This window comes from Nannobrachium achirus (assembly GCF_963921795.1).
Source record: "Nannobrachium achirus genome assembly, chromosome: 5".
NCBI classification, from domain to species: Eukaryota; Metazoa; Chordata; class Actinopteri; order Myctophiformes; family Myctophidae; genus Nannobrachium; species Nannobrachium achirus.
Genome location: NC_137814.1, coordinates 59,833,600 through 59,977,778, shown reverse-complemented (window position 1 = coordinate 59,977,778; position 144,179 = coordinate 59,833,600). Strand labels below are relative to the sequence as shown.

General features: G+C 42.3%; 3 protein-coding genes across 3 annotated transcripts; 1 reads left to right on the top strand and 2 right to left on the bottom strand.

The window, feature by feature from the left end:
* Positions 1-35,712: 35,712 nt before the first annotated feature.
* Positions 35,713-38,627, top strand: LOC308285528 (retinol-binding protein 1-like; the record flags this gene model as incomplete). The annotated part of the gene is made up of 4 exons (XM_080726311.1): positions 35,713-35,785; positions 36,271-36,449; positions 37,456-37,557; positions 38,577-38,627. The coding sequence occupies 4 exons, from the start codon at positions 35,713-35,715 to the stop codon at positions 38,625-38,627; spliced, it is 405 nt and encodes a 134-aa protein (XP_080582437.1).
* A 4,021-nt stretch (positions 38,628-42,648) lies between these two features.
* Positions 42,649-114,794, bottom strand: LOC308285231 (uncharacterized protein; the record flags this gene model as incomplete). Its single annotated transcript, XM_080725950.1, is given in 20 exon segments — positions 42,649-43,562; positions 43,957-44,080; positions 45,549-45,776; positions 48,575-48,685; positions 48,691-48,849; positions 48,958-49,164; positions 52,385-52,654; positions 53,698-53,821; positions 56,203-56,333; positions 64,755-64,877; positions 69,734-69,877; positions 70,705-70,839; positions 72,368-72,646; positions 73,835-74,114; positions 76,206-76,336; positions 77,035-77,126; positions 109,158-109,935; positions 111,826-111,969; positions 112,607-112,786; positions 114,357-114,794. Coding segments are annotated over 20 exon segments (4,992 nt in total).
* A 4,564-nt stretch (positions 114,795-119,358) lies between these two features.
* Positions 119,359-131,947, bottom strand: LOC308285230 (tripartite motif-containing protein 16-like; the record flags this gene model as incomplete). The annotated part of the gene is made up of 2 exons (XM_080725949.1): positions 119,359-121,152; positions 131,093-131,947. 2 exons carry the CDS (start codon positions 131,945-131,947, stop codon positions 119,359-119,361), a joined length of 2,649 nt encoding a protein of 882 aa, XP_080582075.1.
* Between the last annotated feature and the right edge of the window lie 12,232 nt (positions 131,948-144,179).

The following is a 144,179-nucleotide window of genomic DNA, read 5'->3' as shown; positions in this document are numbered from 1 at the left end:
GACTGGAGAAAGGTGGAGTACACACGGTTAAGTTCAAGCCAGGTCAATAATGACTAATCAAATGATGACCTTTAAGAGCGCACTGTGCTAGTGTGCTCATCTCAAAGGTGCCCACTGCCCAGGTCATTTCCAAAGTCAGGGGAAAAGCCCCAATTTCTTTAATAAAATAGAGATCAATCTAATGAACTTGTGCAGCAAACTAAATCAGACCACCAAGCACAGATTATGTAAAGAAAAAGAAAAAAAGGTTGGGGGCCATGGACTTTCCTCATCTACCCCAGATTTGAACTCGGGTCTCCTGCGCTATTTCCCTGCACTAGCATTTTTATCATTGAGCTAATAGAAGAGCTAGCCCTGAATACATGACGGCCATATACATGACTGTCATGTTTCCACCTCAACCTGGCTTCCAGCGAGCAACGGTTTGAGCGACAAATGTCATATTTAAAAAATAAAGTGCTTACCCAAGTCTCATTTCGGTCAGAAATTATGCCGTTCAACCAGAATTACATGCCGCTCCGAGATTGTTTAACACATGGGCTGCTCAGGTTTATAACATTTCTAGCTGTTGCTGCTGCCGCCGTTCACTCACGCTTTATTTTGAAGAGCCTCGGAAGCTTCGTGCGTGTGCACGTGGGTGTCCACTGACGATTGAGGAAGATAATCCCTTTGTTTACAAAAACTCGCGAAACTATAATCCAAACCGCGGCCGACCATCGCGGTAAAGTGTTGCCGTGAAAAAAATCAGATCTCTGCTTCCCTGGCGTTCTTTTCACCTCATTCAGAGATAAAGCCCTTCTTATGTTTCAGAGTAGAATGGAAAGCAATGTTAGCAGCCTCCGCTATTTTCTCCCTCTCTCTCTCTCTCTCTCTCTCTCTCTCTCTCTCTGCTACGGGGTGACGTAATGGACTCGGGTCATTCAGAGGGCAGGCTGCAGCACGTACAGTTAACCCTATATCGGATAATATATTTATTTTTATTAAACAATCTGGGAGCAGGATGTAATTCTGGTGGACGGCATCATTTCTGACCGAAATGAGACTTGGGTAAGCACTTTATTTTTGCAATCTGACATTTGTAGCTCAAACTGTTTGTCCACCTCGCAAGAGGTGGATACATGACGGTCATGGCCGTCATGTATTCAGGGCTACCTGCTTGCTCAGGGGATGAATTGAATCTTGGCTTTCAGGAGACAATACCCAGGTTTCTCTACTCTAAGTTATATTGTACGTTCTCAACCATACAGATTGGACAAAATTCAAATTTGAATTTCAAAAAGTTACATAATGCTGCTTTAACTCAACTACAGATTCGACTGATCAACTTTCACTTTCACCAGGATGTACAGTACCGGTATGTATAAATATACTTGGGAGGAAATAATATAATAAAAGATAATGGTCTAATTGTCAGCTTCAGCAATGGGTGTTTCAGAACTACAGAAATTGACAACTTGCTTCATAATAATCCACCAACACTATTTCAAAAATGTAAATATTATTTACTCACACTTAATGACCAGACCAATGATGATGGCCAATAGAAGACACAGCAGCACCAGACACACGGCAGCAACTTTGGAAGCATTCTTCTTAGACTGATCAGAGCCTGACAAACAGAATGAGGATTATAAATAATAATTTTAACAAGTTATGATGTAAAAAGTAATGGAAAAATCACGTCCCCCTCAGACATCAGAATATCCTTCTAATGCTTGAGGGTCTGTGATTTTTCCATAACCTTTATCATTTATTTTGTTTGAAAATGAAATAGGCCTATCCCTTTAATTGATCCCTAATTGTGTCAGTTCTTCCTTTGATGTGTCAAAATGACTGTGGTGTTCCAAGGTTCAAGGTTCAAGGTTCAATTTTATTTGTCTCCCAGGGGAGAAATTTGTCTTGGAGACAGAGTCACAGCTGCATACATATAAACACTTAACATAAGAAAACAAAAAAAAGAAACTCAAAAACAAGACAAACAAAAAAATACACATACAACCCATAGAGCCTCTCCTCAATTAGTTATGTGTCTATCATTTAGTATTTTGATTGATAGAGGAACAAACGAGTGCTTATATCTATTATAGTGGCATGTTGGGGTCCTAGATCTCCTGCCCGATGGCATTAGATCGTACTCTGGGTTCAGAACATGCAAGGGGTCGGACAAAATGTTCCGAGCTTGTCTTACTACTACTTGCTCAAAGATGGCTTGAGGGGTGATCGGGGGGGTGGCCATACCCATGATCTTCCCTGCCATATTTGTCAGCCTAGCTATTTGAGACTTGTATACAACAGTCAGGTTACCAAACCAGCTAGACATACCATATCTCAGGATGGATTCGATACTAGCCCTATAGAAGGTCAACATAATATTTACACTGACTCCAAAAAGCCTTAGTCTTCGAGGAAAGTGTAGACGCTGATGTATCTTAGAGCATAAGGTTGTAACATGCATGTGCCAGCTCAGATCCTGATCAATCTGCACTCCTAGGTACTTATAGGAGGCGACCTGCTTGATGTTATGGTCATGAACACTAATCATGCTGTGGTCTCCTATGTCACGGTCAAGCTGAGTCTGCTGCACACTCACTGCTCTGTTTAATCGAGCGCTGGTCACTCTCTCAGCTGTGTCTGATCATTCACTACTCATGACTGCGCTGTGCCGGTCCTCTCGCTGTTGGATAACACGCAGTCTGTGTGTGTCTGTGTTGTGTGCGCTCACACACAAACCACACGACCATTTGGTTCCATCTGTACCCTCATGGAGTATTACCGAGCGGGGTTCACCACTGTGGTAACTTCTGCTGCCTCTCGAGAACTCCATGTATGGATCATGTTACCGCTGTGCATCGCCTCAAAAATAGCATAGTCGGTGGCCAAAGAAACGGCGATAAGTTTGTGCCGTATTTAGAAGCTCTGACCTGACGGTCGCCATAGGCGTGCTACTTGTATTGTGCTGTTCCAGGTGTGTTAGTGAAGCATTGTACCATGTATTTATACCTTGATGCTGCTCCTGTGCTGTGTTGTTCTGAACAGCATCCTGCTGTGTGCCAGTGTCCCGGGACACACCAAGGTCGTCTGCGGTGACATAGATGTCTACTATCCTCTCTTCTCTCTCTCCTCTCTCCTCCATCTCCTGCTCCCTCTCTCCTCGGCCATGTCGGACCTTCGTTGTCAGGTCTGGTACGGCGTACACGTCCTCACTCATTCTGCTTCATTTTTTTTCTTTTGAGTGCTGCAGCAATAGTTCCCTTGTTTCCTGGTCCAAACCAAATAGACATTAAAAGGACACTTTCTTCATGGTGCTTGGGCACAAGTTGGCTCCTATGTACTGTATGCACGTGCCTGCCATGCAGGAGTGACAGCCTTAAAAGAGGTTAGACAAAAAGGTCATACGGCAACGGCAAAAGTAGTGAAAATAACCGATATACAAGATCGCATGTCAGCCGTTTTTTTCTTTTTTTTTTCTCTCATACAAAAAGGGTACAACAGAGGAAGTCTCCTCTTTAAAAGAGTCATCTTCAACAGGATGTGGTCTATATGATGCTGCAGGCCTGAACAACATGCGGTTATTGTTCTCATGCACCTACCGGTAGCTGCTAGGGTGTCATTATGCACTTAAAATAAGCAAATTGTTATACTTTTTTTATAGCAATAACCCAGTAATGTATTATTGAAGATGTCTATTTAACCGGTAGGAAAACACACTGCTTTTTTTGTTTATTTGTTTACTTTTTTTATAGAATTTGAAACAAACAAACAAAACAGTCAATTAACAGATTATTATCTATTACAGTCTATGCTGTGGCTGATCAGCTTCTCTAGTTTGACCAGTGTTGTGTCTTGTATGGTTGAACGGTTCTAACACTGCAGATAAGATAAAACAATGATTCACAAACCTTTTCACATCAAGGACCCCAAATTGACATTTATCTGCATGGCCACGGAATCCATGTGAAAATATTTTGTGTTGGAAAGTATTGTATTGTTTCATAAACTATTAAAATATTTTCAAAATTGTTCACGTTTTTTTACAAAGCAGATGTAGACAAGACAAGGAAGGAGAAAGAGAGAGAGAAGGGAGGGTAGATGGGTCGAATGTACAGACTGTCTTCAGTGACAGTGTCTCTGTCACAGTGGTGGCACTGGTGACAGTGAGTTCACAGCTCCTCCCTCCTGTGTCCTCGTCGAGGTGCAGAAGAGGCCCATCCTCCTCAACCACGTTTGGTTTCACATACTGTGATAAACCTCTGTGTAACACACAGACTTTATATTCATTACCCCCTTTTAATAGGTGTGCTTTGTATCATGTAAGATGTACAGTACAAGCATGCATTGTTTCTCCGATATAATGATCACTATTAGTTTCACAGAATATTATTTTCCAGGCCTGTTTGTGTCAAATGCCAAATGTAACCATGTCATTATGATACAGTCATTGATAACCATGTGAGACCATTGAAACACACTTAGCCTAACAAAACACCCAACATATTAAGACCACACGTAGAACAAACTAATGCTAGAGAGGTGTGCTCCGTAGAGCATAGCTCTCCACTATTTTAGTTTCTCTCTCTCTCTCTCTCTCTCTCTCTCTCTCTCTCTCTCTCTCTCTCTCTCTCTCTCTCTCGCTCTCTCCATATCTCTCTGTGTCTCTGTCTCTCTCTCTCTCTGTCTGTCTCTCTCTGTCTGTCTCCCTCTCTGTCTATCTCTCTCTCTCTCTCTCTCTTGTGGGCTGCGTGCGCCATATGCCGCACGTCATCATCTATCTGTGTGTGGGGGTGTGCAAGGACATGCACATGTAGTTGAAACCACACTTGCTGTGTGTGTGTGTGTGTGTGTGTGTGTGTGTGTGTGTGTGTGTGTGTGTGTGTGTGTGTGTGTGTGTGTGTGTGTGTGTGTGTGTGTGTGTGTGTTGTGTTTGTCGCTGTGTGTTTGTGTGTGTCTCTATGTATGAACTGCTGTCAGAAAATAAAGTGAGGTGTTGATTGTACTTTTATATTTCTCTTGTTTATCTCTAAACAATGTGTAAACAATGTGACTGCGATGGATTGCATATTGTCTGCCTGGATTCCAAAGGCATAATATCTCATAATAGTTTTTTCTTCAGTAAAGTCTTAGTGACAGGTTAACTATATTTAGATCATAATACAGTAAATATATTTGTATCACTGTCCCATCGACTTCACTATACAGGAAAGAAACACACCAAAATAAATATGCTTTAAGTAGCATGTGAGGGGTCAAACTAGGGGTTCTTGATGATTCTGAATCCATTGCAAGCATTTGTTTTGCATGAAAAACATTCCTTGGGTTAGAAAACGGACCAAAATAACGGTGAAAAGTGATGAACTCATCACTTTTCACAGGTTTGAGAGGCTGAAATCTAGCCCAAGGAATGTTTTTCATGCAAAACAAATGCTTGCAATGGATTCGGAATCATGAAGAACCCCTAGTTTGACCCCTCACATACTACTTAAAGTATATTTTTTTGGTGTGTTTTTTCCAGTATAGTGAAGTCAATGGGAAACGTTTTTTTCGCAATGTTTCCAGCAGAGCAGGCCTCTCATTCTGTGTACCTTATTGACCAAATTAATAGGAAAAACAAAAATTTGGAGTTTGTCATGAGATCACAGGTCTTTTCTCATTTTGGCACAGTGGCTCCCCGGCTATATGCTGTTCTACAATGGAGTGTGGATGGGGTAGGGGAAAAACAAGTGTCCTTAAGCAAGACACTTGCTCCCCCCTCTGCACTCCTCTTTGGGCAGCACTGTGTTAAGCTGAAACTAAAGTTCCCCTTTGGGATAAGCAAGGTGTGTAAATAAACAACGTAACACCGATGTTCTTCACTGCTGTGTGGATTGCGTTAGCTTATGTTCTCATAGCAATGGTGGTTACAAATGGTGTCTGAAAGAACTAGTGGCAGCCAACCTGACCTTTATGTAGGCTAATATAAATATAATAAAATTGCGTCACACATAGGCATAGCAAACACTGAGGACGGTGCGCGGGACAGATCGAGTGCGGTGCAATTTGGAAGCACGGTTCAGTTATTTTGATGGGCGGGGCGAGTCTGGTTTGGATTTTTATATTATCATGAGTATTGGGTAGCGGGTCGGTCTGCGGATCTGAACAGTAACTTCAAACTGAGATGATGATAATGATGGTGTTTTTGTCTGCCTCCTTGAACCCTACTGCAGCAGCCTGGTGGCCAGAGAGAAACATCAACTCAATTTAATTCAATTCAAAGGGGCTTTATTGGCAGCATGAGAAAACATATGTTTACATTGCCAAACCAACATTTAAACAAACCAATTGAATATCAAAAATGCATGTAATATTAAAAAGCCATAAAGAGATTTGTAAACAGAGCGTGTCACTTTGCATTAGATGTGCAAAATGTAACTGATGGCTGTTGCATTCATGTTATTCACATTCTATAAACAAGCTGTATACAGTTGCCCTATGTGGCATAGTAAACCGTAAATAAACAAGCAGTCTTTTTTCCATGCACTGTAATGAATAGCTGAGCCAAACTCATTCTAATAGTTTCACATACTTTTATGTTGTATTACTACAATAATATATGCAACCTGCTTGAGTTGGCTAAACATTAACCTGCTAGTCAGCAAGGAGAAAACAGTCTAGAGGAAAGTTCACAGTGAAACCAGGGCATTATAAGGATAGATATGTTTTATTGTGTATATATATAGTTTTATTGTGTGTGTGTGTGTGTGTGTGTGTGTGTGTGTGTGTGTGTGTGTGTGTGTGTGTGTGTGTGTGTGTGTGTGTGTGTGTATATATATATTTTTTTTTAGATAAGAATGAGTGTTTTTGATTAATCTATCATGGTTAAAATGGAGTTTGAAGTTACAATGGGTTTGTATAGGAAAGGATACTGTCTGACAAAATGAATATGAAATATCTAAATACTGAATGAAGCAACTTAAAACTGTCTGGGGTGTTCCCAAAAGCCTGATTAGACGATAAAATGACCATTTTTCTTTTTTCTTTTTTTTAAGTGAAATATCCCTTTAGGAGTACAGTACGTTTGCCAATTTGCCGATAACATATCTGTAGTACTTTGACCCATAAAGAAGCACAATGTTTTCTTATCTATAGGTACCAACTAGGTTATCTGCAAACAAATATTATCCATATATTATTGTCATAAAATACAGAGAGAATCGTTACATTTCTGCTACTACTTCTTGGTGCCACCTGGACCCATGATGGACTTCGTGGACCCATGATGGACTTCGTGTCACTAGCCATGTTTCCATAAACTTATTCGAATTAGGGAAGCGAATTATCAGAAATAAGCATTAAGACAAAGCGAATTTAGCATGTTTCCATTTGCGGGTGTCATTCGAATTAGCGACGGTCGCAAGAGTTGATTGGGCTGATTTTTTTCAGACCGAACCTGAGCACTGCACCGTCTGCACGTCTGACTGCTGTGACTCGGTCGCTGTCTAGTAGTGGGAAGAAGGGGTTATCAGTCATCATCATGGCCCCAAATAACTTTTAAATATATTACAATTGGCGACGAGTCTCTTACGAAATTGGCAAGAGTTCCTCTCAATACATAAAGCACATTATTATAAGGGCACATTATCTGCTATTATACTGATATATACCTGCTTATTGTAAGTCGCTTTGGATTAAAAGCGTTTGCTAAATGCCTACATTGTAAATTGTATTTTTTTTTCCTAAAACAAGGTCACCTCACAGTAGCAGCAGGACGGACACAAAACACAACCACAGCCTGCAAACAAAGTGGACGTTCTACTGTGTGAATTGCGTTAGCCTATGTTCTCATAGCAATGGTGGTTTAAAATGCTATCTGAAAGAACTAAGAGTGGCAGCCAACCTGGCCTTTATGTAGGCTAATATAAATATGATAATTGCATCAAGCGTAGGCATAGCAAACACTGAGGACGCGTGCAGGGCAGATCGAGTGCAGTGCAATTTGGAAGCACACACGCACGTCTGACTCTGTAGGCTATTGGTTTGGATTTCTATATTATCACGGGTTGTGGGTCGGTCTGCAGATCTGATTGTGGGGCGGGTTTTCAAAATTGGACCATGCAGGACTCTGCATCAAATCTAGTTGTAACTGTAACTTCAAACTGAGATGATGATGATGATTATTAATATTATTATTATTATTATTATTACCCTTATTATTGACAAAGATAACACTATAGTTGTGTTTGAACCTTCCTGAACCTTCCTGCAGTAGCCTGGTGGCCAGAGAGAAACATTATCAATTCAATTCAATTCAATTCAAAGTGGCTTTATTGGCATGAGAAAATGTATGCTTATGTTGCCAAAACAACATTTAAACAAACCAATTGTATATCAAATATGTATGTAATATTAAAATAGAAATAAAGAGATGTGTAAACAGAGCGTGTCACTTTGCATTAGAAAAGAAAAGCTTACGAAACAAGAATAATGTTAATTTGCTGTTAGAAGGAGGCCTCATCTGGTCTCATATAGTCTATGAATATGGCATTAAAATGTAACAGACAATTGTTAAGTTCATGCAACTCACATTCTATGGTCTACTTTAATGATGACAATATGAATATAAATGTTAATGTAATATCTACATCAGATACTAAGGCAAACACAAAAATACACCAGATTAACACATTGTGAAAATGATCCTATTTTCAACACATGACACTTTCACAGATCCAACGGTGAGTTGCATCACATGATTTGACGTACCATCCTTTATAATCTCCATGCCAAAACACAGCACAATCTTGATTATGACTCTTGTTATTAGGCTCATCAAGTTGCCAGTACCTGGTGAGGTAGGAACAAAATACATTACAACAGGTTTTCTCCTCTAAATATTGTGCGTGTTAATCTTGACCTCAACAAATGGTATTAATACCGTTTAGGAGAAAGGAAGTTAAAGCCATACGTTGGTGTGGTCAGTGGTGTTCCATCTACCCACTTCCAGACTCCTTCCTTGTCTCTGTCAGTCAAACCCAGCCAAATGTTGAATCTTCTGACAGCAACTCTCTCAACAAAGTCCTGGACAAAAAAAGCTGCTGGTTACTGAAGAATAAACTGTATAGCACGTTAAAACACACACACACACACACACACACACACACACACACACACACACACACACACACACACACACACACACACACCATACCTCTTTTTCTTTGCTGTTTATGACCGTCAGATCTGAGTGTCTCTCTGCACAGTATTGTCTGCTAGCCTCCCAGGTTTTCCACTCAGTAGAGGTAGAGATGTAATAACACACACAGCCATCAAATGTAAATCCTTTTGATTCTATGAACAATAAAATAAAACAGTTAGAGCATTAGCTCATATTAATGGCAAATGATGAACAACATGATGTACAATTAATAAAAACAGCGATGTCTCACTGACCACAGAGCCTCCTCTTCAAGTCATCTCTCTCTGCAGTTACGTTGTTATAGTTGGACTGTAGCTGGTCAAAACTGGACTGTATCTGATCCTTCTGGACAGTCAGGTTGTTGTATTTGGACTGTAGCTGTTGAAAACTGGACTGTAGATGATTGTTCTGCTTGGTCATGTTGTCATATCTGGACTGTAGCTGGTCTAGGTCTTTGACATGGTTGTTTTTCTCTGTATTCAATTCAGAATCTGCAAGAAGGAGAATCAGGAAATGCTAGTTACCTGTGCTAGCATTTTTACCATTGAGCTTGCCTGCTTGCTCAGGGTATAAATTGAATCTTGGCTTTCAGGAGACCACCCCAATCGTCTACATTATATTGTATTAACATAATACAAAATTACATTGTATTCATAAAAAAAGTTACATAATGCTGCTTTAACTCAATTACAAATTTGAATGATCAACTTTCACTTTTATCAGGATGTATGTATACTTTGACTATACTGGGATTGAATACTTTGTCCATGCAGTAACTGCTTGTGAGTAAATAATGAAGAAATCACAAGTCTGCCCCTTGTCCTATTCTGATAATTAGACTTCAGCAGTGGATGTTTCAAAACTCCAGAAACAATTTCCCATCTGCTGAACAGGTCAAACTAATACACATGCCCCAAAATCGAACATATTTCAATCAACAGCCATACGACCAACACTATTTCCGACACAAATATAAAATGTGAAGACAATGTTCTTAGAATGATACTCACACTTTATGATCAGACCAATGATGACGGCCAATAGAAGACACAGCAGCACCAGACACACTGCAGCAACTCCACCATTCTCCTTAGACTGATTAGAGCCTGAAAAACATGATGATGCTTATAAAGATGATTTTAAAAAGTTGATTGATTGATTGATTGATTGATTGATTGATTGATTGATTGATTGATTGATTGAATAATATTAGAATGCATCGTATTACCATCTTGTTGGAAATACACAACCCTATTCAATTATGTTACGTGCATTGTAACACTCAATATTTATTGTGGGACACAAGCATTAAAACATTTTCACATGTGGGTTGCATTTAATGCATTTCATTTATGTTCTTAATCAACAAAATATTGTGACACCATGTACTCAGTGATTGCGCTAGGATTTTTAACTGCCGGTCACCGTGACCGGCATGATTAAAATTTACCGGACATCTGAAGAATATACCGGACATAATCATTTTAATGCATACATTACAAGCAGGTGCACAAACAGCCAATAGCAACAGTTAAAGTATTAGGCCTACTGCATAGTTGGGACTGAAAACGAATTGAATGAAAAAGTATAGGCTAAAAAGAAAAAAACGCTTCAATCTTGCATAAGGGAATTAATTATATTGGACTAATCGCGCTGTTCGCGCAGGCTGTCTGCATGTGGCACACGCACACTGCTTTCACAACAACGTCTTTCTGTTGCATCATGTTTCATGCCAACAATACAATACCATGTCTTGACTTCAGAATAATGAAAAGGTTGATATTCATCTGGCCAGCAATTAATCCAATACTCACTGTCGAGTGGTGACAGTGCGTCCATGTTATGCAACTTTGTGAGAGTTGAAAAGGCTTTGTTCTTCCTACTGTCTCCACTCCATCTCCTCTCCTCATAACTTCAATCAAGTGTATAATGTTTGTTTATGGGTTGATTGCTGACCGTGCGTGCATTCCTTAATTCCCATGGCTTTACATGCTGTGCGTGCATCGCAAACTGACACTGAAATGAGCGAGCGAGAGAGAGAAAGAGAGAGAAAGAGAACGGGGGAGCGCGCGGGCGAGCGAGCGAGAGAGAGAGAGAGAGAGAGAGAGAGAGAGAGAGAAAGAGCGAGAGAGAGAGAGAGAGAGAGAGAGAGAGAGAGAGAGAGAGAGAGAGAGAGAGGCAGGCAGCCTGCGCATGAGGAGCAGACGGCGATAATGATAAATGACCATTGGTTTTTCAATCGGTCAGGATGTCCGGGAGGAATTTTATTTTTCGGTCTTGGCCATAAAAAATCGGTCAAATCCGGCAATTCCCGGTCTAACGCAATCTCTGGTACTGTAGTAGCCTAGCTCAGCTAGACACAATCCAACCATGTTAAAAGGGTTGTGTACTAGCTCTTCACATTTGTAGCTTCAGATTGTGAGTTCCTCCTGATTGGCTAGTTACAAAATAAGGCGGACTTTGTCTCTCTCGCAGCATGTCTCATGTGAGCACATCTCATTCTCCATGCAGCAACAGAACAGATAACATGGGTCTTTTTGCATACTGAGTGCTCCTGGGGGGTGCATTCCTGAGGTTTCTGTCTTTGAATAAGAATGTTCCCTGCTGTGTTTAGCTGATAAGTGGGTATACTGTAAACAATATAGTGACTCCCCTCTCCCCAGCTCCCCTCCACCCCTCGTTTTTGTTACCTCCTCCCATGAATTTCTTCTGAATGGGAGAACCTACACTCTATACTGCAGTTATTTTGCTGCTAAGCCAGGCTAGTACTGTAGAGCAGGGGTTTTCAAAGTGGGTGACGGGGAACTCTGGGGTGCCGTGACGGCAGTCCAGGGGTGCCGTGAGATAATTTGCTAATATTTGGAATTTATTTGGACAAATAAAAAAATATTTAGTATAATTTTAAACTTGAAGTACAAATTTATTTTCAGTCAGTTCTAACCAAAATGGCTGTTATCTCAATGTTTTCCTCACAACATAATCGCTAAAATATGCCATAAATATAAGGTGCTGGGAGTGAAAATGATGAATATTGTCACTGTCAGGCAAAAACCTTGTATCTCCAAGTTTCAAATGTGTATGTTTTTTGGTAAAATAAAAGCCCTACTTCATTATACAAAAGTGTCACACAAGTAGTGAAAATAGCAGATCTACAAGCACACAACGCCTCACGATGCGAGGCGTTGTGTGCTTGTAGATCGGCTATTTTCACTATTTTAAATCGTTTTTAAAATAATAACAAAAAGAGAAGATTTTGGACATACAAGGTTTCCACCCAACAACAACAACGATATAATGTAGGGGTGCCTCGGATGAAAACAAATATTCATGGGGTGCCCTGAGACAAAAAAGTTTGGGAACCCCTGCTGTAGAGTGGGCCGAAACTAATTGTCAGTCCTTCCTTTGAAGTGTCAAAATAATTGTGGTGTTCAGTAGTGAATCATGTAGCATGTAGTTGTACCTCCATTCTGCTCCTGTGCTGTGTTGTCCTGCTGTGTCCCAGGGTCCTGGGACACACCAAGGTCGTCTGCAGTGACATAGATGTCTACTATCCTCTCTTCTCTCTCTCCTCTCTCCTCCATCTCCTGATCCCTCTCTCCTCTGCCATACCTGCCCTTCGCTGTCAGGTATGGTTCGGCGTACACGTGCTCACTCATCCTGCTTCATCTTCAAACTGGATTTGTTGCTCACTTTGTTGGAAAATAGAAGTCACAAAAGCGGAAGTGCCAAAACCACACTTCACAACCCACACGTTTCAGAAACGCTGATAGAGATCTAGGGTGTTTTCCTTCTGCTGTTGTGGGTTGTTGAATGCGCTATTGAAAATTATTTTCTTTCTTTCTGAGGTCCAGGGTGTTTTCCTTCTGCTGTTGTGTTATTAAAAGTGTTACATAGTTATTTGAGAGTTCATACATACAGTATGTATGTATGTAGGCCTATAGTAGGCCTAGTATGTATGCATTATGTTTTTTTTTTAATTATTATTATTTTATTTGTTTATTTTTTTACTTTTGAGTGCTGCAGCAGTTAGTTTCCTTGTTTCCTGGTCCAAACCAGACTCAACAGGAGGGGAACATAAGGGTGCTTGAGCAAAGGTTGGCTCCTATGTACTGTATGCAAGTACAGGCATGACAGCCTTAACCCTTAAGTTCTGTTCAGATTCACTACACCTTCGTTCTGTTCGGGTCATTTTGACCCGGTGGATATTTGGTTTAAAAAAAACAACACTTATATAAATTTTAACTTAACAAATCATCATGATACATTGACTTTGACTCAATACCAAACAATTCATATGATATATTTGGTAAATGTTTGCATTTCTGCTTTGGTATATCACATTAAACACTGAAAGAGCTAGGCGTTTTTACTGATTTAGCTGAAATCCATGTAAAAAAAACTACTTCATTTAATACTGGGCAATATTGCTCATGCTTATAGGAAAGGGGGGAGGGTTCGGAATGGGGCTTCGGAAGGGGGGTGTTAGAAGTGGGGGTGACTGTGTGTCTGTGTTTTGGCATAATACTGTGTATTTCTGTGCTTCCGGGTCAAAATGACCCGAACAGCACTTAAGGTTCAAAAAATATGAGGGGGGTGTAGCATGGGTGTAGTGCAAAAAAAATGTTTTTACATGTTCATCTCAGAAGAATCTTTAAGGCCAGTGAGTTTCAGGTGGAAACATTTTTAACTTCTACATTTTTTTTCCAACTGAAAATGTAAAACGGGTCAAAATGACCCGAACAGCACTTAAGGGTTAAAAGAGGTTAGACAAAAAGGTCATATGGCAACGGCAAAAGTAGTGAAAATAGCCGACATACAAGATCACATGTCAGCCGTTTTTTTCTTCTTTTTTTCTCTCATACAAAAAGGGTACAACAGAGGAAGTCAAAAGAGTCAAAAGACTCATCTTCAGGATGTGGTCTATATGATGCTGCAGGCCTGAACAACATGCGGTTATTGTTCTCATGCACCTACCAGTAGCTGCTAGGGTGTCATTATGCACTTAAAATAAGCAAATTGTTATACTTTTTTTACAGCAATAACCCAGTCATTTATTAATGAAGATGCTGTCTATTTAACCGGTAGGAAAACACACTGCTTTTTTGTTTATTCATTATACTTTTTTATAGAATTTGAAACAAACAAACAAACAAAACAGTCAATTAACAGATTAATATCTGTTACAGTCTATTATTGTCTGATTGGTTGGCTGGCAGAGGCTGATCAGCTTCTCTAATTGACCAGTGTTGTTTTCTTATGGTTGAACGGTTCTAATACAGCAGATAAGATAAAACAATGATTCTCAAACCTTTTCACATCAACAACCCCACATTGACATTTATATTCAAATATTTTGTGTTGATTGTTTCATAAACTATTCAAATATATCCAAAATTGTTCACGGTTTAAAAACAAAGTGGATGCTCGTTACTGAAGTACGTTACTGAAGGTGGATGGGTCTAATGTACAAACTGTCTTCAGTAACAGTGTCTCTGTCACAGTGGTGGTGACAATGAGTTCACAGCTCCTCCCTCCTGCGTGGGTCTTTCTGGTGACGGGGAAGAAGAGGCCCATCCTCCTCAACCAAGTTTGGTTTCACTTCCTGTGATAAACCTCTGTGACTTTATATTCATTATTCCCTTTTAATAGGTGTGCTTTGTATCATGTAAGATGTACAGTACAATCATGGTTTATCCGATATTAAGATCATTGTTAGTTTCACAGAATATCATTTCCAGGCCTGTTTGTGTCAAATGTCAAATGTAACCATGTCATATATGATAGTCATTGATAACCATGTGAGACCAATGAAACACACTTTAGCCTAACAAAACACCCAACATATTAAGACCACACTAGAAAAACTAATACTAGAAAGGTGTGCTCCGTAGAGCATAGCTCTCTTCTAGCCTCTGCTTTTAAAACACGTGAAGCAGGGCATGCTGTTTTAGTAGACTACAGAGGTGTACAGTACAAGTAATTACATTTTAATGAGATCATTTTAGTTTCTCTCTCCTTATTCTCTCTCTCTCTCTCTCTCTCTCTCTCTCTCTCTCTCTCTCTCTCTCTCTCTCTCTCTGGGTGCAGTGCTGCTGTCTCTCTGTCTATTTGTGTTGTGGGCTGCATGCACCATGATGCACGTCATGACGCACGTCATTATCTATCTGTGTGTGGGGGTGTGCACCCCCACAAAACCACACTTGCTGTGTGTGTGTGTGTGTGTGTGTGTGTGTGTGTGTGTGTGTGTGTGTGCGTGTGCGTGTGCGTGTGCGTCTTGTTGATAATGATTATTCCCATGATGAGCGACATGCAACGTATGGAGGGCTAAAGCTGCCAGAGGAGTAATGAACATATCCAGGACATGACTCTTGGCATGTACAGTAGAGCCAATAGGACTGGTGTGATGCTACAGTAAGCTAAGAAACACAAAAGGTAAAAAGTCATTTTTAACCCAATCATTGCCTTAACCCATGGTTAAACCTATACCTACAGCATGGGAGACGAGTCCTGCAACGGGCCGGGTATACTCGTCGGGTACCCGCGTTAGACAGAAATGGGTGGAAAATATACTTTTATATGTTCGCAGGTAAGAGGACGGGCGGTACGGGACTAAACCAGGGCATATTATCTGCTATTATACTGATGTATTACCTGCTTATTGTAAGTCACTTTGGATAAAAAAGCGTCTGCTAAATGCGTAAATTGATAAATTGTAATTTTTTTATTTTGAATATCTGAGAGCACTGTTTCCGCCCAAACAAGGTCACCTCACAGTAGCAGCAGGACGGACACAATAAACAACCACAGCCTGCAAACAAAGTGGATGTTCTTCACTACTGTGTGAATTGTGTTAGCCTATGTTCTCATAGCAATGGGGTTTAAAATGCTATCTGAAAGAACTAAGAGTGGCAGCCAACCTGGTGTTACGTAGGCTAATATAAATATGATAATTGCATCACGAGTAGGCATAGCAAACACTGAGGACAGCGTACGGGGCAGATCGAGTGCAGTGCAATTTGGAGATCTGTGCTATTTGGAAGCACGCACCCACGTCTGTAGGCTATTTACTTTACTGCATGCATGTAATCGTGGGTAGCGGGGCGGTCAACGGTTCCGTTTTTTTGACTGGCCGGGCGAGGCTGGTTTGGACTTATCACGGGTTGCAGATCGGTCTGTGGATCAGGTTTTTGACAGGCAGGGCAGGCACGGGTTGTCAAAATTGGACCATGCAGGACTCTGCATCACACCTAGTTGTAACTGTAACGTCAAACTGAGATGATGCTGTTGATGATGAATGATGATTACTGACAAAGATAACACTATAGTTTTGTCTGCTTCCTGAACCCTACTGCAGTGGGGAAATCTCGCTTTTGCGAACGCCCATCATTTCGACCGGAGGGTTAGCGACTCACTCCACGGAGGTTAAGGTTAGGGTGAGGGTTAGAGTCGGGTGTCGAAAAGATGACATGTAGTAACAGCGACACGCTCCCACTGCAGTAGCCTGGTGGCCAGATAGAAACATTATCAATTCAATTCAATTCAATTCAATTCAATTCAATTCAATTCAGTTCAAAGGCTTTATTGGCATGAGAAAACATGTGTTTACATTGTCAAAGCAAAATTCAAACAAACCAATAGAATATCAAAAATGTATGTAATATTACAAAAAGATTTTTGTAAAAGAGATTTGTAAACAGAGCGTGTCACTTTGCATTAGAAAAAGAAGCATTAGAAAAATAAGCTTACGAAGAAGAAGAATGTTCGTTTTGCTGTTAGAAGCAGGCCTCATCCGGTCCCCTATATATGAACATGGTATTAAAACAGATGACTGTTACATTCATGTAACTCTTATTCTATGGGATGCTTTAATGATGATGATTTGAATATATGTTAATTTAATATCTACATCAGATAGACGTTAAACAGTTAAACCAAGGCAAACACAAAAATCACACCTGTGTGAAGTGGAGCTGTGTGTGTGTGTGTGTGTGTGTGTGTGTGTGTGTGTGTGTGTGTGTGTGTGTGTGTGTGTGTGTGTGTGTGTGTGTGTAGATCATGTGTACCGATTTTTGTGACATTTGAAGAAAATATGTAGGAAAAGGAGCAAAAAGTGTGTTTTGGAGAAAATTCAAGATGGCGGAAAATCTATCCTGGCGCAAATGGGCGTGGCCTATATGGGGAGATGCGTCTTGACCCAAGGAATCCAGGGAAAAAAAGAATTTTAATTTTCCGATCTACGGTTCAAGAGTTACGGGGCAAAACGTAAAGTGGGCCGTTATAGCGCCACCATGAGGCCGAGTGATGTAATTATTTTTTGATTCATTCTTAAAATCATTATGAATCTCCTCTCCGAGGTTTGAAACTGTAGCTCCTATGGTTTACGAGAGAAAAATACTTGAAAGTGATTTCTTGCATTGTCCCATCATAAGTCAATGGGGACAATTAAGCGTCGTTTTTTGCCGATTACGTCGGCATGGTAAGGCGGATCGGAACGAAAGGTAATAGAACACCATTCCCGGCCGAGCCGCACATTTTGATGTATATATTGCGCGAGTGGCGTAAATGGTGCGGCACTAGTTACGCGCCGAAGTCAGGCTACATACACACACACACACAGACAGACCCACACAGCCACGTATAGGGAGCTGCACACAGCTCCAAAAATACACCAGATTAATACATTGTGAAAATGATCATTTCAACACAAGACACTTTCACAGATCCAACGGTTCTCTGCATCACAGGATTTGCTGTACCATCCTATATTATCTCCACTCCAAAACACAGCACAATCGTCTTCATGGGTCTTGTTATTAGGCTCACCATGATGCCAGTACCTGGTGATGTAGGTACATTTAAATACATTACAAAATGTTTTCTCCTCTAAATATTGTGTTTGTTAATCATGACCTCAACTTTTTTTGTATTTCTTTTAACAAATGAAATTTAGAAAAATTAAAGATGAAATGAAAGTGATGACCTACGTTGGTGTGGTCAGTTGGGTTCCATCTACCCACTTCCAGACTCCTTCCTCGTCTTTGTCAGTCAAACCCAGCCAAAAGTTGATTTTTTTGACAGCAACTCTCTCAACAAAGTCCTGGAAAGAAAAGCTGCTGGTTACTGACATACAAGCTGTATAACAGAACACACAAGCACACACACACACACGCACACACACACACGCGCACGCACGCACACACACACACACACACACACACACACACACACACACACACACACACACACACACACACACACACACACACACACACACACACACACACACACACACCATAGGCGCCGGACCATGGACTGTTTGGGCTGGATTACCACCCCACTTTTCAGGCTATCAAGCTTTTTTTTTCTTTTTTTTCTGTATTTTTTCTCCTCGACCGGCGCGAGGGCAGTAGCCCCGCCCAGTGCAACCCCCAGTCACTCATGCTAATTGCTTCCAATACACAAGTCTGTCTGCTTACATGTTCAACCGGTTCTGAACTTCTGATGACGGCCAGGCTGCAGTGCATGGTAGCCTAAAGTAACAAATTAGCCTACATTATACTCAAGTAAGTACAATTTTTAGGCTTTCTCAGAGGCAAATATTGTAGGCTACTTTTACTCCACTACAAATATTTGAAAACAGTTAAGTTACTTTGCAGATTTCGATTATTATAAAGGCATACATTAAACCAGTTCAGTCTATATATTTAGACCATTTGAAAATACAAGATCACAATGCGACGCTTAGCTATAATTGTGAGCTTAGATCTGCTAAAATATTTGTATCTATGGTACATTTTTTAAAACCTGTGAAATGGGACGTTCTGCAAATGACTACGTTTTATATACAGTAGCTACATTTTTATACCAAAACGTCATTAGCCTATATGCAAGTATTTTGGACATGGGACTTCTAACAGAGTATTTCTACTTTTACTTACTTAAGTAAAACATGTGAGTAGGTCTACTTTTCTTTTTTCTTCACTGACGGCCGGGCTGCAGCGTCGGCTCGGTCACTCTCTCTCCTCACTCAGTCGACTACGATGTAAAAGCAGTTTGTTCTATCTAACTTTCACTATACAGTAGCTGGAATTTCCCTTACTTTATTCACATTTAAACTTAATGCCTATTTTCTCGAAAATACATTGAGCGCAGCAGAGCCCTCATTCATGCCGAGATTACAGAAGGCATAACAAGGCATAGTTGTAGGGCATAATAATTAATATTGAAATAAGAAAAGCAGGATAAAACAAGTTATGTATTGTGAAAAAGTTTAATTCAATTCTTGATCCAGAGCTACTAACAATTGTCATCTAACAACACATTGTGCTAGTGATTGTTGTGATAGTTTTACTAAAGTCCGAGGTGTACGTTGGGTTACGGTTATGACGTCACCACCTGGCCACGTCCACATCACCGTCCCCTCACTATTTTACCACTGCCGGCGCCACACACACACACACACACACACACACACACACACACACACACACACACACACACACACACACACACACACACACACACACACCATACCTCTTTTTCTTTGCTGTTTATGACCATGAGATCTGAGTGTCTCTCTTTACAGTATTGTCTGCCAGCCTCCCAGGTGTTCCGTTCAGTAGAGTTAGAGATGTAATAACACACACCACCATCACATGTAAATCCTTGTGATTCTATTAACAACACAAGTACATTTATAGCAACTGTTAGTGTTAGCTCATATTAATGGCAAATGATGAACAACATGATGTAACAATAATAAAAACAGTGATGTCTCACTGACCACAGAGCCTCCTCTTCAAGTCATCTCTCTCTGCAGTTACGTTCTTATAGTTGGACTGTAGCTGGTCAAAACCGGACTGTATCTGATCCTTCTGTTTGGTTAGATTGTTATATCTGGACTGCAGCTGGCCTAGGACACTGACCAGGTGTTTTTTCTCTGTATTCAATTCAGAATCTGCAAGAAAAAGAATCAACGCTAGTCGCCTGTGCTAGCATTTTCACCACCAAGCTAATAGAGCCTGCCTGCTTGCTCAGGGGATACATTGAATCGTGTCATTCTGGAGACATAATACAACCACCCCAATTGTCTTTGTATTGTATTAACAATAACATACTCTACCAACCAGATTGGACCACATTACATTGTATTCATTAATAAATAAATAAAGTTACATAGGTGCTTTAACTCAATTCAAATTCAACTGATTGACTTTCACTTTCATCTTGATGAATACTTTGACTCAAGATACTGGGATTGAGTAATTTGTCCAGTATGTCCACTAACTTGGTTAGTGGGAGGAGGCCTAGGAGTAAATCATAAAGAGATAATCTGTCTGACACTGGTCCTATTGTCATATAGGCTTCAGTAAAGGGTTTCTCCAGAAATTGACCATTTCCCATCTGCTGAACGCCTCACACTAATCCACTTGCCCCAAAATCGAGATTTCTATCAACAGCCATCAACACTATTTCCGACACAAATATAAAATGTAAACATAGTGTTCATAGAATGACACTCACACTTAATGACCAGACCAACGATGACAGCCAATAAAAGACACAGCAGCACCAGACACACTGCAGCAGCCTTGGAACCATTCTTTATAGACTGATCAGAGCCTGAAAAACATAATGAGGATTATAAAGATGATTTTAATGTTAAAGTTGATTGATTGATTGATTGATTGATTTAATACAAGTACAGGACTGTACAGTTCACTGATGCAAGGTCAACTAAAAGGCATTAAACCACAAAAAAGCTCAATGGCCTGTATAAATTGAGGGCCTCTGTATTGTGATATGCATCGTATTACCATCTTGTTGGAAATACACAACATTCAACATTTTAAGTGCATTGTGACACACAAACATTTTTGTGGGTCACAGGCATTAAACTATTTTCACATTGGGTTGCATTTAATGCATTTAATTTATGTTCTTATCTTGACAAAATAATATGACACCATGTGGTTTGAAACTAAATGTGTCAGTTCTTCCTTTGATGTGTCAAAATGATTGTGTTGATCCAGGTATGTTATTGAATTATTGTAGCATTCATTAATTGATTGTGGTGTTCCAGGTGTGTTAGTGAATCATTGTAGCATTCATATGTACCTCCATCCTGCTCCTGTGCTGTGTTGTTCTGAACTGCATCCTGTTGTATCCCAGGGTCCTGGGTTACACCAAGGTCGTCTGCAGTGACATAGATGTCTACTATCCTCTCTTCTCTCTCTCCTCTCTCCTCCATCTCCTGCTCCCTCTCTCCTCGGCCATGTCGGACCTTCTTTGTCAGGTCTGGTACGGCGCAGAGATGCCCACGAGTCTCGTGATCACGAGTCGAGTCGAGTCAAGAGTCTTTAAGTGGCGAGTCCGAGTCGAGTTACGAGTCTTTGGGCAGTTTGGGGGACGAGTCGAGTCGAGTCTCAAGTCTTTAAGTGGCGAGTCCGAGTCGAGTTACGAGTCTTTATATACATATATATCTTTTTTAATTATTTTTTATAATGATCTAGCCTCCAGCTAAAAAAGTTACATGGCGCATCATGATCACCCGGTACTCACAGATACAGCTAAAGCAGCAGCCATGGCAGGCTAATTAGGAAAGACACATGAATGTATGTACTTACAGTCACGCTACGGAGGCAGTTAAAAGTTCCACGATTAATAATAATGGATCCATTTCCCCCAGGAAACATCTCTGAAGTAGACCTCCTGCCTCCATCCTCGGTGAAAGTTCCTTGGAAGCAACGCAGTTATGTCCAATAATAGTAGCAGGGTCCCCGTCCCGAATCCCGATCATCATCCGACGACTTTCTTTGTTAATAAAATAATCCCAAAGCCAGCCACACTTGCTTCAGTTGCTTGACACTTTTTTGAATGCAGTACGAAAGGACCTCAATGACAATGTAAACAAGCCATTGTGCTTTCTTGTGTTTAAATCCTTTTAGTAGACCTTTGTAGCTTTCTGTACTAACCTTTTCCTAAGAGAGTTTGAGCTATACAGTATTCAAATGTTGTTTTTAATACGAATTGCGAAGCAATCACAATTTCTCTATTTGAAGCAGCCGCCAGCTGGACAGTATGCAACATAACACTTTATGGCAGTTACGTAAAACGTATCGATACGGGTTACCATAGCGACGTGTACTCTTAGTGGGAATACATTTTACATCACTGACGTTAGTTACCGGCGTATATTAATTAAATTATGTACTGGCAACTGCATGATTGTTTCATTCATAATCACTCTTTTACTGTATTAATATAAGCAGACAGTATGTCAGGATTGATTACATTACTTAGTCATTGATACAGCATAATATTCAATAGCAATTTAGTGACAACAACCTATATGAACTACAGTAATAGCCTATAGGTTTATTGTTCAGCCTATAAGCCTAACAAAATCAACTAGATGGCTTATATTGTTTAGCCTATAAGGCTCCCAAAAAATCAGAGTTGCAAGCTATTAATCCACCGTGTCATGGCGCGTCTAGATATAGATCTTCTCTTTTGAAAAGACGCACTATATACGCGCGAGCGCAACAGATACAAAAACAATTTAATAATCCTCTAGCAGTGTAACAGTAGGGCTTACAGGGCATGGGGCGTAACCTCACGTTAATGCTTTAAACAATAAGTACGAGGGGTTAATGAGCTCAGCTATTAGACTATAATAGCTGCCTGCAGCTGGTGGAACAAGACGAGAGGAGGATGCGCTCGGAGAGAAACCCGACATTAGATAAGCAGGTTCTCACAGATAATCCTATCATTTTATCAAATTATGAAACAAATGCCAAGTTAGCTGAAGTACAATAGCTGATGATGAGCTAAACATGTGTGTTTTATTTCGCCGTTTTAATATTTAAATCTTACGATGAAAGGTCCATGCAGACGGCTGTGTCTGCCACGCTTTGCGAGACAGACTGCGTTTTTCCCAACGGGCCGCTCTGCGCGGTCCAAGTGAACACAGCGAAGCGCTCCTGGGCCCCCACCGTTGCGCTTAAGTACGTTGGGAAAAACAACCCGGTCGCCCCTGTGTCCTTGCGCAGCGCTCAGCCGTACAGCGGCGCTCAGCCGCGCACCAGAGAAGAAAGAAAGAAGAAAGGAGAAGGAAAGGACAATATTTGTCGGGCTTGTCATGCATTATAGTGCTTAAAATATTTTAAGACTCGTGAACTTCACGAGTCTTATGATCACGAGTCGAGTGGAGTCTCGAGTCTTTGAGGGGCGAGTCCGAGTCGAGTGACGAGTCGCCAAAAGTGTCACTCGATTCGACTCGAGTGACGAGTCTTTAACTCGAGTCCCCATCTCTGACGGCGTACACGTCCTCACTCATTCTGCTTCATCTTCAAACTGTATTCGTTGCGCAACGTGTTGGAGAACAGAAGTCACAAAAGAGGAAGTTCACATGTTGGGGCATAACGTGCATTAGATAGATACGTGTTCTAAAACCATTTCACACCCACAGGTTTCAGAAACACTGAGAGGTCCAGGGCATTTTTCTTCTGCTGTTGTGTTATTAAAAGTGTTACATAGTTATTTGAGAGTTCATACGTACAGTATGTATGTATGTATAGTAGGCCTATAGTATGTATGCATTTTTTTTTTCTTTTTTTTTCCCTTTTGAGTGCTGCAGCAATAGTTCCCTTGTTTCCTGGTCTAAACCAAATAGACATCAAAAGGACACTTTCTTCATGGTGCTTGGGGACAGGTTGGCTCCTATGTACTGTATGCACGTGCAGGCATGACAGCCTTAAAAGAGGTTAGACAAAAAGGTCATACGGCAACGGCAAAAGTAGTGAAAATAACCGATATACAAGATCGAATGTCAGCCGTTTTTTTCTTTTTTTTTTCTCTCATACAAAAAGGGTACAACAGAGGAGGAAGTCTCCTCTTTAAAAGAGTCATCTTCAACAGGATGTGGTCTATATGATGCTGCAGGCCTGAACAACATGCGGTTATTGTTCTCATGCACCTACCGGTAGCTGCTAGGGCAGGGGTGGGCAATTATTCTTTCCATGGGGCCACATGAACAACAGAAAATATTGTGGAGGGCCAGGCCAAAAGGCAGTGCTCTCTGCAAGATGTGCTCCTCGCAAACTAAACACACAGCTTTACCTCCAACTTCAGTAAATAAATACAGTCCATTTTTTTTTAAACCCGGCATTCGGCATCAACCTTTATTTTTTTTAAGCCACTTTAGCCATTTTTGATGGGTAAGGTAAGGCAGGTCGTCTTGATGTGTGACCAGTTTGACCACCTGCTTGTTATTGAGACAACATCCAATGATCACGCACATGTGCTGCTGATGTACGCAACTACGCATTGCGTCCATATGTACATGAATAAAACTTCAAAATAAAAGAAATGCAGCTTTATTCCATGCATGAGGTAAAATAAAAAAATGTGTTTATTTTGTAATTTGCCATTAACTCTACAAGGGCCGGTCAGAGTGAACCAAAGGGCTGCATACGGCCCCCGGGCCGCACAATGCCCAGGTCTGTGCTAGGGTGTCATTATGAACTTACAATAAGCAATTAACAGATTATTATCTGTTACAGTCTATGCTGTGGCTGATCAGCTTCTCTAGTTTGACCAGTGTTGTGTCTTGTATGGTTGAACGGTTCTAACACTGCAGATAAGATAAAACAATGATTCTCAAACCTTTTCACATCAAGGACCCCAAATTGACATTTATCTGCATGGCCACGGAATCCATGTGAAAATATTTTGTGTTGGAAAGTATTGTATTGTTTCATAAACTATTAAAATATTTTCAAAATTGTTCACACGGTTTTTTACAAAGCAGATGTAGACAAGACAAGGAAGGAGAAAGAGAGAGAGAAGGGGGGGGTAGATGGGTCGAATGTACCGTACAGACTACATGTCTTCAGTGACAGTGTCTCTGTCACAGTGGTGGCACTGGTGACAGTGAGTTCACAGCTCCTCCCTCCTGTGTCCTCGTCGAGGTGCAGAAGAGGCCCATCCTCCTCAACCACGTTTGGTTTCACATACTGTGATAAACCTCTGTGTAACACACAGACTTTATATTCATTACCCCCTTTTAATAGGTGTGCTTTGTATCATGTAAGATGTACAGTACAAGCATGCATTGTTTCTCCGATATAATGATCACTATTAGTTTGTGTTTGTGTCAAATGCCAAATGTAACCATGTCATTATGATACAGTCATTGATAACCATGTGAGACCATTGAAACACACTTAGCCTAACAAAACACCCAACATATTAAGACCACACGTAGAACAAACTAATGCTAGAAAGGTGTGCTCCGTAGAGCATAGCTCTCCACTATTTTAGTTTCTCTCTCTCTCTCTCTCTCTCTCTCTCTCTCTCTCTCTCTCTCTCTCTCTCTCTCTCTCTCTCTCTGTGTCTCTGTCTCTCTCTCTCTCTGTCTCTCTCTGTCTGTCTCCCTCTCTGTCTATCTCTCTCTCTCTCTGTCTTGTGGGCTGCGTGCGCCATATGCCGCACGTCATCATCTATCTGTGTGTGGGAGTGTGCACGGACATGCACATGTAGTCGAAACCACACTTGCTGTGTGTGTGTGTGTGTGTGTGTGTGTGTGTGTGTGTGTGTGTGTGTGTGTGTGTGTGTGTGTGTGTCTCTATGTATGAACTGCTGTCAGAAATAGGTGTTGATTGTACTTTTATATTTCTCTTGTTTATCTCTAAACAATGTGTAAACAATGTGACTGCGATGGATTGCATATTGTCTGCCTGGATTCCAAAGGCATAATATCTCATAATAGTTTTTTCTTCAGTAAAGTCTTAGTGACAGGTTAACTATATTTAGATCATAATACAGTAAATATATTAACACATTGGACGCCAATATTAAATGCATTAAATTAACCGGCGCACGTGCGTGTCCTATATGCGAGCGAACAGCACCGTGATCGCTGTATGTAAAATTTTGCAAAGAGAGGAAAATATGACCAACTTTTAGCTCCCTCGACTCTAACCTGGCTAGCAGCATATTAGCCGGGGAGCCACAGGCCCAAAAGCTCAAAGAATAGGGTTTTACCTGTGACGTCATGACATACTTTTTATTTTTGTTTTTTTCTATTAATTTGGTCATTAAGGTACACAGAATGAGAGGCCTGCTCTGTCGGAAACATTGCGAAAAAAGGTTCTTGCCATTTGTATCACTGTCCCATCGACTTCACTATACAGGAAAGAAACACACCAAAATAAATATGCTTTAAGTAGCATGTGAGGGGTCAAACTAGGGGTTCTTGATGATTCTGAATCCATTGCAAGCATTTGTTTTGCATGAAAAACATTCCTTGGGTTAGAAAACGGACCAAAATAACGAGACATGTCTGGCTGCAGACCACAGATTAGGGGGGCGGATTGTGTTCCCACTTTGCTCTGGAGAGTTCGGAAGTTCCCACTTTGCTCTGGAGAGTTTTTCAAAGGAGGGAGGGGGGGAGAGAGCCAGGGAGCCTGGAGCTCGGAGCTCCAGAGCCCAGGGGCCGGCCCCTCGCCGCTCGAGGCCGACCTGGGGGGCACTCTCGGTGGGGCAGGCCGGCGACGGCGCTGCCCCCCCGGCCCTGGAGCTCCGGAGGTGGGCGGAAAGTGGCCCAGATGGGTGTCTCTACTCGGGTTTGGGATGCAAAAGGTGGTCCCTGGTTCTCTGGAGGTCCCGGGGACCCCCTGAGCTTGTATGCAGACGCTTAAAAGGCTCCTGCTGTACCGGCGTTTGGGCCTCGCTCGAGCCTGGTACCGTTGGATCCGTCTCGCCGCCCCGGTCACGCTGGTACCACCGGGGACCCCCGGGGACCCCCAGGGCCGGAGCTAGGCCCCGAAAACCCCGCCGGGGACCACCGGGGAGCACCGCCAGTGGCGGTCCTTTTAGTGTTAGTGCACTGACTAACACTAAAAGGCAGGGGCAGGGGAGACAAGCTCAGGGGGTGGGCGAGGGGCCGGCCCCTGGGCCCTGGAGCTCCGGAGGTGGTCGAGTATGCTGGTGCTGGGCGGAAAGTGGCCCAGATGGGTGTCTCTACTCGGGTTTGGGATGCAAAAGGTGGTCATAGGGGGTGGATTGAGATTCCAGGGGGCGGATTGAGTCATTCTCATACTATCCAATAGCATCCCTCACACAATCCGCCCCCTAACATACTATCCAATAGCATCCCTCACACAATCCGCCCCCTAATCTGCTGTGGTCTGCAGCCAAACCCACTTGAAAATAACGGTGAAAAGTGATGAACTCATCACTTTTCACAGGTTTGAGAGGCTGAAATCTAGCCCAAGGAATGTTTTTCATGCAAAACAAATGCTTGAAATGGATTCGGAATCATGAAGAACCCCTAGTTTGACCCCTCACATACTACTTAAAGTATATTTTTTTGGTGTGTTTTTTCCAGTATAGTGAAGTCAATGGGAAACTTTTTTTTCGCAATGTTTCCAGCAGAGCAGGCCTCTCATTCTGTGTACCTTATTGACCAAATTAATAGGAAAAACAAAAATTTGGAGTATGTCATGACATGACAGGTCTTTTCTCATTTTGGCACAGTGGCTCCCCGGCTATATGCTGTTCTACAATGGAGTGTGGATGGGGTAGGGGAAAAACAAGTGTCCTTAAGCACTTGCTCCCCCCTTTGCACTCCTCTTTGGGCAGCATTGTGTTAAGCTGAAACTAAAGTTCCCCTTTGGGATAAGCAAGGTGTGTAAATAAACAATGTAACACCGATGTTCTTCACTGCTGTGTGAATTGCGTTAGCTTATGTTCTCATAGCAATGGTGGTTAAAAATGCTGTCTGAAAGAACTAGTGGCAGCCAACCTGACCTTTATGTAGGCTAATATAAATATAATAAAATTGCGTCACACATAGGCATAGCAAACACTGAGGACGGTGCGCGGGACAGATCGAGTGCGGTGCAATTTGGAAGCACGGTTCAGTTATTTTGATGGGCGGGGCGAGTCTGGTTTGGATTTTTATATTATCATGAGTATTGGGTAGCATGTCGGTCTGCGGATCTGAACAGTAACTTCAAACTGAGATGATGATAATGATGGTGTTTTTGTCTGCCTCCTTGAACCCTACTGCAGCAGCCTGGTGGCCAGAGAGAAACATCAACTCAATTTAATTCAATTCAAAGGGGCTTTATTGGCAGCATGAGAAAACATATGTTTACATTGCCAAACCAAAATTTAAACAAAGCAATTGAATATCAAAAATGCATGTAATATTAAAAAGCCATGAAGAGATGTGTAAACAGAGCGTGTCACTTTGCATTAGATGTGCAAAATGTAACTGATGGCTGTTGCATTCATGTTATTCACATTCTATAGGCTCCTTTAATGATGAAAATATGAATAGCAATTGTAATGTAATCTACAGTGCTGTTAGATAGAAGTTAACAGTTAAACCAAGGCAAACACAAAGATACACCAGATTAATACATCGTGAAAATGATTATTTCAACACATAACTCTTTCACAGATCCAACGGTGAGTTGCAACACATGATTTGCCATACCATCCTTTATAATCTCCATTCCAAAACACAGCACAATCGTCTTCACGAGGCTTGTTATTAGGCTCACCATGATGCCAGTACCTGATGAGGTAGGAACATTTAAATACATTACAAAATGTTTTCTCCTCTAAATGTTTTGTTTGTTAATCATGACCTCAATTTATATTCTAGATATTAGTTACACAATAACCGGATAGTGAAATAGACAATATGGTATATTATTGTCTTAGTGACAGTGTGGCATGTTTACTTTTTATATTAACATGTAATGCCATTTAGACAAAGGCAGCAAGCTATGTGAAATGTAGTTAAAATGAAGTGAAGTCTCACGTTGGTGTGGTCAGAGGTGTTCCATCTACCCACTTCCAGACTCCTTCCTCGTCTCTGTCAGTCAAACCCAGCCACATGTTCTGTCTTTTGACAGCAACTCTCTCCACAAAGTCCTGAACAGGAAAAGATGCTGGTTACTGAAGTACAAACTGTATAACAGATGTTTCAACACAGCGCGCGCACACACACACACACACACACACACACACACACACACACACACACACACACACACACACACACACACACACACCCCATACCTCTTTTTCTTTGCTCTTTATGACCATCAGATCTGATTGTCTCTCTGTACAGTATTGTCTGCTCGCAGCCCAGCTTTTCGTCTCAGTAGAGACGTAATAACACACACAGCCATCATATGTAAATCCTTGGGATTCTATTAACAACAAAATATTACATTTATAGCAACTGTTAGCTCATATGAATGGCAAATGATGAACAACATAATAAAACAGTGGCAGCTCACTGACCACAGAGAATCGTCCTCAGGTAATTCATGTCGCTGTATCTGGACTGTAGCTGGTCAAAACGGGACTGTATCTGATCCTTCTGGACAGTCAGGTTGTTGTATTTGGACTGCAGCTGTTGAAAACTGGACTGTAGATGATTGTTCTGCTTGGTCATGTTGTCATATCTGGACTGTAGTTGGTCTAGGTCTTTGACATGGTTGGTTTTCTCTGTATTCAATTCAGAATCTGCAAGAAGAATCAAGAAATGCTAGTACTGTGCCAGCATTTTTACCATTGAGCTTGTCTGCTTGCTCAGGGTCTAAATTGAATCTTGGCTTTCAGGAGACCCCCCCAATCGTCTACATTATATTGTATTAACATAATACAACATTACATCGTATTCATAAAAGAGTTATATAATGCTGCTTTAACTCAATTACAAATTTGACTGATCAACTTCACTTTCATCATCACCAGGATGTATGTGTACTTTGACTGTACTGGGATTGAATACTTTGTCCATGCAGTAACTGCTTGTGAGTAAATAATGAAGAAATCACAAGTCTGGCCCAGCAGTGGATGTTTCAAAACTCCAGAAACAATTTCTCATCTGCTGAACAGGTCAAACTAATCCACATGCCCCAAAATCGAACATATTTCAATCAACAGCCATACAACCAACAAAATTTCCGACACAAATATAAAATGTGAAGATAATGTTCTTAGAATGATACTCACATTTTATGATCAGACCAATGATGACGGCCAACAGACACAGCAGCACCAGACACACTACAGCAACTCTGGAACCATTCTCCTTAGACTGATCAGAGCCTGACAAACATGATGAGGATTATAAAGATGATTTTAACAAGTTGATTGATTGATTGATTGATTGATTGATTGATTGATTGATTGATTGATTGATTGATATTAGAAGTTTGCATTGGAAAAAGTACAGGACAGTACAGTTCACTGATGCAAGGTCAACTAAAAGGATCTAAGCCACAACAAAGCTCATATGGCTTGTTTAAATTGGGGTCCTATATACCGGTATGCATCGTATTATCATCTTGTTGGAAATACACAACCCTATTTAATTATGTTACATGCATTGTGACAATATTTATTGTGGGACACAAGCATTTCACATGTGGGTTGCATTTAATGCATTTCATTTATGTTCTTAATCAACAAAATATTATGACACCATCTACTGTAGAGCAGGCGTTTTCAAAGTGGGTGCCCACTTCCATCCCATGCACAGTTAGCCCACATGTAGCCCATGCGGGAACCACATGGGCCAGCCCACTTCAATCCCATGCCCAGTTAGCCCACATGTAGCCCATGCGGGAACCACATGGGGAAGCCCACTTCCAACCCATGCCCAGTTAGCCCACATGTAGCCCATGCGGGAACCATGTGGGCCAGCCCACTCCAATCCCATACCCAGTTAGCCCACATGTAGCCCATGCAGGAACTATGTGGGGAAGCCCGCTTCCAACCCATGCCCAGTTATCCCACATGTAGCCCACGTGGGTCCCATGTAGAGTTCTCAACGGGCCTGAAAATTAAGGCCCGGCCCTAACTGGGCCCGAGTGGGCTGACCCGAAGCCTGGCCCGACCCTAACAATTATCATCATTTTCGGCCCGAAAACCCGAAAGCCAGAGAGAGAGAGAGAGAAAAAAAGAAACGTCGCCAGTAGGCAGCTGGCAGCACCAGTCTCTCAAATTACAACAGTGAGAGAACAGACATATAACAGTTGGGGAAATGGCAACTTCACATGTTAAATTGTTCATGAAACATGCAAGGTTCTGCACAAAATGTGCTAACGTTAAATCCCTGTTGTCAACAGTCAATCTCAATCATACAGCTCTCATCCTCTCTCCCCCTGCCGTCGCTGCCTGCGTGATTTATGTTTCGTCCTTTCAACGGTCACGCAGGCAGCTGGCTCGGCAGATCTATGAACCCAAAACGTGTTCATCTGGCTTGCATTCTGGGCTTGCAGATCTGTTGTTTAGTGCGCGACACCACCTGACCACCATGCTTAAACATATACAACTCAGGCATGTAATAAGCGGCGCGCTGCGGCTGTAAAACCCTTTAATATAAATGCACACAGCAGCAGCAAAGGACACTTGATTAACCAGAAAGCATAATGGAATTAATAATATCTTACCAGCCGAGATGATCGTCTCTATAAGGTAAGAGGATGTCAACGTATGGTGCTTTTAGGTTGGTCATGTTGATGTTGTTGTTAATACAATCCTCTTAAGTCCTTGTCAATAATATCCAGGTTGGTTCTGCTTTGAATGTACTTTTCTTGGATTTATAACTTATTACAAACTTGTGAAACTGCCTGCTGCCTTTTAATTTAACATGCAGCTCCATCGTAGCCGCTCCACACGGAGCTAACGGTGACTCGCTGCCTGTCACAGACTTCCGTATATCCAAAGGTTTCGATTGTGACGTCATCACAACAACCAGACTGCTCTATGAGACTGATAGACTATACTTCCGTATGCGTCACCGATCATCCTTGGTCCATTGGTTAGGAACTTAGGCTGGTTTCAGTGCTGCGCTGAAGACAGGCAGACAGCGATATGCGCCTGTTCTCTGTTGCTTGAGTGACGGAGCCCGGAGCCCGGCCCGGCCCGACTAATTATTATAATTTTTGGGCCCGGCTCGGCCCGATAACGTCGGGTCGGGCCGGGTAGGGTCGGGTTCGGGCCGAATTTGAGAACTCTAGTCCCATGTAATTTGCCCACTTCAAGCCCATGCCCACGTGTATCCAAGTAACCCACCTCGTACCCATGCGGGACCCATGTGGGTGTGCTGGCTGGGGTACTGTAGAGCAGGGGTTTTCAAAGTGGGTGACTGGGCACCCTGGGGTGCCGCGACGGCAGTCCAGGGGTGCCGCGAGATAATGCGATAATTGGAATTTATTTAGACAATTAAAAAAGATATTTAGTATAATTTTAAACTTGATGTTACAAACTTGATGTTTCAGTCAGTTCTAACCAAAATGGCTGTTATCTCAATGTTTTCCTCACAACATAATCGCTAAAATATGCTATAAATATAAGTTGGGAGTGAAAATGATGAATACTCACTATCAGGCAAAAACCTTGTATCTCCAAGTTTCAAATGTGTATGTTTTTTGGTAAAATAAAAGCCCTACTTCATTATACAAAAGTGCCACACAAGTAGTGAAAATAGCAGATCTACAAGCACACAACGCCTCACGATGCGAGGCGTTGTGTGCTTGTAGATCGTCTATTTTCACTATTTTAAATCGTTTTTAAAATAATAACATAAAGAGAAGATTTTGGACATACAAGGTTGCCTCAGATGAAAACAAATATTCATGGGGTGCCCTGAGACAAAAAGGTTTGGGAACCCCTGCTGTAGAGTGGTCGGAAACTAATTGCCAGTCCTTCCTTTGAAGTGTCAAAATAATTGTGGTGTTCCAGGTGTGTTAGTAGTGAATCATTGTAGCATGTAGTTGTACCTCCATTCTGCTCCTGTGCTGTGTTGTCCTGCTGTGTCCCAGGGTCCCGGGACACACCAAGGTCGTCTGCAGTGACATAGATGTCTACTATCCTCTCTTCTCTCTCTCCTCTCTCCTCCATCTCCTGATCCCTCTCTCCTCTGCCATACCTGACCTTCGTTGTCAGGTCTGGTTCGGCGTACACGTGCTGCTCACTCATCCTGCTTCATCTTCAAACTGGATTCGTTGCTCACTTTGTTGGAAAATAGAAGTCACAAAAGCGGAAGTTCCAAAACCACACTTCACAGCCCACAGGTTTCAGAAACGCTGAGAGTGATCTATAGGGTATTCTGCTGTTGTGCGTTGTTGAAAGCGCTATTGAAAATGATTTTCTTTCTTTCTTTCTTTCTTTCTTTCTTTCTTTCTTTCTTTCTTATTTTCTTTCTTTCTTTCTTTCTTTCTTTCTTTCTTTCTTTCTTTCTTTCTTTCGAGTTGAGCTTCTTGGTAAAAAACAACAACAACTGACTCATCAAGAGGGGAACATAGACATCAGGGCCAAACCGCACCAATTCAACTGCAACATGCAACTACTCACTACCATTCTCCCCTATATGGCATTTGCAAATAGTAGTACAGTTGGGCATCGTGCTTGGGCACCGGTTGGCTCCTGTGTGTGCTTGAGCCTGCATGCGTGCATGACAACCTATCCTTATTTGCTTTATTAAAGAGGATAGACAAAATAGAACAAATGTCACATTGTGAGAAACTGTCACAGGAAACCACACTGCTGTGTGGTGAGCATTTCCTCAGCAGTGATGGTGAAATCGCAGCTATCAACAGAACAGACTGTGAATGTAGTCAGGGACCCAGTCCCTGATAATGGGAGAGGACCTGTGATGTTCTGCCATACTTTTTATTTCTGTTTTATCTATTAGTTTGGTCATTAAGGTCCACAGAATGACAGGCCTGCTCTGCCGGAAGCATCGCGAAAGAAAGTTATGGCCATTTGTATATTCACTGTCCCATCGACTTCACTATACAGGAAAATACAAAAGAATACAAAAGAAATGTGCTTTAAGTAGCATGTGAGGGGTCAAACTAGGGGTTCTTCATGATTCTGAATCCATTGAAAGCATTTGTTTTGCATGAAAAACATTCCTTGGGCTAAATTTTGGCACCCCAAAATTGTAAAAAGTGATGAGTCATCAATTTTTTTTTCACTTTCACAGTTTTGGGGGGGCCGATATTTTGCCCTAGGAATGTTTTTTATGCAAAACAAATGCTTGCAATGGATTCAGAATAATGAAGAACCCCTAGTTTGACCCCTCACATGCTACTTAAAGCACATTTATTTTATTTTTTAATATTTTTCTTTTCCTGTATAGCGAAGTCGATGGGACAGTGAATATTCAAATGGCCATAACTTTTTTTCGCAATGTTTCCGGCAGAGCAGGCCTGTCATTCTGTGGACCTTAATGACCAAACTAATAGATAAAACAGAAATAAAAAGTACGGCAAGACATCACAGGTGTCACCCCTATTCCTTGAGCTTTTGGGCTTGTGGGTCCCTGACTATTGTGTCTTTGTTTATAATGTTGCAGGTTGTAGCACGGGCTCTATTTTGATCCATGCCTTATGCCTTATGCCTAAACTTCTTTGCCTTTTTTTTTACTATTTTGATTTTTTTTTAAATACTTCAAATGCTGATCTACATCATGCAGCTTGCAGATCAGCTATTTGAAATATTTAAAAATGTTTTTCAAAATAGTAAAAAGGCAAACAAGTTTAGGCATAAGGCATAAGGCATGGATCAAAATAGAGCCGGCCTGATAATAGCAAATAGCTACCTAGAACTCTCCTCCTTTCCTCTCCCCCTCTATACCTCGTCCTCTTCACTCCTCCACTAAAGTCTCCTCTTCTCTCCCCTCCCCATGTAGTAGTGATATCTATCTATCTATCTATCTATCTATCTATCTATCTATCTATATATCTATATATCTATATATCTATCTATCTATCTATCTATCTGTCTGTCTGTCTTTTTCATTTAGTTTTGCCCATTTTAGCAGAAATACCATCAGTTTTGTCAACCTTTCATTTGCATTCACAAGTCTGTAATGCTAATCCCACACACTGCACACAGTCTCAGTAAGCACTCTGAAACCCAGAGCATGTGAGTTCACATAACACATGCATGCTGTGTAGCTGTGTATTTAACATTTTAGTGCTACTCCAATTATTAGATGAATTGACTATATAAGCCCTATTTAAATTTTCAGCTATTCGATAATCTCAGATCTACAGGCTCACAAAACATCGCATTGTGACACTTTGTCAGCTTGTACACGTGCTGTGTTTGAATGATTTAGACATTTGGAAAACCTTTGAAGTGCCGAACCTTGTGGCAAACCTTGAAGCGAATAGTTCATTCTGCATAATGCATACCGTACATTTACTTACTTTTGAAGTATATTCTGTAGCCAATACTTTTGTACTTTTACACAAGTCGAATTGTGAATGCAGGACATTACCTTGTGACAGAGCATTTCTACAATGTGATATTTCTGCTTTTACATTAACAAAAAAGTGGTCCTTTGAATGGGGAGGTTTGAGAAACAAATGGCAGCTAATCTGGATTAGAGTGCAGATTTCAGTGAGATCGGGCGTTCTGGACCATTCCACTGCAGCTAGACCAGCCACATTGGACCTCCTTCAGGTCCTCATTCACTGGAACTACCAACAGACAACATGCCTGTGGATCTGAATGGATACTGGAAGATGATTTCTAATGAAAACTTTGAGGAGTATCTGAAAGCTCTAGGTGAGTAATCTGTGTTGTTGTTTTTGTGATTATCAGGGCTTTAGATAAGGCATGGAATGGCTATTTGTATAGCACTGGGGTCTTCAACAGGGGGTCCGGGACCCTAGGTGGTCCTCGGAGTTACTACAAGGGGTTCGCTAAATCTTTGTGTGTTAGGGAAATTTTTTAACAACATTTTCTGCAGGGGAACATTTGCCGAAAATAGCAGATCTACAAGTTCACAAGGCCTTGCGGCTTGCGCTGCGAGGCATTGTGAGCTTGTAGATCGGCTATTACTAATACTACATTGGTGAAAATACTTACAGTATAGGCCTATAATGTAGGTTAAGTGAGATCGCTTCAACACGATGATATTGATATCAATAAAATGTATGGCGTTTCTTTCTCTCCACCCCACACTCTCTCTCTCTCTCTCTCTCTCTCTCTCTCTCTCTCTCTCTCTCTCTCTCTCTCTCTCTCTCCCTCTCATATATTTAATATGACAGATGTGAACCTTGCCATCAGGAAGATAGCCAGCCTGCTGAAGCCAGACAAGGACATCAGCCAGGATGGAGATCACATCTGCATTAAGACCATCAGCACCTTCAAGGACTACAGCATGGACATCTATGTGGGCCGGGAGGCAGAGGAGGACCTGTCTGCAGTGGACGACAGGAGATGCATGGTCAGTATGTCACACACACACACACACACACACACACACACACACACACACACACACACACACACACACACACACACACACACACACACGTGTACACACACACACACACACACACACACACACACACACACACACACACACGCGCATGCACGCACTTTGTTTGGTGGCTGCATACCAACTAGGATTAATAGAAAGCTAATTCATAAGCTGATTATGGATAAGGCAGCCCTCTGTGCTGTTTGCCGATGCATGAGAAAATGTGCGTTTGTTTGCGTTGTGCGTGTGTGACAGAGAGAAAGAATAAAAAGAAGTTGCTTTTTATTTGTTTTAAAGTGATATTCTTTGGTTAAGACAAAGAGGTTTTGGTTAAAATGATGAGTTCTCTCTCCTGATACTGGTATCCCAAACTGAACATTTATTTTCAGTTTACTAAAGAGCTGGAGAGACAGGGAGACTCCTGTTACTGAACACACACTGAGGCGAAGGCATGTAAACATACAGACCACTGTCACATGGGAGGGGGACAGTTAAAGTGTTTCTCTCTCCGATCCCTATACAGCCCACTGTCACATGGGAAGGGGGACAGTTAAAGTGTTTCTCTATGATTCCATACAGACCACTGTCATATGGGAGAGGTACAGTTAAAGTGTTTCTCTCTGGTTCCCCTGCAGTCCACTGTCACATGGGAGAGGGACAGTTAAAGTGTTTCTCTCTCTGATCCCCATACAGACCACTGTCACAAGGGAAGGGTTACAGTTAAAGTGTTTCTCTCTGGTTCCATACAGACCACTGTCACATGGGAGAGGTACAGTTAACGTGTTTCTCTCTGATTCCATACAGACCACTGTCACATGGGAGAGGTACAGTTAAAGTGTTTCTCTCTGATTCCATACAGACCACTGTCATAATGGGAGAGGTACAGTTAAAGTGTTTCTCTCTGATTCCATACAGTCCACTGTCACATGGGAGAGGTACAGTTAAAGTGTTTCTCTCTGATTCCATACAGTCCACTGTCACATGGGAGGGGGACAGGCTGGTGTGTGTTCAGAAGGGAGAGGTGGAAGGTCGAGGATGGACCCACTGGGTGAACGGAGATGAGCTGCATCTGGTAAGAGGTCATCAACTGTCAATGTCATCAAGAAATATATACACATGTTATATGGAGAATGGAATCTATGTTGAATTTGAATAGCCTTTTGGTGTTTAAATGTTTCAATTCCTGCCTATGTTCTGCCATATTCTGTATCTCAATGGTGGGTTATGGACAGGTCAGACACACTTGCCAACCAATGACATCATGGGGATTCCAAGCTAATATAACGCCGTTGTCGGGTGGAAACCTTGTATGTCTATAACCGTTTGTTTGTATTTATGATTTTAGAAATGATTTAAGCTAGTGAAAACAGCCGTTCTACAAGCACACAACGCCTCTCTACAAGCACACAACGCCTCGTGGTGCGAGGCGTTGTGTGCTTGTAGATATGCTGTTTTCACTACTTTTGTGCAACGGCCTTGTCTGATGAAGCAGGGCTTAACTTTGCGAAAAAACGTAGTGACGATAAACCCTAGCTTTTCTCTTACTGCAATGCCAGCATGCTGAGATAGAAGCCATTGCGGATAAACCTGCCTTCTTATGATGTCATCGGTAGGCAGGTATGCATTATTGCATCAGTCATGTCATATTAGTCTACTCACTTCTAATGTGCATTTCAATAAGGTGTTTAGTGTTGTAATGAAAACCTGCAATCAACCAATTACCTTTGTAGGCTACCTTAACTTGAGTAAAATGAATAAGCTACTTTCACTTATAGTTGTAATGTTTGACCAGGAGTATCTGTACTTTGACTCAAGTCCTGGGGTTGAGTACTGTGTCCACCACTGCTCCAGGGAAGGATGTGTTGCGATGTACCACACACGGTACGAGTGGAGCGATGAGAGTTTACTGTATGGTGCACCCGTAGAGTGTACTTACACTCATCTTGTTGTGCATAAAAACTATGAAATAAATCATCTAATCTGCTAAATCTGACCTCACACTTGACTTCAGTCTATTCAAGAGCATCTGATAAATGCCTAAACCGTAAACTGTAACAATGCATTGTGTTTCCTTTCCATTGTTTTGTGAAGGAGCTGAGAGCAGGAGGAGCAGTGGCCAAGCAGGTGTTCAAGAAGACCTGAGCTGCTTCTGACTGAACTAAACAGCGCCCTCTGGCAGAGAGGAGCAGCATGTACACATCAGACAGCAGCTGATACTTTTCATGGGTTCAATATTTAACAAAACCCACAGACAGACCTAACCACTCTCAACCCGGCCTTCCAGTTTTGGGCATGTCATTATTGTCAAAAGTAGTGAAACTAAGTAACAAATATACAAGCTCACAGTGTGGTGTAGCCGACCAGATGTAGCCTACTAATAATTCAAATTAACCCTCTAAGGCCCACGGTTGTAATATTACAACGTTTGTATTTTATCCAAAAAAAGGTTTAAATCATTTTATTTTAGCTCCCCCTACCACCTAAACACCACCATTGGATTCTATTGTTTAGTATTACAATGCCATTGGCCACAATATTTGCATATAAATACCCCCCACAGGGGCTGACATTCACACCCGCCACACCCGCTGAAATTCCAGAGTTTTGACGAACAACATCTCACTTTTTCATGGAAGCTATACCTCACAAAAACATAAGTAAAATGCCTGTACTATTTTTTTGGTGATCATTAGAATGTCTAGAACATGTACATATGTTATTATTGTGAAAAATATCCCCCATATGTAAATTAGAGCATGATTTATGATTTTTGATTTATGGCTATAAAATCTTACAAAAACATTTTTTTGAAAAAAACATTACATTTTCCTCTTAATAGGACTCCTACAACACCATCTGATTTTTTTCAATTTTTTATTTCAAGTATTTCTTAATGCGGGCCTTAGAGGGTTTTAAAGTAATCATTGTCAAAGTGGGGGTCCAAAAGTGCCCCGCAGTGCTTGTTGCCGGAAGGTTCCCGGTTTGAGGCAAAATCGATGGGTGGAGAAGTTAACTGCCCCCACCACTCACCCCTCCCCCAACACCGCTGAAGTGTCTTTTAGCAAGGCATTGAACTGAACCCTCCACCCCATGACTGATCCTGTGGAGCAACAGTGTAATGCCTCATTCACACTACAGATATATAGTTGAACGTTTTGCTTGGTAATTCAATGTAATCTCAATGGAAACCAGCTTTAAAGGCTGGGCGTGTCGGCTGTCCTTGGAATCCAGCCTTTAAAGCTGGTTTCCATTGAGATTACATTGAATTACCAAGCAAAACGTTCAACTATATATCTGTAGTGTGAATGAGGCATAAGACTGTTGTGTGGTTGTACTGGTCAGTGGTGTGCGTGCGTGCCGCATGCATGCGTGCGTGCGTGCGTGATGCTGAAAATAAGCATCCAATCTAATAGCTACCTCCCGGGGTAAATAAAGAATAAAAAAACGTATTGTGTTTGTGTGGTGGTGGCGGCTGTACTTTGTTGATTAGTTTGTACAGTATCTTTTCAAAGTTTTTTAGCAGTTTTTAGTGTGGTTTAGTATGATGTGATTCACATTGAGTCTAAATGCTATGAAATGTTCTATAGCAGTAAAACCAGCTTAACTTGACATGATTACAGTCAACATTAGCTGCATACTTTCACTTGCAACTGAAATATGTTTCAGTGTGTCTTGTATTTAAATATTTGTCAGAGCTTTAGCTGACATATATACTCTATACCTGTACCATTTTCACGACGGGAGGAAAACTATTGACTCATATAACAGCGTGACCATTTCTACTGTACCTATTAATCACAATGACCTGATCACTGCCTCTTTAAAAACTTCTCACACACGTGCACGCACACACCCACACACGCACACTACATAACTATCGAGTTTGGTGTGTAGGTAGAATGAACCGCCCATGTCATGTGATTTCTTAGGAGATTAGACCACACTGCACTCAGTCTGTCAGACAGTCAGAGTCATTATAAATCTGAATTGCCTTTTTGGTTATGGTGCGGTTGTATGTGTCCTGAAGTTGCAATTGTTTGTTTCCAATGATCTTACTTGCTTGATTAACTACTGTACCTGGGTGAGCTTGTTCCTATCTCTAACTGAGAGGTTCCCATACCAGGAGACCATGTTAAAAGTGAGAACGCTCTCAGTAAGTGACCTATAGACCTTGGTCAGGGTGTGTTTACTGGCATTAAACTTCTCAGCTGTCTGAGAGGGTAAAGCTGCTGCCTTTCCTTTTTGTAAATGCTATCTGTCTGGTCCAGAGACGCTCTGACAGACGGCTGGCTAAAAGACTAGACCAGGATTTCTGTACCCCTACGATGGCTCAACTTCAGTCAAAATAAACTAAACTACTTCGCTACTCACCAAACCAAAGGTTTTGAGTTGTTGAAAGTCTATTCTCTGCGGTGGGAAACCTCTCAGCACCCCACCCACTATGTAAAATACATTAATTTTGTCATGAAATAAAATGCACCCACCTCGAGCCACCCAGCAGCCACCGCAAACACAACCCGGAAATAAGCGGCGGTTGGGTTGGATGTGTTTTATTTCACGACAAAAATAGTGTGTTTTACAGAGTGGGTGGTTTCCCACCGAAAAAATAAGAAGACATGTGTGACATGTGATCTGGGCAGCTTTCCCCAGAAAATGTGCCAAGCTCAATAGGGAACAACGGTATATAGGCTATCTGTGTGTCAGCTATTACAATTGTATTCTCATTACATTTTTTTAAATGTTTATGTTCATTGTAGTGTCATCTATTCCCCAATAATAGCCAGTAATTCTTCATATACTGTAAATGCACTGCATAAAATGTCATCCAATGTTCAAGCATTTATATTAAATCAAATAAAAGTATGCACTTTCACAATCATGACTTTCAGAAATTGCATTAGTTAAAAAAAATACATAATTTATTTGTCACTGTTACAACACATGTATCGAAGGGAACTAATGGTGCTGACCCATTCACCCCACCAAAAACAAGCAGGCATTGATAGCCCAATGTAAGAAAGAAAGAAAGAAAGAAAGAAAGAAAGAAAGAAAGAAAATGAAACAAAAGAAAATGTATTTACTTTTACTATTGTCATGGTGCCATGACAATATTTTATTATGGTTGATCTTCCCAGTTTAAGATCTTCGCATGTACCTGAAGTCCTGAACAGTGCATCTACTGTAAAGGGCCTTTTCCACCAAAATAACCTTGGTTCAAGAACCAGTGCCGTTCAACTTTCTTGGAACCTTGGTTCGTTCATGCGAACCGGCCACGAACTGGCTTGCGTTTCCACCAGATTGAACCAGATTGAATCAGAGGAACCAATGATTTTTTGGTTCCCTTTCCGAACCAACTTTTACAGTTTGGAACCAACTCGGTTCTCGGTGGAAAAGCTCACCTCTGGTTCATCCCATAGGCAGGAGAAAGAACCCGAACCGGTTCTTTGCTGGGCAAAAAGCGCCCTAAGAACCGGTTCCAGAACCAGTGCCGGTTCAACTTTCTTGGAACCGTGGTTCGTTCTTGCGAACCGGCTTGCGTTTCCACCAGATTGAACCATGATTGAACCAGAGGAACCAAGGATTTTGTGGTTCCCGTTCAACTCGGTTCTCGGTGGAAAAGCTCACCTCTGGTTCATCCCATAGGCGGGAGAAAGAACCTTATGGGGCCTTATGGGGCCTTTTCCACCGGCAAAGAACCAGTTCCGGTTCTTTCTCCCGCCTATGGGATGAACCAGAGGTGTGCTTTTCCACGAGAACCGGTGTTGGTTTCCGAACCGTAAAAGTTGGTTCGGAACCGGAACCACAAAATCCTTGGTTTTTGTGGTTCCAGAGCCAAATCCTTGGCTCTGGTTCAATCTGGTGGAAAAGCAAGCCGGTTCCCAAGAACGAACCAAGGTTCCCAAGAAAGTTGAACCGGCACGGGTTCTGGAACCGGTTCTTTGCCGGTGGAAAAGGCCTCTAAGTGTCAAATAAAACTGAATTTGTCCCACTAAAAGGAATGGCATTAGCATATGGGCAGAGGTAGCCATTAACTTAATTATATCAATTAGAATAGTCAATCCTCAACCTCATCCACTTGAACAGGCTGAACAATAGATCACTGACTGCACTTTCCTGGTGCAAATTTGATTACATTAATTGCTTTTACTATACAGTACTGCTGCTATGTCTTGGTGGAGCCTCGACCCATGATGGACTTCTTAGTGTTTCTCTCAGGTCTCAGCAGGATGGTGTAACACTTTGGGCCAAACAGCACCATCAATAGACCAAAGCTAGATGCTAAAATAGCAAACACCTCCACTACATCTGCATATTTTCCTGGAGAGCTGATATATGCTGGGATGAAGGCTATCCACACGGCACAGAAAATCAGTACACTGAAAGTGATTAGCTTGGCTTCATTGAAGTTGTCTGGAAGATTCCTTGCCATAAATGCTAGGAGAAAACTGAGGAGTGCCAGTAAACCAATATAACCCAGCAACACTGCAAACCCAACTGTTGATCCCACATCACACTCATAGACTATCTTATCACTGTGGTATTGTGTGTTTTTATGAGGAGTTGGTGAGGCGGACACAAGCCAGGTAATGCAGATTATCACCTGGATGGAAATAAGAGTCAGAACGGTTCCTCTCTGCTGCACAGCACCAAACCACTTCATAATGTCTGCTCCTCCAGGCTTGGAGGCCCTGAACACGGCCAACACCACCATAGTCTTTACCAGGATGCAAGCGACACACCACGCAAAGGTGATCCCAAACACTGCATGTCTCAGCTGGCAGGTCCACATTCTGGGACGACCAATGAACAGAAGAGAACACAGGAAACACAGCATCAGTGACAGCAAAAGTTGAAAGCTGAGTTCTGAGTTGTTGGCGCGGACCATGGGAGTGTCTCGATGATAGATGAAGATTCCCAGGACAACGGCACAGATAAGTGTGCCTAGCAGTGAGATGGTTGTCAAGGTGATTCCCAGGGCCTCATGGTAGGAGAGGAACTCCAGACTCTTAGGGACACAGTGGTCACGCTGGGGACTGGACCAGAAGTCCTCTGGACAACTGGTGCACTCTGTAGAGTCTAACAAAGAGAGCAAGGTTAAAGAAAGGTACAGACGAGTAAAGTATTGATTCATCCTATAATCATTATTCATGGACATGTGGAAACCTCTACTTCTGTCTGTCTGTCTGTCTGTCTGTCTGTCTGTCTGTCTGTCTGTCTGTCTGTCCGTCCGTCCGTCCGTCCGTCCGTCCGTCCGTCCGTCCGTCCGTCCGTTCGTTCGTTCGTTCGTTCGTTCGTCCGTCCGTCCGTCTGTCTGTCCGTCCGTCTTGTCCCCATGTTAAAGATGCAGTGCCATGATTTTTTTGTTTATCTTCATATAATTGATCCTCACTAATTCTGATTATAATATGATACAAATTCTTTAATTGTTGTGGTCACGCCTGCCCTTTTATCAACCAGCCAACTAACCTACCTGTTTGATTGCTGATCTCTCCCTCAGAACAAGCAATGCAGTCAAAGCAGCATACAGGTTCTCCTTTCCTTCTGGCCACACGGGTTCCAGGGGAACAACTCTCACTGCACACTGACCGAGGAGGCTACAGAGGAAAGAAACAATACATTTAAAGTAGCTATAGGTAGTTTTCTGCTGACATAAGCAGGAAACAGGCCATTGCTTATTTGTATTTTTTATTTTTATTTTATTATATTCAGACGTCTAACAATGCTCCCTAAAAGAATCTAGTCTCTGTGGCTTCTAGGAGCCGCAGTCTGCCTCCAAAACTATTATTTTATCTGTAAGAATCTCTGTCACTAATAGCTCATTGGTGCATGAACCAGCCGACCGGGGCTAAAAGGATTGACAGACAGGTCTAACCAGGTCGCAGCCTGATTGGTTAAAACCAGGGCAGGCTGGTCTGTCTATCGACCAATGACAGAACTTCTCACAGATAAAAAATAATAATTTTGGAGGCAGATTGTGGCCCCAGGAAGTGTCACAGAGACAACATTTCTTTAGGAAGCATGGTTAGCCGTCTGAATGTAATTAAAAAAAGAAAATAAGCAATTGCCTGTTTCCTGCTTATGCCAGCAGAAAAATACATATAGCAACTTTAAATGTAATTTAAATTACATTAACTTCATGAGCTCAACATTGGCTACTTTAGTGATAGATACCAAAATGGGGTCTTGACTGAAAAAGTTATTTCCAGTCTATATCAAAACTTATTAGAAAAGTCACCCAGTGAGACCCTCTATATTAAAGCAAAGTGGGAGGCAGAGATTCAACAAGAGATCACACAGGAAGAATGGACAGGCGCTTGCAATGAAACACACAAAGTAACCAATTCCAATTCTTGGAGAGAATATCAGTGGAAAATAATAACTAGGTTTTTAAAACCCCGTTACTGACTGCTAGAGCAGGCACCACACCCACAAGTGAATGCTGGAGGCAATGTGGTGAACAGGTGGGAAATCATACACACATCTTTTGGACATGCCCCAAGCTAAGGCGGTTTTGGAACATAGTTTTTAACGACATTAATAGAGTGTTTGATACTCAATTACCACAAGATTTCAAGACAGCCATCTTAGGAATTATACCAACGGGCTTTGAAGGCAGGAAAAATATCTACCTCCTTCAAATACTATTAACAACAGCCAAGAAAACCATTACAATTAACTGGTTGGGTGCACACCCACCAACTCATGATCAATGGCTGAGCAAGGTGAAAGAGATTAGAGACATGGAAAGAATCACCTATATGGTAAGGCTACAAAAGGAACAATACAATAAAAAGTGGGCGCCTTTTGCACGTATAGAGGTCTAGCAGGACACCCCCCCTCCCTTTCCCCCCCTTCCTACCCTCTTTTTCCTTTGTCTTTGTTTATCCCATTTTTTTGTTTGTTGTCGTTGTTGTTGTAGTATCATATATAAATATTTTATGTTGTCTATATTAATGTACAGTATTCTATCATTTGTTTTGTATTCCAGAAAAAAATGTTGTGATGAATATTGATATATAATAAAACAATAAGTTGCAAAAAAAAAAAGAAAGCCAGAGAGACCTCTTTGGATCCAAAGTTCCAGAAGATTTTGTTTTCATCAATAATGATTTCTTCTTCTCCGGAGGCCAACTTCTTGATCAAACCCACATTGTGAACCTTTGTGCTTCCATCAGGGAGCCACACCCAGTTCATGACATCATAAATTGATAAAGGATCACCGTTCTCATCAAATGATACATCATCACCAAATGATGTGTTGAAGTTGACCTTTTCCATGTAATACACAAGCTAGACATTGTGATGAGAAAAATTATGAAGAATGAGACTTAAATAATTATGTATACACAATATACAGCTGTTCCCAACCTGTGGGCTGGGGCCCAATTTTGGACCACAAGGATATTGCAAGTGGGCCCCAATATAATTGGCAAAACTAGTAAGACCCCTTCAGGGAGACAATTCTTGGCCAGTGAAGTATATCGGACCAGTTACCCATATATGGAGACCCCTGCATGATAGTCAACAATGTTATGTCAAAACATGCCCATATGTGGGCATTACCAAATATGGACATTCCCAGATATGTCCTTAATATTGATGACATTGGGACAGGGATCTCCATATATGGGCATAAAACGTATGTTAATTAGTAAATCCAAGCAGGGCCTTGGCAAGTTAGGGCCTGGGTTTGATTCCTGGGGATCTCCATATATGGGCATAAGGGGGTACCCTAACAGGGCATCATCTGGGAATGCCCATACTGTATGGAAATTTTATTTATTTTATCCTTTATTAATATACATATACATATACATATATGGACTTAATATTAACGTTTTGGCCTGGATTTGATGACATCAGAAATCTCCATATATGGGCATAAAAGGGATTTTGTTTCTGGGAATGACCATATGGACTTTTTATTTTATTTTATTTTATCCTTTATTGATAATAATATGTATCCATATACATACAATATATGTTATGGCCATACAAGGAGATCCCTATCTGAACCAGCCACACAGATATGGGCCATGCCTTTGCCATCTGGCATATATCAATGACATCAGAGATCTTAATATATGGGCATAAAAGGGATACCCATATATGGACTTTTACATAGGTGATGTCACCTGCATGTGATATCACCTGTGATGTCACAGTGACAAGGGAACCAACCCACTGACTGACACAGTATGGATATCCAGGGTTTGATCTTTGATGAGGTGATGTCACGTGACATCACTTCCTGTACTGACTGAAGGACTGACACAGACAGAGACAAGCTACGACATTTCTCATGGTATACTGCGACCTTGGGTCGCAACAATAAAAATATATCATGTAAAAATACTCTTTATGAAATGGCACCATTGCTGTTCTCTCAGAGGAGGGCTGTTGACATTTCAGAAACCTGCCTACCAGTGATGTAATTGGGGCGGCAGTGGCTCAGGGGTAGTGGCCGGTAGAGCGGCTGGATGGAGAACCAGGCTCACACAGAGTTAGGTTGGTGCCTTACATGGTTTCCTCCCGATCGGTGTGTGAATGGGTGAATGTAATGCACAATCTATGTAAAGTGCTTTGGAATAAAGACTATATAAATGCACCATTTACCGCTTTAATTGATAGACAAGTTTGGTCATTTCAAACAAGATTTAAAACTTTTTAGGCGACCGGGTGGCGGTAAAGGTCAGGTTTCTGATTTGCCCACAACCAAACAACGATAAGGTTGATAATGGGTGAAGTGTTTTGCAAATAATACTACTTTAAATCCATTGATCTAAAGCCAGAACACAATCAACTGATTGTTCATTAAAATAAATCTGCTCTGAAAATGACATGACCCACCCATCCCTTTAACACAGCAGTGGAATGGATGTCGTATTGAGTGGTCAAATGGGTGGGCCGTGAACGAGATTTTGAGTGGTTGGCAGGGCCATACTGGGACATAAATTTGTTCCTTGCATTTTGTCCCAGACTGGCCTACCACAACCTGCGCGGACCGAACATAGAACATCTACAAGACCATAATGTGTCGAGGCAGCGATGCGAGGCAGCGGGCTTGTATCAACTGTTAAATGTTTGGGTGGGACTCCTGGGCCACAGTAGCTTGTGATTGGGCTACTAGGTCAGTATTCAGATGATAGACAAGCCAGTGTGGCCCAAATTATGTGATGTCTCTCTGCTCTGTGGGCTAGTGCTACTGAAGGATTGTCCCTCTCCACTTAGCCTAAAAAAATACTGTAACTTTCCTAAAATGATGGCAAAAAAGGGCCCACTTGTATAGGCAACCATTGCTCTATGTTACTATCACAGTATTAACTCATCTGGTGCCGATCCCGAACTAGTTCGGCTTTATTTCAATCCAATACAATCTTTTTTTTATTAATTCACTTACCCCGATCTGCTTGTAGAGTCGTGGGTGGTCCTGGCTCGCTAGCCGCTAGCCAGCTAGCCGTTCTACTCTGTCCGACGATATATTCCATTAAAAATGGTTTAAAATACATTTTTGAGCTCCCCAATGTTCACCCGATGTTCGGCGCCGCTTCCGATGAGTACACGAGTGTGCCGATCCCGAAGTAGTTCGGCTTTATTTAATTAAATGAATAAAATGATAAGAGGCCTTCTGAAGCCTGGCCTGATTTTTCTAGCTACTAGCCGAAAGCTAGCAACCTCCCGGCCGGCCGTAATTTGCGAACGCAATCGCCAATCTCCGCCTAATCCAATGAAAGACCGCATCTTTAAAGGCTTATATCTCTTTTTTGTGTTTTAGGGAAGCGGCGCAAGGTTTATTTACGGCGAAATCGCCCAAAAATGATCTTTTAGATGACAAAATGGGAATAGCCATTCTGTTAGCATCTTCATCCGGGACATTTCCATGCCATGCATGAACGTGAGCACGTCAGGTCCTGGAAGGTGAAGTCCTGGAAGCTAAAGCGCTCGCCTATGAGAGATGCGCTGGCATTCTTTGGCCCCTAGAGGGCGCTGGCACTCAAAGAGTTAAAGCTTTAACTTTTTAACTAAACATGTTTTGTTGTATGAGTCAAACTAGATAAATGAACAGGTAAACTGAATTACTATCTCACCTGCCAAGGCTGTACTGTCTGCAAACTGGCACAGCTGTGCCCAGTGAAAGGCCCTCTTCCTGGCACACATTGCAACATGTCATGGAGAGCGTGGGCCAGAGCATACACAGCCTGTACACATTATATTCTGGTCTGAGGTCAGACACATCCAACAGAGCACTTTCTGCTGTTCCCAGGTCCTCTTGTCCAGTACACACCCTTCCACCAGCATCCACCCAGTCTGACGGAAGGGGTGCAAATTTACACCCAAATGTGTGCTCCCAAAACTGACTCACCTGAAGAAACACGATGAAGACTTGAACATAAATTAACCATGTAAACTATTGAAAACAGATATCAGTTTGAAATTGCAACTTAAATACAAAATGGACCAAAAGGCTCACTATATTGTTTTCATGGCTGTTGTCAGGCTCGTTGTCGGGTTGTAATTTTAACAAGAAGTCCCTCAGGCCTGGGATCTCTCCACGACGGATGGCGATACCCAGGGTTCCCCTCAGAATCGGCATGAAGTCAGGAGTCTGGAGTACGGCTGATGATGTCCACGCCTCACTGGCCATCCATTGCAGACCTGTCACATTCTGCTTTACCACCTGTTGAGTTGAAAGAAAATAAATGAGTGTACATCAGACTTTGCTATTGGACAAAGACAGTATAACCTATGTCCAAAACCGTTGAGGAAATGGAAAAGGACGGATGCAATGTCGTTTTAGTTACGATTGTATACCCATTTACACGCCCCATGATGACCTCAATACAAGGAGGGTTTTTATTTGTATAACAATTCTAAAGGGGATATTTCAATGTTGGTTCATTTTGTGAACACCCTGAACAGTTTTTAATTTGCTTTATAGATTTGATATTCAATTTATCACACACCTCCTTCCTATTTAAACCCATTGTAACTTCAAACTCAATTTGATCCATATTAGATTAATCGAAAACACCAGTACTTGGTTCTAGTGACTCTTACTTTTTATATATGAAGAGTTCATTTGCAAAAACAGATAACTCCGTTTTTATAAATGTTCACAAATCCAGTTTTTTTATTGTGCACTCAAAGTAATATCAATCAAACTGAAGTTGGGTGGATTTGACTAAGTAAAAATGACTTAACAAAATAGATGTATCATAAAAAATGTAACTTTATTAGAAAATAGTTTTTCTTTTAATTTAAACTTATTTTTTTGGCAAAAACAGATAACTCCAACAGTCGTTTTTTATCAAAAACAGATAACTCCACAATTGATGTTTCACCATTGAATTTTGCCATATCGAGGACGCAAAAAGTATTTCCAGAATTTTACAGGAGAGCAAAAACAAAGTTTTGACAACATACTTAAGTAGTCTGTACTTTTATAGGGGCCACATGTAGCCACCAGGGGGCACAATAGGGGACAACTCAGGGGCCCCTGGGGTGCTAAAGGTGCACCGTTGCTCCAATCTGCACCAAACTTGGCACAACCACTGTTCAGGGGTCTACCATGACAATAGTCACACCAGGGGCCACCTCACAGGCCACACCAGGGGCCCCAGTGTACCATATCAAGGGCCCCCGAGGGCCCCAGGGTGCCAAAGGCACACCATTGCTCCAATCTGCATCAAACTTAGCATGAACACTGTTTAAGGGTCTGCCATGACAATAGTCACACAAAGGGCTAAACCAGGGGCCCCAGTGTGCCATATCAGTGGCCCCTGGGGTCCCCAGGTGCCAAAGGTGCACTGCTGCTCTGATCTGCACCAAATATGGCACAAACGCTGTCCATGGGTCTACCATGACAATAGTCACACCAGGGGCCACCTCACAGGCCTCATCAGGGGCCCCTGTATATCAGGGGCCACTGGGAGCCACACGCCACATGGGGCCACATGGTAGACCCCTGAACATTGTTTGAGAAAATGTTGGTGCATAATGGGGCAACAGTGCGTCTATGGCACCCAGAGGCCCCTGGGGGCCACACATGGCCCCTGAGAGCCACACATGGCCCCTGGTGTGACTTTCCTCATGGCAGACCCCTGAACAGTGTTTGAGACACATTTGGTGCATAATGGAGCAACAGTGCACATAATGGGGCAACAGTGCGCCTATGGCACCCAGAGGCCCCTGGGGGCCACACATGGCCCCTGGGAGCCACACATGGCCCCTGGTGTGACTATCTTCATGGCAGACCCCTGGAACAGTGTTTGAGACAAGTTTGGTGCATAATGGGGCAACAGTGTGCCTATGGCACCCAGAGGCCCCTGGGGGCCACACATGTCCCCTGGGAGCCACACATGGCCCCTGGTGTGACTATCCTCATGGCAGACCCCTGAACAGTGTTTGAGACACTTTTGGTGCATAATGGTGGCAACAGTGTGCATAATGGGGCAACAGTGCGCCTATGGTACCCAGAGGCCCCTGGGGGCCACACATGGCCCCTCGGAGCCACACATGGCCCCTGGTGTGACTATCTTCATGACAGACCCCTGGAACAGTCTTTGAGAGAAGTTTGGTGCAAAACGGGGCAACAGTGCGCCTGTGGCACCCAGAGGCACCTGGGGGCCACACATGGCCCCTGGTTTGACTATCCTCATGGCAGACCCCTGAACAATGTTTGAGACAAGTTTGGTGCATAATGGGGCACCATCTTGGATCACATGGTCTAAACACGCTGCCCAATGGATTTATCTGTTTCTGCAAACAAAGATGTCACTTGTCTGTTTTTGCTACAAAACCTGATCTTTGAGGGCGTTTAGAATGGGATATATCTGCCTTAACAACAAAATAGATTTTAACTGTTATTTACAATAGTCATCTCATTTTTTTCCAAAATGGCTTTTATCTGTTTTTGCAAATGAACTCTTCATATATATATATATATATATATATATATATATTCTTTTTGGAAAATGGAAAAAAATTAAATGCAATGAAATAATTTAATGAAATAAATGAAAAAAAAATGTATATTGATAAAACACTTGTTTTTATTCTGAAAATGTGTTCACTTCAATATAGCTATACGTAATTTCATATTCCTTATTGCGACAGTAGGTTGCAGATTAGTATGTAAATGGTCACATCTTGTCCGTATGTATGTATGTATGTATGTATGTATGTACAGTATGTATGTATGTATGTATGTATGTATGTATGTACAGTATGTATGTATGTATGTATGTATGTATGTATGTATGTACGTACGTACAGTATGTATGTATGTATGTATGTATGTATGTCTGTCTGTCTGTCACTGTGGTTCTATGGGTTTGTCGCTCTGACATCATGCTCTGATGTCAGGGGAACGACTCTTAACAGAATGGGCTTGCGGCTCTGACATCACGCTCTGGCTTCACTGTTATGTCACATTAACAGAATCACTTTTATGCCCATTTATGGAGTTCCCTGATGTCATCAATATTAAGCCCATATCTACAGGACTTCATATGGGAATGCCTTTGGAGACCATCGGCCACATACCACACTAATAGAATCCACATATGGCCAAGACAGATGACCAAGACAGCCCATCTGTGTGGATGGTTCTACAGACAGGGATCGCCATGTATGGGCATACAAAGGGTATGATGTCAGATGTCATCATAGACATCATAGGACTTTCACATAACGAATAACTGAGTATTAAGTAAGCATTTTTGGGCTCTCACAGCATATCTCCATATAGAGTACATGGATCTCCATATATGGGTACCAGGGGTCTCCATATATGGGTAACTTGTCCGATATACATCACTGGCCAGATGGCCCTTGGTCGAATGTCACCCTGAGGCGTCTTACTAGTCATTATTAATGCATTTATACGTAAACCAAACCTCGTCCAGAAGTTTAGTCAAACCGCTAGCAAATACAAATGCAATGACCACACGAGCTGTGGATCTCCTCATCACAGAGACGATCCTCTGAAGTTTAACTGGGTCAGGGTCCATGGGCACCACCTCCACGTAGGCCAGACAGGCCAACCCAGAGTGGGCCAGCTCAGACTGTAAGGATCTGGCTGCGTTGTGTCCGTAGTCATTATCAATGAACAGCATTCCTACCCAGGTCCACCCGAAACGCCTCATGATCTGGAGCATGGCTCGCACCTGATTAGATAAAGAATGGAAGGATAAGGGCTCAGGCTAGATCAGGGGTCTTCAACGTTTTAAGGCCAAGGAAGCAGGGACCCCCACTATAGCATATATATTGTATACAATTGTGTTGCAAACTAAAAATGTCCATAGATTTCTTAGACAGCTTAGACTTGTTGGACAGCACTGTCATCAGTGTATGTTGGATTAATGTGCATTTTCAGACATTTAACCACTTGAACCGTCAATACTTCCAGTTCTACTGCTATTATTTTCCCTCTACACCAAACCTCTTTGCCCGCAACGCGAGGCGTTGTAAGCTTGTAGATCTGCTATTGTTGGCTAATGTGCCACTCAGAATAGGAATGCTAGGGTTCAAGTGGTTAATGTAAAACACATGATCATATCACACAAAGATTTGGCAGCCCCCATGTAGTAACTCAGAGGCCCCCCTAGGGGTTGTGGACCCCTGCCTGTTGAAGACCCCTGGGCTAGATTATTCACAGTCATTCAGTGAATCTCCTACACGGATAACACAATAGAAAAGGTCATACCGTTCTCTTTTCATGCTGTCAACAAAGATAAAAGCAACAAGCAAGCAAAAGAGGAGATAAAGAGCAAAGCAGATGTGATATGCATTATCGACGTATTATCTGAGAGGTATTTGTCAAGTGTGTGGAGCATACAGGGATTCTCAAAGTGGGGTATGGGGACCCCCAGGGGTCCATGAAGTGGTTCCAGGAGGTCCCCAGCAAAATCAGTTAATAGTAAATGTAACCACTTTAACCCTACAGCGGTTATTTGAAAATAGCCGATCTACAAGCTCGCAACACTGTGAGCTTGAACAGTAGATCGGATATTTTCCAAAGATCTTAAAAAAATATATTTTGAAAACATTTTAAAAACAGCTCTTTTATGAGGGTCCCTGGCACAAAATATTTTCAAATGGCGATCCACAGCCAAAAGAATATTAATTTGCGGTCCTTTACATGAAAATGTTTGAGAACACTACAGTCACACAAAGATAGCACAATAGCAGTAGATCTATAGCAATTCACCTGGAAGGCGTCACTTGGGATTGTTCGAAAGAAGGATTGGAACTGCTCACGGTCACTCAGACAGGCACAGTAGTAGGGCAGGAGAGAGGGGTCTACCAGCACCCCAATGACATGTTTTCGAAACCTGTTTTTTTGGACCGTTATGATGTCTAGTTATGATTTCTGCTTGTTGCCGTCGCCAACTAATACCCCATGGGGTTCATTTTTAACCTTTTCTCACAACTATTCCCAATCTGAACCATACAATGGTCATAACAGAAAATGCCATAACGCTTGATGTAAACAACCTACAGGGACAAATGAACACACTTTTCTATATGATTTTGACCCAGGGAATTCATTAAAGTGGTTATTTTTTACATTTAAACACATCTTGACCCTATTTCAGGACAGAAACGGCGAAGAATAACCCAAAAATGTTCAAAACACGTCTATACTTCTCTTTGTACAGATGAATTAAGGTGTATTCTTTTGATACCACAGGTTTTTTAGGACCCTTATGATGTCTAGTTATGATTTCTGCTTGTTGCCGTGGTCAACTAATGTCCCATGGGGTTAATTTTTAACCTTTTCTCACATATCCCCAATTAGTGTGGGGATTTAGGGGAGCAAATGCTAAATTTGTGCAATTTTGACTTAAAGCGCGAAATTTTGCACAGATGTAGCCCAGGGCTTGCTCTAATGATTTAGCTAGGGCGCCCGAGTCTGCGACCTTCGGGGTCTCCACAGCGGTCAAATCAAGTTGGGCTTCCATTGACTTTCTATACAGGAGGAAAATACCCAGAAAAAGATTTTTTTTCTGGGTATTTAAGGAGGATCTGAGGGGTCTAACTAGGGGTTTGTCATGATGCTGAATCCATTGCAGGCATTTGTTTTGCACAAAAAACATTCAGTGGGCTAGAAATGGCCTTAGAAAACAATACACGTATGGGTGAGTATTCATGTTAGTCGGAGGCCTTAGGGTTTTTTTTTCTCGTGCTAATCAGTCTAAAAGTTCAAGATTTTGCACAGATGTAGCTCAGGGCATGCTCTAATGATTTAACTAGGGCGCCCGAGTCTGCGACATTCGGGGTTGCCACAGCGGCCAAATCAAGTTGGGCTCCCATCGACTTTAGTGATGAAAAGTGATGAGTCATCACTTTTCAGAGTTGTGTGGGTGCTGTGGCGACCCCGAAGGTCGCAGACTCGGGCGCCCTAGCTAAATCATTAGAACATGCCCTGAGCTACATCTGTGCAAAATGTTGAACTTTTAGACTGATTAGCACAAGAAAAAAAAACCCTAAGGCCTCCGACTAACATGAATACTCACCCATACGTGTATTGTTTTCTGAGGCCATTTCTAGCCCACAGAATGTTTTTTGTGCAAAACAAATGCCTGCAATGGATTCAGCATCATGACAAACCCCTAGTTAGACCCCTCAGATCCTCCTTAAATACCCAGAAAAAAAATCTTTTTCTGGGTATTTTCCTCCTGTATAGAAAGTCAATGGAAGCCCAACTTGATTTGACCGCTGTGGCGACCCCGAAGGTCGCAGACTCGGGCGCCCTAGCTAAATCATTAGAGCAAGCCCTGGGCTACATCTGTGCAAAATTTCACGCTTTAAGTCAAAATTGCACGAAATTAGCATTTGCTCCCCTAAATCCCCACACTAATTGGGGATATGTGAGAAAAGGTTAAAAATGAACCCCATGGGACATTAGTTGACCACGGCAACAAGCAGAAATCATAACTAGACATCATAAGGGTCCTAAAAAACCTGTGGTATCAAAAGAATACACCTTAATTTATCTGTACAAAGAGAAGTATAGACGTGTTTTGAACATTTTTGGGTTATTTTTCACCGTTTCTGTCCTGAAATAGGGTCAAGATGTGCATACATGTTAAAAATAACCACTTTAATGAATTCCCTGGGTCAAAATCATATAGAAAAGTGTGTTCATTTGTCTCTGTAGGTTGTTTACATCAAGCGTTATGGCATTTTCTGTTATGACCATTGTATGGTTCAGATCGGGAATAGTTGTGAGAAAAGGTTAAAAATGAACCCCATGGGGTATTAGTTGGCGACGGCAACAAGCAGAAATCATAACTAGACATCATAACGGTCCAAAAAAAACAGGTTTCGAAAACATGTCATTGGGGTGCTGGTAGACCCCTCTCTCCTGCCCTACTACAGGTAGCATAGTAACTGACCTACAAAAGGTGCAAAACATCCTTCTTCTCTATCCCAGAGGCCAATGACAATGCTGCATGGAACGCACCTCCAAAGCTGCGACAAGTATCATAGATCCTGTACCCCAGAGTCACATTTGGTAGTAGGCTGCTGTTTCTGTTGATCTCGTTAATAGCAAAAGCCATGGTCTCGGCCTGTCTGAACGCTGGAATAAAGAAACTAACAAACAAACTTCCACTGTAATCGCGCTTATTTATCTTTGTAGAAATGTGCGACCTGTGCTGTTCTCTTGCTTGCTTTGTTTTGCATTTACAATGTATTTTGTGATGCTTACCCATAGCAAGCAGGCTCTTGCCTCTTGAACGTGAAAGACAGCTCGGGGTAGACAGGGATGAAGTGAATGTAAAACAAGCCTCCCAGAACTATGTCCCCAGCCTTGTTCATTCTGTTGAGATTAAACTGCCCCTGTAACTCACAAGAAGAGGAAGGTGAGGAAGACAAAACAGTGAATGAACAGAACAATATCACGGTCAAGTACATATATGAAAGCAGCTGTGTGTCTAGAGAAGCCTTCATGACTGTCCTCCTCTGTCTAACTCCCCCCTCCCTCCTCTAAAGCCTTTGTCCAGTTGTCACATTTTATACACAGTTCTGTGCCATCCCCATGTGCCACCTTATGGCATTACGTAACCTTTCACAGCACCTGTCAGGGCAGAGGCAGAAGTAGAGGCAGGGCTTAACAGCAACCCTTTCATGTCAAAATAATGTTTTGTGTGTCCTGTATGTGTCAATCAAACTATCTCAGCAGGGCAACTATTCTCCCACCGTAAGTCAAACACGGGTCAATACATGAAACAAATATCACTTCGGCCTAACCCCCCAAAACGTTTTTGTTTCTCAATTGTTTCTGGCACCTTAAACGTCTATACACACCGTTTTTTAGCGACGCAAATAAAAGATCCAAAAATGCAAAAGATTCCGTAGGCGTTTCTTTTATGTGTTTACCTAAAATCACATCTAGCGTGATGTGTATAAGCGTTAATAATTCATTGAATAAAGTTATCTTTGGCATCTAAATCCTCAAGTGATGATGACCTGGGGCCTGTTCCACTGAGGAAGGACTAAGGTTTAATCGGTTTCATGAAAGCGGAATTATCTTGGCAGATTAGCCTGGCGAGTTAGCCTGATTATTTTAAGCCAGTAGCCGGTTTCACGAACGTTATCCCACATCAGTTACCATGGAGATGAACCTGTGAAGCTAGCCTATAGCAGCCAAGATTAGTTAATCCAGTGCCTCCCTGTCCTTGCTCTCTTGCACAGCGTGAGAGAGAAACGCGCGGTGCGTGGAGGGGGGGGGGGGGTTAGGGGGGCAATCGGGGGCTAACCTCGCGTAATCGGGGGCAGAAGAACGCTGCTCTGTTTGGTTCCATGATTGGTCACGATCAAGGAATCGGCGCTCGACCACATGGGCTTTTCAAGGGATACGTGAACGAGCTTTTAGTCAGACTTAATGATCCTGGAACGCTGCTGCTTCACAGCCTAGCTGGCTTGGCGTTAGTGGAACGGAATAAACCAGGCTAAATAGAGGAGGCTTTGGAGCCATCAAGTGTGATTTAATTTGGGGAGGTAAAATCAACAACTTTATTGGGAAAAAAGAGATGAAAGCAAAAGAGCAATAAAACACTAAAAGCTAGGTCAACTGGGAAAGGCAATTGTGAACAGGTGGGTTTTCAGGGCGGTTTTCAAGGTAGGGAAGGAGGGGGCGTCTCTGCTGTGTTTAGGGAGTTCATTCCAGAGTGTGGGGGGCGGCCACAGAGAAGGTGTTACATCAGCGCCCATGCCAGTGCCATCTACCTCATCCTAACCATTTTCTGTCCACATGTGATTGGGTGACTAGGGACTGGGGTGCGGCGCTTCACCAGCTGCAGCGTCTCAGCAATCTTGCTGAGGGTATATAAGCCCTGCTCTGCTCTTCATTCTCTGTTCGAGCCTTGACTAACTTTTGTGTTTCCTCTGTACCCAGACCCGGATTGATCTGGTGGACCTTGCCTTGCCACTGCCAGCCTAGGCCCAAGTTTTGGCCACTCCTAAGTTTGAATACTTGATTCCTGTTTTTTGGACTTTGCTTTTTGTTTGCTCGCTGGCAATTAAATCTATATTCTAGAACTGCATATCTGCCTCCGTGTTTGTGTCTGCACTTGGGTTCAACAAAGACTTTAATCGTATCAGAAGGTCCTGTCGCCCCAGGTTCAACTCTTAGTCTTGGGGACCTCAAGGAGGCCGGCATCACTCGACCTGAGGGAACGGGACGGGACATGTGGCTCGAGGAGGTCGGAGAGGAGGGGGGGGGGGGGGGGACAGGTTGTGCAGTGCCTTGGACAGTAGGTGGTGAGGAGTATTCTGAAGCGAATCCGTCGTTTGACAGGCAGCCAGTGGAGGTCATGGAGGACTGGTGTGATGTGGTCTCTGGAGCGGGTGCTGGTAACAAATATGGCGGGCGTTTTGGACGTATTGGAGTTTATTGAGGGTTTTGGGGGTGATGCCATGAAGGACGCTGTTGCAGTAGTCTAACCTGGATCAGATGAAGGTGTGGATAAGAGTTTCGTCAGGGAGATGTTTCGGAGGGGAGAAAAGTGCAATTTTGGTGATATGTGGGGGTGGAATGACAGGGTGGGGTTGAAGATGACACCCAGGTTGCAGATGTGGGTACAGGTTTTGACAAGGGAGTCCTGGGTGGAGCGGGTGAGGGAGTCAGGGCCGATGATGATTTCTGATTTCTGATTTATTGCGGTTGAGTTTGAGAGTTTTGCATCCAGGTTTTTAATGTTCGTGAGGCAGGTGGCAGGCAATCCTAGCCAATCAAGATGGATTATGAAAAATAGGACAGATCCATGTTGATCACATGACTATAGAAATAATGTGTACTGATTTGAGTGGTGGTTCATTCTGGACTGAAATGACCATATATGGGCGTGGGACACACAAAGCCACTCATTGGAAGCGGCTTTCACCGCTTCAAAAAAACAACAAAACAACTAAAATATTGATCTGGAGTAAAAAGGACAATATTTAGCTCTGAGGTGTAGTTGAGTAGAAGCAAGAAATATAAAAAATGGAAGTACTCAAGTAATTACCTAAAAGGTGTCCTTAACCTTCTGGACTTTACTGTACGTGAAGTGTTTGAAAAAGTTGAAAACTTTAGTTACTAGTTATTAGTACATGAACCACTTCAGCCCTGTTCTATATCAGGGCTATTTTCAAACATTTTGTACTTTGTACTTTTGGTACTTTAAGTTTTGATGCCAACACTTTCATCAAGTACATTTTGAATTCCTACATTGCAGTATTGATACTTTTACTTAAATGAGGAATGCACAATCAAGTACAGTACTTGCGTAAATGTACTCAGTTACTTTGCAGAGGTGTGAGGGAAAACAAGTGTAAAGCCCAAGGCATCTTCAGGTCACCAGACGTGTCCCTTAGCTGAGTGACGTCATCTGCCAGGCAGCATCGCAAGCACACAGTGTTTTTGAGCGGTGGTAGAGTGGCTGTGCGTGAGTCTGAAGCCACTTTTCCTCAGCGTTTTGCCATAGAAATGTGTTTTCCTCAGCGTTTTGCCATAGCAATATGTGTGTGTGTGTGTAGCCATATTACTTCACCAATTACATCCTAGACCTATCTGTAGCCACTTTTCCTCAGCGTTTTGCCAAAGCAATGTGTTTTCCTCAGCGTTTTGCCATAGCAATATGTGTGTGTGTGTGTAGCCATATTACATCACCAATTACCAATTGAAGACGTTATGCAAGCACGACCACCGCTCACTTCACATTGGGTGTGATTTTTGAGCGGTGGTCCATAGAGTGGCTGTGCGTGTGTCTGTAGCCACTTTTCCTCAGCGTTTTGCCATAGCAATGTGTTTTCCTCTGCGTTATGCCATAGCAATATGTGTGTGTGTGTGTGTGTGTGTGTGTGTGTGTGTGTGTGTGTGTGTGTGTGTGTGTGTGTGTGTGTGTGTGTGTGTGTGTGTGTAGCCATATTACATCACCAATTACATCCTAGACCTATATCCTAGTCTTTTTCCTCAGCGATTTGCCATAGCAATGTGTGTGTGTAGCCTGTATTACATCACCAATTACCAATTGAAGACGTTATGCAAGCACAACCACCGCTCGCTTCACATTGGGTGTGATTTTTAATTAAACTAGGCCTTAGAGGCCATTTAAACACCACAAGGTTGGAACAGTGCAATAACACTTGATTAAATCAGACGTTCTGATTTATTCTATGCATGAGGTTGTTAAAAGTGTACAAATGTCTAATTTCCCTAATATGATGTGACATATAGTAGAATACAACTTTATGCGAAGACGTGCCAAAATATTGTATTGCTAATTCACAATTAATATGTTAATTAAAGTAAACACACATACGCAGTAATCAGTCATGTTAGTGGTCTCAGTACAATTGATTTTCAGGTCGATCGCATTTCGAAAAACAAAAATACTGTAATCTCATATCAGTCCATTTAAAACATTTACATGCATTCCGGTTAATGTTGTGTTTTGATTGATTGATTGATTGTTTGATTGATTGATTGATTGATTGATTGATTGATTGATTGGTTGATTGATTGATTGATTGATTGATTGATTGATTGATTGATTTAAGACTTTATTAGAAGTTTGCATAGGAGTACTTGACATGACAGTACAGTTCACTGGTATAAAATCAACTAAAAGGATAAACACTTCAAGAAAGCTTTTGGGCTTGTTTCAATTGGGGTCCTTTTTTAACTTGTATGACATTAAAATGACAGACAAATAAAACACAGTCCTATGCAAAAAAAGGAAAAAAAAACAGTTGTAAAACACATTGCAAAATAAATGGTATTTACAATAGAAAGGTCAGGGGGAGGTAAGGACAGGCTTTGTTTTATTCTACAAGTTTCGAGTAGCAGCCAACTGTAAGTGACTTTTCAGTGCGGTTTTAAAGGAAGGTAGGGATTTACACTCCTTTAAGGCCTTCGGTAGGGCGTTCCACATTTTAGCAGCATAGTGTAATAACATTTGTCAAATTATTTAAATGTTTAATTTACTTTCACTATTGTCATAGTGGCATGAGGAGGGATACGTGCTGGTGAACCTTTTACTCCCCAATTTAGGATTTTCACATGTACCTGAACAATGCATCTGTAAGGCTTCCGACACACAGGTTTTAACATTAATTTTATCAAAAACCTGGGGGGAGGAGGGGGGGGGGGGGGGGGGGGGGTAAGGTTCTGTTCAATTCATTCCCTATGGAGGTCACATGTTTTGATAAGAGAAACTTAAGGCTGGTTTTAAGGGAAAAGGTTTTCATAAGGTTTTCATTAGGTAAGTTGTAGGCCAGCTGCTAGGAGCAGCCCAGCTGCTGGGAGAAGCCTTGATGAGACAAAGGGGCAGGGTTCAACCGCCATTTGGATATTCTTATTTGGATAAGTTTCTGTTAGGTTAAGGTTCTGATAAGGTTTGAATTATTTATCACCTACCTGTGTGAACGCACCCTTTGGTGCGTTCACACATATACATAATCCAAACCTTATCAAAACCTTAATTTATCAGAACCTAATCCAAACCTTATCCAAATAAGAATACACTTCCAACAATGCTTTGCGTGAAGTGGGCATTGTCACTGCAGACCAGAGGCTCTGAAGCAGACTACAGGTGTGACCCCGCCCTGTGGCATTCCAGCACGGCCCATTCTGTCCTATTGGTTGGAGGTTGAACCCTGCCCCTTGGTCTAATCAAGCCTTTTCCCAGCAGCTGGGCTGCTCCTAGCAGCTGGCCTACAATTTACCCAGGGGCATAGTTCTGCCGATTTAGAATGACTCCAATACGGAACTAAAACTTCCTATGATTGGCCGCTAGTTGCGCTGTTTTCCCCCCGGCCGATCGCAAAAAGAATTTCCCACCATTGGATCCCATTCATTTTCCCCTTTCATTTTCTAACCTTAATTAACATTTTCATGAATACTGTATGGTTCCTATCGCGAGTTAAAAATTGCCTTTCAATCACCATCATATTCGTTTTGTCGAAATGTGGTCCAATGTATTTTAAAATAAATTATAAAGTTGCGGGGGGGCGTGGCCAACTAAACTGATACCAGCCGGCTGTGTTCTTCTTCGTGTGCTGTATTTCGGGAGGCTACGACCACATATCCCTGCGTTGCACGTGACCGTTGGCAGCCAATAGCATCTCTGATGCTTTTACAATTCTATGATGGCGACACCCATTCCAAGGGGTAGAAAGGGCCATTTGCGCTGCATAGAAACCAATGGCTTCGCTTCGTCCATATTTTTCTACAGTCTATGAATTTACCTAATGAAAACCCTTTCCCTTAAATCCAGCCATAAGGGTAGCTTAAGGGAAGCTTCCCTTGTTAAAACACGTGACTTCCATAGGGAAGGTATCAGAAGGTAGAGGTACCATAGAGGTATCAGAATATTCAATCCTCAACCTCGCCAACCTAGACACAGTGATAGATCACTGACTGCAGTGTCAGCTGTTTCCTGGTGCAAATTTGATTACATGAATTGTTAATTGCTAATTAAGTGTGCCGGCCATGCAATGCAATGGCAAAACACTTATTGTAATCCGCCATACTTAAGTCAGTAAGTCATGTTCTTGCAAATTTCTGCACGTAATAACTGCCGCACAATTTACGCCACCCACGCAATATATACATCAAAACGTGCGGCTCGGCCGGGAATAGGTTGCTATTACTTTTCTTTCCGATCCGCGTTACCATGGCGACGTAATTCGCAAAAAACAACGCCCAAAAACCCCATTGACTTAGAATGGGGGAAATTTCGGCACGTAATAACTGCCGCAAGATTTACGCCACCCCCGCAATATATACATCAAAATGTGCGGCTCGGCCGGGAATGGTGTGCTATTACTTTTCTTTCCGATCCGCGTTACCATGGCAACGTAATTCGTAAAAAACTACGCTCAAAAACCCCCATTGACTTTGAATGGGGGACTGAAAAAAACATTACTCTGACATACTTTTGCCTAGCAACGTCACTTAAACTTTAAAATGCACACACAACTCTGGCCAATAGGGATGAGCTGTAATTGATTAAGCCCCGCCCCCTCTGTAACAGGAAGTGCCTTTCGCCAAACAGGAAGTGCCTCTTTATCTCGTGAACCGTTTGTCGTACATACGCGTGGGTGGTGTCATATGACTTGATTAAGAGTCCTTAACCTTAATTGGGGCCTATTTCGCCAAACAGGAAGTGCCCCTCACCAAACAGGAAGTGACCCTATATCTCATGAACCGTTTGTCGTACAGACTCGTGGGAGGCGTCAAATGACTTGATTAAGAGTCCTTAACCTTAATTGGGGCATATTTCACCAAACAGGAAGTGCCCCTCACCAAACAGGAAGTGACCCTATATCTCATTAACCGTTTGTCATACAGACTCGTGGGTGGCGTCAAATGACTTGATTTAAGAGTCCTTAACCTTAATTGGGGCCTATTTCGCCCAACAGGAAGTGGCCCTCACCAAACAGGAAGTGACCCTTTATCTCATGAACCGTTTGTCGTACAGACGCGAGGGTGGCATCAACTGACTTGATTAAGAGTCCTTAACCTTAATTGGGGCCTATTTCGCCAAACAGGAAGTGCCCCTCACCAAACAGGAAGTGACCCTATATTTCATGAACCGTTTGTCGTACAGACGCGTGGGTGGCGCCATATGACTTGATTAAGAGTCCTTAACCTTAATTGGGCCCTATTTCGCCAAACAGGAAGTGACCCTATATTTCATGAACCGTTTGTCGTACAGACGCGTGGGTGGCGCTATATGACTTGATTAAGAGTCCTTAACCTTAATTGGGGCCCATTTCGCCAAACAGGAAGTGCCCCTCACCAAACAGGAAGTGACCCTTTATCTCGTGAACTGTTTGTCGTACAGACGCGTGGGTGGCGTCAAATGACTTGATTAAGAGTCCTTAACCTTAATTGGGGCCTATTTCGCCAAACAGGAAGTGCCCCTCATAAATGTAACGCTAATTCTAACACCAACCGCTACACAAGGTTGCACAGACTTAGCGAGCTGCAGGCACACTTAAAATTTCTTAGAAATGTTCTTTTCTAGTTATTGATATTTTTCAGTTTTTCTGCAATGTCTTGGTGGAGCCTCGACCCATGATGGACTTCTTAGTGTTTCTCTCAGGTCTCAGCAGGATGGTGTAACACTTTGGGCCAAACAGCACCATCAATAGACCAAAACTAGATGCTAAAATAGCAAACACTTCCACTACATCTGCATATTTTCCTGGAGAGCTGATATATGCTGGGATGAAGGCTATCCACACGGCACAGAAGATCAACATGCTGAAAGTGATTAACTTGGCTTCATTGAAGTTGTCTGGAAGATTCCTTGCCATGAATGCTAGGATGAAACTGAGGAGTGCCAGTAAACCAATATAACCCAGTAACACTGCAAAACCAACTGTTGATCCCACATCACACTCATAGACTATCTTATCACTGTTGTATTGTGTGTTTTTATGAGGAGTTGGTGAGGCAGAGACAAGCCAGACTGTGCAGATAATTCCCTGGGTGGAAGTAAGAGCCAGAACAGTTCCTCTCTGCTGCACAGCACCAAACCACTTCATAATGTCTGCTCCTCCAGGCTTGGAGGCCTTGAACACGGCCAACACCACCATAGTCTTTACCAATATACAAGCGACACACCACACAAAACTGATCCCAAACGCTGCATGCCTCATTTGGCAAGTCCAGAGCCTTGGACGGCCAAGGAACAGCAGTGAACACAGGAAACATAGTTTGAGTGACATCAAGATTTGGAAGCTGAGTTCTGAGTTGTTGGCGCGGACCATGGGAGTGTCTCGATGGTAGACAAAGATTCCCAGGACAACGGCACAGATGAGTGTGCCCAGCAATGCGATGGTTGTCAAGGAGATACCCAGGTTCTTGTGGTAGGAGAGGAACTCCAGACTCTTAGGAACACAGTGGTCACGCTGGGGACTGGACCAGAAGTCCTCTGGACAACTGGTGCACTCTGTAGAGTCTAACAAAGATGGCAAGGTTAAAGGGACAGAAAATCACACAGTATCATCCTAAAGATAGCCTACTGTACATTGTTATTGTATATGTAATCCTACCAGTCTCATTGCTGATCTCTCCCTCAGAACAAGCGACACAGTCGAAGCAGCAGACAGGTTCCCCTTTCCTTCTGGCCACACGGGTTCCAGGGGAACAGCTCTCACTGCACACTGACCGAGGAGGCTACAGTAGGAAAGTAACACAGTTACAGTGCACGGTTAACCTAGAAAAGTGTCCTCCTTGGAGATTACATAGCTTGTGCCTGGCAGGGACGGCTTAACTATTCAGGGCTGTTTAAGTTGCGGGTTGTGGCCATCAGAGCATGAAGAAGCCACAAGATAGAATTTCTACAACATATTGTGCAACTTTCCGTACTTGTGGTGTCCTCTATGTGCAGGCGTTAAAATGCTTTTGGAGGTGTTTTCTATTGAGCGGACATCAAAATACTATTCCAATTAAAGCTGCAAGCAACGATGACCGGGCCCTCGCAGCTCTACCCACGTCACAAGACCCAATCAGAAGAGGGGTCTGGGCTAAGTTAAACCAACCATTTAAAGGGATCCCTGACTAATAAGACAAATATGCCTTAATACATTATAATTGTCCACTATAATTACAATGTAAAATTAAAAACACCTTCATTATTTTATTTCTTCTAGAAATAGCTAATCTTTCACTCAACAGGGGAAATGCCCGTCGCAAGTTGATGATGTCATAAATGTCATGTGTGATGTATCCCTATGGAATTTATGGCATGCATGTGCAAATAAAAACAAACTTAATACTTCATATGGTTAATATGAGCATCAACTCAATATTTCAAATGTGTTTTTTGCACATGCATTCCATAAATTCCATAGGGATAGATCACACATGACATTTATGACATCATCAACTTGCGACATGCATTTCCCCTATTGAGTGAAAGATTAGCTATTTCTTGAAGAAATAAAATATTGAAGGTGTTTTTCATTTTACATTGTAGTTATAGAGGACATTTATAATGTATTAAGGCATATTTGTCGTATTAGTCAGGGATCACTTTAAGAACAAGGAAAGTTAAAACAATTAAGCTGAAGGACTCTGAAACAAGTCAAATGAGACTCTACGTCAAACGGTTGACGAGATAAAGCCAAATAGAGTTTCGCCAATCAGAAGAGGGGGCGGGGTTAAGTTAAGCCAATTAAGCTGAAGGTCTCTGAAACAAGTCAAATGACACCACCCACAAGTCTGTACGACAAACGGTTGACGAGATAAACCCAAATAAATTTTCAGCCAATCAGAAGAGGGGGCAGTGCTAAATTAAACCAATTAGGATGAAGGACTCTTAATCAAGTCAAATTTCACCACCCACAAGTTTGTACGACAAACGGTTGACGAGATAAAGCCAAATAAAGGTTTGGCCAATCAGAAGAGGGGGCAGGGCTAAGTTAAACCCGTTAAGCTGAAGGACCCTGAAACAAGTCAAATGACACCACCCACAAGTCTGTACGACAAACGGTGGACGAGATAAACCCAAATAAAGTTTTGGCCAATCAGAAGAGGGGGCAGGGCTAAGTTAAACCAATTACGGTGAAGGACCCTGAAACAAGTCAAATGACACCACCCACAAGTCCGTACGACAAACGATTGACGAGAAAAAGCCAAGTAAAGTTTCGGCCAATCAGAAGAGGGGGCGGGGCTAAGTTAAACCAATTAAGGTGAAGGACTCTTAATCAAGTCAAATGACACCACCCACAAGTCTGTATGACAAACGGTTGACGAGATAAACCCAAATAATGTTTTGGCCAATCAGAAGAGGGGGCAGGGCTAAGTTAAACCAATTACGGTGAATGACCCTGAAACAAGTCAAATGACACCACCCACAAGTCCGTACGACAAACGATTGACGAGATAAAGCCAAATAAAGTTTCGGCCAATCAGAAGAGGGGGCGGGGCTAAGTTAAACCAATTAAGGTGAAGGACTCTTAATCAAGTCAAATGACACCACCCACAAGTTTGTACGACAAACGATTGACGGGATAAAGCCAAATAAAGTTTCGGCCAATCAGAAGAGGGGGTGGGGCTAAGTTAAACCCATTAAGCTGAAGGACCCTGAAACAAGTCAAATGACACCACCCACAAGTCTGTACGACAAACGGTTGACGAGATAAAGCCAAAAAAAAATTGGCCAATCAGAAGAGGGGGCGGGGCTAAATTAAACCAATTAAGCTGAAGAACTCTGAAACAAGTCAAATGACACCACCCACAAGTTTACGTGCATTAGGCCATGCCCCCTTTTGCGAATTTTAGAATACAACATTTTTCGCCACTTGTGATGTGCATGCAAAGTTGCGTAACTTTTGGAGTTAGTTTAGCGCGACAAAAATGCGATTCTTTGTGGAGAACAATAAGAAGAAGAAACATTGCGATTACAATAGGGTCCTCACACTACTGTGTAGTGCTCGGGCCCTAATTAAAGCTGCAAGCAGCGATGACCGGGCCCTCGCAGCTCTTCCCACAGCACAGGTACTATAGAATATAGACCAATCAGAAGAGGGGGCGGGGCTTAGTTACACCAAGAACTCTAAAACAAGTCAAATGACACCACCCACAAGTTTTTACGAGAAACGGTTGATGAGTTATAGGGAAGGTTTCGGCCAATCAGAAGAGGGGCGAGGCTAAGAACTCTGAAACAAGTCAAATGACACCACCCACAAGTTTTTACGAGAAACGGTTGATGAGTTATAGCCAAAAAAAAGTTTTGGCCAATCAGAAGAGGGGGCGTTGCTAAGTTAAACCAATTAAGGTGAAGCACTCTGAAACAAGTCAAATGACACCACCCACAAGTTTTTACGACAAGCGGTTGATGAGTTATAGCCAAATAAAGTATCGAACAATCAGAAGAGGGGGCGGGGCTAAGTTAAACCAATTAAGGTGAAGAACTCTGAAACAAGTCAAATGACACCACCCACAAGTGTATACGACAAACTTTATTGAGTTATAGCCAAAAAAGGAACAATCAAGTATCGACCAATCAGAAGAGGGGGCACTTCCTGTTTGCCTAAGAAAGTTTGACGCTTCACCACAGTCTCGCCGTTTTACGAAAACACACAATTCGCACAACTTTTCATCATTAAGGTGTCTTGTGTATACCGAGCGAATTTGATCCGATTAAACCCTTAGGAGGAGTTTGTTAAAATGCGACACATGAAAACTGCCCAAAAGTAACAATGGCTGACTCCTGTTTGGTTTCGGACGTGGCGCCAAGAGACTTTTTTGTGAGTCCGGATATGATACAGGTGTGTACCGATTTTCGTACATGTAGTTGAAACCGTATAGTGGTGCTGCCCAATTTTGTAGGGGGCGCTATTGAGCCATTAGGCCACGCCCCCTTTTTTAAATACATAATTCTTCGCCACTTTTGATGTGTGTGTAAAGTTGCGCAACTTTTTGAGTATGTTTAGTGCCTCAAAAACGCGATTCATTCGGCGGAAGAATAATCTTTACAATTACAATAGGTATCACACTACTGTGTAGTGCTCGGGCCCTAATTACAATAGGGACCTCACACCACTGTGTGGTGCTCGGGCCTTGGAACAGGGTGCTGTTCAGTTTAGCACCAATCTCTGAGCATTCCAGATGGAGGCTGCATCTCTACCTTCAGACCAGGCATCTTAGCAGACATAATAGTGCTTGGTCTACCTATTATATTTTTTTTCTTTCTTCTTATTTTCTTCTTCCTAGATTGATATTTCTGTGCATTAGATGTATTGATGTTGATGTATTACCTTGCCTATTGTATTGATGTATATCTTGCTTATTGTAAATCGCTCTGGATTAATTTGTAAATTCTTAATAATACATCACATTCACATCATTAGCTATAGCTCAACATTAGCTATTTTAGAATGTCAAAGTGACCTTTGAGGATTCAAAGTTCCAGAAGATTTTGTCTTCATCAAGGATGACTTCTTCACCTGCAGACGGGGATTTCTTGTACACACCCACAGTGTGAACCTTTGTGCTTCCATCAGGGAGCCACACCCAGTTCATGACATCATAGATTGGTAAAGGATCACCGTTCTCATCAAATGATACATCATCACCAAATGATGTGGTGAAGCTCACCTTTTCCAGGTAATGCACAAGCTAGAAATGTTGATGAGCAAAATAACAAAGAGCAATAAAGTAGGTTAGTACTATTACTACTACTAGCCATAAATAATAGCGCTCGTAAGAGGACCTTTAAGACGTGTTCACTCTTACAGGGTTATAAAGAAGAGTGCCAATGGACTGTCACTGAGCCCGTTTCATCCCCTTACTGCTCCAAACATGCACAAATGCAAAATATAAGGTGCTTCCCTTCTTGCTCCAACTGTTCTCTATCAATCAGGACACTCTCCGGAATGTTTCGGTCCATATCTTTCAATAAAGAAGTGTTTTACTCCAGCTTGTCTCTGAATCTCAGTGTATTTCCTTGTTTTCCCAAACGAGCACTCATTTGGGGAAAAGCGGATAAGCAATAAGATTGTTGAGAATGTATGGCTATACTACTACTACGTATACTATATAATGTAGTAGTAGTAGTACTAGTAGTAACACACACATACCCTCTCACACCCTCCATTCAGCCCACCTGCCATGGCTGTATTGTCTTCAAACTGGCACAGCTGTGCCCAGTGAAAGGCCCTCTTCCTGGCACACACTGCAACATGTCATGGAGAGCATGGGCCAGAGCATACACAGCCTTGTACACGTTGTACTCTACCCTGAGGTTAGACACATCCAACAGAGCACTTTCTGCTGTTCCCAGGTCCTCTTGTCCAGTACACACCCTTCCACCAGCATCCACCCAGTCTGACGGAAGGGGAGCAAATTTACACCGAAAGGTGTGCTCCCAAAACTGACTCACCTGAAGAAACACAATGAAGACTGAATTTATGCTTGACGACAAGTGTTGAACAGCATGTCACGTTAAATGTGTAAACATTCGCATATTTGAGCATTCATGCTGTCTGCCACAAAATGTTAACACGTGAACAAATGAATGGTGGTAAAGGGGAGAGTGTTTTTTTGCAGGTCTTTCAGTCCAAGTGTAACAAAAAGGCAACTGAGTTAAGGTGGAGACGACCTCCCGGTGGTCCGACCAGGTTAGCATTCACCAGCGTCGGCAGGTTAGCATTTCACCAGGTTAGTATTCACCAGAGCGACCGGGAGAGCCGGGGCCGGTACCCACGCGTCCATCTCGGCGGCGCAGAGACAGTCGTGTGTTCAGCGCCACCTAGCAGCGGACCCCCGCCACTGCAGCCCGCTAAAAATGCCGTAACTCGGCCCCCGAGCCACCGGGAGAGACGGGCCGGCACCCCAGGAACAAATGGCACTTACAGGCCTCTTTGTGTATACATGTGAACTGACGGTTGCTTATCTCCCGATTAGGGAGTCTTACTGGTGGTTAAGGTTAGGTTTAGGTATTCAGTTTTCGCCCCCTAGTGGCTGAAAAAGTTACCTCTGGGAACTCAGATTGGGTTTAGGTGTATCTCCTTCCACCCGACTTTCGGCACCTCCACGCAGCCAATCACTTCCACTACCTTAACCCAGTTGCCTTTTTGATACACTCGGACTGAAAGACTGCAACAACAACTGGGTGGTAAAGTAGCTTTACAAGAATTCCCGTTTCATGAAGGGTTTGCGTGTTTAAGAACATAAATTGCAGCTTAAACACTACAGGCCTGTACATACCATGCTGTTTTCATGTCTGTAGTCAGGGTCATTGTCAGGATGTATGTTCAACAAGAAGTCCCTGAGTCCTGCTATCTCTCCACGGTGCACATGAATGGTCAGGGTTCCTCCCAGGAACGGCATGAAGTGAGGAGACTGCAGTGTGGTGGAGAATGTCCAGTAGCCACCAGCTATCCACTGCAGCCTTGTCACGTTCTGCTTTACCACCTAATAATGCCAATATGCGTTGTATATCATACAGTATATAATATAAACATAGTCGATACTAAGCCGAACAGCCCGTACCAAATGAACCTTTTTTTAAATATTTTCTTCTCTTTATACAAAACTAAAATACAGAGCTTCCACACCAACATATTAAGCTGGTAAACCATACCCATTCACAACAACAACAACATCTTTATGTATTGATACACCCCTGGGGTATACAGTATAAACACACGTAGGAAATGAAGCATCCGTGTGCGCTGCACTTTTCCAAGGAAAAGTGTGGAAAATCTACAATTGGTGAGCATTTAAATTTAAATTGCATTTATATATATATATATATATATATATATATATATATATATTATTCACTTCAATATAATTTAGTTCAGATGCCTTGATAATTATGAATGTCTAATGAACATGAATCGTGACCCCAACCAGAGGCGTAATTTCAGAAAGACATAGGAGGTGGCAAAAAAATAGCCCCATTTCTAACCAAGTGAACCATTGAGAGCTTGTAGATTTTTATTATTTGTTTGGGGGGTGAAAAGATTTTTTTTTTTAAAGTGTTCACATGTAATGACAAGTATTCACAAAATAGGGATGCCACGTTGAAAGTGGTGGTTAATAAATGAATGGTTGCATAATAATAAAAGCGAAGCGGCAAACAGTCAACGCCACAGCGCCCTCACTTCCCACATCAATGGTGGCAACTGGCAAGCTAACACCATTGGAGGCGGTGTTGGCTGTTGGGTTCAATGCCTTGACCAAGATACTTCGACATGTGGACAGGAGGAGCCGGGATTTGAACCACGACCCCCAGATCATTGGACGACCTGCCCTACCTCCTGAGCCACAGCCACCCCTGATATGCATAAAATAAGTAAGTCATAATGAATGGCTCCGCGGTGATTGACGATACATAACAGACCGACTGAAGGGATGTTATGTATCGTCCAGGGACGTGCTGGCCATTGGGAAAAGCGGGACAACTCCCGAACGGCCGGTTCATTCCCGGCCGGTCCAGGCCGGCCATTAGGAAAAAATTAAACTGTTTGCACAAAAGTAAAAATTAAACCGTTTGCACAAAAGTAGTGAAAACAGCCGAGATCTGCTGTTTTCACTAGTTTAAATATTTTTTTAAATGATAAATACAAAACAAACGGTTTTGGACATACAAGGTTTCCACCCGACAACGACGAAATATAACTAATGTAATTGGCCCACTGGCTTGTCACTTGTCATGATCTGAAATGCAGCTGACTGCAGCAGGTGTTCTTTAATTAGTCTTTAATTAGCGGCGGTCTGTTATAGAGTGGAGCGGTCTGTTATCCAGAAATATGAGACCTCTGATTTCAGCGATTGACCAGAATCAAGCATTCAAACAAGCCGCGTAATAATAATAGAATTTAAGGTTAAATGTAAACACTAAATGTTGCCCCCTGACCCCAACCTCTTCCATGAGATGAATCATGATGTGCTCCTGTACGAAGACGAGGACCACGCGAGCCGTGGACTCCTTCATGACGGTGACGATCCTCTGAAGCTTGGCCGGGTCGTTGCTCTCCAGCTCATACGGCAGAGCCTCCGCGTACGCCAGACAGCCCAGACCGGACTGGACCAGGTCATGCTGCAGGATGCGGGCGGCGTCGTGGCCCCAGTCGTTGTCGATGAACAGCAGCCCTGCCCAGGTCCACTGGAACCGCTTCATGATCTGGAGCATGGCTCGCACCTGATCGGATGAGGAATGGAGGGGGAAGTGCTTATCATCATAGGTCGGCGATCCCTTAACCCGTGGTGGACTTTGAAGATATTGCAAGTGGGACCATCACTAAGATGTTAATGATAATATATAATAAAAAATGAACACAATCAATCTATTGCTAGGTTTTGAATAAGTTCAATATGTTCTAAAAAAATATACACAGCCCAACCATCTGACCAATTAATATGTCCGATCTCATGTTTGACCTTATACATAAAATGCTGCTGCGAAACAGCGTGTTTGATTATTCATGTAGTGGTGAATGATCTGTATTGTTTAGATCATCACAACGTATGTAATTGAAATGTCAAAAATACATAAAATGGCATGAACATATGGGAGAATCAGTGCTTTGCTATGTAGCAGGTCACCTGGAAGGCAGTGCTTGGAACTGTCCTGAAGAAGGATGGGAACTGGTTCCGGTCACTCAGACAGGAGCAGGCAGCGCTATAACTGACCTGTTAAAAACACAACACCATTGTTCTGTAGTGTAATAGCCCATTGTTCTGCTCTGTTACTAAAGCAATAAGCCACAAGAGGCGAGTGGTTACCGGGGTATTATACACCGGCTGAGAGGCGTTGGGAAACACGAGGCAATAGCCGAGTGTTTCCGACCCTCTCAGCCGGTGTATAATACCCCGGTAACCACAAGCCTTGTGTGGCTTATTGCTTTTCTAAAACGGTCACAATATTGCAACATGAACATTATAACATTCCATTATTCCATTATTGTCCTATGCATGCGGGCGGTGCTTAGAAGCACCCGCACGGCAGGATTTGAGAGAAAATCAAACGCTCGCTTCTCTAGTTCAGCCTCACGGCACAGTGGGAAGAAATAGCGCACCTGGCTTTTATATAAATTGATTCAAGGTGTGGGTTATAGTCTCATATCAGAATCAAGGAATGTTTTAGAATCTGTAATATACACCATTGTCACACCATCACCATCTCTGATAAACATCAAAGAAAAAAAGTCTGCGCACTGTCTGGAACTTGCACAAAATGTTACTCTGTATTTCTGCGTTTTGGTCGTTTAGAGCTTTGTTTCAAAAGTAGAAAAACATAAATCTCTTGCTGCAAACATAGCCCAAACAGTGCAATATTCAGTAGCATAAGACTGGTGATATTAAACGAGGGTCAGAGCAAGAAACCTACCTGGGGCACCCTGTACAAACCCAATATCCTAGCGATGGCGATAGTGGTGGTTGAGGTGACGGCTCCCACGATGCCCAGCACGGGAGGAGAGCCCACACATCTCTCCTCCAGCTGAAAGCTCCGCTCTCTCCCCAGCAGTGACAGCGCTGCACAGACGCCTCCAAACGGGGTGCAGTTATCATAGACACTGTAGCCCAGAGTCACGTTGGGCAGCAGGCTGCTCTTTCTGTTGATCTCCGTGATGGCAAAGGCCATGGTCTGAGCCCACCTGAAGCACTGGCTGCAGAATCTTAACACATAGAGCAGGGTTCCCCAATTAGTTTTCCCCAAGTGCCGAATTATGTCTAGGGTACCAAGCTGCGGGACACAACATTGCAGGGGGCGACGTTGGCGTTCCCGCTACTCCAGCGACAGTTCAGATATCGTCGTTGTCGGGTGAAAATCTTGTATGTCCGAAACCGTTTGTTTTGCATTAATCATTTTAAAAATGATTTAAACTAGTGAAAACAGCCGATCTACAAGCACACAACGCCTCGCGATGCGAGGCGTTGTGTGCTTGTAGATCTGCTGTTTTCACTACTTTTGTGCGACAGCCTTGTATGATGAAGCAGGGCTTTACTTTGCGAAAGAACATACAAATTTGGAGATACAAGGTTTCCACCCGACAACGACGATATACTAGTGTTGTTGCTGCTCTTATACCACCATAGGGGCCTGACAGTAGCCCCCCGCGGGCCGCAAATGGTCCGCGGGCCGCCTATTGAGGAACCCTGACATAGAGTGTTAATTTAAACTTTGAAAGTTTGTCTTTGTACAAACAAATAAATATACCGGTACATGCAAATAGTGTTGTAGTACTTGAGTCAGTGACTCGTCTCGAGTCAGGTCTCGAGTCAGAATTTTTATTGACTCTGTCTCGCCCAAGATTTTATTCGGTCTGGACTCGGTCTCGGGCTAAGGGACTCGGGACTCTTCCCACACCGAGTCCACTCGAGTTAAAGGTATATTCAGAGATTGTATTTCATTCAAATGAAAATATAATTGGTACATTTTCCATTCATTCTCCTCACTAGAATGTGTGCTGACCATATAAGGACTTCCACCATGGCCCGTGTTACGAGCATAGCTAGATTCGGTTTTCAGAGGTGGCCAGCCAGTCCTCGACCAATCAGGGTAGTATGGCTGTTATGTTATGATGTTTGGTTATGATGGTTAAAATAAAAGTTTTGAGAACCACAGTCGCTCTGAATTAAGAACATCTGCTAAAATGCCAATTGTAAACAGCTGAACTCATAAAATGCCACAGTCTCGTAGTAAATCAGTATCATACATATCCTGAAGCTGGAGACGTAGGCCTACCGATATTCAGTGATTCTAATGATCAAAACGAGAACATTATAATTATAATCTATAAAGAAATCTATAAAAAACTAAACATTTCCACGCTGTAAGTTCAGTAAGGGACAAGATGACCCCCGGCCACTTTCATTATCACTGAATGCACCTTTTTAAGAGTCACTAGAATGCATTATAATGTATTATACCCATATTATGAGGAGCCCATTCATTCAGGACCTCATCCTGAATGATGATGTGTGTAAATGGTTTAGTAAGTAAACCCATAGTACGGTGAATGTGTCAATCTTGTGCAAATAATAGCAGGAACTAGAAACTTTTCAAGATGTTAAATTATGTCCAGAGAACCAATGCAAAAAATGCACAAAAAAAAGGATAATACCCACTGACCACAAGGTCTGACCACCCCCCACCTCCCCAACACAAGGCCAGATTAGACCATTTGCTACATGCCACTTCTCTCTCTATGTTTTGTGTCTGTCTCCACAGTACCTATCACATGAGGATTGATTTTTTGTTTTTCTTTTTATCTGGTCGACTTGGTCTCGACTCCCGTTGGAAACTGAGAACCACTTTAACATTTTGTCCAGCACATGTGCTTTTATCTTGTTGTCCTCCCACCAGGCATGTGCACACACATATATATATATAAAAGGGGGCTTGCCTTTTACCCATCTGTAAAAAGTTACCTCTCCAGACCATGAATGCAGTTCTTACTATGGTGAAAGAAATGGCCTCTTTCCATGCCATACCTGAAGGCAGCATTCAAGAGAATCGCCTTGTCCAAACTCTCCTGAACTTGAATGCAGCAACTTTATGTTGAAAGAATTGCCCTCTCAGTATCCACTTGATTATGCTTAGTTTAGTGTGGTATCAAGTACCGGAACTAGCCGACCTCCAAGACGCATTGTGAGCTTGGAGGTCTGCTATTTTCGATATTTTCACCAAAAGGCCCTTTTAGAAATTTCAGACCCTGCATCTCTAACATTCTCTGCAGGTCCCACCATATACTCACCCTTTGCAAGTGGGCTCCCGTGGCTTGCTGGTGAAAGACGGCTCAGAGTAGACAGGGATGGTGTGGATCCTAAAGACGCCTCCCAGAACCAAGTCCCCTGCCTGGTAAACTCTGTTGAGATTAAACTGCTCCTGTAACTCACAAGAAGAGGAAGGCGAGGAAGACAAAGCAGAGAATGAAGAGAACAACATCAAGGTCAAGTACATGTATGAAAGCAGGTGTGTGTTTAGAGAAGCCCTCATGACTGTCCTCCTCTGTCTAAACCCCCCTCCCTCCTCTAAAGCCTTTGTCCAGTTGTTACATTTTATACACAGTGCTGTGCCATCCCCTGTGCCCACCTGTTAAGAACATTACGTAACCTTTCACACCACCCATCAGTTCTGTGCCATCCCCTGTGCCACCTGATGCCACTACGTAATCTTTCATGCTACCCATCAGGGCAGAGGTAGAGGTAGGGCTTGACATACATGAGTAATCCTGTCATATGACAGAAAGGTTGTGTGTGATGGACTAACGGACACACACGCACGCACGCACGCACGCACGCACACACACGCACGCACACACACACACACACACACACACACACACACACACACACACACACACACACACACACACACACACTTACGATGTCGATGATGACGTACGATGCTCCAAAAGAATATGTTGGGTTGATTATTGTGGTTGGTTTTGTCTGTGCATAGCCAGGTGGCTGCTCAGACCGATGCATGATCCGCAGACTTTGTCACAGTAGGGGCAAGGAAAAGGCGGCAGTGGTGGTCGATGGACCTTTAGCACGTTGGTGCCTTTGCACACGTCGCTGTACTCTCCTCTCTGTAAACTTCTCCTCTAGATGAGTGATTCCCTGGTGACAGGTAGAGCTCCAGGTGTGGCGATCAACAGCCAGGGACTCTAGTGCTGGTGGTTTGATATCACACTTTTTCAGGAGAGTTTTAATGTGGTCCTTGTAACGTTTTTTTTTCTGGCCCCCATCAGACCTTCGACCATCTAGAAGCTGGCCGTATAGGATCTGTCGAGGCAGGCGGTGGGCTGGCAACCCATGCCCAACCCATCTGAGATGTTTTTGTGCAAGGAGCGCTGTAATGCTGGGTGTGTTGGTCCGGTCGTATATTCCAATATAGGGCACCCTGTCTTCCCATGACAAACCCAGGATCCTTTGAAGGCAGCGGATGTAAAAGGCCTCACAGGGTGGGACACACGGATCATGGACAGGGGTGAATACATAGTCTTGGCCACGCCTGGCGAAAACAATAATGATAATAATAATCACATACAGCCCTGTTTCTTTTATGGTATATAGCGGTTCACTGTTGTGAGATAGAGTGCATGTGTAGCCTGGAAATAGAGGCTGAAAAACCGCCAGAAAGGGCATGCACATCCAAGGCCATGTAGGCTGGGTGCTGGACTAAAAAGCAGTATGCAATAAGTAAGAAAAATAGTCTGCACACCAAATTTGCTGCTCCCAGTTTCAAGTTTGGTAACGTTTCGAGTCTGACGGCACTTCCTAGGCTGAGCCCTGCCAATCGGGCTCAGCCCTATTGGCATGACGATGTGTGCGTTGGTCTGGCGAGTGGGAGCCAATCCCCACAACACACTAACACATATGTGCAAAATGTCAACCACAGTCAGCAGACTTTGAATTCAAGCTTTGGGCCACAAGGTGAATTATCTCTGTCAGGCCAGGACAACCGAATGTGAGTGCTCATGTTTTTACTCCTGTGAGTTTTACTCCTGTGATTCTTCCGTCAGTCCATCCATCCGTCTGTGTAACAGCTAATCTCTGGCACCGCTGGACTGCTCGGAGTGATTTGGACAAACACTCCCAGTACTCTAAAAGAAGCTCCGCCCCAAATGTGGCATTATGTCCTATTAGTCTTGAACTGCTCGATGTACAATAAAACACATTTTGCCCAGGATTCCTAGTTTCATGCTACTCCCCGTATAGGCCCGGCCATTTCTGCTTGTCAAGATCTTTCATATTTTCCTGAAAAAAACACTTTTTGTTCCTACTCGCATTAATCCTTACACATAATCCCCAGAGGCTCGTAATAAAGATGCTGACACATCAGATATTTTTCATTAAATTCTGGTCGGATATGATTGACTTCCAAGTTGTGCGGGCCCTGGATAGGCGGCAATATAAAACCCGGCCTAGGGCTCTATTTTGATTGTCTTAAGCACCAGCTCTTATGCTTTAACTTAAAGGCCTGTCCATACTGTCTCCGACCACCGAACTTTCCAGAAAGGTCGGTTCAACTACAAAATGGATAGGCGGCAACTCAGTCTGGTGGAGATCTGCCCTCCGAGGAACGCATGTTTCTAGTTGTCAGTGGGGTGGCCTCTGTGTTATCAATGGCCAGCTGTATCGTAACGGTCACTTGAAGAGAGGGACGAAATCTGACCAAGCACCGCTTGTACACCAGCCCCGTCAGCCCAATAGATGCTGGGTCCGACCTCAAAGACAGGGGTCTTGTCTGTACAGGGACAAATGTGTCCGCGGCGAGACTTGGCCTTGTCCATGGCACGTTTAAGATTTTGTTTTTACACACCATTAATGTTCTTCTTTTGTGCATCTCCAGGTTTTCTTCAGAATATGTATGAGACTGTTCACCATGACACTACTATTACTACTACTACTACTACTACTACTACTACTACATCATACTATTACAAACTATGACACATTAGAAGTCCATTCATTACAGTGGTTCTTAAATGTTTTATTTTCAAGGACAAATGGATTGTACAAATGGACCCATATAAGGGTCCATTTGGTTCACTATCAGAGTTATAGTCCTGAAATGGTCATTCAGGGCTAGCTCTTCATGTGTTTTTGTGTACTCATGTCTATTGCAAAAATGTAATTTTAACAAAAATGTCCAGCCCAAGCCAGCATGGTGATGACCACTGCTCAAAGACGACCACACCACTGTCTCTTATGTTGTGTTTATTATTAAATTAATATGAGGAAGAAAATGTGTTTATTTTCATGGTGGGTTCAGAGAGAGAGCGGTAATTGAGGGTAGTCTCCACTTTGGCTTGCTGTGTTTAATTAAAGGACTATTCCTATAAAAACTTAAGTCAAATACTGTAGTTTATTCAGACTAGACCTTACCCGTTCGAAGATATGTGCTCCAAAATATGTGCAGAGTGTGGGTTGTGGGGAAAGTTACTGTGGTGCGTGCGTGAGAATATGTGGGCGCATCATAATGTAAGGAGCAGCTCATGGAGGAGTGTATATTTATGATGCAAATAATTTAACAGCAAATTTAGGTGAATAGAAGTATGAATGCGCTTGCTCCGTTTTTTCATACCCGTTGGAAGATGAGACACATATCAAACGCACCTGGTAAAAGCGAGAGAGAGAGAGAGAGAGAGAGAGAGAGAGAGAGAGAGAGAGAGAGAGAGAGAGAGAGACAGAGAGAGAGAGAGAGAGAGAATGCACATTCCTAACTGTGAGAGAGAGAGGTGTGTGTGTGTGGGGCTACAGATCCCATGGCCTGGAGGAACGGACCGTAACCATGACAACAGGCAAAGGAAACGCTAATAAACAGCTTTAATTTGGGAGAAATGAAATAACGGGCTCCGTCAGCGTTGGTATAATGCTAATGGCCAATACCATGTGAACTTTGGGTAGCCATAAATTATAACTCCGGAGAGGATGCTAATATGCGGAGGTTATGTCTCTCCTGGAGTTATAAGCCAGAGTCATATGGCTCTCGCTGGTTGAGCTCCAACGTCCATACTACGCTCAAAACATGTACATATCAATAAGTTGCTCACCGATCCGTCGAAACAGCTTTATATCTACCGGATCGCACACTCGTTGGCATGTGTTAGTCCATATGTTTCTAATAAATTAATGTTTACTAAAACTTCTCCGAGACTCACGTTTCCTCGTCGCCTTCAGAACGCTTCAGAACTACAGAACGTTGGAATACTTCCGCATACAAAAACGTCATGTCCTAGTATGAGCGAATCGCAACGGCGATCAACGTCACGTGATATGTAGCCTCGCGTAGCCAGGCTTTTACTCATCTCGCGTGATATGTTCGGCCATTTTTACCCAAGCAGTTCAAAAACAAGGAAAGCGATGAGACTCAGTGAAGTTTTAGTAAACATTAATTTATTAGAAACATATGGACTAACACATGCCAACGAGTGTGCGATCCGGTAGATATAAAGCTGTTTCGACGGATCGGTGAGCAACTTATTGATATGTACATGTTTTGAGCGTAGTATGGACGTTGGGGCTCAACCAGCGAGAGCCATATGACTCTGGCTTATAACTCCAGGAGAGACATAACCTCCGCATATTAGCATCCTCTCCGGAGTCATAATTTATGGCTAAACTTTGGGATCAGTTGCTAAAGCGAGTGAATAGATAAACGTAGATAAGCGTGAGCGTTAGAGCGTTAGAGCGTTAGAGCGTTAGAGCGTGAGTGAGTTTGGAAAATTATATGTTTGATATATCTACATATTGGGGTATTTTTGTATTAACTCATTCTGTGCCAATGACTGCTTATGACGGTTTTTTTCCAATAGCCCTGTGTGCCAATGACGGCTTATGACGGTTTTTGTGTTTTTTACATAGAAAAAAAAAAAAAAATCATTTTTTTTTTTTTTTTTTTAAAGATGTCAAAATGACCTGAGATCAGAGAGATGCTTTTCTCTGTTTGTGTGTTCGCTCCCTCGTTTAGCTGATTGAGAAAATGTGTGTTCATGTGTGTCCATTCTAGTGGATGGACACTTTTTTTCATTCAAACAGCTCTATCTCTGGAACCATTTGTCCGATTGACAAAATTCTTTTTGCCACTGAATCACAACAACTGTGTCTGTTTCTGTGGCGGAAAAAAAAATTATAAAAAAAAAATCATTTTTTTTCATTGCATAGTAAAGAAAAACATACAAAATCTCGGCACAGCTACCTTGGAGCCATTTTGGCATCTGGCACAGAATGAGTTAACAACCATTTCGATTTTTGGTTGCCCGTCCCTATCTGTATTATGTCACTGTACAACAGTGTCATTGTTAATTAATAAGACTCAATGGCTTCATTCATCACTGCAAATTAATTATTTTCCAACAGTTGCACCTGTCGGCTCACTATTTCATCACCCCTGGGCCAGATGTCATCACTGGGAAACACACACACACCTGCCCTTTGCTCACTTTAATATGCGTCCACCTGGGAATAGTTTGACGCTCCCAGACGATCAGAGATGTCCGCCTAGTACGCCTACACACCGATGTGTGTGTGTGTGTGTGTGTGTGTGTGTGTGCGTGCGTGCGTGCGTGGGTGTGCGCGTGCGCGTGCGCGTGCGTGCGTGCGTGCGTGCGTGCGTGCGTGCGTGCGTGTGTGTGTAGCCCCAAATAAGCCCTTTACAGTCTTCTTTCCGTTGGAGGTCCTTGGTATTCAATTCATGGACATAAAATATAGCAACAAAAAACATTCAAATTTCACCGCAATTATAAAACCCTATAGGGCTCTATTTTGATTGTCTTAAGTACCAGCTCTTATGCCTTAACTTAAAGGCCTGTCCATACTGTCTCCGACCACCGAACATTTCTTCAGAAAGGTCCGGTTCAACTACAAAAACGCGCATCTTCTGAAAAGTATTACCCCGAATTAGGGTTCGGAAAGCTGCACCTCGGAAAGTCAGAACTCTCCGACGAAAAGTTTGGTGGTCGGAGACCGTATGGACAGGTCTTTAAGTTAAGGCATAAGAGTTGGTACTTAAGAGTAAGACAATCAAAATAGAGCCAAAAAGAGAGGTGGGGTAACGTATGGGAGAAGTGATGCCGTAACTACCTCCGCCTCTGGCCTCCTGAAAGGTGAATTGTTTTAAGGGAAGGAGTCGAGGAATTCCAGACTTGGGTGGCAGTGCTGTAGAAGGATAATTTACCCATATACTGTAACCATATCATGAGAGGAGTGTGTAGTAACTGCACTTCTATTGTATAGAAGATAAAAGTTGATCAAGGAAGTGTTTGCAACTCTGCACCTGTAGAGAGGCTTTAGGGCCCCTGAGGGTTCTGTGACCTATAAAGAGGCAGGATGTGGGGAGCTGAGTGTGTTTTGTCTCCTGTCGTGAGAACGAGGACTTATTGTTATTGATGTTTGTGGTCAATAAGTCTGCACGTAGACGTGTGGTCGTACACTTTCACACGGGAAGGTACACGACCACCTGTGGACGTGTACTCGGGTCGTGTTCCCATTGTGGGTCAATGCGAAAGTACTGTGTACACGACACGTGCATGCGGTGCAGCTCAGGCATCAAAGCACACGCGTGTGTGTGTGACACGTGCTTGTTCATTTTGACCCCGTCCCGCACGCCATGGTGTGTGTGTGTGTGTGTGTGTGTGTGTGTGTGTGTGTGTGTATGTGTATGTGTGTGTGTGTGTGTGTGTGTGTGTGTGTGTGTGTGTGTGTGTGTGTGTGTGTGTGTGAGAGAGAGAGAGAGAGAGAGTGCGTGCGTGTGTATGTGTACGTAAATCATAAGTGTGTCCAAAACCACTTTGTTTGACAATAAATTAAGTCAGACTGGAACAGACTTCAGTTCAGAGTGCAACAGTGACAACACAGGAATATTGGACAATGTGAGTAAGATACAGTCTAAATATATTATAAATACAGTACATGACTTACTACACTTACTACAATGCATATGTAGGCCTACATGGTAGATAATGCTTGTCAAATATTACTTAAAGGGGACATTTTCAACATTGAACTATTTTATTAATATACTTTATTTTTTTGTTCCCTACATTTCTTTTTTTACACTATTATAATTTCAAAACGTTAAAAAAACAAAACATTGCCAAAAAAGCATTACGAAACATTTATTTATTTTGTCAGTAATTTTGCGAATAAATAAATTAATACCGTAAATAAACATTTTGAGAAATAAAGCTACTTGTCATAAATTAGAAGTATTTAATTAAGACGTAGTGAAATAGCCGATCTACAAGCTCACAACGCGGCACAAAGCAACGTGCTGTGCGCTTATACTGTAGTTGTGCTATTTTCACTAGTTTGGCTTACAGGGAAATGTCTCTCTTTTGTGTCTCGACATGAAAGGTTTGGAAACTATAGCAGCTTGTGACACACATTTCATTTTGTGCCGTTTTTTTTAGAAAGTGTTCTTTGAATTTAAACATTGAAGCAGATCATATTAAAGTTCAATTCAAGAGACTTTGCACCATGGGATGAACGCCATAGTAATTATTGACATATTTGACATAAATGCAGTAGTATGTATTGATATGAATAGATCTAACATATAATTTTCGGAATGTCTGAGTGAGTGTCTGTCTGAGTGTCTGAGTGTCTGTCACAGCGTTTCTCCTCAATGGCTGGAGCAATTGATCTGAAATCGCATCACCATAAGCATATGAACACACCTGACATAACTGTGAAGCCCGTTTGTCACTTTCACAAATCATATGCTGTATATTAGCATTTTTATGGTGTATCTACTAGCTATTCTGCATCTAGCATGAGGCTTATCTATTCTGCATCTAGCATGAGGCAACATGTTTAACCAGCTGTGTGTGTGTGTGTGTGTGTGTGTGTGTGTGTGTGTGTGTGTGTGTGTGTGTGTGTGTGTGTGTGTGTGTGTGTGTGTGTGTGTGTGTGCGCGCGCACACGCGGGTGGGGGGGTTGTCTGGCCCCGTTATAGATGTTGTCCAAAAATCATGCAGATCGGTACACAGTATCTCTGTAGCCATTAAACGAAACGGGTATTTCTTACATTGATGCTCCTACATATTATCATGTAAGCACCAGTTAAAGTTACTTTCCATCCCTCATATACTGTGTGCACAGTGCACACCCCATAACCCACACACTGCACATCATTTCAGAGCTCATATCTTTGAACGGGTAAGGGCTAGTATAGAATATGAAGAATATAGAACAGGGGTGGGTGGGCAACTTGGATGATGGAGAGGGCCACTATATTTTCACTTTTTCATTTTCAGAGGGCCACAATGCATATACAGAAATAAAATAGCAAAAATAGACGATTAGGAGTGACCCTGCGCCGTGTGTCGGGGAGGTTGTGTGTGACCTGAACAGAGAGCATGAGTTAAACAGAGGAGGAGTGTTTTAAAGGGGCCCATCAATGAGCTCAGCTGATGTGATTGGAGCAGGCCATATTACGTGACTTGAGTTGATGTTGACAGACAATGTTGGGAATGACAGCTTGCTCAATCTCTCAGTCTCGCAGACGTTTTAAAACTCCTATTACTCAACAGGTAGTTCCGACGATGCAATCTGATTGGTTAAAATAGCTAATCTACCCGTGCTCCAAACCAGCATGATGGCACAGCAAATAAAAGAATCAGCTGTGCACTGTACTGTCCCAGCACTATGCTAAGCGGCAACTAGCACTTTTCATTGGAAGTTCAGGGACATACCGGTAGTTGCTAAATCCGGCATTAAAAATGTATACATTTCTATCGAATATCTTAATTACAATGAAATGGAGTTGTCATGTTTTATTTTTTTTTACAGGTAACTGTTGTATAATCGCAATATTACACTTGAGGGTCGTGCTTTACTGTGATTATCGGTGATTATCGGCACTTCATCGGCACTTCAGCGCCGCTTACCAAACTCAGCTCAGTTCGACACTGGTGAATGCTAACCTGGTAAAATGCTAATCTGCCAACGCAGGTGAATGCTAACCTGGTTAAGGTTAACCACTATGCCTAAACCTAACCCAAACCTATAACCTCAGTAAAACTATGCCTAAACCTAACCCAAACCCATAGACGGGTTTCTGGTCCACGTTACACTGATAAGAACTAGATGCGTGCGCAGGGTCAGTACCAAAATTAGCCAATGAAACAGGCGCTCCCCAAAACAACAGGTTTGGGGATTGGACGGAATTGATTACATGATACAGTCAGCTGTGCATTTAGTCTCAATGTTTGTAAACAAGAAACCCGTCTATACCCTCAGCAAAACTATGCCTAAACCTAACCCTGAAACCAAACTCTAACCCTAACCCTTAGTCGAACTAATGAAAAGTGGAAATATCGAGATTTCCCCACTCAGCACTGCCTCGTTCCTGCAATAACCACAGTAAAGCATACCTTCTCCTGTGATATTGCTTAATTTCAACCTTATTGTAATTGCGACCGTCAGGTCGCATTTACTATCAAAACCTCCACCGGCTGTCCGTCCGTCAGTCCGTCGGTCAGTCAGTCAGTCAGTCAGTCAGTCAGTCAGTCAGTCAGTCAGTCACACGTCACACGTCACACTTTTGCCCTGCTCATATCTCCGCAACCGTTGCCCCGATCCATGCCAGATTTTGCACACACACTCCTTGCCTGCCAAACCACAACCTCCAATCAATTCTCACATGGCCCTCTTCTAGCGCCACCATGAGGCCGATTCTTGCTAAACAGATTTTTGGACACTGCTCCTACAATTTTTGCCCTAAAATCACGCAAATCGGTACACAGTATGTCTACACTCATGTCATCAACATGGATCTGTCCCATATAGCGCCACCATCAGGCCGATTTTTTCAAACACATTTTTGGACACTGCTCCTACAAATGTTGCCCTAACATCACGCAAATCGGTACACACTTGCTCTACACTCATGTCATCAACATGGATCTGTCCCATTTAGCGCCACCTTCAGGCCGATTTTTTAAAACACATTTTCGGCCACTACTCCTACAGATGTTGCCCTAAAATCACGCAAATCGGAACACAGTATGTCTACACTCATCTCATCAACATGGATCTGTCCCAAATAGCGCCGCCATCAGGCCGATTTTTTCAAACACATTTTTGGACACTGCTCCTACACATTTTGGCCTAAAATCACACTGCGACCTGACGGTCGCTTATCTCCCGATTAGGGAGTCTTACTGGTTGTAATTGTATTGTATTATAATATCCTTATCCTACCAATATGCTCCAGGTTTGCAGAGAGAGCTCATCATCCAGAGAGAGATCGTCAGATGGTGTGCAGTGATCCTGACTCTGCTGTTTCTTCTGCTTGCCATAAGAACCACAGACAGGGCCCTGCAATGTGAGTATCTGCGAGGGTCAAAGGTCAAATTCATTCATGTAAAATGAGACTTGTCTCACACAAGAACCCTACATAGTGTGTCGGTTCTCTAGCACTTCATTATACAGTATGTCACCTGGGGGACGGGCCTCCATTCCGAAACACCACCATTCCGAAACCCCACCATTCCGAAACACCACCGTTCCGAAACACCTCCATTCCGAAACCCCACCATTCCGAAATTTTAATTATTTTAACTTTCACCCACCTCCACCCACTTTACCTCAACCACGTTCACCCCCCCACCCACCTCCTCCCACTTTCACTCACCTCCACCCACCCACCTCCACCAACTTTAACCTAGCCACCTCTACCCAATTTCACCCACCTCCACCAACTTTAACCCAGCCACCTCTAACCAATTTCACACACATCCACCCACTTTGGCCCCCCCACCTCCGCCCACTTTCACCCGACTCCAAGGGGCAGGAAAGTGGGTGGAGTTGGGGGAAAGTGAATAGAGCTGGGTGAAAGTAGGTGGAGGTTGATGGAGTGGATGGAGGTGGGTGAAATTGAGCGGAGGTAGGTGGGGGTGGCTGAAACTTGTTGGATGTGGGTGAAAATGTGTGGAGGTGGGTGGGGATGGGTGAAAATGGTTGGAGGTGAGGAAAATGGGTGGATGTGAGTGAAAGTAGGTGGAGGTGTGTGGAGGTGGGTGAAAGCGGGTGGAGATGGGTGGGGTGGCTGAAGGGATCTGGATGGAGGTAGGTGAAAGTTAGTGGAGGTGGGTGGGGCTGGGTGAAACTTGGTGGATGTGGGTACAGGTGGGGGTGGAGGTGGGTGGGGTGGATGGAGGTGGGTGGGTGGGGTAGGTGAAAGTGGGTAGAGGTGGGTGGAAGTGGGTGGAGATGGGTGGAGTTGGGTGAAATTGGGTGGAGGTTGAGAGTGGGTGGAGGTGGGTGAAAGTGGGTGAAAGTGGGTGGAGGTTGGTGGGGGTGGATGGAGGTGGGTGAAAATGAAACTGAATATTCGGAATGGTGGTGTTTCTGATTTTCGGAATGGTGGGGTCTTATAGAACAATGGGAAACCCCACCATTCCGAATAATGGAAGTCAATCTTCGGAATGGTGGGGTTTCGGAATGGAGGTGTGTACCCTAAAGGGAGATGGGGAGAGAGAGAGAGAGAGAGAGAGAGAGAGAGAGAGAGAGAGAGAGAGAGAGAGAGAGAGAGATAGGCGGCGCGTAATGAAGGCTAGGGGAGGCTGTGCGCCTTCCCAAATGCTGCTGGGTATTTCCAAATGATATAACCTAATATAAAGTAGGCTACGGACGCTGAACGCAGCTTTAGGCCAATATAGACGGCGGCGGCCGCGGCGCTGAGAACAGCTGGCTGTACAACAAGCTTCAGTCATACAGTATCCTACACACTCAGATCGCGTCGCGGATGTGCCCGGTGTGACTCTGAGCTTGGAGGTCTGCTATTCTCTGGCATGCATTCCGTGTTTATTTTTAGGCGGAGCTTTGAATCTATGATGATGATCGGCTTGGCCTTTTTTTTTCTTCTTTTCTCTTTTTTTGGTGCCATTTGGCAATGTGTTCCCAGACGCACAGGACGCACAGTGCGTCATGCATATTATACGTCCATATAACTAATAGGCCTATTATTCACTTTATTATCAACATGTTGCAATTATACGTCCATAATATAATTAATATAGGATATAATGCAGCAGCACTCTTTATGTGCAAAGCCCTAGTGTTGACGGGGGTTCCGGCCGTTCCGGCTCACTTTAAGCCCTGCTGGTGGAATAATCTGCTCAAATTCAGATTTTCGGAATGGTGAGGTCCCGACCGCAATTCGGGAACCCCCCCTTTCCGAAAATCAAAATTCGAAAAGGGGGGGCTTCGAAAAGGGGGGGTTTCGAAAAGGGGGGGTTTCGAAAAGGGGGGGTTTCGGAATAGAGAACCGTCCCCCTCCCTTTAGCCTAATTCTAAACGAATGTCTGCGTTTGTGCTTGCATTTATTATTACAAAACTTACAGTAGTCTAACCACTTCAACCATCCATGAAATTGATGAAAATAGCCGTTTTACAAGCTCAAAATGCAGCTACTTTTTGCGGCCTGATGCCAATGTGCGTGCCGTGTACGCTACTATTGCTTTCAAGTGATGAAAAGCACAGAAATAACCTGTATTTCTCCGGTTATGTAGGCTACTTCTCAGAAAGACCCACAGCATCCTCAAAGACCTATCCCACTGTTTGAACTGAACGGGACTTTTTTTTTTACTTCGTAGGCTATCTATAGGCCTACTTTTTTATAAATGTAACTTATTGTTTTGTCTTAACAATAAAGGTTTGCTCCAATTTCGTTGTTCTTGAACTTGTTTTATGCAACAATATACCGGTAATAAAGCTCATTCATTCTTCATTCATAGCCTACTTTTCAAACCAAATTAGAACTTTCTTGCGATAAATTAAACAGTGTTCTGTAACAGCTGAGATGGCATATTTATTTCAATGACGACAGTTTTAAATGACAATAATAATTAAATAATAATAAGTAAACGCAAAAAAGTTTTGACATCAAGATAACGATAAAAGTAATTACCAATACACACACACACACACACACACACACACACACACACACACACACACACACACACACACACACACACACACACACACACAGAGCATCGGCGAAGTCTGTGCACCGCCGTGCGCTGCCGCGCTATGAGCTGATAGACCAATTTTGAAGGAGGCCTATAGTGTCAAATCGGTTGTACGTGATTAGTGGAGCGCCCTCCTTGACGTTTAGAAAGTAGTTAGGCTATAGTAGGCCTAGTTGTCATGAAGTTCAGCGCAGTTCACTTTTTCAGCTGTGAGACTGTAGTCTAATTAGCAGATGTCATCTCTGGTCGAATCCCCACACCAAAAACTCCACTCAAACCTCCCGAGACCGAAACCCTCGATCACCACCAATTGCCTTTGCTTTGATCCTTAATTGGTGTACCATATTTGTTTGATGGCACAGCAGGAGCTAATGACCGGCGCAATTCACACATCTATTATTTGTTTTTCCTTGAAAGCAAATAATGACCGGCGCTAATTGATTCATTGACTGGAGTAATTCACACCTTTGTTTGTTTTTCCTTGAAAGCAGTGCATTAGCCCATAGAGGCTAAACTCGGTGTCCTGCATCCTCAGAGAATAGGTTAAAACTGAACTGAAAACTGAACTAAATGTGTTAGACATAAGCAGTGCCATTTACTTTAATGAAAGGAGAAACAGGCAAGACAGGTTTTTCTTTTAGGATTAGCCTTAGCAATGTAATTGTCACCCTTTATCTCAGGGAAAAAGAGAGAAAAAAATCACCAGCTAGGGGTCATCTGGCTTGTGCATTGCTGTAACTGGGAGCTGGGCTATCAGTGGTTCTCAACCTGTGGGTTGGGAACCAAATTATTTTGGGGGGTCCCCAGATGATTGCAATGGGAAAATGAAATCAATCAGTCTGTCTGTCTGTCTGTCTGTCTGTCTGTCTGTCTGTCTGTCTGTCTGTCTGTCTGTCTGTCTGTCTGTCTGTCTGACTGTCTGTCTGTCTGTCTGTCTGTCTGCCTGTCTTCCTTCCACACTGCTGTGTGGACAAATTTAATGAATTTTGATATTTTGATAAATGAATTAATAGGCCTACTGTCAATGCATTTCCATTTTTCAATTATAAACCGAATAGCGCAAGTAGGCCTAGGTCAACGAGTCAACCCAATTAGCGCAGCAGTCCCGCAGCTGGTCTGATTGACTCTGACCAGCTCTGCGCTTCTCAAAGTTACATTAGATCATTTAAACCATATTACATTCTCAGCCAAACTTTAATGATAGTCTATTCTGCATTCTGGTTGTCGTCACCCCAAATAACGGATTACTTCTTCATGGACCTTCAAAATGCATCACAGCAGCAGCACAGTAGCCTATAGGTAAAGAGTTATTCACAATTCACATAGTAGTCTTTATTCAGTTTATTGGATGACTTTTCAGACTGAATAATGCAGGAGCAGCACAGCCAGCCAGCAGGTGCACTCACTGCGGGCGACCACCGTGCACCCAAATCGATTATCACATTCACAACCATTGATCAGGCATCACGCAATAGTTTGGCAGGACTGCACGCATCATCATCGCGGGACGGAGATAAATTAGGCTTGATGATGGATGGGCTGCAGCTGATGTGATCATAGCCTACTCATAGAGCGCTTTCTAGTCTCTGTCTCTCCGTTCTCGTAGGCTACTCCGATTTTTTACTTAGGTAAAAGTATCAATAGCCTACTGCATTATTGAAATACTTTGTTACAAGTTAAAGTCCGGAATTCAAAATGCACTTTGGTAAAAGTAGGCTACGAAAGTGATGACATCAAAATAGGCTCACAATGTGTCACAGCGCAGCGCGACGCGTTGTGAGCTTGTAGATTGGCTATTTTCAAATAGTCTATAAAACGGGGCTAAAGGCACTATGTTTTATAATAGCCAGGCCTATCATAATTTACATCTGCAAAGTAACTAGCTATGTTTACTTTTCATACAATTGTAGTGGGGTAAAAATACAATAGGCCTATTTGGCTAGTATTAAAAAGCCTTCCCAAACGTTTGGCTCACCCGCCGCCTTGAGAAAGAGAGATGCTCTCTCATGCGAGAGAGAGAGGCTAAAGTCAGATATAAAGATAGTCTTATATAGGCTATATTCGGAATAGAGGGGTGCTATTGAAGAAGAGCAAACACCCCCATTTCGAAGAATGGAAGTCAATGATCGGAAAGTGGGTGCTTTTTCATTTCGGAAAAGCGTGGCTTATATAACATTTGGAGACACCGCTATTTCGAAGAATGGAAGTCGACGTTCGGAATAGCGGGATTTCGTAATAGCGGGGTGAACCCTTCACAGATATGGCCTTAATAATGATGACATCAGGGATCGCCATATATGGGCATATAAAGAGTTAGTATTCTTCAGGTTAACATTCACCAGGTTAGCATTCACCAGCATCGGCAGGTCAGCATTCACAAGGTTAGCATTCGCCAGCATTCAAAAGGTTAGCATTCACCAGCATTCACCAGTGTCGGCAGGTCCGCATTCACGGGTTAGCTTACACCAGCGTTGGCAGGTCAGCATTCACCAGGTTAGTATTCACCAGGTTAGCATTCACCAGCATCGGACGAATGAGGCGTCAGAACAATGAGACGTCGGAAACAATGCCCTGGGGGACTGAGATTTTTGGTCTGAGGGAACATAGGGCTGAGGGAACATAGGGTCCTATTTTGGGATGAGGGAACATAGGGCTGAGGGAACATAGGGCTGAGGGAACATAAGGCTGAGGGAACATAGGGTTGAGGGAACATAAGGCTGAGGGAACATAAGGCTGAGGGAACATAGGGCTGAGGGAGCTTGAGCATGGACCCCTGCCGGATCACGAGAGTGAGAGCTCATAATTTTGTATTCATTAGTGTACTGTTTCCCCAACAGTGGGTCGGGACCCATGTCTGGGTCTCCGAGCATTTTTTATGGATCGCGAGTAACTACCCAATTTCCTACATTTCAAAGAATATCTAAAAAATCGGAAGATTAAAAAAAAAAAACTTTTCATCAATTAAAATTCCAACATGTTTCAAAAGTATTTGATCAATAAAATGGATAAATCAAATTACCCTATCCATACATAAATGTAAGAAGAAAGTTTGTGTAGTCCCGGGCAAACACCTAATTTCTCTTTTGGGTCTCTAGCTAAAATGTTTGGGAACCACTGCATTGGTGCATTATCATTGATATTTCAATTATTGTCAGGGATGTGGTGCATGATAATGTGTGTATAAACCCTCAAATTCTGGAAAGTTCTGAACGTTTTCTGTTGACCTGGTAAGCTAATAATCATTATTTACAGCCGTGGGGGTGAGTGGTATAACCAGACAAGCATCATTATTAACCTTTTTGTATATATCTTCAATCAGGTGGTCCCCCGCTAAACATGATGACACCAGGAAGAAGGGGTGCGGCAGCAGGAACAGGAGGTATGTCTTGACATGTGCTCCAACTTTAGAAGATCAGAACAATAATTGACGGTTAAGTCTAAGTAATTGTAACAGAATTGTTTTCACCATACCTAATTTCTATGAGGTGTCCGCCTAAATACAATACATGAAACATCGTCCAGACATACAGCCAATCATGTTGTGTATATTGTGTGACCCCACATGCATGAGGAGGCCCATGGCCCGCCACAGTTACAACTCCATCCTAAGGGGAACACTGTAAATTGAAGAGAATGGGCCCTCGACTCTGTCAGAGGAGCAGTCACCAAATGTCACTCGGAACTCACCACCATTATACCCTGAAACGTTCTTTACATCCCCAATAGAGGAGGAGATAAAAGTGTGTTTTAAAGATTCCTTATACTGTCCTGTCACCTACGTGGAAGGTCTTCTCTGTGTTAAAAAAAAGAAGCTCCATAAATAAATTAAAACATCTATATTAAAAATCTGATTTACCTGAAAGTGTAACATGGCTATTCTGACATTGACAATGAGAATACTTGTATAATCAGTTATTTCTGTGTCATTTCACAGTGACAAGAGGCCACTCATCATTAGGAGGCCTAGATGACTGCTGTAAAGCGTTCTCGGGCAGGGAAATTGCAAGATATCAGGTCAAAGCCTACAGACACCAGGTTGCCGGACAGGGCTGCGACCTAGACGCCATCATGTAAGTATTGTATGAATTCATACCGTGTTAAGATATTATGTTGATGGCTAGTAAGAATTCAGCGCAGCGCATCTGTTGGCTAATTTGGTCATATAGGCCGGAGCGGAGGCCACAGGTTGAGTTCTGAAGAGAATAACAATCATGCTATAATACAACTAATGTATAATTATAAATAAATATATGAGTAAAACCACATTTATATGTGTACAATATTGTTGCTTGATGAAAAGAACAGATCTTGTCGACAAGGGACACCACTGTGTGACAAATTATAAATTAGGCATACGTCTCTAGAGCACAAAACCCTGTTCTGGAATACTCTTTGGCTCAGTGTTTCTTTTTTTTTTTTTCTATAATTTTTAATCCCACGATTTTGCAACCCATTTTTCACCCAGTGCCAATTGCCTATGTAATCCTGGGCTCTGCTCTCCCTCGGCTCAGTGTTTCTATATGTCCCATAAGTCGCTGGCAGTGGGGTGCTGTTGGCAGTGAAGACTAATGAAGTTCCTGCCCACCATTGCAGACTAGTAGTTTAACAAGAATATGGCGCTCTTCTACCTGCATCATGTCCTCCCGGCGCCTGTGTTGCATGTGTTGGAGGACACAGGTGCTTGTTTACGCCATCCATAATTGTAAGAGTGCATGTAGAGTCTACACATGCATCAAATGTAGATGCATGATAAAGCTACGCTGCTGGGCCCTTAACTATCTGTTCTTCAAATAAAATCTCAACATACAATCCATGTGTAAACAAAGCATTTATAACTTTAGAACCAGCAACTGAATGCCTGTGTACATACATATATACGTGGGTCAGTGACGTGACGCCCCAAAAAATGTGTTTTAAAAAAAACTTTAAATTGCAGGCATAAAAGTTATTTACTTTTGTTCTACTCACTCTCACCCTTATGGAAATACATTTTGTTTTTAGATATTTTATTGGAATCAGACTTTATTCAGCAGTTTGTTGTACTTGTGCCTAAAATCGTCATATGGTGTGTAACTTGATAAAGTGAGTAACTTATCTTTCTTAAGTTACTCACTTTATCAAAGTCCTTTATCATAACTAACCAGTGATCCACTATAGTTTTTTGAAAATTAATTATATCTGTATATTCTTTTCATAATCGACACTCTGTGTGAGGCCCATGTTCATGATCTTACAACATATTTTAAATGTATTCTGTCAAAACTTTCTCTAAAATTACACAAATATTTGTGACTCTTCCTGATAATATTCTCTATGTAATCCATAAACATTTTTTTGGTTTAATCATTAATAAAGGTATGATTTTTCACTATTTGGAATGTCACACCAAATGATTTAGTGTCACACCGTATGATCATATCTTCATGTGTCAAAGCAAACTGTGTTTTAACCTACCTATTAGTGAACTTTACTGATTGATTAAACAATTACCCAGGATAACATGGCCTTAATATATCTGAACAGGATATTATTGTAGGGCTTTAACATGGGATAAGAAAGAATTGTAGTAGTAGATGGATGATGAGGATGTGCACAGGAATGCTACGCACACCTAAGTCTTCTGCCGGCCCACGGCAGAAGGATCCTAAAGAGACAATAAGGCGCATAGCCACACTTGGAGCCAAGGCAACATTTTATTAACACCAATTAGTGGAAACAGAACTCAGCATTCAGGTAAATTGCTTTTTTCCGAAGTCTCCTGAACTTGAACACAGCATTTTGTGTTGAACAAATGTAATTAGGAATCATGACATTACGCCACATCTCCACTAGCTAAAGAGTGCTGGGTTGCGCAACTCCGAAAATAGCTGATCTACAAGCTCTCGCAGCACAACGTGTTGAGAGCTTGTAGATCAGCTATTTTCGCTAGTTTTGTCTCGGGTCCTACCTTAACACTGTCCACTGTCCAGTCCAGTGAGTGAAAGTACAAAAGTATTAGATCAGATTAGATTATACATTTAGACTGTATTGTACATCAGCCAGTCGTATAGGTGAGGGTAGCAAACCGGCTGCCTTGTTGCGGTTCTGCTATGCCAGAGACAACCTCCTGCTCTTCGTAGAAAATGCAGTCTCGCCCCTTTGGCTCCTCTCTCCTTGCTGGGTCATTGTTTAGTTTCTCATACTTTCTCGTTCTCTCAGCACTTGTCATTTTCCAGCTGACAAAAGAAAATGTAATGTATAGTTTAAGACAAAGAGAAAATATTGTTTAGATTGAAACAATATGTTAAGGTTTCTGTGAAGGGGTTTCTGCTCTGTCTGATGAATTTGAAGTATCACTGAATGAAGCTAAATTACATTTTATGTAAAAATGTTTAAAACAAATGTTTAAATGTACAAAAGAAACATGGAACTTTGTTATTTATTGTTATATCTGTAGTTAAATACAGTATAAATCATATGGTGTGACAATCAAGTCATATGGCGTGACAAGCAGACATGTCACACCATTATGATTAAGTGTCACACCATATTACGTTTTCTGCATTTAGGTTTACCTTGAGGCTACTATGTACACATTAGCATGCTAACAGCATGCTAGCTATAACAAAGCAACCTAGATGTACATGGAAATATGACCAAAACTTCAAATAACTTAAGCTTTTTTTAATGAAAAGGTGTCACACCAACAGACATCCAAAGTGGTGAGTTTGTCAAAGTTTCAACAAGATGGCATTTCATGAAAATGTTAAAATCATAACTCACCTCAGACACCTGTCTTGCAGTTGTGCTGGGAGTGCTGAATAGCCTTACAGAAGAAGGACCTCTCTAGCCAATAGGTGTCCAAATAATTGCCTGTTTAATTTGTCCAAACTAGTGTCACACCAAATGATTTTGGTTTGGGGGACAAAATGTTTTTGATCAGAAATGACTGAAAACATTATGCTTTGACTTTGAAAAGATATAGGCTCACAAATAGACATTTTTTTTAGCCTAAATTCATTTTCAAATGATTTTTAGCAATTCTTTTTCTTAGTTTTATTCAAGTTCCCACTTTGAGAAACAAGGTCAGGACAGTCACACCATATGAGTTTTGCCATGTTTGGTTGAAAATTCTGAAGAAATTAGGAATGAAATGTTTTAATCTTGAGTAAGTTCACATAAAGCTTAATGTCCTGCACAATATTCAGAAGGTTTTTGACAAATATATATTTTATTTATACATGTTTGACACAGAGGACAGCGAAAACGTTACGTCACGTCACCCACCCACATACATACATACATACATACATACATACATACATACATACATACATACATACATACATACATACATACATGCATGCATGCATGCATACATACATACTGTATGTACATTCTGTACGTACGTACGTACGTACATGCATACATACATACATACATACATACATACATACATACATACATACATACACCTACTCGTTATTGTCTTGAGCATCACAACAGTAATGTCAATTGTTACACACAGATTTAAATTAACACTGAGGATTGTGGTGACTACTTCGCAGCTTCATCACCAGAAGGAACACATTGCTTTGTGTACCTGTGAAAGAGGCCTGGGTCCATAAGGTCATGGCACATGTGGACACTCTAAAGAGAAGAAAAACAAGGTATCTTGTTTAAATGCAGAGTTAAGGGTATCGCAATTACTGTAACGGAATTACTTTAATCAGATATTCGGTTATGAGTAACGGCATTACTCCTCCTAAATTGAGTGATCACATACAGTTACTGGTCAAACGCTTTAGTTGTTACTTAAACCACAATGGATGATGTCAGACGACACAAGGCTGTGTAGGAGCCAACATACAAAAAAAGAAAACAGCCTGGTACTTCACTCTGAACATAGGACAGAAGGACATAATACAGTACAAAGAAAGACATACATTAAACATTATGTCAATATAATTGGTTATGTAGCTATGAGTATTGAATAGTGTCTGAACCTCCCCCTCTCTCTCTCTGCTTGTAGGGAAAACGCTACCAGGGAGTGGGACTGAATCCCAACATGACGTGAAACACCTTGTGTCCGCACAGACAGCCGATATAGTCGGTTGCACCACAGTGGATTCGAACCCACAACCTTTGTGGTGGTGGGCAGGGACTTTACCACTGTGCCACCCAAAGTACCACTGTCCCCTGGAATTGTATGTATTTAACAGCGTGTCAAATCTATTAATTTCACATATTTTATTAATACAAATCAATCACTTCAGCCCTTATAGGACAGCGATTCTCAAACTATGGTACCCAAAGTGGCCACACACACACACGCACGCGCACGCACATACAGATCTGCGGCCGCCCCGGCTCCAACACACAGAGATGCGTGCTCGCATTTTTTGTTGCTTTCGCACAAGACAGTGGCTGTGACACAGACACACACACAACCATGGCAGCTAAAGAGGCTGAGCTAAGCCCTGGCCTGAGGCATACGCGTCTGCATGATCAGCGGGGAATTGTGTCATTACGAGCCGAGGCGCGGGTGTTTTTTCTTACCCCGGGAACAATACATTACCGGAGCCCTGCGGTTACTATGTACCTTCGCGGAGTTCAATTTAGACCGTCGGCGCCGCGGTAACGTTCAGCTCCGCTCCGCAATGTAGAAAAACGTCATGGTCCTTTGTAGTTATAGCAACATATTTTGGCTAAATACCTCAGTTTAGAGAAACACCTATTGCTTGTGTTATAGCGTTTTACTGTCTGCTCGCATTACTGTCTGTCTGTCTGTCTGTGTGTGTGTGTGTGTGGGTGCGCTGTGCACTGTCACAGCAACGACAGAGTGTCGGTAAAAGGAGGGAGGTTACACTTAGCTCTACCCCGGGGAGCAGTGCACTGTTAGTCGGACACAGCCGACACAGAGTGTCGGTAAGAAGGAGAGAGGTTCCGCTGTGCGCAAATACATAGCGATTTTAATTATTTCACTAAAGCATAAACAGACTACTTGATATGAAGGATATTGATGTAAATAAGATATTTGAATGGATAAATGTATTTTATATGCCCATATTTACAATTAAAGGACGATATAATGTAAGAGGTCACTTCCTCAAAACTTGGGCTGTGGAGAAATAACTCTATGGGAGAAATACAGACAGGGAGACTGGGAGAGAGGAGGACTGACGACGTATGAGTCCAGTATCCAATGAACTGCGCGTTTGAGACTCATTATGCAGAAACCGGCACAAACACACAGATAGCAGGAAAACCACTGCATGTCAAAAGTTGTGTTTTTTTTTGTGTAATTGAGGCCAGGGAACATTAAAAAAAGCATAAAAAACTCAAAATTTATTTTTGGATGTCACCACCCCTTTAAGCATTTTACAATTAATCAGCGTTTCCATTTAGGATGGTGGGTGTTTCCTGTCAATACTATGTTACAGGTCTTTCCTGTGTAGACTAGACTAGAGTATTTGCAGTTTACTATTAGGGAGATAGGTGTTTCCTGTCTATATGTTAGATGATAGGTTTAATTTTTTCCCATATTGTCATAGATATACTATACCTCATGGTCGCTGTTGTTCACTATAGCGATGCGTCATCGTGGCCCACATAAAATGTAAGGAGAGCCGTAGTAGCATACCTCCTAATGCATACACCCCCAATGTATGACATTGGGCGGGTTTCCCAAAGTGATTTTAGCCCTTCGTAGCTCATGCATGGTCGTAGAGACCGAGCCCTGACTGTGATGTTCCAGGGTTTACATGGGTTCGGGCAGAGCAACTTATTTAGCCCCCTACAACTACACCAACATTCAGATTTCACAAACAAAGTGCTTAATAAAGTCTCACACCTGTCTAAATACGGTACGGCATTCTATAATTACCCGTATCCTCCGTGTTCTTTAATAAGAAGCCTTTTTATCCGATTGTTTTCTGTTTTCCCATGTTTTTCCGGACCCATTTTTGCAAGCCCATGCCCACATCTCAGTGTTCATAGATGGGGTTGGTGCACATGGGGAACACAAGGAAATAAAAGGAAACACAGAAAATGATTGGATAAAAAGGCTTCTTATTAAAGAAAACGGAGGATACAGGTAATTATAAAATGCTGTACCGTATTTTAGACAGGTGTGAGACTTTAATAAGCACTTTGTTTGTGAAATCTGCCCGAACCCATGTAAACCCGGGAACATGATGGCGGTCATGGCTCGGTCTTTACACCATGTGTGAGGGCTAAAATCGCTTTGGGAAACCTGGCAATTGTCTAGAAGCAGGAGGTCTTTCCAAATTCGTAATAATCATAATTCTCAAATTATTTTCACACGGTTTGGTTTGTTACAAATGTCAGACATGTTTATGTTATGATAAGATAATGTTTCAATAAAATAAAATAAAAAAGGCTTTTCATATAGGAAAAACACCATGGACAAGACTTGTCCTTGTCTGCCCATGGACAATGTTAGATATTGTTTTTTACATAATTATGTTTTTATTTTGATCATGAAAGCAAATTAAATGTTTGTATTATTATATATATTTTCTACTGTATTTAAATGTCATTTTATCTGTTTATTTTGCTTACTGTTTTTATGTAAAGCCTTGTTGGAACATGCTACACATAAACTTACAAATGTATAACAAAAAGAACAAAGGACTTACTGTATAGGATCCTGTGGAACACCACAATTCATCAGATAATTAGCCTCTTTATATCCATAAATATAGGTTAAACAAGCACAGTCTCTGACGATTCCTCCTCTGTCGATAATAGAAAGAGCTCTCATCAGGAATCCCTTTGAAAGGGGCATCATATCTGGGTTTTATACTCTCCTGGTGGACTTCTCTCCCGAAACATCTGAATCTAGATTTAATGCCTGGAATTCTGATTTACAAGGGGAGCTAACAATGGATGAGTTTAACACAGCCTGTGAGGAGGCTCAGGCACAGACTAGTAATACTCGTTTAAAATTGCTGCAATATAATTGGCTGATGAGGGTGTACATCACGCCAGAAAAAATAAACAAATTGAATTCTAATATCCCAGACACTTGTAACAGATGTAACGATGATAAAGGCCCTCTGTTCCATTGTTTGTGGGCATGTCCAAGAATAAAGGAGTTTTGGGAGGAGGTTAGGAAGGAGTAGGGATGGGTATCGTTCACTTCTGAATCGATACGATACCTTTTTCGATACCTGGGAATCGATACGATACCTGTTTCGATACTGTTTTCGATACTTTTTTATTTATCATTATTATTATTATTATTATTAACTTTTTTCTATAGGCTATTTTACACACCACAATAGGTTATTTAGGCCGCCTAAGACAGCCATTTTCATGTCAAGTAGTAGGCTTACTGTAGTTGATCTTACTGTTACTATGGCTGCTATTTTATATACAAGTGTTTGTCTGCATAGAACACATTCTTTATACAGCTATTCTATGGCTATACTGTTGACGGTTTATTATTTTTACTATTATTGTTATTATTATTACCCTCATCATCATCTTACCTTATCTTAGTTTTTCTTATTATTATTATCACCTCGATCACAACATTGCATTTTGCTTCTTGTCCCTGAGTAGTGACAATAAAATCTTGCTTCTCTTTTTTCTTAAACCTCACATCAACAATTTGCGTTGCTGAATGCAACTCCATCGAATGCGCGTTCGCGTCTACTGCATACATGAACGTGCAGCATGGAGTTAAGGTGGTTGCACACTGCTGCGTTTTTCGGGCCAAATATCGGAGTGAATTTCGGGAAAAAATCAAGCTCACTTTATGTTAGTCACGTTTGCACACTGCCGCCCGTTTCGCGCACCACTCGGTCCCTTGCTCTCTCTATCTCTCTCTCTCTCCTTGCCCTGAAAAACGCATTTCGCAACGAAAAACGCAGCAGTGTGCAACCACCTTTACACAGCGGCAGGGTGTCTGCCCTGCACTGGCGAAACAAACGCAAACACACGTAAAAAGTTTGTTTCAACAGATCAATTACTTTTTCTAGACGGTCGGAACTAAAGACACATGTACCGCCACACTACACATCTCTCCCGGGACTGTATTCTTTTTTTTATTGATTGATTGATTGAAGACTTTATTAGAAGTTTGCATAGGAAAAGGTACAGTTTCATGACGGTACAGTTCACTGGTACAAGGTCTACTAAAAGGAGATCCATGAAAAGACTAAGCTTATTTTCACTGGAAACCGTTGAAGTATCTCATATAACATTGAATGACAGACAAATAGAACACAGTACTATGCAGTAGATATGTAAAGAAAAACCCAAAAGAAAACAGTAAGTCTAAACAAACAGTATATACAAAGAAGGGGCAGGGGAGGGTAGGGTTGGGCTAGGTTCGTTTTTTTACCGGTTGCGAACGGCTGCTGCCTGTAAGTGGATTTTCAAGGCAATTTTAAAGGATGCTAGTGGTCCACGCTCCTTTATGACCTTCGGTAAGGCTTTCCACATTTTGGTGGTATAGCAGAAAAAAGAGTTTGACCCTTTGTTGGTTTTGACTCTGGGTTGAAAGTGATCTGTGGCGCTGCCTCTGGTGTTGTAATTATGGACATCCTTAATGTTTATAAAGTATTTTGACAGGTACTTGGGTATCATAGTGGTGTAGTGTATCTTGTACACCAGGCCCATTGCAAGTTGCTGTACTCTGTCATCTACTCTGAGCCACCCCACTCTTAACTGGTGAGTAGCGGTGAGGTGAGTCTGATAGGGAAGGTGAAGTAGGACCCTAATTAGTTTATTTTGGGCTGTTTGGAGTTTAGTTTTTAGGGCTTGTTGGGCGTCACGATACCATACGTGGACTCCGTAGTCAAAGAGGGGCTGGATTATTGCACCAGCTATGGTCTTCAGTGTGTTGAAATTGACCATTGGGGCGATCCTCTGTAGGAAACGAGTTTGTTGGTTGATTTTATTTATTACTTTAGAAGTCATCTTTTCACTGGAAAGATTAGCTTCAAGGATACATCCTAAGTAAGAGATTTCGTTTTTTCGTGTTATGACCTTGTCACCCACTTTGATTGTGAAGTTATCGACTTTTTTGAGGTTATGATTTGATCCAAAGAGGATGGACTCCCAGGTGAATGGATAATTCGTTGTCATTAAGCCATGTGCAGATCTTACTTAGTTCAGAGTTAAGTGTCTTTTCAACCTGCAAGTGGTCCTTGCCCGAGACTAGGAGAGCCGAGTCATCCGCGAACAGGAACAGGTTGCAGTCACAAGCAGATGCCATGTCGTTCACGTATATTAGGTTGCATTTTGGTTGCATTTTGGTTGCATTTTAGAACAGACACTGTGCTGATTTCCAGACGCTCACTAGGCTAGCCTTCACACCATTCCAGGACACAATGGCAGTGGCAGTGACAGGGACCACAGGCAATCACTAAATTGGGGGGAAAAAATAAACATAATAATGTCCTCTAGCGAAGAGATGGCACTACAAATGGTAGATCTTTAAATAATACTTCTTATTGACAGAATGGAGAGCAAATTATTATAATTGTCCTCAACCAACAGTTCCAAAGCCAGTGAGAGATTATGACTTATCTTGTGTCACTTTGCTAATTGCTCAACTGTCCCTATACACTCCAAATGTTATTGGATATTGATAAATAGGATGTTGAAATTAAACCAAACTAACTCAAGTTATGTATTATAGGTGGCAACCCGGCCTGGTGGAGATCTTCCCTCCAAGGAGTGCAGGTTTCTATAGTTGTAGTTGTCAGGGTGGCCTCTGTGTTTACCCTAACCCAGTGACATAATCTCCAGTGAGTCAATGGATTCACTGGACCTCAAATTAATTATTTTCCAAACAGTTGCACCTGTTGACTCACTATTTCATCACCCCTGGGCCAGATGTCATCACTGGGAAACAAACACACAAGCCTTTGGTTGCTTTTAATTGCGTCCATCTTGGTATTACTATTTGTGTTGCTAGACGATCAGAGATGTCCTAATTGTCTTGGACTGTACGATGTACAATGCAAATATTTTGCCCATGATTCCTTTTTGTCCCCACAATGCTGCTTCCCATAATATAACATAGGCCTACTGTAGCAGTGGGTATGTTTTTCTGGTGCCACCAAAAAAAAACTGGCATGCCGCGCTGCGAGCTTGTAGATCTGTTATTTTTGAAAAATATTTATTTATTATTCATTTATTTTGCAAACTTTGAATATATCTTTTTAAAACTCAAATATTTGCTCCTGGGGTTCCCCGATACGTTAATATTTTGAAACGGGGGTCAGCGGCCAAATACATATAATTCTAGGGTTCCTTGACATGAAAAAGTTTGAGAATCACTGACGTAGAAACATGCGTTTTTTAAAAACCTTAGAAGGATTTAGAAGACATTTATAGAATTGCATAAAATACATTTAAAGATTTTAAGGAAATAGCACATCTACGAGCTCACAGTGCCGCTGTGTACTGAAGATGAGGGCCTGCCTGTGATCTCAGCCCACATGACAAGGCCCTGCCATACATGACCTCATAAAATGGTCCAATAACACTGACTAGTCGGCAAAGGAGTGAATTAGTGTGTTAGTATGCACAAAGAGATGGAAACATGATCGGAGCCCCCTGAAATGTTACGGAAGCAGTCACGTGACTCACCATTAATCTGTGTTGCAGCCACCAAGCGGTCGGAGCGAGAAATGGCCACAGGCTTACAAAAAAACACAGAACTGGCTGACAAAACGAGCGTGTTTAAAGTATTGTTTCAACACATCGTTTGGATTAACCCCGCCGTCAAAATAGTAGACATGCGTGAGACGGTAATAGAACAATTGCTTTTTGGATACAACGCTTGGTGAGGGTAAGAACGGTTGATAAACTGGCAAACTACCCCCAGAAAAAGCTCATTTGGGCATGTTATGAACCTCATCTCGGAGCTGCGGAGCGAGATGTTCCGAAAGGAGCTACTGATAACCTATAGTTGGTCATTGATTCCGTTTTCTGCCAAATTAAACTAAAAGCAGTATGCAAATATCTGTTATCTAATATAAAGAAAAGTTGTTGAGAAGTTGATTACCCTCTTATCTTATTACACTTTGGTGATTTTTGACCTATAGATAAGAAAGCATTGCTCTTCTTTATGGTTACTACAGATATGTTATCGACAAATTGGCAAACGTACTGTACTCTTAAAGGGATATTTCACTTAAAAAAAAAAAACAACAACACAAAACTGTTGGTCATTTTATCGTCTAATTAGGCTTTTGGGAACACCCCAGACAGTTTTAAGTTGCTTGATTCAGTATTTAGATATTTCATATTCATTTTATCAGACACAATCCATTCCTATACAAACCCATATATATATACATATATATATATATATATATATATATATATATATATATATATATATATATATATATATATATATATATATATACATGTGTGTGTGTGTGTGTGTGTGTGTGTGTGTGTGTGTGTGTGTGTGTGTGTGTGTGTGTGTGTGTACAGTATACACACTCATATTCATTTTATCAGACACAATCCATTCCTATACAAACCCATATATATATACATATATATATATATATGTTTTTATATATATATATATATATATATATATATATATATATATATATATATATATATATGAGGGCCATTCAAGCCGCAAGCGGAGCCTGCAGCACCACCGTTGGGCGAGGTGGAGCCTGCAGTACAGTTTTAACAAAGAAACGAGCCTATATGTATATATATCAATAGACCTGTATAGTAGTTGTTGAGCGACGTTCGCGACCCCCCAAACATTGAATCACCACTGCACCACTGCTCACAACACCTACATGTTGTGAAATTGTGTAATCATCAATCAATCAAGGAAATCCACATTTTCCATTTCAGACCAGAAACATAAAACATATCCAGAAACATGGATAAAACATATCCCCACCCAGAAACATGGATAAAACATATCCCCACCACCCCCGAACATTAATGATCAGAGGGGGATGTCAAGCCCCCCCCCCCCCCCCCTCTGCTCCACCACTAATATACAAATGTAACTAAATCAATATTTTGTTTCCTATCATTATATGAGTCAGTGAGAAAGTTGCTTTGTTTGACGCAATGGCGCCCCCCAATGGGAAAGACTAGATAGACTTAAACTCAGTTCAGTTTGGTTCAGTTCAGTTCAAAGGGCGATATTGGCACGAGAAAACATATGTTAACATTGCCAAAGCAAAAGTGGAACAATGTAATCAAAACAAAATAATGTATGCATGATAATGAAGGGAATACAAACGGTGTGTTCTCAGAGCTGTTACATTGGAACTGAGGCCTATCTAACTTCAAAACCATAAGAAGTGTGCATTCAATGTCAGGAATAGTTGGCCTGTAAATCCACAAAGGAAAGGTTGTGCACAAAGGTAAAGGTAATTGCTGTTTGTACACAGTCTTTCTACAATTTTGTGTAAAAAGATTGTAGGTTAAATATTGTTTTAGATCTCTACAATTTACTTTGTTTTTTCTTCAAATGTTTAAATGTACTTTTTTTTCTTCTTAATGTTTAAATGTATCATCGGTCCAAACTCTCTCTCTCTCTCTCTCTCTCTCTCTCTCTCTCTCTCTCTCTCTGAATAATGAATCTTAATCTGAGCTGTCTGCATTGTTAGTATCTGTGATCAACAAGTCAAGCTGGTTTCACATGGGTGTGGCACCAAATTCTGTGCCCTGTACCAGGATTCAATGCCCCTGTTCACAGATCAATGGACCCCTGGAGGTCCCCGGACCACGCATTGAGAATCAATGGTAGAACCATTCATGCCAGGTTAGACTGTTAGAATGTGCTTCACATCAAAACTAAACTCTAAAGTCTATTACTTTTTTTATTGATCTTTTTATTAGAACAAAAATTACAAAAGGCTATAGGCACAAGCATACAATTGTATCCATCTGTAAAAAGAATACATGTCTAATCTCTGTATTAAAATAGTTGACTTTATTGTCTCGTCACAGGTTTGCAGGCGTAAAGACGTAGGTGAATTTAATTCAGTTTTTATACTGTTTCTATCTGGTTTAGTTTTTTATGGCATGAATTCTTTCAGTTTTTAAAATGAGATTATATTTTTCTGCACTATTCATTTTATTCTTTTACTATTTTCTGCTGTTTTTAACTAGGAGAAACCTTTTTTAAGCTGCTTGTAGATGGAAAACACAATGTTTAACCAAACTAAAGCAATCTTAAAGTACGTACATAGCATAGGTTCAAGGTTCACTATAGGTTAGACCAGTGGTTCTCAACCTGTGGGTCGCGACCCCCAGGGGGGTCGCCAAAAATTTTCGGGGGGTCGCCAGAATTCTTGGTAAAAAAAAAAAAAATGGGTAAAAAAAAAAAAAAAAAAAAAAAAGAAAAACGCCTGGAAAACATTTTTATAGAAACATTTTCATAGCGGAAAATCGACAGTGTGAGTGTGGAATGGATGTGTGTTGCTTTTCCACACAGAGGTGAGATGGCTCTGTGTGGATATACATATATCTGCCGTTATGTAATCCTATGTGTTACCTTGCATCTTATGTCTAACCGTTAGACATAAGATGCAAGGTAACACATAGGATTACATAACGGCAGATATATGTATGATTAGATATTAAAGGGATATTTCACTAACAAGTGTTTTGGGGACATTTAAACATGTGTGAGTGCCCCAGACAGTTTTTCCTTTTTTAAGTTGCTAGACTTGCTAGATTTAAATATTTTATATTCATTTTATCAGACACACCTCATTCCGATACTATTTTAACCATGCTAGATTGAAATCAACCGGATACATGCATGCATGCAGGCAACTATGAAAAGGGCCATTGAAAAAACAGCCTCTCACCTATGAGTTACCTTAGAAGGACAATATCAGTCATTAATATTAAGACCTGTAATTAGTTTATATTAGGGCTGGGACTTTAACTAATTAATTGCGATTAATTAATTATAGAAAATGTACGTGATTAAAAAAATTAACACATTTTAATCACACTTTTTTTTGCACCACAGAACCTTCAGTTTCGGGCATACCGATCATAGCGATGCACGAACCAAGAAGAGACAATTTAACGCAAAGGGAGAAGTAGCCGATCAGAGCGCTTTGCTTGGCCCATTGGATGCGAAATTTAGATTTAAAAAACTCACTCGTTGATTCACTCATACAACAAAATGTGTTTTACTTGAAAAGAATGCTTCCGGTTAAAATATTAATATGCGATTAAAATACGATTAATTAATTACAAAGCCTGTAATGAATTCGATAAAAAATGTTATCGCATCCCGGCCCTAGTTTATACTTTAGCTATTAAAAAAATAGCAGATATACAAGCTCACAGCCGCGCTGCGAGCTTGTAGATCTACGGTCTTTTTGAAAAATCTTGAAAATGTGTGCAAATCTTTGAATACACCGTATATGTATTTAAAGTGAACATGTCTAACTCAAGTCTTTGCTACTGGGGGTCCCTGATACACAATATTTAGAGATGGGGGGGGGGGGGGTATCAATCTAGGGGTGCTTGACATGAAAAGGTTTGAGAATCACTGACACAGAAACATGTGTTTTTCAAAAAAGACAAAAAGACATTTATAAATTTGGGTCAACAAATATTCAAAGACTTTCAAAAATAGCAGATCTACAAGCTCGTAGCATGGCAGTGAGCTGAGCTTGTATATCTGTTATTTTTCAATAGCTAAAGCATAAAAAATACTCTTCACAGTGACAGCAATAGAGAACACATGACAGCAGTTTAAAGTAACACTGATGAAACGATAACACAAACACAATTTAGTCATATACAAACATTTATTCAAATAACATCATTCATCATGTCGGTCACTATTTATTATGTTACATTTGATATAATTGTTGCATTTAAATTACAGTAAATCAATATCAAAGCAGCTTGGTGGACTTGAGCTGTGTGCCCCGAGATTGAGAGGTTGGGGTCGTACCAAAGACTATAAAAATGGGCATTATACAAATGCCTCCATCCTCCCGTGCTTGGCACTAAGCATGAATGGTTGGATTTGGGTATATGTGCCAACATGGCTCAGCAAAGCTTACTTATCATTTTAATAAATGTAATCAATTATTAAAATTATTGGATTGTATTCACATGGAATATCAAACCCACAAAATCCATAACAAGATAATTTGCCTAGACAAAAAAAAAAAAAGAAAAAAGCCAAAGTTCCTCCATTTAATAAATCATATGAATACAATAATAGAACAAAATAGAAAACAGAATAACATCATTATAAAATATTTTATCAACAGATAAAACCAGTAAGACTCCCTAATCGGGAGATAAGCGACCGCCAGGTCGCATACACAAACTTTAGGCAATGGTAGCCAATCAAGAGGGAATATGGGAAATGGGACAGATCCATGTTGATGAAATAACTGTAGAGATACTGTGTACCGCGTTGCATGATTTTAGGGCACAATTTGTAGGAGTAGTGTCCCAAAACGTGTTTTGCAATAATCGGCCTTATGGTGGCGCTAGAAGAGGGGCATGTGAGAAATGAGGGGTTGTGGTTTGGCAGCCAAGGAGTGCGTGTGCAAAGTTTGGCATGGATAGGGGCAACAGTGGCGGAGATATGAGTAGGGCAAAAGTGTGACGTGACAGACAGACTGACAGCCGGTGGAGGTTTTGATAGTGACTGCGACCTGACGGTTGCAATAAACAGGATTCGATGTGTTTGTTTTTTCCTCTTTTCCAAGCTTAGCAACAACACTACTGATTTCTGAGGTCAACTAAATTGTGTGGTTGTTTGTATCAAACAGCATAATATGTTTAACAGGGGTTTGTATACATAACAGAAATCTGTCTGCCTCTGAAAGTGGAGTGAAGTAAAAGTATCCAAACTTGAAAGTGGAGTGAAGTAAAAGTATCCAAACTTGAAAATAGAAGTAAAGTAAAAAATAAAATCCAAAAATACCCCTAACGTTTTTTACTTAAGTACTGTACTTGAGTGCGTGAATCAAAACAGCAACATGGGTAAGGCTGGAGCTTGTAAAGGAGCGTTTGTTTTCGGTGATGGCGACGGAGGCGTGATGTCTCAGGCGACCTTGAGTCACGCGAGACACTACCGAGCGAGCGGTAGCAAGCAAGTCGCCGTGTTGAGCTTCAGGGTAAGCCAACACGGGTACACCAAGCTTCTGCGGGTGGGTCTTGGCGTACTCATGGTTGCCGTTTTGATACACGCTACTTGCGAACGTACTTACTTACTTCCCAGCAGTGGATCTACGAACTTGATGTCATGACACATCTCCATGGTGGCCCCATCGCAAACCCAAAAACCTGGATAAACAGGCCGCGTGAAAATGGTGTGGACTCGTTTCAGGAGGGTCATGGTGTCAGACACGCTGTACCAAGATACGATGCCCGCCGGGTGGTCCAGGTACACCCCCACCCTGGACCGCACGGGGATGGGGACCTCGATGCCCGTCTTGCCGTGTCGGAAAAAACAAGCTTCGCCCCAGCACTGCAAACACCAGGTTTTAAGAGTCAGTCCAAACCTGCGCTCCATTTTCCCTGAGCGTTCGGCATCCGGGTACGCCACCGCGATGTCCACGTAGTCGCCTCCCCACTCCACCTCCCAGTAGTGGCGTCCGCTCAGAGCCTCCGTGCCCAGGCACTGCCAGCACTCGGAGAACCTGTCCGGGTGATCCGGATGGTGCTGCACCACGTTAGTGTTCGTCACTTTCAGGTTCCCCGCGGACATGACAAGGTAGTTATGGTGTGTGTTTGGATCCAGCGTGACCGCCAGCGCGTATTTCAAGAACTCGGCCCTGGTCGTGGGCTCCGGCGTCGACAGCAAAATGTCGGCCGTGTTCACGGCGTCCGTGACGCGCGCCCCTTCCTCCTTGAGAACGGCCTCCAGCTTGCCCTTCATCTTCGTGGCGACCAGGCCCACCTCGTCGAAGTATCTCTGAGTGTGCTCGTGGAGTTCCACCGGGCGTGTGGACTCGCTGATCCTCGAGAGGGAGGAGGAACTGTGGTTGACCTGGAGGTGGGCGATATGGAAAAATACAATATCACAAAAAGATTCCGAGCAAAAATAGCAGATCTAGCTCGTCCCTATTGGCTGTCTAAGTACACACAGTGAGTTTCAAGACGTACCATGCAGCAAACTGGAGTTATAGCCGTTTAAAGCTCAGCCAATAGGAAGATAGGGGCGGGGCTTTTTTTCTCCTTTTCTATATTAACCACTTGAACCCATATTCTGATAACTTTAGCCAAAAATAGCAGATCTACAAGCTCACAATGCCTTGCGCTGCGAGGCGGTGTGAGCTTGTAGATTGGCTATTTTCGGCTATTTTCAGAGAGGTTTCGTGTAGAGGGGAAAAAGGGCAGACTTAAAGGAGTAGTTCACCCCCAAAAATACTTTTTTTCTATTGATTACTCATGCCATGGAGAGTACAGTTCAATAATATTTTTTGTTTTTTGTCACATTCCTAAAACAAAAATTTGATTCGAGTAAATTTACCCCCATTGATTGGGTAAATTTATATCACATTTTTGTCTTAGGAACGTGACAAAAAACAAAAAATATTATTGAACTCAAGTCTCCATGGCGTGACTAATCAATAGAAAAAGTCATTTTGGGGGTGAACTACTCCTTTAAGTACAGAGTGAAAGGTCAAGTTTATTAATTATTGACGGTTCAAGTGGTTAAATATCTGGAAACACAAATTGACATGAAACCCAAATACACTGATGATTGTGCTGTCAAAACAATGAAACTGTATGGTATCTAATGGTTGTGGGGGTCCCTGCTTCATCTCTCCCCTAACCAAGAGGTCCTTGGCCTGAACACGTTGAAGACCAGACCCCTGAACTAAACGATATTTATCACCGTATCACCCACTCCAGGGTTCCCACACATTTTTACCAATTTATTTCCAAAAATCTTCCAGAATATTTAACCCAATTTCCAGGACTATATAACAATAATTCACATCAATAACGAGTCACTTACTCCTATGCACAGTGCTCAAAGACAGGTAGTGTATATGCCAGTGGTTCTCAACCTTTTCAGGCCGTGACCCCCGAAATCATATTTGAACTGGGGACCTCGGCACCCTGACGAGCACTAAAGAGTTGAGGAATTTTGTATAACACGGTTTTATTGTGAAAATAGCCGATCTACATGCTCACAACGTGAGCATGTAGATCTGCTATTTTCACAATTTCTGCCTCTAATATTTGACAATCTGGCCAATGTTTTAATTTGTCATTTCAGAAGTATTAACCCATTTAGGCCTGAACACATTATGACGCAATATTTTATGCTTTAAATATAAAAAAATAGCAGATATACAAGCTCACAGCGCGGCACAGAGTGCCGCGCTGCGAGCTTGTAGATCTGCTATTTTTGAAAAATCGTGAAAATTAGAATTTTGACCCGATTCTACAAGTGTCTTTTGAATCCTTCTAAGATTTTTGGAAAAAATCTATGTTTCTATGTCAGCAATCTGGACAGCCATCATCAAAGAAAAGGTCCTTTTCACTTAACTGGAGCTCAGTTAGTCTGTTCTTGAGAGACTACTATGTCAGTGGTGCTCAAACATTTTCATGTGAAGGACCACAAAATGATATTTATTTGGCCACAGACCCCCATTTCAAAATATCTAGTTCCAGGGACCCCCCAGAAGCAAAATTTGAGTTACAAACGTTAGCTTTGAAAATACATATATTCAAAGATTTGCACACATTTTCACGACTTTTTCAAAAATAGCAGATCTACAAGCTCGCAGCGCGGCATCGGTGCCGCGCTGTGAGCTTGTATATCTGCTATTTTTCACTGGTTAAAGCATTCAATAATTCTACGCCTAAATGGGTTAACAAAATCAATAACCAAAGACAATGCATAGCTATTTTTTTCCACTCCTACCTGGAGGGCGTCCTCTGCGCTGGAGAGCGTCCCCATCTCGGCGTGCCTCCTCCTCTGCTCGGCCACCGCCAGCTCCACGCGCTTCCTCTGCTGGGCGGCGCGGCTCAGCTCCTGCCTCTGCTGGTCCCGGATGTGCTCCCTCACCTTTTCATTGATTGATTGAGTATTTTATCAGACAAAAATGGAGAACAGTACAAGTATTAGTCAATACAATAAAAAAACATGTAGTACAGTGCAAGTACAGTTAAACACCCTGCCTAAAAGGAACACCCCAAATGAGTCATTTTACGATCTTTTTTACGTCAGAAGTCCTTGGTATACAATCATGGACATCAAGCAAAAAATAAAAATAAAAAATAAAATAAAAAAAGAAGAAAACCATTCAAAAATCATCGCCAGTTATAAAAACACTATATGTACAGGGTAGGGGGAACAAGGGGGTGGGCTAATGTAAGGGGGGTGGGGGTGCTCACATGGGAGAAGTGATAACTACCTCCGCCTCATGGCCTCCTGTAAGGCAGTTTTGAAGGATGCCAGCGAGCTGCATGTTTCAAGGGAGGTAGTCAAAGAATTCCACACCTGGGTGGCAGTGTTGTAGAAGAAGAATTTACCCATATTTGTATTATGGGTTTTGTGTCATCGTTGTGTGTGTGTGTGTGTGTGTGTGTGTGTGTGTGTGTGTGTGTGTGTGTGTGTGTGTGTGTGTGTGTGTGTGTGTGTGTGTGTGTGTGTGTGTGTGCTCCCTCTGGTGTTGTGGCTGTGTGGGTGTTCGCTAACTAACCTCCCAGCGCCTCCTCTCCACGGAGGCGATGAGCTCGGCGAAGATGGCGTCGCTGCCCGTGGCCGCCCGGTCGGCGGAGCGGTTGATGGCCTCCACCTCGTGGTGGAGCACCAGCACCTCCTCCTCCATCTCCTGGAGCTTCTGCTGGATGGCGATGTCCCCGTGGAGCTTGCTGGAGACCTGGATTGATTGAGCGATTGGAAGTATTTTAGTAGAAGTTTGCATAGGGAAAGCTACAAGAAAACATACTCGCAGAGCATTTGTTTCACTGAGAATAAGGTTAGATATAACTTTAGGATTAAGCATATCTTTCTGAGGTTAAGATTAGGAATAGGGTTAGGTTTTGGCACCGTTTTACTGAGCTTACGGTTAGGAATAAGGTTAGGTTTAAGCGTTTAGGCATAGTTTACAGAGGTATATAAACAAATAAGCCTTGCCTTACCCGAGTTTACTTTTAGTTGACATTGTATCAGTGAACTGTAGTGTTATGAAACTGTCTCCTTTCCTATCCAAAAAAAATATTTGTATCAGCCGCAAATTGCAACACCAATGCCAATGCAGCCAATGCAGCTCAAAACAGTTTTGCTATCTGATTGTATTAAACGTCAAACTCACCAATATTGGAGTATCCGCTTTCTATCTGCATCTGTGTGTTTCATAAAAACCCAGTGTAGACAACATGTTATGAGCTACTTTCTATCAAGAAATTCAGTGAGGTCATAATGTTTTCTAAGTATTGGAGTTTGGAAGCGCTCGTGGGATATCCCTCAATGGTCCCGTGTACCACCTGGTTCAAAATGTCACATAATGCAGGAGGCAATGGCACATTGCGTTATTGAAGACAAGCACTTCCAAAGTTCAACACTTAGAAAAAACATGTCTACTCGGATTTATTGACAGAAAGTAACTCATAACATGTCTATGGTGGATCTTTCTGAAACAAACACTTTGCAGATAGAGGGCTGTATTTTGTTTGTCTGAAGTACCAGCTCTTATGCCTTAATTTAAAGGCCTGTCCATACTGTCTCCGACCACCAAACATTTCGTCGGAGTGTTCCGACTTTCCGACTTGCAGCTTTCCGAACTCTAAATTGGGGTAATGCTTTTCAGAAGATAGGAGTGACGTCATTTTGTAGTTGAACCGAACCTTTCCGACGAAAAGTTCGGTAGTCGGAGACAGTATGGACAGGCCTTTAAGTTAAGGCATAAGAGCTGGTACTTAAGACAATCAAGATGGAGCCCAGAGAGTGGATACTCCAAGATTTCCATACAGCCCGAATGTGAGTTTGATGTCGTTTAATTCAATCAGATAGCAAAAAAAAATGATGCATTGGCTGCCTATGGGAGGTATTGCAACCCTAGATTCAACATATTAAAAAAAGAAATCTAGTGTTGCATTGTGAGGCTACTGTTTCATGACAGTACAGTTCACTGGTACAAGCAGGGACAGATTAATCCCCGCGAGGGCCCTGGGCCAATGATTTTTTTAGGGGCCCCCCACCATAAACACGCACTACCCAGCTCGGATTTTAAGCTATGATGATCATCTATGGGTCAAGAAAGCACCTGTAGACAACAAAGGAGGGCCCTCACACATTTGATATTTGATTATACTGAGAGCCAAGGGCCCCTAGCCCCGGGCCCCCAGCCGGCCCTATGGCTAATCCAGCCATGGGTACAAGCTCAACTAAAAGGTGTCTTTTTGTCCATTGAGATCCTTTTCTTTAACTCATAATACAGTATAACTCACCTTGACCAGCGTGTGGTCCTTGAAGGCGGGAGAGCGGCGGTGAGGTTCGACGTGGGTGTCGCAGTAGTTGACCAGGCACTGAAGGCAGGTCTCCACGGCCTTCAGTTTCTTCTTGTGCAGGGTGGGGATGCAGGAGTCGCAGGACACCTCCGCGGGCCCGGCGTACATGTGGTCGGGAAGGGCGCTCTCGAGCGCCGTCCTCTCCAGCGTGGCCACCACCTCGGCCAGCTCGTTGTTCTTATACAGCACAGGCCTGGGCATGAACGACTGCTTGCACTGTGGACATTTGACCCTCTTCTTCTGGCCCGCCTCGTCCCAGCACCTCTCGATGCAGCTCTGGCAGTAGCTGTGCCCGCAGGCCACGCTCACCGGAGACTTCATCAGGTCCCGGCAGATGGAGCAGACAAACTTCAACTCTTCCAGCAGAATTTGTGCCATGTTTTTCACTTCAGCTCACAGTGTGACACACAGCACAGGCAGGCAGGCAGACCGACTGAGTTTGAGAGTTGACTGTTTGGTGGTGTGGCTTCCTTAAGTGCCTTTCCTCATTCTTCAGAGGTCACGTGACATGATGCGGGGGAGGTTCTTCCTGGTTTCTGTGGGCGTTTGCGTGTGTGTGTGTGCGTGTGCGTGTGTGTGTGTGTGTGTGTGTGTGTGTGTGTGAGAGAGAGAGAGAGAGAGAGAGAGAGAGAGAGATTAGGAGGAGTGTCTTTAAAGAGGCAGTGTCTATTTCACAGTTCACACTTTGAGTCATTGGCACTGGCGGAAATAGTCACTTCTGTTGATATGAGTCGATAGTTTTACTGTCATGATGAATTAATAATTAAACCTCCATTGAAACCCTGATCAAAGTTTAAAGACAACAGACACTTACATGCACACACGCACACAATTAAATTCAATGCAATGCAATTCAATTCAATTCAATTTGATTAAATTTCTCTCTCTCTCTCTCTCACCCCCACACTATCTCCCCTCCCCCTCTCTCTCTCTCTATCCCCCCCCCCCCCTCTCTCTCTCTCTCTCTCTCACACACACACACACACACACACACACACACACACACACACACACACACACACACACACACACACACACACACACACACACACACACATACCTGTCCTGCAGCTATGGAGGAATGTGTTGACATCATTGCAGAGGAAACTCACTTTGCATTCTGTTGTATAGACTACACTACAGTATTGACATGAGAGAGAGACAGTGTAGGAGTGATCTGCTATCTTCAATATTTATTTATTTTCTTTTCTTCTTTTCTTTTTTGGAAATTCTTATATTTAATAGAACATTTATTTTTATTTATTTTTTTAATTTCATTTTGACAGATTTTAAAAACATCTTTTGAGACCATCATTTTTATCGTGGGGCCCAAGTCCTGTCTCAGTGTTAGGGAACCGCCAGTGGTGTGATATGGATTTTAGAAGTGTCGGCCCTCTAAATTCATGATGCACGCTGTTTTTATTGTTAATTAGTGTGTGCATGCGGCGCGCGCATAGAGTTATACGCGCGCGTGCGTGCAGCAAAATAAGTGTGTGCTCGCTGAGCCCACGCGAGCCCATGGCATCTCACCCCTGGCCCTGGGAACCGCTGTCATAAAATAAAGATGCCCTAAATGCATAGCTAGAATAGCTCTGAAAAAACAACACATAAAAGTTAAGTACACAAGGTAATAATTGCCAAATGTTGTTGTATGTTTTGTAATAATAATCAAAACCTGCAAAGTAACTAGTAACTAGTTGTTTTCAAATAATTGTAGTGGAGTAAAAGTACACTATTTTCCTCTAAAATGTAGTGGAGTAGAAGTATAAGTACTGAAAATTGGAACTACTCGATTATAGTACAAATACCTGAAACAGTACTTAAGTAAATGTATTTAGTTACTTTACACCACTGTCCTGAAGGCGGCATCTAGGGTGAACAGGATGTTGTGGGTGGGGGTGGGGCCTATGACGACCTGTCTGCTGTGTTCACACATGGCACTTAATATCATTCTTTTAAATGGGTAGATAACGCCAAGCCCAACTCCAGTATCTGTTAGGAAATCTCCAAAGCTACAAGACAAGTTGAGCTGGATCAACTGCATTTACATAAAGCTACCAAACAACCGGGTGTTGTTTAAATATTTCCTCACACTTCAATTCAATTCAATTCAATTCAATTCAATTCAATTCAATTCAATTCAAAGGGCTTTATTGGCTTGAGAAAACATATGTTTACATTGCCAACGCAGAAGTGCATACAATACAATACAATCAGAACAAAATGTGTAAAGGTGAAAGAAGTGTAACAGTTTTCATGCATCAAGGTTACATGCAGGCAGAGCAGGGATACAATGATCAGTAGTCTTTAAGGTGATTGTGTTCCATTTGATATCCTTCTCCTATCACAGCAGCTCACAAATCTTGCTGCTGTGTTTGAACATTGTTGTACTTCACCCAACAGAGTTTTTCTTTTCTTTTTTTAAATCATTGGTCATGTTATCAAACTCTCTCTGATGAGTTGGTACACTTTCTCTCTCCCCTGGCAGCTTTCTCTGGGTGTTGCCTGCACATTGCCCAAGCCAAGACCATACCAACAATTCAGACAAACTCGAAAATGTGCAATTTGTGAAATTGCAAGTGTGGTTGCCCTGTGGTTCAAATCATATTTGAGTTTTGGGAAGTGAATTTCCATTATTTTGGGGGCTATGTTTGTTTACCAGTAAGTGCTGCATCTTGTGCATTGTAATGCATTACTGGGCTGATTTGACCTATGTGTAGCCTCGGAAACCCAGACTTTTATTTTTGGGACCAGAGCCTGCTTTTAGTGTGTTCAATCCCCGCTTCCGCGCATCACTACAATCTGGCGTTGTCGGCAGGATGAGGAGCGTGATATCCTCGCGTGAGGGACAAGTCCACGTCGTGTGCGGAGGTCCGCGACGTGAAATGTGAAGCGTGAGGGTGCGCTCCAAAGATCAGGGGGGTGATTGTAGCCCCCACAGTTAGTACCAGCCATGAACCAGCGACAACAAACCTGCTAATCGGGCTCAGCCCTATTAGCACGACTGGTTGTGCGTTTGACTGGCGAGCGGGAGTCCCGGGTTCAATCCCTGCTTCCGCGCATCACTACACTTACTCTAGAAACAGAGAATAATAATGATAACGTTTCCCCAGGACTATAGTCTGGTTGCCCTGCTGGGCAACCACACTAATTAAATGTACTTTAATATAATATAATTTAACTCATAAGGCTATAACCACGGCCCATGAGTTGACTAACACAATCATTTACGGTTTTACTAAACAACCACATTTCACAAAGATTTCAGGCGCCACATCAAGATAAGATAAACTTACGTAACAGAGCTCTTGAACATTAAACAAACACCCCTCCTGCTCTAAGGCACTTAATTGGTACCTTTCCCCACTCTATCAAGAGGATCCCCAGTAGGCCTTACTAGGCTACAGTAGGCCTCCTGCAAGAGAGTCAGGTGCCGACCAATCATACTTGAGCACAATTTACATTAAGAAATACAGAAACACTATTAAAACCCATTGATAGGTACCAAAAAAGAACAGAAAATCATGAACAACATGCAATACTAATGTCCATTCACACAGTCTTCCAAGCCGGCATTCTGGTATGAACAGAACGTGTGTAGGTGTTTACAGGCTGGGGTGAGGCTTTCGTGTGTTATAACTAACTAACTGTGCCAACATGCATAGTTGTGGGCTCGCTGAAAGCGAGCACACGTATGTTATCTTAATTATTTCTTCATTATCAGTCAAGTTCTCCTCAAAACTTTTATCGACAGTACAAAGGCAGGGGCCTTAGCCAATGAGGTGCAGCCAAAGGGTAGATCTTTGAGCCCATACATGGGCTCTGTCCGAAATGCGGAACACGTTCCCTACTCCCTAACCCTAAATGAGGGATCCAGATGTAGTGTACTACAGTAGTGAACAAATCAGCGCATTTCGGACACTACTCCGTCGCCATCTGGTTGCGTCATCGCTGTCGCACAGTTAAAACGCTCAGAGCCTTGGCGCAATAAATAATAGCCGCTGACGGTACCATTTCGGCGCTACAAGTTCTCAACAGGGGGCGAAGCGATCCGTTGTGAGCTTGTACATCAACCCCCCAATGCTTGTGGATTGTAAATAACATACCAACATGTTGCGGTGTTATTATGAGAAATAGGCCTATATAATTGTTTTTATTTATCACAATTCAATAAAAAAAAGTTATAAAAAATATATATATATAGTTTTTAAATTGTATTCATTCATTGGTGAATGAATGAATAATGTTTGTGCCACATTCATTTGTCTCACATGCAGACTCCCATGTTTGTGATAAAATAGGTTATTATTGCTAATTGAAATACCATTATTTATCATGATTATTATTATCAGCTGTGGAAGATTGGGAAGCAAAGAGAGATCGGAAAACAAAAGCCTCCAGCGTCTATTCTCGTATATTCTCTTCATAAACAACTTTAGAGTTTTTTTCATCATTTGTTCTCTGTTGACAAGGCTGTGGACATTTGTACGAGTTGTTTCCTTTAGCCTGTGGTTCTGCTACGAGCGGCTCTGTTGCTTTTGCTCAGCAACAGGTGGCTACGGCTAGCTGCCTGCCCAGAGACGTGCCTGCAGTGTGCATGTGCGCGTGTACACTGCATGTGCGTGGTCAAAGCGCGAGACAGCGGCCGTCGCGCAGTGCATTGTGGGGCGGTAGGGCTTGAATAGTGACCATCGAATGCACACAAACAAATCCAAATGCATTGTGGGATACTTCAGTACACTATATTAGGGTACAAAAATGCTCACTATACATTCAGACACTAGTTCAAAATGGCGGAGCCCCATTTTAGTACACTACATTAGAGAATAGGGTGGATTTCGGACGCAGCCATGGTGTCACATGCGAGCCCACACTGTTTCGTAGGAACAGTATTTCTAGTTTTCTATGCATTTCAGGGGTTTTAGGGGGTTTGAGTCCCTATTTATTTATCACGCAACTCAACAGTGCTAAAATCATATAAGCCAACTCCAAACCCAGCATGGAGGGGCTGGGTGAAGGTGGTGTGGACTTTGTGGAGGAGAGTCATGGTGTCGGAGACACTGTAAAAGGACAGAGTACCTGCACTGTGATCCAGGTACACTCCTATCCTGGAGCCGGAGGACACGCGGCCTGGGATTTTAGTTACAACTCCACTGTGTCTGAAAATATAACCTCCTGTCCAACACCGTAAAGACCAAGATTTGTCATTGTATCCAAATCTACTTTCATCAATGGATCCTGTCCTGCTGATATCCTTATATGTCTCTGCTATATCAACAACGTGTCCACTCCACTCCACCTCCCAGTAACGGCGTCCACTCAGACCCTCTCTGCTCATAACCTGATGCTGGTCAGTGAATCTCTCCGGGTGACGAGGATATGGTTGTGGTGTGTACGCCTTTTTTACTTTTCTGTTCCCGTTGGACAGACTCAGGTGTGGATGTGCAGTGTTTGGATCCAGTGTGATTGGACGTGAATATTGTAAGAACTCAGATCTGCTGTTGGGAAGCCAACCATGATTTGAGTTGAGGTTTCCCTGAAGACAACCCTGAATCCCCTGGGTTTGGACAATGCTCCAAAGAGGATATAACATAATTACAAATACAAGGAACACTACGAATACCTTCTTTATATTTTTCATTTTAAAGATGTCCTCTTCTTTGTTTGTCCCTTCTTCTTTAAGAATGTCCTCCACTCTGTCCCTGATCTTTGACACGGCCACAGTCACATCTTCAAAGTATCTCAGAGGACGGACGTTGCTGCTGACTGGGTGTGAAGGTCCACTGGTCCTTGAGAGGGAGGTGTAAGTGTTTAGGAAATGGATGGGATCCTCTGTGTGTGAGATGTGCTCCAGCTCAGCATGTCTCCTCCTCACTTCAGATACCTCCTGCTCCACACACTGCCTCTGTTCTTCAACACGACTCACTTCATGTTTCTGCTGGTCTCTGATCTTCTCCTTCACCTCAGATCGTCTTCTCTGAATCGAAGTAATCAGATCAGTGAACACGGTGTCACTGACGTCTGCTGCTCTATCGGCAGATTGATTGATGGACTTCACCTCCTGGTGAAGCACCTTCATGTCTTCCTCTCTCTCATGGATTCTCTCCAGGATGTTCTCCTGACTCGTATCAAGCTCTTTCTGTCTCTCAGTCATTTCTGCTGCGGCTGAGATCATATCATGACCTTTGTGTTCTTCCATGGAGCACAGATAACAGATACACTGCTGATCAGTACGACAGAAAACCTTCTTCACCTCGTCGTGATGAGAGCAGATGTTCTCCTGAAGCTTGCTGGAGGATTTTATCAGTTTGTGGTTCTTAAAGGCAGGAGACTGATAGTGAGGCTGGAGGTGAGCGTCGCAGTAAGAGACCAGACACTGAAGACAGGTCTTCACAGCTTTCAGTTTCCTCCCAGTGCAGAAATCACAGGCCACGTCTCCAGGTCCAGCATAGCAGTGATCAGGAGTGTTCTTCAAGCTCTCCACCACCTCAGACAACATGATGTTTTTCTTCAGAACAGGTCTTGGGTTGAACGTCTCTCTGCACTGTGGACAGCTGAATCTCCCTCTTTGATCATCCTGATCCCAGTACCCCTTGATACACCGGCTGCAGTAGTTGTGTCCACAGGGAATGCTCACTGGATCCTTCAGTAGATCCAGACACATAGAACAACAAAACCGTTCCTCGTCCAGTTGAACTGCTTGCTGCTGCTGCTGCGCCATTTTACAGCTGACAGTCTGACAAACAGACTGAGTGCAGTTAGGTTTAACTTCCTCAGAAATCTCATGGGAGGTTCCTCCTGATTGTGTGTTTACCGGTGTGCCTGTGTGCGTGCGTGCGTGCATGCGTGCGTGTGTGTGTGTGTGTGTGTGTGTGTGTGTGCGTGCGTGTGTACATAGGCAAACTAGGCAGTTGCCTAGGGATGGCAGAAACGTGGGTGTATAGTCACTAGTTGTCCACTCATGTTGAACTCTGATGAACATTTAAAGACAAAAACACAATGGATCTCTTTAACATCTGTCTGTCTGTCTGTCTGTCTGCTTCTGTCTGTCTGTCTGCCTGCCTCTCTCTCTCTCTCTCTCTCTCTCTCTCTCTCTCTCTCTCTCTCTCTCTCTCTCTCTCTCCATGAGGGAATTAGGCTATACCTCACAGTTGTCAAAGAGAAATGGAATGGAGGACATACTGTATATAAAACTGGTAAAAGGAAATTTGCTAAAGTGTTTTGTCTTTGATGTTTTGGATGTGCGTAGTGTTGTGATTTCGTCTGATCAACCATGTGGGGGGGGGGGGGGGGGGTGGGGGGGTTGGGGTTATGTTTTATAACTAAGGGGGGTGTTTATGCTTCAACTATTAAAAAATAGCAGATACTGTATACAAGCTCACAGCGTGGCACCGAGTGCCAGGCTGCGAGCTTGTAGATCAGCTATTTTTGAAAACCAGTGATTTTTTGTTGTTGTAAATCTTTGAATATATCTTTTTAAAAGCAAATATTTGTAACTCAAATATTGTCTTCTGGGGGGACCCTGATACATGATTTACAAGCTCGCAGCGTGGCACCTAGTGCCCGTATATCTGCAATTTGTTTATATTTAAAGCATAAATTAATGGTTAAAGTCAAATTGCGTAATAAAAATGGGAATATACAGTATTGGACAGTTGATACATGACATGACCCAGAAGATATGGGAAAAGGACAAGAATAGATGGAATAGAACATACATCTGGTATCGCTGTGCAGTGTGCACACAGAGGTCAGTATCTCTGATAAGTATAGTAGTTGATCACAGATATCAATATGCTTACCTACTGTAGATGACTGTAGATGATGAGTGATAGATACATTATTAAGTGAAATAAATATGGATATGGATAAATCCATAACCAAAATAAAACAGAGACAAGCCAAAGGACTATCAATAAACTGCTGTATTTGAAGAGAGTCAGACAAGGAGACAAACAGTGAGCATACCATCCCCACCCACTGCCACGCCCTCGACCCGGCAAGAGATACCAGAGTATCATGAGCCACAACAAAAGACTGTGGCAGAGTTTTTATGTAGCAACCATAAGGCTGCTGAAGAACAAACCAAGTTGACTGCTAGTGCTTAACTGTTTTGTTTTTAACATGACACTGATTTTACACTAATACTGATTGCACTTTATTTTAGGTCCTCTTTTACAACATACTGATTTTTCTTATTAGGCTTTTTTCTTTCTTATTCCTTTCCTTTATTTTTTCTTGCTCTGATCTGCAAATGTGGAAGCCTGCATAAACAAGCATTTCACCTCACCTTTACTTGTAATTGTGTTGTGACAATAAAGTTGATTGATTGACTAGTGGCAGCATTGCTAATTCTCTCTTCCCAGTATATGACAGTAAGATCGTGGGGCTCATTGATTGGTCCCCATATCATAACAAGAAGACAGAGATACAGTATAACTAAAACATGATCTCGTAGTCAGGGTAACCACAGTCACCATAACCTGTCCACTAGCCTGAACTTACAGTACAACAAAACATGGTCTCCTATACTGTAAGTTCAGACATTAGTCCACATAATATAACCTAATAAATGGATCATATAATTATGTATCATAATTCATATCTAACTAGAAGCAGTGCTCTTCCGAGCACAGGTCTCCACCAGGCCAGGCGTCCTGGTGGTGCTACTGTATAATACACCAATGTAAAAAGGGTGGCATATGTTCTTCACCTTAGACCTTTCATGGCAATTGGACGCTGCATGCATGATTTGAGGCATTGTGTTCCAAAAATGTGTTTTGCTAAAGTCTACCTGCTGGTGGCGCTCTAACAGGCCAATGCGAAAAGGGTAGCATTTGTTCCTTGACATAGTGGGAATATGTGTGGCAAATTCTTTAAGAGTAGTGTACAGAAATGTGTTTTGCGAACATCGGCCTCATGGTGGCGCTAGAACAGGCCCATTTGAAAAATGTTGGTCAGAGGTTCTGATTTGGCATCCAGGGAGTGTGTGTGGCAGCGACCGGGCCAACGGCGATTGAGATTAGGTGGTAACAAACTGCGAGGACGCACGCACGGACGGACGGACGTACGGACGGAGGGGAAAACATACTCTCCCTCATGCCTTCGGCTGGTGGAGACAACAATCAATATGAATTGATAAAAGGATGATATTAACCACAACAAAATACCTATCAATGAGTGATTCTGATTCACATGTGTGTACGAGGGCAGGGGTCATGTTGGCTTGTGGTGTGGTGGACATTTTTTACAAAATAAATGTTTTTCCCACAGACATACAAAATGAGAGGACAATAATATGACCAGAAACACCTAAAGAGATGGCCTTGAATGACCATAACAAGTCTGTAACTCTGAGAGTGTACAAATGGAACCAAATGGACCGTACACACTCAGAGTAATATGTGTCCATGCAAATAATAGCCTTGCATGGCCAGACTATCACACTGCTGCCTTATAGTTAGAGTCTAGTGTGCTAGGCTATGCAAATAAAACATTTGAGAAGTGGACTTATAAGTCATAATGTACCATAGTGATGTCGGAAATCAGTGTCATACATATTCTGAAGACAAACCTGGAGACATTCAGTGACCAAAATATTAACATTATAAGCGTGTGTAAAACTGAAAATCTACATCATTCATGACACATCATGACACACACACACACACACACACACACACACACACACACACACACACACACACACACACACACACACACACACACACACACACACACACACACACACACACAACCTGCAGGTGCAGACTGGGAGTGGAGAATACAACCAGGTTAACTTTTCTAAATCCAATTCTGAGACTGGTAGATAAGCAAATTAAAAGTATGGTAAGTGATATTTAATGTTTTTTTTTTTTTGTACATTTTAGTACTTTTGTTGGGGGACTGCCCATAAGTCAGAAAGCTCATTTGTCGGAATTTAGTTAGGGTTAGGTTTTAGGGTTAGGTTTAGGCATAGTTTTACTGAGGTTAGGGTTAGGTTTAGGTTTAGGCATAGTATTTTTCACCAGGTTAACATCACCAGATTCTGACTAATGAGCTTTCTGACTAATGAGCTTTCTGACCAATGCCAAGGCACCCATCACATATAGCAATGCTTTTAATAAAAACATTTGTTTTTATTAACCCATTCAGGCCGTTTACACATTTTAGTGTATGGGAGGGGCTTACAGTACATGTACAGTATGTATCAAAATATTTGTTTTTGTAGGCAAATTTCTGATTTGGGCCTAACTAATCATTGCTATATGTGATGCCCCACACACTAGCTATAGTAGCCTGGGTTAGGGGTGTTGCTTTGCTTTGCCTAACTCTCTCCCTGCTGATGGCCTATGGAGAGCACCTGGGCCCGGTGCCTCCAGGAGGCTATAAAAGGCCTCCCCTCGATGCATTAGAGATCTGGGATCCAGGGGAAGCAAACGTGTTGCCACCGGCTATTGTTCTTCTCTCCACCATGCCTCTGTTATGTCATCCTTAGTTCTGTCTGACTTTACTTTCCATGTAATGCATTGCATTACACAATGTCTCACATATCCACATCTAACACCACTGACTCCACACTCCATTGGTTCCTTTATCATTAAGTTTGTTGATCCCCTTTTTAGTTAATGTCCTAGGTATTTAATAAATACTTTTGTTATACCTTTTTACAACGTCTCATCTCCACTTCGTTTGTTGCTGCTGGGTGAAAATGGGATCGCTTCCTGTTACTACATGTCATTTTTTCGACACCCAACTCTAACCCTTACTAGCTCTGGTCCATAGCGTAAGTGGAGTTCTCTATATGTTCCTCTACCTCCGTAATCCTTGGCAAAACCGGAAAACACCGCCGTCTGGTCCGTAAATAACAAAAAACTGTTTTGCCCCTCACCAAACCAAAGGTATCAGTGGACAGTTGAAAGCTTACTCTACTTAGTGGACGCAGTCTGGGCCCCCCACCACACGATTAAAATACATTTCTAGGGCGATATGAAAAATAATCCGCCTGGCGGAGACACTCTTCCTGGCTGTTACGAAACAGCGCTTCCAACGTTGCAGAGTTGAATAACATCCAACGAGACTAATGCTCTGTTAATGCGGTGCATTTCGGTCCTCTGACCTGCGCGGCAGTAGTGAGTTGGTGCCGTGATGGCGACGACAAATAGTGAAAAACTAGAAAAAACAGAGTCTCCATCCGGTGGAATATTTTTCATTTTGCCCTAGATTTTTTTTTAAATTGTGAGGTGGGGGGCCCAGACTGCGTCCACTAAGTAGAGTAAGCTTTCATCTGTCCACTGATACCTTTGGTTTGGTGAGGGGCAAAACAGTTTTTGTTATTTTCGAACCAGACTGCTGTGTTTTCCGGTTTTGCCAAGGATTATGGCGGTAGAGGAACATAGCGTTAGGGAGAACTCCACTAACGCTATGGACCAGAGCTAACCCTTACCCTAACTCTAACCTCTGAGGGGTGAGTCGCTAACCTTCCGGTCGAAATGATGGTCATTGGAAAGAGTGAGATTTTACCGGTTAAAACAGTGGGTGAAAGTTCCATCCTCTTTGTTATTTCAGACGAACTGTCTGACAGATTGAGTGCAGTCATGTGTGGCTTAATTTCCTCAACCTTCAGAGATCAGAGTTCATCCTGCGTGTGTGTGTGTGTGTGTGTGTGTGTGTGTGTGTGTGTGTGTGTGTGTGTGTGTGTGTGTGTGTGTGTGTGTGTGTGTGTGTGTGTGTGTGTGTGTGTGTGCGTGCGTGCCTGCGTGCGTGCGCGCGCGCGAGTGTGTGTGTGTGGATAAGAGGAGCCTGTTTAAGGAGGAAGTGTCATTTTGCCATGAGACACTGGTACAAATATTCAAATATATAGAATTGAATTGAATTGAATTGAATTGAATTGAACTGAACTGAACTGAACTGAATTGAATTGAATTGAAATTAATTGAATTGAATTGAATTGAATTGAATTGAATTGAATTGAATTGAATTGAATTGAACTGAAAGTTCTTGCTGGGTGCACAAGCCAAGGGTGTGAGTTTGACTATCTAGTATTTCCCATTGGGGGGCGCCATTGCATCAAACAAAACAACTTTCTCGCTGACTTATACAATGTTAGGAAATAAAATACAGATTTTGTCACTTTGTTTTCTTGACACAATGTTAAATAGCTCTATACTCGGTTAGCAAGCATTGCTAATAGACCAGTGGTCAAAGGGGCAAGTACATATGTTGGGCCTCAGGTCAATTCTTTTAGGGGGACTTACGCTTACGGCATTACATGGCGGGCCAGAAAATATACTGGTATTCCAAAGTCTAATTTTGAAAAGTGACAGTTAAAAAAAACATACTCTGAAAAATGACAGACTAACACATTTTAGTGTATGGGAGGGGCTTACAGCACATGTACAGTATATGTAGGAACATCTTTGTTTTTGTAGGCTAATTTCTGATTTAGACCTAACTATAGGTACATTTGATGAATAAACATAAACAAGCTGTATACACTTGCCCTATGTGGCAACTGTAAGTAAACAAGTTGTTTTTTTCGTGGACTGTAAGCTGATGAATGTAGCTGAGCTAAGCTCCTTCTAATAGTAATAATTTCACGTAGGCTTAGGCTACTTTTATAGCAGCCTGCTTGAGTTGGCAACATTAACCTGCTAGTTATCAAGGAGAAAACAGTAAGTTCACAGTGAAAACAGGGCATTTGAAGAGGAATGGACTTTGATTGATTGAATACTTTATAATAATGGGGTAATAATAATAAACTTTATTTATGAAGCACTTTTCAAAACAAGGTTACACAGTGCTTTCCAATGGCAAGAATAAAATGCAGTGCAATGAAATGAAATGAAATAAAACAACAATAAACAGGTAAGGTAAGCATAATGATAAAAAGAAAATAATACACAATAATACATAAAAGGCTAATTAAAAGCCTTGGTGTACAGGCAGGTTTTCAGTTTTCAGTTGTGACTTAAAAGAATACCGTGAGCTAGCTAATCGTAGAGCCTCAAGCCTCTATCAGAGTCGGTACCAGCTATCCACCGCGGTGTAGTGCGGTGTAGTCTTTTTGATTCATAAAACTACAACATTAACGCTCAAAAAGACTACACCGCACTACACCGCGGTGGATAGCTTACCACCGCGGTACCGACTCTGATAGAGGCTTCAGGCAGGGCATTCCAGAGCCTGGGTGCCCGGGCCGAGAAAGCACGGTCACCCATGGTGACAAGTTGAGTTGCGGGGACTTTCAGCAGAGCCTTGTTTGAGGATCTGAGGCTGCGCCCTGGTTCCGGGGTCCTCCAGCATATCTACAATGTAGCTGGGGGCTAGGCCATGCAGTGCTTTAAAACAGGGGTTCCCAATTTTTTTTGTCTCAGGGCACCCCATAAATATTGTTTTAATCCGAGGCACCACTACAATTTTCATTCCCAGCACCTTATATTTATAGCATGTTGTCATTGTCGGGTGGAAACCTTGTATATCCAAAACCGTTCGTTTTGTATTTATCATCTATAAAATGGACTAAACTAGTGAAAACAGCAGATCTACAAGCACACAACGCCTCGCATCGCGAGGCGTTGTGTGCTTGTAAATCGGCTGTTTTCACTAGTTTTGTGCGACAGTCTTGTATGATGAAGCAGGGCTTTGCTTTACCAAAAGACGTACACATTTGAAACTTGGAGATACAAGGTTTCTGCCCGACAGTGATGATATTTTAGTGATTATGTTGCGAGGAAAACGTTGATATAACAGCCATTTTGGTTAGAACTGACAGAAAATAACTTTGTACTTCAAGTTTAAAATGATAGACTACTAAAAAAATTCAAGTGTCCAAATAAATTCCAAATATTATCAAATTATCTCGCTGCACCCCTGGACTGCCGTCGCGGCACCCCAGGGTGCCCCCCATCACCCACTTTGAAAACCCCTGCTTTAAAAGATTATAGAAGTTCACATAGGAAAAGTACAGCAGTGGTTTTCACGTCACCCCTGTAAATGACTTTTTTCACATCCATGGCACCCTTGAATCACACTGTACATTTTTAGAATCTTACATACTATTAAGCTATCTTTCCACCTGAGATATGGTAGGCCATGTCACAGAGGATTATCCATTTCTATCAGAGCTGACTGAAAATAACTTCACACTAACCACTTGAACCCCAGCATCGCTATTCTGGGGGAAAGGTTCACCAAAAATGGCTGATCTATAAGCTTACAACGCGTGAGCTTGTATGCATGCATACTCATAAAACAATAATGCAAACACAATACACACATATGCAGTCATACACACACGTCGAAATATGTCCATAGATTAATTAAATATGAAATGAAAAAATCATTGAATGTTATATGGAATACAAAACAAACAAAATGCATACATTTTATGAATACTAGAGGATAACAAAATAGTGAAACAGATAATTAACAAATGATCTAAAAGTAAAACAGCAGATTAACGTGTATAGACAAATGAAATAAAAATGATTTGAGTGACAAAGATTAGGAAAAACATCAGTTTGTTTCTGAGGCCAAACAAATAATTTGGTTGAGTTATTTCCATCAGAACCATTTCTTTTCTTTTCGATTGTAAATATTCATAGTTGCAGGTTGCTTTTGTTAACACATTGACCGCCATTTTAACATACCTCCGTACTCCCACCTGCCATTCGTCTCCATAGACTTCCATGTAATTGGGTGTGCACGGATCATGCACACCCATGCCTAGATAATGCACCACGTGTGTCCACATTGCTCACAGCTTTCAAACAAAAAAATCCGAATGGAAATCCGTTCAGGCATTCATGAGATAACAGCCACTATGTTTAACAAAGATGGCTGCCAAAATGGCTGCCATGCTTGAAAGATGGGGTTGCTATGGGGGTTAAACATGCAATTTCGCGATTGCTATCATGCCTACTCCATTTTTTGGGGTCCAAAACCTTTTTTGAAAAAATTTTTTTTTTTGAAAAAAAATCTTTTTTTTTTTTTTTTTTTTTTTAATTCTCGGGACTATCGGGCCTGGCGGGGAAAGACATTGGAATAATCTCGGGACTATCGGGCCTGGCAGGGAATGAGTTAATGTTTATTTTCCTTAGTTTAGTGGCTTATTTGTGTCTTGCTTTCAAGATTATTAAAATAAAAAGCTGATGTAAAGTGGTAAAGAATAGTCGCTTCTTTTGGGCTTATTTTCATAAACCACTTTGCTTTCATAAACCACTTTGTTTAACTCACAAAATCTGTCAAATGTGGCAACACACTTTCAGCCCCATTAGCAAACAAACAAAAGCATTTAGCGCTAGCTTTGCTTTGGAGCTGATCGATTGGTATATGAACTGAGAGTTGAGATTGATAATATGGTATTAAGTTAAAATGTGCAACAGGGAAAATGTCTCTGGCTTGTTTAGGCTTGGTTTTGCAGCAGTAGCAAACTAAAGGTCCATTCTACAACACCCTCAATTCAGCGTCTCCTAGAAAAAGACGTCCAGTTCTTCATCAGCAGGTCCCTGCGGCTTTATCGACGGCAAGCGTCTCTTGCTGAAAAGCTGACGTTTGCACCCTGTCGGCAGCAACCGCTTTCCGCCGCCATCCGCCGCCGACGTTGATGCGGTTAAGAGCTACCTTTATGACTAAAATCCGATCTTCACAATGTCACGCAACTCAGCAGTTTCATCTTCAGAAAAGAAATTAAAGCCAGCATAGAGGGGCTGTGTGAATGTGGTGTGGAGTCTGTGGAGGAGAGTCATGGTCTGCCTCTGCCCTGAGACGTTGTAGAAGGACAGAGTACCTGCACTGTGATCCAGGTACACTCCTACAATAGAGGACAGCTTGTTTTGACCTGAGTAAACCTCTTCAACTTTACTGTTGTACTGGAAGTAACAGTCAGTTACATTACAAGCTAAAGACCAAGATTTGTCATTAGATCCAAATCTACTCCAAACTACATTTCTTCCTGGGGATTTCCTCCTGGGGATGTCTTTATACGAGACTGCTATACCAAAAAAACTGCCACTCCACTCCACCTCCCAGTAACAGCGTCCAGTCGTATCATTCAGAGCCTCCCTGCTCAGAACCTGTTGCCAGTCGGTGAATCTCTCTGGATGATGAGGATGGGGTTGTGGCTTTAGAGCCACTGTTGCATTTCTGTTCCCATTAGACAGAGACAGGTTTGTATGTGCTGTGTTTGGATCCAGCGTGACTTTACAAACGTATCGCAAGAACTCAGTTCTAATGGGTTCAGGCCAACCAGAAACAAGACACCGAGCTGATGTCTGCTGGGGCTGAACACTGCTACTAAAATTCTGTGTCAACAGAAAGACAGAGAAAAGGGTCACTACAAGTACCCTCTTTATTTGTTTTATTTTAAGAAAGTCTTCTAGTTTGTTTTTTGGTGAGAACTGAGCTCTGGTCTTGGGTTCTGGTGTTGGCAGTAAAACATCCATCTCTGGGATGTTTGTCCCTTCCTCTTTAAAAACGTCCTCTACTTTGCCCCTCATCTTTGACACAGCCTCGGTTACATCTTCAAAGTATCTCAGAGGATGGACATTTCTGCTGACTGGGTGTGTAGATTCACTGCTCCTTGAGAGGGAGGTGGAAGTGTTTATAAAATGGACGTCATCCGCTGTGTGGGAGATCTGCCCAAGCTCAGCATGTCCCCTCCTGAGTCCAGTGACCTCCTGATCCACATGCTTCCTCAGTTCTTCAACACGACTCACTTCATGTTTCTGCTGGTCTCTGATCAGCTTTCTCATCGCAGATCTTCTTCCTTTAATGGAAGTGGTGAGCTCAGTAAAGACGGTGTCACTGTCCTCCACTGCTCTGTCAGCACAGTGATCGATGGACTTTAACTCCTGGTGAAGCACCTTCACGTCTTCCTCTCTCTCCTGGATTCTCTCCAGGATGTTCTCCTGACTCGTAACAAGCTCTTTCTGTCTCTCAGTCATTTCTACTGTGGCTGAGGTCATATCGTGACCTTTGTGTTCTTCCATGGAGCACAGATAACAGATACACTGCTCATCAGTACGACAGAAAATCTTCCTCACCTCGTCGTGATGAGAGCAGATGTTCTCCTGAAGCCTGCTGGAGGATTTTATCAGTTTGTGGTTCTTAAAGGCGGGAGACTGATAGTGAGGCTGGAGGTGAGCGTCACAGTAAGAGACCAGACACTGAAGACACGTATTCACAGCTTTCAGTTTCCTCCCAGTGCAGAAATCACAGGCCACGTCTCCAGGTCCAGCATAGCAGTCATCAGGAACAACAACTGGGACTTCTGTATTCCTCAGTATATCCATCATGTCAGCCAACATTATATTTTTCTTTAGTTCAGGTCTTGGGATGAACGTCTGTCTGCACTGTGGACAGTTGAATTTCCCCCTTTGATTACGCTGATTCCAGTGTCTGTCGATACAGCTGCTGCAGTAGTTGTGTCCACAGGGAACGCTCACTGGATCCTTCAGGAGATCCAGACAGATAGAACAGCTAAACTTTTCCTGGTCCAGTTGACCCTCTTGCTGTTGCTGCTGCGCCATTTTATCTGAATGTCTAAAAACACGCAGAGTTCACTAGTTCATTGTCGTCTCATATCCTGAAATATCACATGACATGGGAGTTCCTTCCCGACTCTCTCTCTCTCTCTGTGTGTATGTGTGTCTGTGTGCGTGCCTGCGTGCATGTGTGTGTGTGTGTGTGCGTGTGTGTGTGTGTGTGTGTGTGTGTGTGTGTGTGTGTGTGTGTGTGTGTGTGTGTGTGTGTGTGTGTGTGTGTGTGTGGATAGGAGAAGAAAGAGAGGAGTGTGTTTAAAGAGGCAGTGGCTAGTTAGTAAATGTTCACCCGTTGTAATATGAGCCGGTATATAGGTGTGGAAATAGTTAATGCTCTCTTTGCTTCACCATTCACCCTCACATCTCTCTCTCTCTCTCTCTCTCTCTCTCTCTCTCTCTCTCTCTCTCTCTCTCTCTCTCTCTCTCTCTCTCTCTCTCTCTCTCTCTTTTGCCCAAACATTGTGGCCAGGATTGCAACAGTCTCTCTGTCTCTCTGTCTCTCTGTCTGTCTGTCTGTCTGTCTGTCTGTCTGTCTGTCTGTCTGTCTGTCTGTCTGTCTCTCTCTCTCTCTCTCTCTCTCTCTCTCTCTCTCTGAATCAGCATGTGTTATGTTTCTGTGTACTACCATTTGAACTGTGACAGTTACAGAAACTATTGTATCTATTGTCCTAGTGCTTAAGTCGATAAATAAAGAAAGACGGTGCTGTGTGCATTACGTTTTCTATTCTTGCATTATTGACACCTGATGTAAACATATTACAGTCCATCAGAGTAGTAGCCTAGACATCTGAATAAAGTTGAAATTAAGTCTTCGTCTGAAAACTGTCACAGATCAAATAGTAATACAACGAAGAAGATAAGAGAAGATGATAATAATGTATATGTTTTATTCACTTTTATTGTGTGTGTGTGTGTGTGCGCGTGTGTGTGTGTGTGTGTGTGTGTGTGTGTGTGTGTGTGCGTGTGTGTGTGTGTGTGTGTGTGTGTGTGTGTGTGTGAAAGAGAGAGAGAGAGAGAGAGAGAGACAGACAGACAGACAGACAGACAGACAGACAGACAGACAGACAGAGGGGGAATGGGAGAGAGAGAACAGTAAACTACTTGACTCTCTCTCACACACATGCACGCACGCACACTTTACTAACCTGACGACTTCCATTCAGAGAAGAAAATCTGAGGTGAGAAAGCTGATCAGAGACCAGCAGGAATTAACATGAAGTGAGTCGTGTTGAAGAACAGAGGCAGCGTGTGGAGCAGGAGGTCTCTGAACTGAGGAGGAGACATGCTGAGCTGGAGCACATCTCACACACAGAGGATCCCATCCATTTCCTAAACACTTACACCTCCCTCTCAAGGATCAGTGGACCTTCATACCCAGACAGCAGCAACGTGCATCCTCAGAGATCCTTTGAAGATGTGACTGTGGCCGTGTCGAAGATCAGGGACAAACTAGAGGGCTTTTTTAAAGAGAAAGAGACAAACATCTCAGAGGCAGTGAATAGAGTGGATGTTTTATTGTCAACATCATTCCATCAAGACCATTACTGCTTCAAAAGTAGCCCAATCAACACACTAAAAACTGGTCATTATAGTAAGGGGCTTTTATAAGATATTTGACCAATCTGCGAAGTAAATCGTTACCAAGAAATGTCTTCACCAATGTGTTTCTAAAGGTGTGTAATAAGTACTAAAAGGTTGAAATTCAACTCCCGGGGGAAACCTCATAAAAAAACTGATTTGTGTTTGTTTGTCCCATTAATTTACTATACAGGAAAAGAATACAAAAAATAAATATACTTTAAGTAGCATGTGAGGGTTCAAACTAGGGGTTTTTCATGATGCTGAAACAATTGCAAGCATTTGTTTTGCATGAAAAACATTCCATGGGCTAGAATCGGACCCACAAAACGATGGTTTAGTGATGAATCATCACTTTTCACCATTTTGTGGGGGCCATTTGTAGCCCACAGAATGTTTTTCATGCAAAACAAATGCTTGCAATGGATTCAGCATCATGAAAAACCCCTAGTTTGAACCCTCACATGCTACTTAAAGCAGATTTATTTGTTGTATTCTTTTCCTGTAGGCCTATAGTAAATGAATGGGACACAAACACAAATCAGTTTTTTTTATGAGGCTTCCCCCGGGAGTTGAATTTCAACCTTTTAGTACATATTATCACACACCTTTAGAAACACATTGGTGAAGACATTTCTTGGTAACGATTTACTTTGCAGATTTTCTTACGTTCCCCTTACTAATTGGCCTAATTGTCAAATGATATAAAAAGAGGCAACAATTGTGAACATGGCTGATCTACTTGACACAATATTTATGTGTGGAACCGAGTCAAATATGAGTTTTCTGGGTGGTCCCAGTTAGCCTAGTAAACTGATTCCTCCCATCTTCTGTTCGAATCTGAATGAAGGCAGGAGAAGTCTGGTTTACGAGGCTAATAATCAGTAAGCTATAGGCCTTTTTGTGTACTTTTTACTCAATGGACCTGTAACGTAAGGGTTCCATTTGCACACTCAAATGGATAAATGAACTTGATCTGTCTTCCCCACTGTTTAATTGTGGGTGTAATTTGCATGCGAGTTTCATTCATACAGTGTTTGTGTGTCGGTCTATCGTGCGTTCAGTCAATAGCATTTGCGTGAGGCTCTGCAATAATGTGTTATTGTCAATAGTTTGACACACTTTGGAACACTGTTCTCCAAATCAATCTTTAAGGAGTAAGTAATATGTAATATATAATAAGCAACATATTACTCTCCTGAGTAATATTGCCCAACACTGAATATGAAAACCCCAAATTTGTACTATTTACTTGAGGTCCCACAGTTCAGCACTGTCTCAAACCAAAGTCCCAAATCCAGCATAGAGGGGGGTCTGGGGGTGTGTAGTGGGAGTGTAATTGTTCCATGCTGCGTCTGGCTGAGGTGTGAGCAACGGCACCTTAATTGACCAGAACAGCTTTGATCAAGTTATTGTGTAAAACAGGGGCACCCTGGGGTGCCAAGACGGCAGTCCAGGGTTGCCGCGAGACCAATATTTGGAATTTATAAGTACAAAGTTATTTTCAGTCAGTTCTAACCAAAATGTCTGTTATCTCAACGTTTTCCTCGCAACATAATCACCAAAATATCGTCACTGTCAGGCAGAAACCTTGTTCCCAAATGTGTACATATTTTGCACTGCATCATACAAGATCGCACAAAACTAGTGAAAACAGCAGATCTACAAGTGTGTGCTTGAAGATCTGCTGTTTTCACTAGTTTAGTAGGCTACATTTTATAGATGATAAATACAAAACGAATGGTTTTGTAAATATAAAGTTTCCACCCAACAACGACGATATGCTATAAATATAAGGGGCTGAAAGTGAAAATTATAATAATGTTAGGGGTGCCTCGGATGAAAAAAAAATGTATAGGGGTGCCCTGAGACAAAACAGTTTGGGAACCCCTGGTGTAAAAGACCACAGGACCCCGCTGGGCCTGGTTTAGGAGAGAGGAGAGGGTTTAGGAGAGAGAGGACGGTCTGGCCATAAGGAGTCCAGTCTAAGCTGGGACATCCAGGCCGTCTTTGTTGTTTTGTTTTCACTGCTGTCATCATGTAGACCGGTGGTTCTCAACCTTTTCAGGCCGCGACCTCCAACATAATCATATTTTAACTGGGGACCACCCCCACCCCGAAGAGCACTAAGTGTTGAGGCATTGCATTTTGTTTAACATGGTTCTATTGCTAAAATAGCCTTAGAAGCTCACAACGCCTCACAATGTGTTGTTAATTGTTATACAAGGTATAACGTTTTTTGAAACAAATCACAGCAATCTTTTGCAGTCGCCTTGGAACAAATAGCAGCATTTCTTTTATTTATTTGTTTTCTAAAATAGGCTAGTGCTTGTGTGGAGGGGTGAGCAGATGAGCAGAGATTTGGGGTATTGGAATTTGGCTTAACCATTGAGTGACCTCTAGTCCTACTGCACATAGAAACAGAGCTAAACACATTTTAAATCTACAGCTCTTTTTGTACTAGTTAAAATCATTATGAGGAAAAATTCAGCTTTTTGTCCCAAAGCAACTGCAAATGACTGCTGCTATTTGGTCCACAATAGCTTTTATACCCTGTGTATATAACATGTAGGCCTACATAAAGACACAATGTGACATAGCTCTGTTTACACAATGCTGGACCCCCTCCAACTGTATGTTCCCCTTGTTCAACTGTTTTTTATTACATTTTGACACTTAAAGCCAATAAAGCTCCCATGAATTGAATTGAATTCACCCTTTGTCAGCCTTCTGGTTGGGCCCCGACTGACCAACCAGCAGGCTCTATCTGCCTTGTCCCGCTCTGGTTCCGCTTTTTTTTATGTTGAATTTGCTAAAACGTAATTTTTGGAGAAATAAAAACATTTAAAAACATGCTGAGTCACAATACTAGCTGCCACTGAGCAGCTCCATTTCACTGAAACCAAGTTTGAAATGAGAATTGAATACACAGAATAACAATACGAAGCAACTGAATTTCAATTGTAGTGGATGGAGTGTCCCACCGAATGTCCCACCAAGACACAGCAACCAGTAGGTGTGAAGAGGGGCGGGACTTGACAAAGGGTGAATTGTGTGCGTGTGTGTGTGTGTGTGTGTGGGTGGGGGAGGCGGGGGGGACAGGGTGGGTACAAGGAATGTATTTAAAGAGGCAACAGTAGGCCTGGCCTATAGCACACACACAACTAAAGAAGTTCTTGTGTCTTGTCTTCAGTGTCGGGTCTCTTACTGCTTCAATCTCCTGCCTTCAAGAACCACAAGCTGGTCAAAGCCTCCAGCAAGCTTCAGGACAACATCTGCTCTCATCACGGCGAGGTGAAAGAAGGTTTTCTGTCGTACTGATCAGCAGTGTATCTGTTATCTGTGCTCCGAGGAAGAACACAAAGGTCACGAGACTCACGATACGACATCAGCAGCAGCAGAAAGGACTGAGAGACAGAAAAGGTTTGACATGAATAAACAGAACAGCCAGCAGAGAATCCAGGAGAGAGAGAAAGACGTGAAGGTGCTTCACCAGGAGGTGAAGTCCATCAATCACTCTGCTGATAGAGCAGTGAAGGACAGTGATGCTGTCTTTACTAACCTGACGACTTCCGTTGAGAGAAGACGATCTGAGGTGAGAAAGCTGATCAGAGACCAGCAGAAACATGAAGTGAGTCGTGTTGAAGAACAGAGGCAGCGTGTGGAGCAGGAGGTCTCTGAACTGAGGAGGAGACATGCTGAGCTGGAGCACATCTCACACACAGAGGATCACGTCCATTTCCTAAACACTTACACCTCCCTCTCAAGGATCATTGGACCTTCACACCCAGTCAGCAGCAATGTGCATCCTCAGAGATCATTTGAAGATGTGACTGTGGCCGTGTCGAAGATCAGGGACAAACTAGAGGATGTTTTTAAAGAGGAAGAGACACACATCTCAGAGACAGTGAATAGAGTGGATGTTTTACTGTCAACATCACTGGAACCGAAGACCACAATCAAACTAGAGGATACTTTTCAGATAAAAAAAATTAAGAGGGCATTTGTAGTGATCCTTTTCTTATTCATTGCTTTGACACATCCTAATAAGAGCAGTGATCAGCTCCAGACCAGAGCTGAGTTCCTGCAATATTCATGTCCAATGACACTGGATCCAAACCTGTCGCCGTCGGAAGGGACCTTCAGACCCAAGGTTCTGAGTGGAGATGGTCTGTCTGGACGCTGTTACTGGGAGGTGGAGTGGAGTGGGTACAGTGTTGTTTTGGGACTACTATTTTACTATAAAGACAAAAACATTGGAGAATCTTGGCCTTTGGCTTGTAGACATGACACATTAGGTGGGGAAACGTGTATTGCAACAAACAAAGACATGGTCCCTACCGTGGTTTACACTGGTCCTTTGTCTTCTAGAGTAGGTGTTTTCCTGGACCACAGTGTCGGCACTCTGTCCTTCTACAATATCTTTGAGTCTGAAGACACCATGACTCTCCTGCACAGAGTTCACACCAAGTTCACCCAGAATGTGGCTGGTTTTAATTTTATTCTTGAGGGAGACACTTCACAGCTGTGTGACCTCATGTAGAACACAATTTGGGTTTGACTCTCATGCCAATGTGAGCGTTTTCACGATAAATGAACACATTTCTATAAATTATATTCCCTAATGATGTATATATGTAACCTTCTGAATATTTTCTGATTATGAACCTTGACCTCAATAAGAGATATACTACTATATACTGTATATGAAAGTTACTGTTTTTAATGAAAAAAATAAATACATATCAAACTGTTGTTTATATAAGCGTTTTCACTCAAATAAATGTATTTGGTCTATTGAGAAGATCGATTGATTGACAATTTACAATATGCATATTTACGTTATTTTGTTCTCCTCTGGTATTCATAATTTGTCTCCTATAGGCTGCCATTTTGTGTGTTGCCGTTATGAAGTAATAATTAGGCATGTTTTATTGAAATAATATTCAGTTATTTATTTTCTTCTTTTTAAAAGCTCACAACGTGTCAGGAAGCGTCACGCTGTGAGCGTGAGCTTGTAGATCAACTATTTTCACTACTTCTTAAACATTGGTTTTCCAATTTATGGAATTTTTCTTTTAGTTATTCATTAAATTATTTAGGAAAAAAGCATTGCATTCTCTTTTCAATGAGAATATTAGCTTTTGGGTGAATGTTTTGTAAGAAGAAGAATATATTTAGGAAATACAATATTAAGGACCCAGTGCTGTGATATAATTTTTTACATGAGAAAGGGCCGCAACAAGCCGCCGGCTTTATTGCAATTTACTGTTTAGGCATTTAGCAGGCTCTTAATGGGAGAGACTTGAGTTCAATAATAATTTTTTTTTGTCACATTCCTAAGACCTAAGACACAAATATGATTACACTAAATGTACCACTCCGCCCAGATATGGTGTTAACATCAGAGTCTACAAAGCAAGTGGTTCTGCTGGAACTGACTGTCCCATGGGAGGACCGGATCGAGGCCAATGAGCGTAAGAGGGCCAAATACTCTGAGCTCACCGCAGAGTGCCGGTGCAATGGCTGGAAAGCCCGCTGTGAGCCTGTCGAAATCGGGTGCAGAGGTTTCGCAGGTCATTCACTCCAGAGAGTGCTCAAACTCCTTGGAGTTAGGGGACTGTAGTTGAGGAACATCCTTGAGGCCGCAGAAAAGGCCTCTCGGTGGCTCTGGATCCATAGGGGGATCTGTAGCGTTCTACTTGGACACAAGCCGGGGAGTGATCACCCCCAGCTTGGTCGCCCGGGCGAGGGTGTATGAAGATTAAAGGCCCGAAACACCCTGAGACCCTGGGTTCTTCATTGTGTGTTAAAGTTCTACCCCCATTGATTCCAGTGGACAATGACCACTGGGCATGAGAGTGTCAAAGTACTTCACATGTTAATTTAGTAAGCCCCATCCGGAATCAATGGGAGTAATTCCAGTGGACAATGACCACTGGCACTGGGCATGAGAGTGTCAAAGTACTTCACACGTTAATTTAGTAAGCCCCATCCGGAATCAATGGGAGTAAATTTACTATAATCAAGTATGATTATCATACAGAAAAATATGTTTTATTTAAAGGTCACTCTGTGCTCAGATTAGAGGAGGTATACTGCCACTCCATATTGAAACAGGTCGTTATGCTGGGTTAGATGAAGAAGAACGTATCTGTCAATTGTGTGATCTTAATGAAATAGAAAATGAGTATCATTTTGTTCTGTATTGTCCCTTCTATTCGAGACCCAGAGAAGAGTTGTTTAATAATATTGACGATATTTATATGTTTGAAAACAGTGACTCACAACTTATTAACTGTCTATTTGAAAAACATGTATTCAAAACTGGCAAACTACTTTGAAAAGGCTTGGGACTTGAGAAAAAAAGCACTGTACAACCAGTTAAGTACCATATGCTCTCTTTTTGCTTTATTTTTTATTTTTTTTCCCCCGCTGGTATCTATATCTATATTGTAGCCTATATACTGGTAACGGATGTATAGAAAAAAGAAAAAAAGAATGTACTTAAGAATATTGTAACCTTGTTTGAAAAGGTGTCATATAATCCCATGAGGGATGGGCCACGAGGTGGCATGACACTCAAATAAAATAATTCATTCATTCATTCATTCATAATCAAATGTTTGTCTTACGAATGCGACAAATACAAAAACATATTATTAAACTTAAGTCTCCATGGCATGAGTAGGCTAATCAATAGAAAGAAAGGTAATGTTGGGGGTGAAATACTTCTTTAATCCAGAGCTACTTACAATATGCAAGGTAATACATCAGTACATCATACAGTAAAAAAAAATACATGCATACACACACACACATACACACACACACACACACACACACACACACACACACTCCCTGTCTAAGCTGGGTGGCGATACCCAGGCCGTCTGTGTTGTTTTCTTCTCAATGCTGTCATCACGTAGTACAGTGGTGCTCAACCTTAAGCCCCAAAATAATCATATTTTAACTGGGGACCCCAATTTTCCCAGGACAAATTATGAATACCAGAGAAGAATAAAATAAATATATGCATAATGCAAACTGTTAATAAAGTATTGATTCAATCAATCAATATCTTCTATAGACAAAATACAATGATTTGAGTGAAGCTTATACAACCATTACCGGTTTCTGATATTTATTGATTTAATTAAAAACAGTACAACTTTCATATACAGTATATTGTATATCTTCTATCGCAGACTTCATTAATAATGAAAAGGTTACATATATATACACAGAAATAAGGAATTTACATATCAATTTAAAATGCAAGTCCTGTTATTGCATGAAAACCTCAGCTTTTCCAAATGCAACACATTCATCAACTCTCTTATCCAGATCTTGACTGATTTCTGAAGCAAAACAAATCAACCGATCAAATTATGACTCTATTATCGTCATGAGAGATTGATTAGAAGTTAGACAGTGCAGTTCACTGGTACACGGTCAACTAAAAGGAAAGGCAGGTAAGCCATAGCTTATTTCCATGGAGATCTTTCTTTTTAACTCATACGAATTCGATTGCCAGATAGCAGTAAAAACACAGCAGTAGGCAGCAGATATTATCAGAAAAACACGTGTAAACAAAAAAACTAAGCAAAATAAAAGGTATGTGTATCCAGAGACAAACCCAAAGACTGTCCCACATGAGGTCACACAGCTCGGCAGTGTCTCCCTCGATAAAAAAAGTGAAACCAGTGTATACGTACTGCTGGTTGAATGACATCTCCACACTGTGCAGGAGAGTCATGTTGCCGGACTCAAACAATATACTGTAGAAGGACAGAGTTCCTGCATCGTGGTCCAGGAACACGCCTAGTCTGGAGGAGACATGACCCGTGTAAACCGTATCAGGGTCATATAACCTTCTTACTTCAGTGAAATCACATGTGTCATGACTACACAATAAAAAGCAATTTTCAGGTTCAGTGTCATCACCTACATAGTAGAGTACTATACCAACAGTGTATCCACTCCACTCCACCTCCCAGTAACAGCGTCCACTCAGATCCTCTCCACTCATAGCCTGGAAGGATTCATAATCATTTGGATCAGATGATTGTGCTTCATGATTCTTCAATGTTGCTTTTCTGTTCCCTTCAGACAAAGACACCTTTTGGTCTGCTAGGGTTGGATCCAGTGTCATGGCACATGAATATTGTAAGAACTGGTCTCTGGTCTGGGGCTGAACACTGCTCTTAATAGGACATGCCAAAGTAATAAGGAAAAGGATCACCATAAATGCCCTCTTCATATTTTTCATCTGAAAAATATTCTCTAATATGTTTGTTTGTAAGAACTCAGCTCTGGTCTGGGTTTCTAGTGATGTTGACAGTAAAGCATCCACTCTATTCACTGCCTCTGAGATGTGTGTCTCTCCCTCTTTAAAAACGTCCTCCAGTTTGTCCCTGATCTTCGACACGGCCACAGTCACGTCTTCAAAGGATCTCTGAGGATGCACGTTGCTGCTGACTGGGTGTGAAGGTCCACTGATCCTTGAGAGGGAGGTGTAAGTGTTTAGGAAATGGATGGGATCCTCTGTGTGTGAGATGTGCTCCAGCTCAGCATGTCTCCTCCTCAGTTCAGAGACCTCCTGCTCCACACGCTGCCTCTGTTCTTCAACACCACTCACTTCATGTTTCTGCTGGTCTCTGATCAGCTTTCTCACCTCAGATCTTCTTCTCTGAATGGAAGTCGTCAGGTTAGTAAAGACAGCGTCACTGTCCTCCACTGCTCTATTGGCAGAGAGATTGATGGACTTCACCTCCTGGTGAAGTACCTTCACGTCTTTCTCTCTCTCCTGGATTCTCTGCTGGGTGTTCTGTTTATCCATGTCAAACCTTTTCTGTCTCTCAGTCCAGCTGAGATCGTATCGTGACCTTTGTGTTCTTCCTCAGAGCACAGATAACATTACTGCTGATCGGTACGACTGAAAACCTTCTTCACCTCTCCTTGATGAGAGCAGATGTTGTCCTGAAGTTTTCTGGAGGCTTTGACCAGCTTGTGGTTCTTGAAGGCAGGAGATTGAAGGCTGTACAAGACCCGACACTGAAGACAAGACACAAGAGCTTCTTTGGTTGTGTGTGCTAGACCTACTGCTGCCTCTTTAAATACATTCATTGTACCCGCCCACCCTGCCCCCCCCCCCCCCCCCCCCCCACCACTACACACACACACACACACACACACACACACACACACACACACACACACACACACACACACACACACAATTCAATTCTATTCAGAGGAGCTTTATTGGCTATAAGTGTCAACATTTATTACAAACTGTTGAAAAAGGGGAACATAATATAAAGTTGTATATGCACAGCATTGTGTAAACAGATCTACGTCACATTGTGTCTTTATGTAGGCCTACATGTTATATACACAGGGTAGGCTATAAAGCTATTGTGGAACAAAAAAGCAGCAGTCATTTGCAGTCACTTTGACAAAAAGCTGCAATTTTCCTCAAAATGATTATAACTTTACTTTACTTTATTTGTTTATTTAGACGGGACAATGCATATTAATGAACACTACATGAAAGCAATGTAAATAAGCCGGAATTAGCAAGAATGCTAAATTTCATCCGTAGTCCCCACATGAAGACAAAACAATACATACCAACAAACAGTAACCCTACATTAGGAGAGGGCGCCTAAGAACATACATACAAATACTATTTTTCCTCAACCAAGAGAAAACAACAAAACAACACATATTACTAACAGTACCCTACATTAGAAAAGAAAAGTTAAAAATATACGTACATGACATGAGCTGTGCTCTTAAAACTATACATGGTCACAGGTTTGATTGTCAACTAACCATTTTTTTAGATTGAACTTGAAGGATGGAAATGACAAACAGTCTCTTATTGTTAGAGGTAGGTCATTCCAGATTGAACATCCCTGCACTGAAAGGGTGTTTTTTCCAAAAGCGGTTACCCGGTACGGTACTTCGCAATCCCCTCTAGTGATTGCTCTAGTATTGAGTCCTCTATCGGGCTTCCTTTTTATGAATTCCTTTAGGGGAGGTGGGCATAGACCATTTAGGGTCTTATATATGATACTGACCTGTTTAAATACCTTAAAATTAGCGAAACTCAAAAAACGGTACCTCTGAAGAATATTACAATGGTGATATGAGCGGGGTTTCCTATCGAATACCTTAAGCGCACTCTTATATAGCTGTTCAATGGGTTTGAGAATCGTTATACCTGTGCAAGACCAGTTTGTGAAACAGTACTCAATGTGTGATTGGATCATGCATTGGAGATAAGATTTAGCAGCACTAACTGCCAAACAAGGTCTGATTTGTTTAAAGTTCTGAAGGTTGAACTTGATTGTGTTTGTAACCTTTTTTACATGTTTTTTAAAGGTTAGGGTTGAGTCTAACATGACCCCGAGGTACTTGAACTCTGGCACAAGTTCAAGTTCCTCTCCACCCAGAAACACATTTGATGACTCCATCACAACTGGTCTTTTGGAAAAAGCCATGCAGACCGTCTTTTTTGCATTCAGGAGCAGGCATGAGTCTGTAAGCCAGTCCTGAACGCTGGTCAGAACAGAAGTTAAAACCGTTGACACCTCTGCATAGCTCTTTCCATGAGTCAGTATTACCGCATCAT